This window comes from Alternaria postmessia, assembly GCF_024291825.1.
Source record: "Alternaria postmessia strain BMP 2775 chromosome Unknown scaffold_92, whole genome shotgun sequence".
Classification (NCBI taxonomy): Eukaryota; Fungi; Ascomycota; class Dothideomycetes; order Pleosporales; family Pleosporaceae; genus Alternaria; species Alternaria postmessia.
This window is the reverse complement of record NW_026260165.1, coordinates 1-109,858: the sequence shown is the minus strand read 5'-3', so window position 1 is coordinate 109,858 and position 109,858 is coordinate 1. Positions and strand designations below refer to the sequence as shown.

General features: G+C 50.4%; 31 protein-coding genes across 31 annotated transcripts; 14 read left to right on the top strand and 17 right to left on the bottom strand.

Annotated features, from left to right (window-relative positions):
- Positions 1 to 2,573: 2,573 nt before the first annotated feature.
- Positions 2,574 to 3,595, bottom strand: J4E82_009511 (uncharacterized protein; the record flags this gene model as incomplete). Its single annotated transcript, XM_051735735.1, has 2 exons — positions 2,574 to 3,306; positions 3,363 to 3,595. The coding sequence occupies 2 exons, from the start codon at positions 3,593 to 3,595 to the stop codon at positions 2,574 to 2,576; spliced, it is 966 nt and encodes a 321-aa protein (XP_051584536.1).
- A 1,215-nt stretch (positions 3,596 to 4,810) lies between these two features.
- On the bottom strand, positions 4,811 to 8,301 carry J4E82_009510 (uncharacterized protein; the record flags this gene model as incomplete). Its single annotated transcript, XM_051735734.1, has 4 exons — positions 4,811 to 6,379; positions 6,431 to 7,289; positions 7,345 to 7,799; positions 7,846 to 8,301. The coding sequence occupies 4 exons, from the start codon at positions 8,299 to 8,301 to the stop codon at positions 4,811 to 4,813; spliced, it is 3,339 nt and encodes a 1,112-aa protein (XP_051584535.1).
- Positions 8,302 to 9,541: 1,240 nt separating this feature from the next.
- On the top strand, positions 9,542 to 10,717 carry J4E82_009509 (uncharacterized protein; the record flags this gene model as incomplete). Its single annotated transcript, XM_051735733.1, has 2 exons — positions 9,542 to 9,548; positions 9,576 to 10,717. 2 exons carry the CDS (start codon positions 9,542 to 9,544, stop codon positions 10,715 to 10,717), a joined length of 1,149 nt encoding a protein of 382 aa, XP_051584534.1.
- A 2,105-nt stretch (positions 10,718 to 12,822) lies between these two features.
- On the top strand, positions 12,823 to 14,646 carry J4E82_009508 (uncharacterized protein; the record flags this gene model as incomplete). Its single annotated transcript, XM_051735732.1, has 1 exon — positions 12,823 to 14,646. One exon carries the CDS (start codon positions 12,823 to 12,825, stop codon positions 14,644 to 14,646), a length of 1,824 nt encoding a protein of 607 aa, XP_051584533.1.
- Positions 14,647 to 17,598: 2,952 nt separating this feature from the next.
- Positions 17,599 to 18,737, bottom strand: J4E82_009507 (uncharacterized protein; the record flags this gene model as incomplete). Its single annotated transcript, XM_051735731.1, has 3 exons — positions 17,599 to 17,731; positions 17,784 to 18,059; positions 18,151 to 18,737. 3 exons carry the CDS (start codon positions 18,735 to 18,737, stop codon positions 17,599 to 17,601), a joined length of 996 nt encoding a protein of 331 aa, XP_051584532.1.
- A 602-nt stretch (positions 18,738 to 19,339) lies between these two features.
- On the bottom strand, positions 19,340 to 21,587 carry J4E82_009506 (uncharacterized protein; the record flags this gene model as incomplete). Its single annotated transcript, XM_051735730.1, has 3 exons — positions 19,340 to 21,376; positions 21,421 to 21,472; positions 21,520 to 21,587. The coding sequence occupies 3 exons, from the start codon at positions 21,585 to 21,587 to the stop codon at positions 19,340 to 19,342; spliced, it is 2,157 nt and encodes a 718-aa protein (XP_051584531.1).
- Positions 21,588 to 22,522: 935 nt separating this feature from the next.
- Positions 22,523 to 23,788, bottom strand: J4E82_009505 (uncharacterized protein; the record flags this gene model as incomplete). Its single annotated transcript, XM_051735729.1, has 3 exons — positions 22,523 to 23,145; positions 23,199 to 23,637; positions 23,690 to 23,788. The coding sequence occupies 3 exons, from the start codon at positions 23,786 to 23,788 to the stop codon at positions 22,523 to 22,525; spliced, it is 1,161 nt and encodes a 386-aa protein (XP_051584530.1).
- Positions 23,789 to 24,756: 968 nt separating this feature from the next.
- J4E82_009504 (uncharacterized protein) lies at positions 24,757 to 26,100 on the bottom strand (the record flags this gene model as incomplete). The annotated part of the gene is made up of 1 exon (XM_051735728.1): positions 24,757 to 26,100. One exon carries the CDS (start codon positions 26,098 to 26,100, stop codon positions 24,757 to 24,759), a length of 1,344 nt encoding a protein of 447 aa, XP_051584529.1.
- Positions 26,101 to 29,123: 3,023 nt separating this feature from the next.
- J4E82_009503 (uncharacterized protein) lies at positions 29,124 to 29,708 on the bottom strand (the record flags this gene model as incomplete). Its single annotated transcript, XM_051735727.1, has 1 exon — positions 29,124 to 29,708. The coding sequence occupies one exon, from the start codon at positions 29,706 to 29,708 to the stop codon at positions 29,124 to 29,126; it is 585 nt and encodes a 194-aa protein (XP_051584528.1).
- A 504-nt stretch (positions 29,709 to 30,212) lies between these two features.
- J4E82_009502 (uncharacterized protein) lies at positions 30,213 to 30,944 on the top strand (the record flags this gene model as incomplete). The annotated part of the gene is made up of 1 exon (XM_051735726.1): positions 30,213 to 30,944. The coding sequence occupies one exon, from the start codon at positions 30,213 to 30,215 to the stop codon at positions 30,942 to 30,944; it is 732 nt and encodes a 243-aa protein (XP_051584527.1).
- A 397-nt stretch (positions 30,945 to 31,341) lies between these two features.
- Positions 31,342 to 33,119, bottom strand: J4E82_009501 (uncharacterized protein; the record flags this gene model as incomplete). Its single annotated transcript, XM_051735725.1, has 4 exons — positions 31,342 to 31,904; positions 31,961 to 32,244; positions 32,294 to 32,751; positions 32,805 to 33,119. 4 exons carry the CDS (start codon positions 33,117 to 33,119, stop codon positions 31,342 to 31,344), a joined length of 1,620 nt encoding a protein of 539 aa, XP_051584526.1.
- A 2,674-nt stretch (positions 33,120 to 35,793) lies between these two features.
- J4E82_009500 (uncharacterized protein) lies at positions 35,794 to 37,983 on the top strand (the record flags this gene model as incomplete). The annotated part of the gene is made up of 2 exons (XM_051735724.1): positions 35,794 to 36,113; positions 36,162 to 37,983. The coding sequence occupies 2 exons, from the start codon at positions 35,794 to 35,796 to the stop codon at positions 37,981 to 37,983; spliced, it is 2,142 nt and encodes a 713-aa protein (XP_051584525.1).
- Positions 37,984 to 39,546: 1,563 nt separating this feature from the next.
- On the top strand, positions 39,547 to 40,749 carry J4E82_009499 (uncharacterized protein; the record flags this gene model as incomplete). Its single annotated transcript, XM_051735723.1, has 1 exon — positions 39,547 to 40,749. The coding sequence occupies one exon, from the start codon at positions 39,547 to 39,549 to the stop codon at positions 40,747 to 40,749; it is 1,203 nt and encodes a 400-aa protein (XP_051584524.1).
- Positions 40,750 to 40,912: 163 nt separating this feature from the next.
- On the bottom strand, positions 40,913 to 42,630 carry J4E82_009498 (uncharacterized protein; the record flags this gene model as incomplete). Its single annotated transcript, XM_051735722.1, has 2 exons — positions 40,913 to 42,481; positions 42,544 to 42,630. The coding sequence occupies 2 exons, from the start codon at positions 42,628 to 42,630 to the stop codon at positions 40,913 to 40,915; spliced, it is 1,656 nt and encodes a 551-aa protein (XP_051584523.1).
- A 1,702-nt stretch (positions 42,631 to 44,332) lies between these two features.
- J4E82_009497 (uncharacterized protein) lies at positions 44,333 to 45,271 on the top strand (the record flags this gene model as incomplete). The annotated part of the gene is made up of 1 exon (XM_051735721.1): positions 44,333 to 45,271. The coding sequence occupies one exon, from the start codon at positions 44,333 to 44,335 to the stop codon at positions 45,269 to 45,271; it is 939 nt and encodes a 312-aa protein (XP_051584522.1).
- Positions 45,272 to 45,617: 346 nt separating this feature from the next.
- On the bottom strand, positions 45,618 to 49,227 carry J4E82_009496 (uncharacterized protein; the record flags this gene model as incomplete). The annotated part of the gene is made up of 6 exons (XM_051735720.1): positions 45,618 to 46,306; positions 46,353 to 46,616; positions 46,663 to 47,575; positions 47,623 to 48,106; positions 48,334 to 48,461; positions 48,952 to 49,227. 6 exons carry the CDS (start codon positions 49,225 to 49,227, stop codon positions 45,618 to 45,620), a joined length of 2,754 nt encoding a protein of 917 aa, XP_051584521.1.
- A 341-nt stretch (positions 49,228 to 49,568) lies between these two features.
- J4E82_009495 (uncharacterized protein) lies at positions 49,569 to 52,746 on the top strand (the record flags this gene model as incomplete). Its single annotated transcript, XM_051735719.1, has 2 exons — positions 49,569 to 49,730; positions 49,777 to 52,746. The coding sequence occupies 2 exons, from the start codon at positions 49,569 to 49,571 to the stop codon at positions 52,744 to 52,746; spliced, it is 3,132 nt and encodes a 1,043-aa protein (XP_051584520.1).
- Positions 52,747 to 53,786: 1,040 nt separating this feature from the next.
- J4E82_009494 (uncharacterized protein) lies at positions 53,787 to 56,420 on the top strand (the record flags this gene model as incomplete). The annotated part of the gene is made up of 6 exons (XM_051735718.1): positions 53,787 to 53,933; positions 54,033 to 54,371; positions 54,418 to 54,820; positions 54,870 to 55,427; positions 55,541 to 56,163; positions 56,292 to 56,420. The coding sequence occupies 6 exons, from the start codon at positions 53,787 to 53,789 to the stop codon at positions 56,418 to 56,420; spliced, it is 2,199 nt and encodes a 732-aa protein (XP_051584519.1).
- Positions 56,421 to 59,451: 3,031 nt separating this feature from the next.
- Positions 59,452 to 60,441, top strand: J4E82_009493 (uncharacterized protein; the record flags this gene model as incomplete). The annotated part of the gene is made up of 1 exon (XM_051735717.1): positions 59,452 to 60,441. The coding sequence occupies one exon, from the start codon at positions 59,452 to 59,454 to the stop codon at positions 60,439 to 60,441; it is 990 nt and encodes a 329-aa protein (XP_051584518.1).
- Positions 60,442 to 60,524: 83 nt separating this feature from the next.
- On the bottom strand, positions 60,525 to 62,771 carry J4E82_009492 (uncharacterized protein; the record flags this gene model as incomplete). The annotated part of the gene is made up of 3 exons (XM_051735716.1): positions 60,525 to 61,756; positions 61,829 to 61,871; positions 62,031 to 62,771. The coding sequence occupies 3 exons, from the start codon at positions 62,769 to 62,771 to the stop codon at positions 60,525 to 60,527; spliced, it is 2,016 nt and encodes a 671-aa protein (XP_051584517.1).
- Positions 62,772 to 65,222: 2,451 nt separating this feature from the next.
- Positions 65,223 to 66,247, bottom strand: J4E82_009491 (uncharacterized protein; the record flags this gene model as incomplete). The annotated part of the gene is made up of 3 exons (XM_051735715.1): positions 65,223 to 65,255; positions 65,304 to 66,150; positions 66,198 to 66,247. 3 exons carry the CDS (start codon positions 66,245 to 66,247, stop codon positions 65,223 to 65,225), a joined length of 930 nt encoding a protein of 309 aa, XP_051584516.1.
- Positions 66,248 to 69,708: 3,461 nt separating this feature from the next.
- On the bottom strand, positions 69,709 to 73,029 carry J4E82_009490 (uncharacterized protein; the record flags this gene model as incomplete). Its single annotated transcript, XM_051735714.1, has 2 exons — positions 69,709 to 71,953; positions 72,002 to 73,029. The coding sequence occupies 2 exons, from the start codon at positions 73,027 to 73,029 to the stop codon at positions 69,709 to 69,711; spliced, it is 3,273 nt and encodes a 1,090-aa protein (XP_051584515.1).
- A 7,092-nt stretch (positions 73,030 to 80,121) lies between these two features.
- J4E82_009489 (uncharacterized protein) lies at positions 80,122 to 83,640 on the bottom strand (the record flags this gene model as incomplete). Its single annotated transcript, XM_051735713.1, has 1 exon — positions 80,122 to 83,640. The coding sequence occupies one exon, from the start codon at positions 83,638 to 83,640 to the stop codon at positions 80,122 to 80,124; it is 3,519 nt and encodes a 1,172-aa protein (XP_051584514.1).
- A 3,874-nt stretch (positions 83,641 to 87,514) lies between these two features.
- On the bottom strand, positions 87,515 to 88,081 carry J4E82_009488 (uncharacterized protein; the record flags this gene model as incomplete). Its single annotated transcript, XM_051735712.1, has 1 exon — positions 87,515 to 88,081. The coding sequence occupies one exon, from the start codon at positions 88,079 to 88,081 to the stop codon at positions 87,515 to 87,517; it is 567 nt and encodes a 188-aa protein (XP_051584513.1).
- Positions 88,082 to 92,182: 4,101 nt separating this feature from the next.
- J4E82_009487 (uncharacterized protein) lies at positions 92,183 to 93,454 on the bottom strand (the record flags this gene model as incomplete). Its single annotated transcript, XM_051735711.1, has 1 exon — positions 92,183 to 93,454. One exon carries the CDS (start codon positions 93,452 to 93,454, stop codon positions 92,183 to 92,185), a length of 1,272 nt encoding a protein of 423 aa, XP_051584512.1.
- A 2,401-nt stretch (positions 93,455 to 95,855) lies between these two features.
- On the top strand, positions 95,856 to 97,301 carry J4E82_009486 (uncharacterized protein; the record flags this gene model as incomplete). Its single annotated transcript, XM_051735710.1, has 4 exons — positions 95,856 to 96,132; positions 96,186 to 96,449; positions 96,502 to 96,824; positions 96,876 to 97,301. The coding sequence occupies 4 exons, from the start codon at positions 95,856 to 95,858 to the stop codon at positions 97,299 to 97,301; spliced, it is 1,290 nt and encodes a 429-aa protein (XP_051584511.1).
- A 1,009-nt stretch (positions 97,302 to 98,310) lies between these two features.
- On the top strand, positions 98,311 to 99,041 carry J4E82_009485 (uncharacterized protein; the record flags this gene model as incomplete). Its single annotated transcript, XM_051735709.1, has 3 exons — positions 98,311 to 98,410; positions 98,472 to 98,704; positions 98,769 to 99,041. 3 exons carry the CDS (start codon positions 98,311 to 98,313, stop codon positions 99,039 to 99,041), a joined length of 606 nt encoding a protein of 201 aa, XP_051584510.1.
- Positions 99,042 to 100,392: 1,351 nt separating this feature from the next.
- On the top strand, positions 100,393 to 102,240 carry J4E82_009484 (uncharacterized protein; the record flags this gene model as incomplete). Its single annotated transcript, XM_051735708.1, has 3 exons — positions 100,393 to 100,567; positions 100,620 to 101,826; positions 101,877 to 102,240. 3 exons carry the CDS (start codon positions 100,393 to 100,395, stop codon positions 102,238 to 102,240), a joined length of 1,746 nt encoding a protein of 581 aa, XP_051584509.1.
- A 1,710-nt stretch (positions 102,241 to 103,950) lies between these two features.
- On the top strand, positions 103,951 to 105,267 carry J4E82_009483 (uncharacterized protein; the record flags this gene model as incomplete). Its single annotated transcript, XM_051735707.1, has 1 exon — positions 103,951 to 105,267. One exon carries the CDS (start codon positions 103,951 to 103,953, stop codon positions 105,265 to 105,267), a length of 1,317 nt encoding a protein of 438 aa, XP_051584508.1.
- Positions 105,268 to 105,733: 466 nt separating this feature from the next.
- On the top strand, positions 105,734 to 106,646 carry J4E82_009482 (uncharacterized protein; the record flags this gene model as incomplete). The annotated part of the gene is made up of 6 exons (XM_051735706.1): positions 105,734 to 105,742; positions 105,812 to 106,072; positions 106,171 to 106,251; positions 106,298 to 106,327; positions 106,386 to 106,511; positions 106,569 to 106,646. The coding sequence occupies 6 exons, from the start codon at positions 105,734 to 105,736 to the stop codon at positions 106,644 to 106,646; spliced, it is 585 nt and encodes a 194-aa protein (XP_051584507.1).
- A 147-nt stretch (positions 106,647 to 106,793) lies between these two features.
- J4E82_009481 (uncharacterized protein) lies at positions 106,794 to 108,172 on the bottom strand (the record flags this gene model as incomplete). The annotated part of the gene is made up of 3 exons (XM_051735705.1): positions 106,794 to 107,463; positions 107,521 to 107,841; positions 107,901 to 108,172. 3 exons carry the CDS (start codon positions 108,170 to 108,172, stop codon positions 106,794 to 106,796), a joined length of 1,263 nt encoding a protein of 420 aa, XP_051584506.1.
- Positions 108,173 to 109,858: the final 1,686 nt, after the last annotated feature.

Below are 109,858 nucleotides of genomic sequence, written 5' to 3'. Positions count from 1 at the left end.
GACAAGGACTCACCCGCAAAATGACCCACAACACCAAGGAAGCTTAGGTGGTTACTCGACGTCCACACGTCGACGCTTATACTTATTTTGCTTCGCGCTGTCGTTACGAGCTTCTTGATCTCCTCTCTCCGCTCCTCCAGGGTTACTCTCGTGTATTCAGCGATCGTAGCGGTTGACGTAGGCAGCGCCTTCAAGAGATCGCTTCGATTCCATGTAAGCAACCCTCGTAGCTCAGGTGAGGTTGCAACTAGAAAGCTAATATCTTTTAGTATTACCCAGTCAATAAGAGCGGCTTGGAGTTGCTCCTCTTGCCACGGCGTATGCGATACAAGTCGATTCGAACCAGCAACCCTCGCAGCGTCAAACGGGGAGCTCCATCTTAGATCTTCCTGTACAACCTCAGGCAGAAGGCCTGTATTGACGTCAATCCGGTGGACCTTCTTCATATGGTTGATGATATGATTGTAGCCGTCAACAGTCTTGATTTGGTCCTTTAATTGCTCATTGTGGCAGCGCTTACAAAGCCAGTACTGCTTTATCTTCCCGTCTATTTCCTTGTACGTGAGATGTACCCCATAACGCCATATTCGGGATACAGTACGTTTGCCAAGGAGTTGACTTTTATTTTTTACTGCGTACGATAAGCTCTGTGGATCTAAGCGTTGCCCAAGCTTGTATACGTGGCTGAAATCAACATCAAACGCAGGCTCGTTGTCGTCAAAACTCAGCTCAGAAACCTGTGAGGATATACCCAACGGCGTAGGGGTTACTGGAGGTAATTGAGATGGCGATTCTGATGGTGCTGTACGGCGAGAGGCAGCATGGTGGTATACAGGATAGTTTGACGCGGAGGAGTTGACTGACGGGGTTGAAGGAGTACCCCGTACCCAGCTTCTGAGTTGAGATTGAGACATATTCAATTGATGATACTGACGATATACAGCTGGCGAGAAGCCTCTATATCAACAAGCCCATCATCCCAGCCACCTCCCAGCCACCGCAATACTCAGTCACCAAAACAAAACTTCTCACAATACCCACGATACCCACGAGGTTTCCAGCTTCCATCCACGAGCCGATACACCCTGTACAGCTATCGTGAGGTCTATCCAGCTTTCCGTGGTGTTGTTGTTGCCTCTGTTGCGCGATATCTCAACGATGAGCGATGAGGAGCCGCTAATTGGGCTACAGTCAACCCACAACACCACGGAAAGCTAGATAGACCTCACGATAGCTGTACTTCCTCATCGAGGGCCTGCCGTACGCCAAAAGCAAGGTTCTATACCGCGTAAACCAGCTATATCTCATCATGCAACATACAAGGACCCCCGTAGCGCAGGTATATATACACGCTGTTGTGAATAGAGACTTTGCCGTCTCCGTTAACTACACCTACAATAGCGTAGTGCGGTTACTAATAGGGACTTGTCCCGGCTTCCTTTATAAGCCTCTCTCGGGTGTAGTTGGAACCACTGTAGTGTTTTTTTTTTGTTCGAATTAGGTTACAAACCTCTCTTTTTGCTTCTTTTTGGATACAGGTACGCCTACAGCAACCGCAACACTAAGAAATCAGCTGTATAGGACTCCTACGCTGTTTTTTCGGCTTCACAGCGATCCCCAGCCAAAACCCGATAACTCCGAGCCGTACGCCGTACTACGGCTCCCAAAACTTCACCCCCTACGGATACGATACGGACCAATGAGAGGTCTCCTACGTACGGCTTACGTACGTCGTATCAACGTACCGTACCCCGCCGTACTACGTTACGTTGGGAACGCTGTGTATAGCAAGCACGAGAAGCTCCGCATCCAGACCGTACCAGGTTTCGTTGGGTCGTCCGGTACACTAATGGGTACGCTACAGTTGATCAGTTGGGGTATAGATGGCTTCCAACCGTTTGAGCACTTCCGAAACAATAAGGGCCTGTGGAATCTCATGCTCCAGGCACAGCGCGAGATACTGACCCTGTCGCGGTTCGGATTGATGGGATGGCTGTTGTCTTGGCTGATAGGGTCTTGGGCGACAGTAAAGATGATCGTGGGCCCAATAGATAGTGCTCTGCCGTTGCACTGTCATATCTTCAACGCGTTTCACCATGGAGGGAAGGTTATCAAGCAAGACCTCAAGGTGCTAGAAGATCTAGTAGTTGAGGGGCAAAGTGAAGGACATGTGATGGTAGCATTGAGCGAGATCATCCGAATGGCGGAGGAGCATGTAGCGAAGAGGTTGCCATCATCTTGAGGGCCTTGGGTAGTCGAGCAGGTACGTGAGAGGTGTTGTTAATTCCGAATTGTCATACCAGATTGCGCAGTTGCATTCTAATCAAGGTAGCTACACCCATTTCGATTTCAATGGGTAATCGAGATTCAGCGAGGACGGCTGAATCTAAAGATCTTGGCAGGTGTATAGCGCTTTGAGGTTTTTCTGCAAAAGGATGATATGAGAGGTCAAGGGACACTGCTTGAATCTCCTGCTACTGCCCTTGAATGGACCACACGGTGCTGGGCAAGGATGCGTCTACATTTCGTGATAGAACTGTAGCTGACTAGGTCTATTGGCGCATCTGAATTCTCTAATTCAACCGCTCCACGTCTTCCCTAGTCTTCTCCACACCCAGAAGCCATCCAATCGCCAAGATCTGGTCTGAGAAGGACTTCTTCGCCAACTCCATCTCCCGAAAAACGCTAAAACCATGTGGAACACCGGGGTAAACATCTAGCTTCGTCTTCACTCCAAAATATCGTAGTACTTGTTCGTAGATAAGTCCGTCGTCCCTCAACGGGTCCGCACCGCACACCTGGATGTAAACTGGTGGCATACCGCTATGAGGTGCAGGGTGATTAAAAGGCGAAAAGTCCGCGGAATGCACATCAGGCTCGTACGCAGCCAGCATGTAATCTATCGTACCCTTGTTCAGAATCATAGCGTTCTCGTTCTGATTCCTAGAGAACCAGAGGTGCTTGTAGGCCTGTGGCACGATCTCCCCGGACAGCAGCCATGGTATAGCGAGAGAAAGGCCAGTAATGGGTGGTGATGATTTACTGGAAAACCACTTCTGAGCAACGACCGCTGCAAGATTGGCACCTGCAGAAGCGCCTAGTAGAACGAAGCCTTTGGAGAGGTCGGCGCCGAGCGTGCTGGCATTTTGGGAGAGCCATCGAACGCTATCGTAAGCATCTCGGGCAGCTGTGGGAAATTTATGGGTTGGTGCTAGGCGATAAGAAATATTGACCGCTACAGCAGAGTAGAGGTTTGCAAGGACACGAGATACTGAGCTCAGCTGAGTGTTGTCACCTAGGATGAACCTGGTTGTGGTGGTTATTGACTAACCGACGTAGTAGAAAGAGGGTAGTGAACATACCCTCCGCCATATATCAGCACAATTAGAGGTCTAGGCTGTTGTGATGCGACTTTAGGGCGAAAGATGCGAATCTGCGAGGGTGTGCCGTCTCGGAGAGGGATATCAACGACTTCTCCCTGGTCAAGCGTGGGATCAGGAGGTGGCAATTTAGAGAGAAATTTGTTGAGGTTCTCTAGCCCATCGATGTTATGTTTCTGCTTGTACTGCTTCGTTGTCAAGGAACGTACTGGCATCCCGACGAGATTCTTACAGCTGACAATTCTGGACTAGAAATAGATAAGGTTAGCAAATACAAACTATGACTGCGAAATAGATGAAAAAGTTACTCGTACTTCTCCACTGCAAGTGCGGCGACTTTGTCTTTAGTATCATAAGACATCTTCTTTACTTTCGAGATGGTATACGAAAGATAGGACTTGAACAGCAAGGTTGCAATGAACTCGACAATGGCATGCCATCTCGAATTAAATACAGGCGTACGGACGAATGTCTAATGAATTACTGCATGCGCTCGAAATCAGATATGCGAAACGGACAATAATAAGCAGCTTTGAAGCGCATGCATCCAATAGGCTACTGAGTCGCAAGCTTGAATTCTGGTGCGAAGCTTCTCGGTCTCGGTCTCGGCTCAAGTACGATGTGTCTTTTTTTAGTCGGCGGATACCTCGTTAGCGCGACCGCCCTTTAGCTTCACCAAATTGCTCATGCGATAAGTACAACGATAGATATAGTCTTGAAAGCCTTACTACAGGCAATGGATGTTGTACGTACTTGACGATGTTTCAGAGACAATTCTCCCCATCGCGTGCGGCTAACACTGGGCCACCGAGTTGAAGAACGTGTCTCTTGATACGACCCCGCTACCCTATTGGGCCTACCCGGAACCTCTTCTTGCTGACTGCGACTCCGTCAAAACGATCAGACAAGAGACAAACATCTTGTAAAGACGTACGGATTGGGGTAAGATAGGCTTCTCGGACCCAGCAACCATTCGAGAGGCATTGTGCCGCCACCCTGTCAGCGCAAAGGCGGATATCTGGTCCTTGAGAATGCTGATATAGAATATGGTGTGTACCACGCTTGTTAAAGAAAGATCTGACAAGACTTGCGCATACAGCATCAAAGCTCTTCTCGATTCGCAGCCGGTAACACGTTTACATCTTCCGACAATCCAGGCTACGACACGATGTGCTTCAATGCGCACCAAGCAGTAGTTTACTGTTCGTCGATCAACTCGGAACAGCGTCTTGATCATGAACAGGCGAGGCAGAAGGCGGAAATGGAGTCTGGAAAGTCGTAAAGGCGGCTAGGTACCACCCATTCAGACATCGTGAATGGCAGCAACGTTGCCAATCCCCTCGATGCTTCGTCCTCTCGAACTCAGGCATCTAGACATGTAATCGTTGATTCAAACATCTGCAGTGTGTCATCGTTCTGAAGTTGTATAACTACAATGTCGACGACCGGTGGATATGTCCAATCTGGATGCGCTGCTCAATGCCTTGTGGTTTGTCGATCCGCGGTGGAACTGCCATGCTATCTTTTCTCCGTTGCCTCCACATGTCTCTGTTCTCCTTCAACTTTTTTGCCTCCGGATGCTCAGTCGTAGATATCTTTGCTAGCGCAGCCAAAGCTTCTTCTGTCACTCTCTCGCATCTTTCAACTTTCCCGAGCGCGTTGTAGGCTGTGGCTAGCTCTATCAGGCCGCCGATCCTATCAGGATGAAACTCGCCTCTTCCTTGCAATGTGTAACGCTGTCGCTCAGTAACATCAACCAGGTATGTCTCTGCCTCGGCCCATCTTTCTTGAAGCACCCAAATTCGGCCAAGATGATAACGACCCCAGAGATAAGCTATGTGACCTTCGCCTAGATTGCGTGCAGCGATAGGTAGGCCATGTTGGATGAGTGCTTCAGCTTCATGAATCATGCCCATCTTGCATTTTACAAGAGCGAGGTTCACCATCGCGAGTAATGTGTATGCGTGCTCCTTGCCAAGTTTTTCCTTCCGAGTTTCCAGAATCTTGATCATCATATCATGCGCTTCGTCCAGGTGTTGCTTGTTTCCCGTCTTGGTGGCAGAACTACAAAGGTGCTCACGCGCCTCGAGGGTGCGTGTGTGTTCATCGCCGTGCACCTTCTTCATGCCTTCCGATGCTGTGATAAAGAGTTGACGGGCTCGATTCACATGCTCTTCGGTGAAGAACATGAGCAGGGTCTGGCCAAGCCAGTCAATCGCATCGAGGGTGTCTTCTTGGTCGAGACCAATCAGCCTAGTCAGACCCTCGACCGCCTCTTCTTGAAGAAGCTTCGCCTGGCTAAATTTGCCTTGTAAGAAAACCGATTTTCCAAGATTGAATTTGGCAACCAGTGTCTCTCGGTGGTCGGTACCCAGATATAGCGCACATGCGTCTAGAACGTCTTTTTCTAGCTTAGCCGAGTCCTCACTTTGTCCGAGATTGTACAGGGTCGTGGCCAGTAGATGGGTAACGCGACGGGTAACAGGGTGCTTCAGGCCCAGGATCTGAGTCGTGAAATCTTTGACTGCAGTTTGCAGTCGCTTGGCCTCATCCCACCGTCCATTTTGCATGTACACCAGGCTGAACTTGGCATATGTAATAGCCTTATCCCTATCGAAGCCACCCTCAAAAACTGGCAATGGATTCATTCTTGCCATGCGCTTGTCTCTCATGCGTTGTTCTATAGATTGCTGACATTGGCGTACATGATCGACATGAGGCAGGATATATTTCCGAACGTCCTCCTCTTCTTCTGTATTGCCAAGCGGCGGAATGAGAATACAATGTGATAGTAGCATGGCTGCGGCTTCAGACCAGACTGCTTGCGCTGCAACACTCATGCCAGGTCGCTCGCGGGCCCACTTGTGCACAAGGGGGTGCATAGAGTAGCTGTCAGCATTTTGGCTTTTGATTATAAGTGAGAACTGGATCAGCTGCCGTAAAGCTATGCGCAGCCGATCTTCATCAAAATCCCTCGTATGTCGCCCATCTCGGATGATCTGTGATGGGTTAGAATAAATCTTAGAGGAACGAATGATGGGATGACCTACACGTGGAAGGACGGGTGGACTACGGTTCTGGTAGAGATATGCAAGAACCAGGAAAGCAGTTTCTTTGCACCACGTTGACCAGTCGCGTGTGGGCTTAGCATCCTTAGACTGGCGTTCATTGATCTTATCTTCAACTTCCTTCTGGTGTTCGACCTGGGCATTCTCGACAGCTCGCTTCAGTAGGTCGTATCGAATGTCCTGGTTGTGGAGAAATGCGAATGTGTCAAGCAACTGGAGTGCGTCCCGAGATGCTCTAGTTCCTCGCTTCTCGATAGCCTCTCGATTCAGTTCAAACGTCGAGAAGACGCTCAGCTCGTCAGCGGCGTCTTTGTCTTTCACTGGAAGTCTGTTTTGCCTTGTTCGTTCCCATTGGCGCTCGTAGTAGTGTAGATATTCGCTAAGCCTGCAATACTCTTCACGGATAGCCCGACCTGCATGCGTGATAGCCAATGCAAGATAACCAAGCGCTTTGGCAATGGATAAAGCGATGCTGGATACGACCGTGTCCCATGGTTCTGACTGGCCGGCTGCTTTCAGAAGTAGACTGCTTGCATCGCTCGTACTGAGTCCTTGGAACTCGAAATATTTTTCACCAGCTGTACCGTAAGCCTTTTTTCCAGGATCGCGGGTTGTGACAAGAACGTGACCTCGGTTCCCTCGTGGAAAATAGTTGGCAAGCTTGAGGTCGGGGTCGTCGGCGTTGTCGATGATAAGAAGCCAAGGAAAACTGAGGTTAGATAACCAATGAAGCGCGGCGTTCTCGTTAAGGTCCACTTTTCCGATCTTTGATACATTCTGGGAGAAGGTCTGTTTCAACCGCGATGGGCTACTGCCGTCTACCCAAAAGACGCCCCAGAAGCTAGAGGTAACCTGTCAGCAGCAGTATATAAACTTGGTGCCATATAACAACTGACTATTGTCGGTTATCTTGAGCAAACTTGGAGCAGAACTGCGTCTTTCCTGCGCCTCCAAGCCCGTATACAACGAAGCGCTTTTGTTCTGCCTTTGTGATATTTTCACCCCGTTGCTTCTGAGAAGGAGCCGGTAAGAACCAGCTTCGCAAGCGTTCTGCATAGTCCTCACGACCAGTATAGAATGGATCAACGGGCTTGGGAATATCAAAATGTTCGTTCGTCATCGAGGCATCGGATGTTGGATTGTGCGCAATGTTATTGATTGCAATACCGAGCTGGTTCACAACTGACACCGATTCTATGTTGAAGTCGCGATACGCCGTCGTGTTGACTACGGTCTCGTATGGAGGTAGCGATGAGTGCTGCGCTTGCTCCATTCGATTCTTCAGGTCTTGAAGATCGGCAACCAACTGCTCCAACTGAGCATTTTGATCCTCATGGTTTTGACGAGCAGACTGCCTGCATATGAGTCAGTGGTAGCTTCTCGATTAGCAGATCAACTTGCATGGAAATAAAGCCGAGCAGCATTTGCAAGGCTCCCTGGTATGTGTTGATCTGGTCTCTAAGTCCAGAAATCATGCTGTCTTTGCTTTTCTTCCTCCGCGACTTGTCCAAGCTATCGAACCTGCCAGTCGCCAGCCTGTGATCGCCGTATATGGACTTCACCGAAGCCTCGAGTTTCTCGGTAAGCTTCTGTCCATTTTTGAGAGTCTGTCCAGTGCTGGTCCAAAGGCTCCTTTCGTCATCTCCCATCTCAACGTTGGTGACACTCTTAAGATACTCCTTCTCGAGGTGACCGTGCACCTTTTGTAGACCTTCGACCTCATTGATTAAGCCTTCGATGCCCTCGTCAATGGTCTTAGCTGCTGCTTTGATATCTTTGAGATACTTGACAAGTCGAAATGCAACATCAGCAATTCCTACACCCGCAGCCACCAGCGAAACAGGATCAGCCATGATTCAAGGTTATCTCAAGACCAGTCGCCATGCGACAAGGGTAGGCGGGATTGCTCGTGCGAAGGCTGTGGAGATAGTTGAGACACGCAATAGAACGCGATATTGTCAGAAAGCAGATCGAGAATGTCGCACTGAACAGAGAAGCCGTCGTATAACACAGAACGTAATAGCCTTTCTCGATGACCTCAGTCGGCTGCAACAGGGGTTCTCTTTCGCTGACAAAAGGGCAAAAAAGCGGCTGGAGTCGCAAACATGCATGCGGAGAAGAGCCTCCATCTTCTTGGATGACGACGCGCTCGGCCGATAGCTGTCGAGGGAGGCATCAGGCAAACTGTAAGAGGGTGCGGATGTGACATTGCACAAGGCAGAGCGGACATAAGACGCGTTGCGAGCCAACCGTAACCGAAGGCGCAACCGATGGCTTGACTAGCGTCATGTCATTGGTGCGCTACGAGGCTTAGCGCCCGCATGTGACGGCCCCCAATCTGCCACATTTGATCAGTCTCATGCGCTGATAGGGAAGGTGAACTAATGCGGTACAACTGGGCTGAGACTGTTATCCCCTTCAATTTGGGGGCGGAGTTACAATAGCAGAAGCCTCGTGTCGACGTTCTCACGCCAACCGCGCTCTGTTGCAAAGCAACTGTACACATCGCTATCGTTGAGCGGGCGACGGATTTGCAGCCATGGACAGATCATACATCGATGTTGGAGGCAGAACAGCGTCCAAAAGTATAGCCTTACTTCTAGTCGTCCTTAGCCTTGTAGGCTACAAGATCTGGAAACGCCAGGTTGAGCGTAGAGTACGCGCGTCCGAGTCATTTCGTCGTACTGTCGCTGATATGTGGTAGGAGGAAGACCAATATGCAGCGCAAATGGGATGCAAAGCACCACGGAGATGGGCAGCGAAGTGGCCGGAAGGCCTGGATCTGCTTCTCAGGGTTGGGCAACACGCAAGAGCGCAGACTATACTTCAGTTCTTCTTGGACGTAGTGGAATCCAGTGGCCCTACTCATGAGCAACAATTGCGTAGGTGTCTAGGTGAAGGATGGAGCCTTTGGCACTGACGAGTCACAGTTGGAGCTCGTGGCATCAATACAGTAGAACCGCGCAACATTGAGGAGGTCCTTTCTGCACAGTTTGAGGGTTCGTAGTCCATTTCCCCCTCGCATGCCGACATCTACTGACACTTACGGTAGACTTCAGCCTTGGGCTTCGACCCAAGCATTTCGCTCCATTGATGGGAAGTGGCATTTTTACCCAAGATGGTGCAGCGTGGAGGCATTCGCGGGCACTTCTACGGCCTCAATTTACGTCCAACCGCTATCAGAATTTTGAGGAGATGAAGAAATCGGTGGAGAGCCTCACGGATCAAATTTCTCCCAACAGCGTCGTGGATCTGCAGCCGCTATTCTTCCGTTTGACTTTCGATACGACTACATTCCTTCTCTTTGGTAAGACACTAAGCTCTTTGCAAAGCAGCGATATCGCTGGCAAGGAATCAGAATTTGCGGCAGCTTTCAACCTAGGCCAGGACTACTTATCACATCGTGGCCGTTTGGGAGACTTGTACTGGCTAGCCAATACTCCCGAGTTCTGGCGGGCTTGCAAGACTTCGCATCGCTTCGTCGACGACGCAATCCAGGACGCACTGGATAATGCGGATAAGTCAGAGCCTGAGAAGACAGAAGACGAGGATAAGAAGAGTTACGTGTTCATTGACGCGCTCATCCAGGAGACCCGGGACAAGAAAGAACTCCGCGATCAGTGCTTGAACGTTCTCCTGGCGGGCAGGGATACGACCGCATGTTGCCTCAGCTGGACTTTGCGCTTGCTGGCTCGACATCCTCAGGTTCTGGAAAGACTACGTAAGGAGATCGATGAAGTGGTGGGCCTTGGAGAAGATGCGTCTCAGCCAACTCGAGTGGATCTGAAGAAGATGAGATACCTCGATCTGGTTCTGAAAGAAGTACTTCGCCTCTACCCATCGGTGCCGGTAAATTCTCGCGCAGCACTCAAGACAACAACGCTTCCTGTTGGAGGAGGCCCGGATGGTCAGTCCCCAATATTGGTAAGAAAGGGCGAGGCCGTCGGTTATTGCGTATATGCTATGCATCGCCGCACCGACATTTACGGAGAAGACGCACTCGATTTCCGCCCCGAGAGGTGGGAAGATGGAACGCTGTTGCACGATGTGGGTTACGGGTATCTACCCTTCAATGGAGGGCCAAGAGTATGTCTAGGCCAAGAGTTCGCTCTCTTAGAAGCAGGATACACTGTGGCGAGACTGGTGCAAAAATTCCCTTTCTTGACTGTTCCGCAAGATGATCCTGTTGTCGCGGTCGGAAAGGAAAAGCAGATCCTGACACTAGTGGTCGCTTCGGGAGATGGATGCCGTGTACACATGCGCTCGTAGAACAAGATGAAGCTTTGTCTTATAACAATGTTATAATCCGCGAATCGTGGCCCGAGTAATGGGACGGACTGTTGCAATCCCAGCCAAATCGGCGTATGAAACTGTCATGCTCATTGCTCCATATCGGTATATTGTGGTTCTGTGCATTGCGGGTGATGCAAAACTGCATCCAGTGTCTAGACGTTCTGGTCCATGAGGTGTTCGGAAGAATCACAAGTTCTGAGAATTGATTTCATCTTGTCGATCGTGATATCGAGGAGTCAGGCATGGCCTTACTCATGAACGTTTATTCGGTGATAAAGCTGTGCCCGGCAAGAGTCTATCGGTTCGCAACATGGATACGATAGTGGCGGGCTTGTGAAGGAGTTGAAATGATGCTAATAGAGTCGTATGTTTCCGAAGGCGAGGTAAGTCTTGAGGTCGATCGGCGGACGTGGTGCTGCTGCACAGATTCGGAGATATGATCGCGATTCCTCGAGAATTGAAGGTATTAGAAATCTATAGCACTGGGTAGTAAGTGAGCTTGATCTTGGCCATAGTTCCTTTTGAATATCGCCAAGGGTGTGTGCGGGAGGCTAAGGTCAATCGTGACAGCTTACGAAGATTCAGGCGTAAGTACCGATCATCTCACTTCCTATCCGTTCTCCCAATCCCCTTCAGAGTACTAAGCTCCCTCGTTCTTGTGAGAATCGCAAGCGGCTGGCTAGCTATGGGTCATGGCGATTCGAGGACGGATATGGGAGTACGGTGGTGTTCGTGGTTACGGTGATCACAACTATGCACGACCTTGCAAGCTGTTATGGTACCTAGTGGCATGGTTGAGGTATCGCCGGTTTATACGACGATAGGCAGGCGCGTCTGGGGACAAATATGCGTCATTGTGCTGAATTGGCATAACGCGCTCGGCCGCGAATATGGCAGTTGCAGTTGTTCAAAACGTTTTGAAGGATGTTCTGAGTACACGGTCACGCATTACAACACTTGTTTGAGACGAACTGCGAAAGAAGATGTTGGGTCGAAAGGGTTGACTTCAGTCTGGAGTCGCGCTTGGTGTCGGAGATTAGCGCCGGCTAATGGCGCGTTCCGTGCGTGTATTGCCAAGCCTTGCACATCTTCCACTATTCGCTGTCTCCGATGAGCCTCATTCCTTCGTCCACTTACGCCTTGCTGCAGCCACATAAAGCGATCGTTCTTGAATCCACTCCCATCATAGCATCTACGAACATCTGCTTATGCTCACCACACGGGACGCGACCAGTTGGCCTAGACCTCCGTAAGCTTGCCATATTCATGATGCATTGATTGCCGCGCATGCCGCTTACTGCGCATGTACGTTCGTGTTCAAGCTTCGCTCCAGACGGCACGCAGGTCCTGAGCAGAGTACCCACTTGCTTCGAGCCTATCTTGAGCGGGTTGGCCGTGAACATGTCGCGCTACATAGCCCGCATCCGAGGAAAGAAATAAGACCGCCCCGGAAATGCTTCCTCTGTTGATGGCACGTACCTTATGATACCCCGCTTACCCTTCGCACCCTGCTACCAATCCGACCGCTTGGGTGTAATAGGAAAGCACGTTCGTAGCGGTACAGCAATCTAGCTACCGTTTTTGGGTGCGATACTTGGTCTTAGTCCATGAAGGCTGGTATCGACAACGTGTCGCAATAGTTACTCTTACACAGATTCGAAATAGAATGGCAGCACCATCTTGATCTGGGGCATCATGGAAGACCCATCGCACCGAAGGAGCCACATAACTTTGCAGCATCACGCATAGAAGGATTCACGCTTGTCGGGATTAAAACATCGTTGCGCCAATAATCATGATGTTACGACCTTCCGCCCCACGCGGCCAAGTCGATGGGTAGATGCGACTGAAAGTAGTTCGTCTTGAGTTAGCGACTGTGGGGAACCTAGACTCAGCATGGCAGCCTTCCAGGGTCCTGACGGGGTAGACGTACGATAACGGTAAGTCACCTCTGCAATCTAAACGCCCCGTTCCGCAACCGATGGGCCGGCGGGTATGTCGCCTTTCGCATTCTTTGAAGAAGCGCCGTGCCCGTCTTGAATCCGTTCCTCGACTCCATTCGAAGTTACATAGTAGCCCTCATGACTTCCAGCAACAGCAACATCTACTCAACGACCAGGTATCTGGCCCAAGAGCGGACGCAGAACGTCAAGATTCCAGGCGGCAGTCGCTCTACCACACTTTCAGGAGTCAAAGATGCCGACTTCGTCGCAATCGGCCTTGGAGGCACAAACATGCTGGCAATGCTCTGGACAATAGCTATGGGCCGCCGCGCCGTTGGTGTCGACCTCCGCGGTGATCCATTTCTGGGAGTGCACTGGAACATCCGTCAAGACATGTATCATCAGCTGGGGCTTATCGACAAGATGATGTTGGATCGATACGGATTGGGCAACCTACCGAAAAGACTAGATGGATCGCTACTAAGCTTGGCAGATCTCTTCTACCATCCAATGACGAAGTCTCGAGATATCATACCAGGAGCCATCATTGAGGGATACGAGAAGGAATTACACATGGTTGGTGAGATTCACAACATCGAATACATCGACGACCGTTGGAAAGATGGCAAACCTCATCGCACAGTTACCACTGTACCTCCGCCAAATATTCCGGAACATCCATGTCCGACCGAGATCAGGACAGATTTGCGAGAGGTCCTCGATGGCCCTTCAACCTTTCAGGCCGCAGCGTTCTCGATCCAACTTCTTCTTCGTCGCTACCTCGAGGCACTGGAGAAGATTGATCTTAACGCCGGCAAGACGCCCAGATGTCGTCTTTTTACCAAACACCGTGTGGTACAGGATGGAAGCGGTCTAGTCCACCTTCCTTGCGGCAGAGTCCAGATCCGAATCGAAGAGGTCACTGAAGTCCAATATCATAATGACCTTCAACGTATCCGCACACCTGGAAGTGACTTCATCGACCTTGGTGTACCAGAGCTTTTTAGCATTGCAACAGGTATCAACTGCCGTGAAGCGGAGCAACTAGGCTTCCAACAACATGACGTTCACGTTGACCACGGCGACGGTCAAGGCGCCAAAGTAGCCCAGGCAGATTTCGTTGCTGGACAGTTCAACATTCTTGTGGACGGACGATTACGCCGCCGCATCGCTTCAGAGTTCGACCAACATGGCAACGAGTCTTGGGTACGACAGATCACGGTTGGCCACGAAGGCGATCCGCGAGTAGCTTGGACCATTGTCGAGGTTCCTGAACACATATCTTTGTGTCCAGTCGAACGCGGCCTCGTCAGCGCCGATACTAGTAAAGATTCCGCAGAGTACTTTGCAGCATATCAATTCTTGCTGTACGACTACTACATCTCGCAAGCTTCTCTAGTCCTCGAAATCTCACCCGACGAACTCCGCCGTGTAGCCATGGTATATGGCCCCAAACCTTTCAGCCTCGTCGAGCGCATTGGTACTGACGCACGCGTCGCCACAAACGGCATCGTAGCAGGCGACTCCTTCGGCAACGGCCATTTTCTGCATTCAGCAGGCGCCATGTGCGGCATGCTCGGCCACGGCTACCGGTTTCTCGAATACTGGCAACGCCGCGCTGCTTCGCACTGCGCCGAATCGTCTCTTTGCTTACTTGCAGACCGTATTAAAGCCGATACGGAAGCGCTATTGGAGGTCAGTGCAAAGGAGTTTAGTCAAGCAATTCCCAGTAACTTTGGTGCGGAGAGGGGGAGGAAGGTTGCGGCCGCTAGTGGAATTGCGGAAGGGAAGAGGGCGAAGGTCAACGCGAAGAGGGAGAGAGGGAGGAGGTGGGATCAGGCGCCGTTAAATCCGACGGATTGGAGGAGGGTTTTCATGCGAAATGGGCGGACTTGGAGCGATAAGTTGCCGAGGATTGACGAGAGGCATCCAGCTTCGAGGGTGGAGAAGGCAAAACTTTGAGCTGCACAGCTCTCAAAATGCACAGTACTATAAAACCCTTCTTATGGAGGCCATTTCATTCTATACATAGCTTTCTACTTGATAATATACATCGATCTCCATCTCTATCGTAGGCGATCAGACTTCGTCGATGAAGTTCTCCCATTCCATCTTAAACAGGCTGCTTTTATCGAAACGTTCGATATCCTCCATGACTGGGGGATTAGAAGGTACTGGCTCCGAGAGTGGCTTGGGAAACTTGCTGGGGTTTCCAGCTTTCTCAAGATTCAGGAAGCTCCTTTTTGGAAAGATACATACATTGTTTGCAGGAAATATATCTCGCAACCGATCGAAGGCAATGCGCACACGACAGAATTGGGGATCCTTGTCACAAATACCAACGCTCCATCCATCACTGTCTACATACCAATGGTATGACTTGTTGCTAGGGTCACTCTTCCAACGTAGCCCACTCGGCTCTGACATCAGGACCTCGCGCACTGCATGAGCGAGCGGAACTCGGCCCATTTGACGCTTTCGTATGTAGGATCCAAGTAAACTTCGCCAGAACAGTTTTCCAAACTCCTCTACTAGTTTTCGGAAGCATTCATATTGTCTCCGGGACGATAGGGATACAGTATCGGAACAAAGACCTAAACAATCCATCGCTTCATTCAGTATCCAGTCCGGTACGGATGTACTATGGGAATGGAGACTCAGATCAATCATCGTTTCATAGGGAGTTTTCTCAATATGATCTCCAGCGAATGACAACATCAACCGCCGGGTGGTAGTTTGCGGTTTGGCACCATTCTGATGGGGAGCGGGTGCAAGACTTCTTGCGACCAAAGCTGCTACGCAAATGCACAGCTCGTCTGGATGTCTGAGAACATGAAATGCCAGATCTGACAAGCGCATCTCGTAGTCAACTTCTAGCTTATCTGATTCATGACAGATTCCTAGTAGAGCGAAAACGCGATCATGGGGTATCGAACATTGTTTGTCACGGAACCAGTGCAACAATAAGAGGAGACTCTTGCCGCGCAGCACTGCGTGCCCATCATGACTTCCAAGCGTATCGAACTGTTCGAATGGTGTCTGCCAGATGTAGACAGGGATCTGATGCATTCTTTCGCAGAAATGTCGCAGCGGAAGTGTTGTGGCGTCCAGTGATATGATGACGCTGTTTGCTAGGATGATCTCTTGTATGACCCAAGCCCGGTTCCAATAGTCATTATGCAAAACATATCTCGTTACAAGCTCGGTCTTTTTCCGCAGATCAATAACTGCGCCGGGATTGTAGTAGGTGGGAGCGAATTCTTTTGCAAATACTTCGGCTATCTGACCAGCGTCCGACGTCTTCCCGAGCCATATGTGGACGCGCCATGCGTTGGCGTAGATTTTGCCCATTTGAGCAACCTGGTGATTTCTCTCTGAATTGTCGGATTGGTTTATACACAAGGCATCGATCCAATAATTTTCCTTTGTGAAGTGCGACATATGATGCTCTGTGGAGACCGCATGTAGAAAGTCGTGCAGATTCTGACGTACGATGAATGGTTTTCCATTTAGCATAATGACTTTCAATGTGGAGGTAGACGTATCGCCCCATCGATAGGATAAACAAGTGTATCTGGCATTGGTAGTCGTATGCGATATTTCACACCGAATATGGCCTTCTGCAGAAAGGCCACTGTTGATTCGAATGAGCCTGATCGATGGTTGTGTATGATCCAAGGGCTCATGCTGGAAAGCAGTAGGGTCGCTTGACGGCAGTGAAGTCGCCATCATGCCCTCGGAAGTTGACTTAGCGTACGACGATATGTCGCATGTTTGCGAAAGCCGATGTTAGAGCGTCAGCTCTCTGACAACTTCATCAGTGTGTCGAAAACGTCGCAATTTTGCACGAAAGGTGTTGGGAGGTGCTGAGGAGCAGTAAACGAGGCTAAAGATCGATATGTGCTGCCCAAAGGAATGCACACTACAAGCGGCAATCGCTCCCAGCTGCGCGTTACCTAAGCAACACAGAACTACTAAATGATAGTTAGAGTGATTAAGATGAGCCGAGTAAAGTGAAGGTACGAAACTCTGCAGGCGTGGACGCAGCTGAGTCTGGAAAGCGGGGCTCTCCATGCGGGTCAAGGCGATCAGGCTCGTGCGAGGAACATCAGAACTCAAATGCGAGACACGCCCTGACGCGCCCGCGTCGAAGCATGGCGTCTTGATTTCGCCCAGAATTACTTCAGATTTCACTTTGTAATCATCGCAGCATCTCGATCAGGATTGTGACTATGAACTAAACTGTTACCTTCTCTCCACACCATTCCATCCTCACCTTGCGTCTCCTCTCGATGACAATCGCAACCACGATCCTATATCACCGCGACTCCGCATGCCTGCGCGTACTTTCACGACACCATCGCCACCCTACAACCTCCACATTATTCAAGAACACCACTAGTCGGCGCCACCCGACACATGCGCCTAGAAGCAAGCCACCGAACACCAATACGCTGACTATTCCCCGCCTCTGTCAATTCTGTTGGATACGAAGGCATATCCCTCGGGCACCGCCTCCCACCTCTTCCCTGACGGCGTTCAACTTCAACTATGACCCCTTTACATCACCTTAGTCACTCATCTCTCTGATAGCAAGAACCCACGAGCTGTAACGGTTTCAGGGTCGTCTTGTAAACATATGCTGCTCGATCCTTTCCTCCCAACAATGTTTGGTCCCCAGCTGCATGCGGATACACGCACACGGTTAAGTTTGCTCTTTGGTGCCACTGACATCGCGACGTACCACGGCATTTATAATCCTACAAAGGTCGAACAATTATTTGATTTTCAATCAATTACTAGTGGAACGAACGGAATCGTAAGCTTACTCCAATCCTATCTCAACGATAGACCTTATTATGAGACCACCGACTATTCAATCTCTCTCGGATCCACTATACTTGGACGCACTGTCTAGGTGCCAACGGATTTGATGCTTGAAATCACGCCAGGGGATGTCGCCTCCAGGATCTCAGTAAGCTCTTTCCACAATTGCTTTTGTGTGTGCAATCCTTGTTCGTTCTTGGCCCAGGTGGGGACCCACCAACTATCGCTTCTATCAGTAGAGTTCAAGATATAGCTCAACACACGTAGCTTACTCTTTGATCTTGCAGCCGGAGAGAAATTGGCCGTGGGAGTCGTTACCAGCGACGACACCATGAACCGTTGTACGGCTGCCTTCCTCGGCTGTCCGCGCAAAAAAGAACCGAATCGTACCGATCAAAGCACGAGTGGCGGCGCTTGTATCGTGGGCAAGACCAGTCGAACATACGCCAGGCGCAGTCATGTTCATGATCACGTTGGATTTCTCGACAGGATACAGAGAGGCCCATTGACGGGTGGCGTATAGCTGCACGAGTTTCGTCAAAGGATAGCTTTATAGACGCGTTAGCCGTCATTCCATACAAACTTTGGTTTTGTGAAGTTGTTTCATCGGAGGAGCAGATGGAAGAGGTAATAGCTCACCGGTCCGCGACTTTAGCATCGTTCAGGTTCGCTAGAATGTTCTCTGGTCCACCCTTCTCTAGCTCTTTATTTGCTTGGAACGCCAGTGCACTACCAACCATGACGATGCGCGGCGTGGTGTTGAACGTTTGTGCCGTCTCCTGTAATTTCGGCATCAATAGCGCGGCCAACAAGAACGGGCTGATAACGTTGACTGTCATACAACTCTCGTGGCTTTCGGCGAGGACAAACTTGTCCGTCATAACTCCGGCGTTCTCGATAAGAGCATCGATTCGCTCTAGTTCTGAGGCTTTGGCTGCAAATGCTTTCACGGACGCGAACGACATAAGGTCAAGCTGCCAGACCTTAATCACATCCTTACGCCCAGTCGTGTGCTCGATGTCTGCCTTCGCTGCCTCGCCTGCCGAAATCTTGCGACTCGAAATGATGACGTGGGCTGCGTTTGCTTTGACTAGGTGTCTTGCTGTCTCAAGCCCAAGTCCGGTGTTACCACCCGTCACAATGTACGTCTTTCCACCAACGTTCGCGCTGTTGATGAGAACAGGCAGTTTCTTGTACTGCTCGCCGATGATGTCGAATTGAGACATGTGGGCAACGTCCGAAAAGTGATATTTCGTTTCGAGAGAAGTGTTTGAGTAGAAGTGTGTTATTGAATGAAGTCTACGGAGGAATTGAATATGAAGGATGTACGCTAGTGAGTGCGGCAGGCACCAATAACAACATGAGATGGTACTTTTCTTTAAGAAGGTGGTAAACAAACGTTTGCACGTCGAAGATATGAAGTACGAAAGGATTCCGGAGACGCGGTGATAAGAAACCACAAACTTACGGAGTTATGGATGCAAGGTCCAGATCTGAATGTAAGGGCAGGTGAGGTCTCGGTTTAGCGTGCGTAGAGGACACCGGCGGGTAGAAGCTGAGGCACAGCAAAAACCAGCTCGTCCGTTATCTCCGCTACGCATGCGCTTCTCCAACGCCATTCAAGTCCTTCTGTACCACCACACCGGGAGTAGGCCAATCAGATATCAGCAACTGTTTCGGCGTTAGCAAAGCTGCTTGACCGAACCATCCCTTCAACTTCATGGACCTGGCACCAAGATGGTAATTTGTTCACTATTCGCAGTACAATCATGTTTCCAAATTGCGCTCGCAGCATTCAAGTAATGTCATTCGTGCTCTAGATGCTAATCTACTGCGTAATGACACCATCCATGGTTAGTTCTTCGTCCAACCCGACGTAGTACCTGATCCAGTTGAAGATGTAGTTGTGCCACAGCAAACTGTTTTGTCTACTAGTAACCCAATGACCCTCATCGGGGAAGTGCAAAAAGCGCGACGGCACGCCCAAACTCTGCAGAATATTGAAAGTCTGCAGTCCTTCAGCCTGCACAACACGGTAGTCCAGATCGTTGTGGACGATGAACTGAGGTGTGCTAGCATTGACAAAATGAGGAAGAGGGTCCCAGAGTTCGTAGTTCTCGCGGTCATCCCAGACAGTACCGTTGTTGTCGCGTTGGATGAACCAGAGTTCGTCGGTAGCGTAGGAACCGACTTGGTTGATCTTTCCGTCGTGACAGACAAGCGCTTTGAACTCACGACCTAGGTCATGGCCCTGGATCCAGTTTGTCATATAGCAGCCAAATGACGCACCGGCGGCGATGGCGCGGTCAGTGTCGACGTAGTCGACGTTGTCACGCAGGTGCTCGAAAACCTTGACAAGATCGGTGTAGGGAGTTCCACCCCAGTTTGCTTGGATCTTGTCGGTGAAGGCCTGGCTGTAAGACGGGGATCCAGTGAATTGTGTGGCAGTAACAACGAAACCTTGATCAGCCCAAAGTCTCAGGTTCCACCGCACGCTCCAGTTGTCTCCTTGAGTAGATTGCGGACCGCCGTGGATGATGAATGCGAGAGGGTATTTCTTGCTCGGGTCGAAGTCGGTAGGGTAGAAGACGAAAGTCTGAATATCGTCGCCATCATCGTTGGTAACCCAAAAGTTCGATACGGAGTCCGACGTGAGACCCTCAAGCTCCGCATCGACTTCATTGGCAGAGAAGAGAACGTGCTTGTCTTGACCAGGGTATTGCTTGTAGAACATGCGGCTGGTCCAGGAAGCGGCCGCGGATACAAAAGCACTGCCGTCAGGGAGAACGGCGAAGTCGGAGAGAACAGTGTCGGGGCCAGTGAAGTTGACGGGTGTGAAGTCAGCTGGCGCGTCCTGGGGAACAAGCCAGAGGCGGACAGAAGCGTACAGCTCCGACGTAACCCAAAGGTCGACATCATCTGGACTCCATTGTAGACCGGTGGGGCTGGAATCCCAGTCTTCAGCGACTGAGCGAACTTCACTGTTCATGCCATCAATCTCAGCAACGTAGAGCTTGTACTTGTCAGACTCATAATCGATACCATCCTGTTGGGTGTAGGCCAGTTTGCTGCCGTCGTGCGACCAGACAGGAGCGCCAGATGCACCCTGTGCGGTCTCGGGAGCGGTGGTGCCAGGACCATTGACTGGCACGGCGACCTCAGATCCGTCGAACGGAACAACATAGATGTAGCTCGCGGTGTAGTTCGCCTTGGGAAGATCAGGAGACTTGGTGCGGAAGGCAACCATGCTGCCATCCGGAGATAAGTCATAGTCGCCTGGGTCGCTCGAAGAACCCTGCACCGGGCTCTCGGGGCGTGTGACGTTGTAGTTCATGCCAGAAAGCAAGTTCTTGAGCTCGCCTCCATAGCTGTAAGTTCCGTTTCCGCCATTGAGGACTCCGCTGAAAACAGCCACGCGTTCGGCAGTGATGTAGTAATCCCAATGCCTTATGAAATTGCTGTCGTACAACTGACCAAGACTCTTCGGGGCAGTTACGAGCTCAGGGTTGTACGCGGTTCCATTGCTCTCGTAGGCAAGGCAGTTTCCGACAAAGTTGATTCCTGAGTCGGTCTTCACAGCCTTCAGCCCGGAGAGAGGAGCATGCAATGATGCCACCAGTGTTGGCTCAAAAGAGTCACCGCTGAGATCGGCAGTATACAGAGTGACTCCTCCAGGAATCTCCTCGTTGGTAGCGTTGAGGTAGAGGATGCTGTCCTCCGTATCGCCGACCCATACCACTTCGGAGGCGTCGCTTCCAAAAGGTGCTTTTGTGATGTTGCCAGACTCGGTGTCAATGAAGTACCAAGAAGTGCTGGATTTCTCGGACGTCCAATTGAACTTGGTTTCTGAGAACAAGGCACGATCCTATCCCGTTAGCGTTGGTTTTAAGCATCTGCGTGAATACTTACTCCCTTGGGGCTGAGACTGCCGGTACTTCTGCGAGGTGCAGCAAGCATGCCCCTGACTACAATTAGAATTTTATTGCGGTAGTATCCAGTAAGACATACTCGACAGTAATGGCTTTAGCAGACCCCAGGAAGAGGCCAGCAGCCACAAGCGCTGTCTTCATCGCCATCTTCTCGTGTACAATCTGAGACAGTGTGAAGAAGTCGGAAGTGCAGAAAGAACTTCTAGAGAACCATGTCCGCCTGAGATGCTGTTATATGCAGTCCGGGTTCACGGGCGGTGTCACAACATGCGGAGCGGAGCATCACAATCGCTGCCAAGATCTTGCATGTACGCACCTGCCTTATTAGCTGTGTGCCAAGGAAGCTTTCCACGGCTTAACCGACTTTTATTGAGCCGGCATCTGGGCGGACGTTGGCCTTGTGCATTCTGGACAATAATATCGCTGATAGGAGCGGGGTCCTTGGTGATACGCATGTTGTGGTTACACGACCTGCCAGATGGAGCTTGATATGTTGCCGGCCTGATGAGCATTTGGGTGGCAGGAACGCGACGGATTGCCAAGACGCAAGGTACCGTGTTCCCGGTCGAGGCACAGATGGCGTCATCAGCACAAAAGAAACCGGCTTGTCTCTGCAGATTCAGCCGTTACTTTGACTAACTTTCTAATCTCAATAGGCGGGATGATGTTTGTGCTTCGAGAGACTTTGAAAAAGGAAGGGAAGAGATGAGCGTGTCAGATCCGCGACTTAGAGGAGATTAGTGCGTCATGGACGCGGACACGTGACGAACAACGAAGCTTCCCAGCCTCCCGAGTTCTTGAGGTTGTTCCCTACGATGCGACAGCCCAAGCATGGCATATTTCCCTCGCGGAGTTTTGCCGGAACGTTGAATCACTAAAGATTCCGACACTTATACGGTAATATCTGTAACACGGCCAGGAATCATAACATGTTCCATCACGGGCTTAGTTTTGCACGGCTGGCTCCAACGAGGGTTTGACATAATTCCATGCGTTCAATAATGACTAACATATCACAAGCTTTCCTGCTCTGCCCCTCAGAACATTTGTGGCCACCCGTATCCAAACGATTATCGAAAGGCCTACTTCCACGTGCTAGCAACGGTGGCTGTGCTCGAACATCCCTTCGGCACGGTATATACACGGTTAGCACCCGACTCGTACGTCACGGTACCACTGCTCTCGACCTTGATGAACTTGTACTCGAAGCTGGTGCCAGCCGGTAAGTTGATCTTCGTGGACCAGAGCGGATTCGCGCTGGTGTACTGGCTCGCAGAGAGCGCGGGTGCAGAGGCTGTGTTCCAGCTACCAAGTTGGGCGATCGACCCAACAATCTTGACTGTCTGGCCCACGACCGTCGTGATCTTGGAGTCGAATGTCACAGCTACAGTAGCAACGGGTGTCGCGCAACCGCTGGGTACCGCCGTGGAAGTCGGTTTCGTTGTAGTCGTTGGAGCTTTGCTCGAAGTGGGTGGGGTGGAGCCGCCTGGGCCGCTGCCTGTGATCTTGATGTCCGCGCAAGTCAAGTAGACCTGTGGAGTCTGGAATGAGTTCCACTTGAAAGACAATAGCGTGTGGTTGCTCGTGTAGTTGGGGATCTTGATCTTTGAGCTGACTGTGTATCCGCCAGCGATGCTGGTATAGCACGAGTTGAGAGCTGCGTTGTCAACGCTCCTGCACTTCGAACCGTCATTGAAGCCGCCACCTTTTCGGTATCAGTCGGAATGCCCTTGGTCAAACAGGCGAAGATGCACTTACATGTGAACCAGTCGTTCCTCCAGCAAGCTTGGCCTTGTTGACAGTCGGAGTTGTAACCGCACGTCTGGCCGGGAACATCGGTACACTTCAGCTCACCGGCCTGGAAGCAGTCTTCTGCTGCCTGCTTCTCTGCCTCAGTCGGAAGGTACCCAGGGGTTAGGAGCTTGTCGACAATGGCTTGATTCTGGCATATGCGGTAGCTGAACATGCCGCCATGGTCACCATTGGCATCAAGGCACCATTGTACATCTACCACATCACCGCCTTTGTAGGTGATGATGGGTTGTGAACCCCAACGAGGGCCGGGCTGGTTGTAGTCCACAGATACGCGAGCGTTGTATCCGCAAGGGCCCGAGCGACCCACCTTTGCGGCGTCAAGGTCTGGCCATGCTGTGACGGGTTCGAGGATAGTACACTCCGGGCAAGTATCCGCACCAGACTACGATGTGTCAATGACCGTATTCAGACATGTCAAGGCTTAGCACACTCACTTGCGCATTCAAGCCAGTTCGGCTCATCGGAGAAGAGAGGTAGCCATGCGCGTTGGCCGTTGCCACAAGGGCGAGAAGAGATGTGATCTTGGAGAACATAATGGAAAGAATGCCGCCTTAACGGATCTTGTGGAACGAAGGAAGCTGTGATGAATCACCACTTGAGCGATTGAATGACCTGGCGAGAAGCATAAAGATGCATTTCTCTGGTAGTTATATACCACATCATCTTTTGCGATCTCATGATCAGCGGTTTCCATATCCTCTTCGAACACGGCGATCTTCCGTCCCCTGCTCTGAGTAGTCTGTCACACCCTTGATGAGCGTAAAGATTCTTAAAACTTCTATTGGGTCTAAGTCGGCCTCCAAGTATTTCAGACACTCGGCTGACTAGATTGATTTCGCCGGAGAAGAGATGATGATGCATCCTCGATTACTTCCACGAGTTTCGCGAGCCGCATTGCATTAGTATCTCCGGCTCATACCCATGTGCCGTACCCCAGATTCGTGGAATATTCCTCTGCGAAGTGTACCGACCCGCTTAACGCTCAGAGTACCGGAGCGCTTCCGTCTTCTTCCCCAGCCGTGACCGAACAATGTACAACGCTTCGGCCACTTACCGCATTCATCGTAGTCGTTGCAATGACCAACTACGCGATTGGCTCGCTGTCGGGATGGTTTCAAACATACTAGCTCATCTAGGTAGCTACGATGACTAGCGTTGGAAATTGATCATGGGGACTATAATGCTGTCCGGCCCGCACCTTCACATCGAAAAGCACGTTGCTGCACCCCACAAAACAGGGATTCTACTCCTGGGTAATCAAACTATCCATAGAATCTATTGCATATGCGTTTCACTAGCATCAGCATGGCCATATGGCAATGCAAAGCGTAAAGTCGCGTAAAATGTCGGCTACCCCTACTGCTTCTACGCCTGTTCTGACTCCATACGTAAGCTTCGAAGAAAGCAATACTGGACAAAGTCTGAAATTATAAATTTTCGAGATATAGTGTGGTTCATGTGACCATGCTATCATGATCCAATTCCGTACATGACCTGCATCTCAGATTCCACGCTCCCTGCACTCTACGTTAAACGCTTCCAGTTGCTTCATTTTCACATGATAAAATGCCTTCAATTCATCCTCCATAGCTTCATCTAGCACCTCGTCTCCAGGCTTATGTAGCGCAGCCCAATAGACAGCATCGATAGTCCAGCTGTCATCCATCGCAAGGTTGAACCAAAATCTGCCGGAGATCCATGAGTCTCGCATGGGAACGGATAGTAACGCCACAGGCTCGTCCGTGGCTTTTTCCTTCTCCACTTTCTCCATTACCTGTAGGAATTGCTCAACATGCGGCTCAAGTCTTGATTTTAGTGCTTCAAAATCGAAGCCACGGTCAATCCACTCATTTGGTCGCAATGAAGTGAGCCACCAGGGTGGGCCATGGGCGAATTGCGCGGGCAGCGCATTCCAAAATTCGAAACCTACAACAGCTTTGATGTTGAGATCTTCGTCCACGATCATGTTCGATGGGCGAAAATCATAGCAGTAGATCTTGAAAGGACTTGTGTTGTTGTTGGTGTATAGAAATCTGTCTATGGACTGCTTGAGACGATGACGGGCAATGAAATACCTCCTTGCATCTTCGAGATTGCCCACTGCGTTTCGATGAGTATGGAGATGATTCAGATGCTGGTCGGCGAGCTGCTGAAAGTACATCCTTGGCGAGCTACAGCATGAAGTGGGGAAAAGTTGGGTTGGATAGTTCGAAACATCGGTTGCTAAACTATTCATATGGTTTGTGAGAGGCCGTTCGGTGACCACCCAATCACGTGTGTGGCTTCTGCTGATAGCACCGGCTGCGCTGAAATCCAGTTGATAAATTTGCAGCAGATAGTCAGCTATCTGGGTGTAGGCATGAAGTACTCTTGAGTTGCCCAAGTCTTTCCAAAGATCGACTTTGCCATCTTTGGTTTCCGTAGGTTGTTTTAATGCTTCCATCAATCGCCTTCCTTCGATATATTCCATTATGATGAACGGCCCAATCTGCGATGGGCTATCATCAGTCATACCCCAGGTATAGATTGTTGGCAAGGGAATCGTGGTTTTCTCTCGAAGCAGAGACACGATTTGAATTTCATTCCGAACTTTCTCCTCTATGAAACATACCGCGGTACGTCCTGGTTTTGGGAAGCGTATCACATATGTGGGCTTTGCGCTGACCTTGACGATCAAGCATATGTTGTAAGATCCTTCAAGATAGCCGCCAAACTCTCCAGCCACATGGCTTTTGAGTCTCTTGGTCACAAATTGGATAATTGCCTCCTGCGCAGCGTCAAGCTTTCGCTTCCAGGCCTCGTATGTCCGGTCCGCATAGTCCAGAGCTAGGTCGTCGCATAGCATTATCTTTGCGGTGAGGTCAATCAAAAGACCTCAGGTGAAAGCATTCAGAAGCAGATTAGTGAAAGATACAGTGTTGTTTCGGGGTCTTTGGTAGATAAAGAAGTTACATCTACGCGTAAAAGACTGGGTCGGACCGGTTATGACACGTCTGACTAGCTAGTCCATTCATGACATAGCGGCCTGTCAAGTAATGCAACTTTACGGCACGGCAGACGCTGCTTGGGTGATGACAACATAAGGATTCGACGCCAATTGAAACCGTCCACTTCCTGTCGTGAAGCAAACCAATACTACGTCGTCCATGACTGAAGGCCTGTTTACTTGGGGCTGAAAAGCTCATTGCGCGCATTCGAGATCATCTAGCTAAGTAGTAGTTCCTCCGTAGAACACAAAGTATTCAAAAAGCACACAAATGGTTTACTGCAAAACTCATCAGAACTCACCTCAATGAATCATTCCAAGAGCTACTTTTGTATCGCCACGATGCCCTGTTATCATGTTGAAAGTCGCCCTTACTTAATGAATTCTCACCGAAGGCAGTCTCTGTTTTGCCCACCTCGTTACTCAGCTGAACAATTCCTGCAAATCCTGTAACAAGAAATCAGCTCAAAGCTATCATCTGTCCGCTAATGCACAACACTTCGTTTATGCGAGCCTGTTTTTATTGATGGTAGACTTTGTCTTATTTCTTTCTGGTTGGAAAGAGATAGAGGTAAAGCAACGGCACGTAGCTTCCATCTGGTCGTTCCCATCGAGCTTGCAATCTTTAGAATTTGTTTTCTGCCCTCCAGTAATTTGGCTGTGTTCTGGGTGGATCTTTGCCCTTCTTGGTCTTCATCATATGCATGTAAACACTTGTTTCAACCATTTTCACATTGCAAATTCGTGTTTTCCCTGAAGCATTTCTAACTATGTTGCTCCATTTGAGTATTAGTAAAGTCCATACCGAAAACCATTCATGTCTCTCCCATTCTTCCTTCGTTCGAATTCCAATACCTCGAGCCATTCTTTGTTATCAATTAATGCACTTCGTATACGCCCAGATATTGGATCATCCCTCCACAAGTATTTCCTTCCAATGCTTATGAGTGGTGACGATCTCAAGGCTTTTACTGCATCCAAGATACTTGCGGAGTACTGCTTCCACGAAAAACGCTCGTACTCGGCAGGGCTTTGCTTTTCTACTGGTCCTGACGGCTGCGACTGAAGACGAACAAAAAGGGACGAAGAATCTGTGGCCCCTGGTGGTTGCAGGGGGTCAGTGGCATAGCAAATTCGCGGATAGCCGACAGGAAAACGATCGCTTTTTGACTTGTACTGTACGTCCGGGCACAGTTCCACAGGGTGCTGCACGATTGTCGCTAGGAACGAGAGTGATATGCGCACTATATAGATATCATCTAGCCCTTCAACCGGTCTGAAAGTGATATCTTCCATCTGTGTTGGCCTTCGGTGCAGAGATTCAGCGTTATCCAAATATGTCAGATACGGATTGAGTCTCCAAGGATACAACGCACTGCATCTGCAAGTGGCTCCAAAGTCCAGACCAGATCGAACGCATTCCTCCCATACTCCTCTTTGCCGTCCCTGGCTGAAGTCGGATGATACAGGGATGTCTTTGATACAAAACTCAAGGCAGGGTAGTAGCCGAAGATCGGGCTCGAGGCCATCGATATCCAGCTGTAGCGTCTGTGCAACTAGTATAGCCGTACAAAGACACAGGGAGCGTTCGCATTTGCGCAACACCTCGAACGCTAGTTCTGCTCGGGAGAGACCATAATCGACTTCTAGGTCTTCGCCCTCACCTCTCACTATTGAAAGCAATGAGAAGATACGATCTCGAGGATCAGAGCACTGCTTATCATGAAAGTACTCTATCAAACGAATTAGAGATTTTCTGATAGATAATTTGTCGTTGAAAAGCCTTCCACATCGGATGCGGTTGAGTCGCCAGAAAGGATTGATTCGAATCGTCGGAACTGACTCCCATTTTGGCCGCGTTCTCCAGTCAAAATCATCCAAGTCCAAAAACAACGGGCCTATACATATGATTACCTGCTGAGCAAGCACCAGCTCTTGTACAATCCACGCGCGAGTCCAATATACGTTCTCTGAGACGTGCTGCAAGAGTTCGTCTGTGCTATTGGTGTCCAAAAAGTCCTGTCTTTCATAGCTAGACCTCAGCTTCCTTGATCTTGACACAGCAATGTCCGGTAGCGCAGGGCCGAGCCAAACGTGCACTTGTACTGCCTGAGCGTAGATCGTCCCCATCTGACGAACCTGGTGATTCCGCTCGGATACGTTCGACTGATCGATACACAATGCATCAATCCAGTATGGCCCCGTTGCAAGAGAGTCATCGCAGGCAGCTGTTCTACGTGCGGTAGCAAGGAAGTCGAAAAGATTGTGGCCGATGGCGAAAGCTTTATCATCGATTTCAATGAGACATGATGGGTTGGGATCTCCCCAACAGTAAGATAGACAAGTGTATGTGGAGCCGATAGTAGCGTGCGAAATGGAACATTGGATGTGACCATTAGGCGATGGGAGCGGAAGCAGGTGCACAAGCCGTATTGTTGGTTTAGAGAGGTCGAGAGGTTGATGCTTGAAAAAGATGTCATCTTTTGCTGCTAAAGCATGGTGGGATGTAGCTTTCATCTTAATGAAAGCGTCCATCTTAATGACTACGTGACAGTGAAGCTGACGGTAGAGAAGCGATGTTGGCAAGAAGATACAGCTGATACACGTAAGATATGCAATGCGCAAAGCGGGGCTGTGCTGGCCGATTTTTGATCAGATGCCGCGAGGCTGAAGGTACGTTTGATAGGCCACAGAACTTCGCGAGGTCGCTAAGCAGCAGTCAGTCACGCCGTTATCGAAAGCTCTCCAAGTTCGGCTTACAAAGTGTAGCGGGCATTCGCAATGAGTGTCTCTGCAGATGATAGTCTCGACATTGTATCACTTCTGCTCTCTTCATACAGCGAACCCGTGTATGCGAGGTCCAAATGATAGTTCATCCCCACTCAGCCCTCGAACTCCGGTCTGCCACCAACATCCGTCTCATTCTCAACACCATACGCGTCTTCAAAGCTCGCCAGCGTAACACCCCACATGTTGTCATCTTTTCGACTGTCCTTGCTGAGATCGAACTCATCTTCACCGTCCCAGCTGCCATCGCCAGCCCACCTGAAAGCCAGCACAGCGCCATCTTTCAGTCCCGCGCCCTTGGGACATTGCTTGATCTTTTCTGTGTCAGCCCTTGCTCCAGCACTTGAACTACCACCTGCGTTTGCTTTGGTAGCTTTGCCCTTGCCCTTGCCCTCCACCTGTTCCTCGTCGCTAACTATGTATGCCCCTTCCCACTCGCCTAGTGTGAAACCCTCGGATGCATCGTTGATATTTGCCGGGCGGCCGAGCTGGATGTCCGAAGCAGATGAGGGTAGTGGTATCGATTCGCCGGTAGAGTTCTTGAAACCTGTTTCTTGAAGAGCGTCGTATAGGTAGGTTTTGATCGTGTCGAAGGTATGTAATGGGTCGACATGGAGGATGACGGTGGTTTTGTGAGACTTGAGGCGAAGCGTCCATGTCTGTGGTGAAGGTGTCGCCATTGTGACGTGTTGTGACCGTATTACTGTAATGGAGATTGTTACTTGCTAAGGTGGCGATGAACCACAGTGATAAGGAGTTGCCTGATATGTATTGTACGCGTGTATTCAAGATTGTCGAATATTTTCGGATGCAACTGAAGTGTTCGGAGGATCTAGACGCGTTGTTGCTAAAGCAATGGAGGGGGTTCGCGGGGAGGGAAAGCGCGACCCGCATCCCTGCATGGAAATCTTGGCGTAGTGATCTCACAAGCTTCCGCGACTTTGACATACTCGGAACTCCCTTCTTCATACGGTAAAGGCTATCTTCGTTTCCAATTTCCAAGTGCACATTATTCAGGCCTCGTGAAAAACACAACATCATTACTAGCATTCCTTCCTGTTTTCGACGATATCGAACCTCGAGAATCTCCGCACCACCTCCGCACCCATCGCAAACCTCACCAGACACGCATTTCTATAGTTACAAGACCACTCACTCGCCCAACGCAGGGCACCAAACTCACAATGGCAACAACATCGCCCCAACAATCCACAATCGAGACCCCAGAAATGCTCGCAAGACAACCCTCGCGACCATCGCAACCCCTCCCCTACGCTCCCCGCCTAGGCATGCCCTTTGACCGCCGCCTCCTCCTCACAACCTCGCTCTCCTTCCTCTCAGGCTTCACCCTCGGCTCTCTCAACGCCGGTCACATGGCCTCTCTGCGCTTCCGCGCCGAAAACGCGCATCGTCTGCCCATCTCAAACCCCGGGTGGTACCTCTACCACAAGTCCAAGAACTATTACAAATGGCGCTATGGCATTGTCGAAGGGTTGAAAAAGGGTACATACATTGCAGCGTGGTCCTCAATATTTTTCATCGTGGAAGAGAGTTTAGATGTCTTCCGCGGGACATGGCGCGCGGGGCGCACAATGGAGGAGATGGAAGGTGTTGACGAATTGGATATGCGGAGAATCGATCGCGGGGTGGATGGGAGTAGGGACTTCGTATCGAGTGGGTTGGCGGGTATGGTTACGGGTGGGCTGTGGAGTGCGTGGCATCAATTTCCTGTGAGCACGGCTGCGAGGACGATACGGATGGGATTGCTTGTTGGGCTTGGATTTGGACTGGGCCAGGATGGATTGATATGGGCAAAGAAGAGGTGGGGTATCAAAGACGGGGAGAGCTGGATATACAAGGGCGCAAGGAACAAGATGATCGAAGAGGATGTCAAGAGCAGTTTGGAGAAAGAATGAAGATGTTGGTGGGTTCAAAACAGATGTTATTCAAGTAAGGCTTCAAGAGGACACATAATGTGTGGTCAAAGACTGCGTACAGAAGAAGTGCAGAGCTCATACACAGACAGTCGCAACTGTGGTAGAGCACGCCGCGGCACGGTGGAGACGAACACACCTGAAGGCGACAGAATTTCGCACAGATTTGGCAGACGAAGCTCAGCCAACGGATGACGGGTGAGATTGTTGTAAAAGACGGCATACCAGTCATGGAGTAAATACGAACGGACAAACTCATCTCTCAAAAGACTTTTAGTCTCATTTTGGATATCATTTCCACAAGACTCGTCTCCTATCGTAACAGTCATGCGTATCGTCTAATCTTTTCCCTTTCATTTCTCCTGATCCGTCCCATGGTTTACTCTTTGTCAAAGCGCACCGCCGGCTGTTCCCGAATCCAGCTCAAATCAACCTTGTGACCCAGCAACTCCCTAATGTTGCTAACTCCATACTTCATCATAGTCGGCCTCTCCAAACTCAATCCAAATCCATAAACCCTCATGTCCTTTGGCAGGCCCATGGGCTCCAACATCTCTGGCCTGAACATGCCACTGTTTCCAATCTCGATCCACTTGTCAAGGCCAACGTGGAAGCCGAAGATCTCCATACTGGGCTCGGTGTAGGGGTTGAAAGCGGGCTTGAAGCGCAGGTTCGTGAGACCCATGTTGGCGAAGAAGTCTTCTAAGAAGCGCATCAGGCCACCGAGGGTGAGACCAAAGTCGGCGATTACACCTTCGATCTGGTGGAACTCGGCGAGATGGGTTGCGTCGACTGTTTCGTTACGGAAGACACGGTCGATGGAGAAGTAGCGCGCAGGACGTGGGTCTTCGGCGAGACGGTGGAGTGCCCATGTTGAGACGGCGGTGGTATGTGTGCGCAAGACGAGGCGGAGGGACTCATCTTCCTCCCATGGGTAGCGGTCTGCATGTGGGATTAGCAATGGTTCATGTTAGATATGAGGATCAGCGGTTGCGTACATCCTATCGAGCCGAAAGCGCCATCTTGGTGAACCTTCCTGACATCTTCCCAGTACTTCTCAAAGTCTCGGGGCTTCTTTTCCTTCTTCTCACTCTCGGGTGTGGAGAAGAGTCGTTTTGACCCGGCCTCCATGCGGTCCATCGTAGCTTCGTTCGCGGGGTCTAACCGTGGCTTGTCGGCTTTTGGTGGATATGAGACGAAGAAAGTGTCTTGCATGTCGCGGGCGGGATGTTGTTGTGGTACGAAGAGGGCATCGAAGTTCCAGAAACCAGTGTCGACGAAGCTAGAAGATTTTAGTCGTATACTCATATGATGTTCGGGTCAATACATACTGTCCTGTCGGCATCTCGACGAAACCTTGTGAGAAGAAGATATTCCTGAACTCTTGCCTGACCTTGTTCAGAGGATGTAATGCGCCAGACTCCTGGTTTGCGCCGAGCGCAGCAAAATTGTATGGCTTGAAGTTTGCAGTCTTCCACGCGTCGTTGGCGAGAAGTTCGACAGTCAAGTCGGTGTGTTCTACTGGTATCTCCTTTGCGTACTTGGGGCCCTTTGTGATTGTGTATGTGATGACTTTCGTAACGGTGACAAGCTTCTTCTTCTTCAGCTGCGCAAGCATTTTGGCGTCGTCGAGGGATTGGGTGTCTTTGATACCCTGGAGGAGTTCGCGGTTGAGGTCTTTTGGCTCTTCAGTCTGGAGCAGGACGATGTCGCTACCGTCCTTCTTGATCCACTTGTTCTTGAAACCATTACCCTGTCCTACGCTTGCAACCTCTTTACCGAAGACGTTCTGTATTGCTGTCAGACGCACGTTAAAAAATTACTTGGTAATGGTATACCTACAGGCAGATCTGCGATTGGAACCCTCTCCTTCTCTTTGACATATTTCCAGACCTTGAATTCGTGGCTGCCTTCTGCTACTATGCCTTCCGACTCTGGTGTGAGTACGACCTTTTCTGAGTCCAACGACTTGTATGCGACCATCGAACGACTTGCTAGCCTATCCAACGCAGCCTTGATTTCGGCCTGCGATATTGCGGGGAAGTCTTCATTGCTCTGGAGAGGCTCTTTTGTATCTAAGAGGTCGAGGATTTCTTGTGTGAGATTTTGACCTTTCGTTTCGAGTGGTACAGGCACGGGGCCTCTGGTTCCAGGCATATTTGCGGTTAGGGTTCAAAGTTGTCTGGTATAATACTCCAGAACGTGGGGTCGTTGCGATGAGTCGAAAGTGGCAGGAACGTCGGAGATTTGAAGGCCCGTCCGCGTTCGGAGCTTGATTCATTTTGATTGGTTCATCACCGGCGCAGCCTCGCAGTGTGTTCATGGTAGTCACCTACGTACCCCGACCATTGGAACAAAAGCAACAAATTCCCGTATGCAGTGATCATGCTGTTTCTTTTGCACATACGTCATCTGGGGGTGAAAAAACAAATCATTCATTCGGCGACAGCGAGCCACTCACGACTTCCGCGCAGGGAAACACCCCCTCCAGATGAGACAGGCCGAATTCCTAAGGACAAGTAAACACACATTACTGATACATGAGAGTTTGCGCGTTCCCATTTGCTTTCGAAACCACAAATCATATATCTTCGTAGACGAAAGAAGGTAGCATCTGGGCAGAGGATCGCCCTTGGGAAGATCCTAGCATCTGCTAACACTAATGAAATCGACGATGACCCTATAAGCTTATTTCGTGCGCCCTCAATACATCCAAGGAACACTCGAAGCTTGTCTCTGTTGTTCTTTCGGTACAACGTGCTTAAGGTTACGGGAGATGAGAAGATCTGCTCATATTCTTTCCAGTCTGCAGAATGGCGCAGCACAATTCCAACGCGAATCGCGATCCAGATGCATTGCCAGCTTGGAGGGTGTGTCGCTTCCGATTGCTTCTCACTAGGCGTTAGTGCAAGTGCAGAGATGCGATAGCTTTCTGCGCCTTCTCGCAAGCCAAGAGGCGCTGGACCATTATAGCACAACGCTGCAACTCACTACAGTCCCCACTAGTTCCCATCAGAGCTCGATCCAGCAGAGAAGGCACACGCGTAAAAGCCACGCAAGTTTCGAGTCGCACTTGCACATCCAACGCGCAAGCCAAAGGTGTGGAGTTTTCTATCAGGGCGTAGGCACAACACGCTTGAAGAGCCTTCACGATTGTCGTCGACTGCGGCGCTTAATCCACGATCTACACGTGCTCACTTTTTGATGGCCAGACCTCAGGTCAATATTGTTTGAATATTGGCCTCTGCCCAATCCATCGTTCCCCCGGAGAGGTGCCGAACCAGCAAGCCATCTGTTTCAAGGAGATCGAGCTTTGAGGTATGGTCGTTGCGGGGTGGTTGGCACCGCGGACGTGCGCTTATCTCGATGAAGATGCATCGCGATATCTGCTATATAGACGGGATTAATCGCCACGGTTACAGGAGTGGCGTCAAGAGACGAGACGGTCGAAGCAGTACCCCCGCTTTGAGTTGTTGTGGCGACAATACAGTTCGGCCTTGTGCCAGCGTGCCCGCTTTGTTGCTCCTGGAAACCACGACAGGTCGCGAATGCTGACAGTCGGATGGACCCAAACAAGGTGAGGATCACAACTCTCAGACGGGATCCACGCGGTTGGACGTCATCGTGTGGGATACCATGTGCTCCTGCGGAGTCTTGCCCATGTTCTGCAGCAGCAGAGTATTGGAACTGTGGGGCCTGTCAGAGGGGCCGAAATGGCTCAACACCACTGATTGCAGGCATTGAACAGGTGACATGCAAATTGACAGCTTCAGCTTGCGAGGAGGCAATGCAACACTATTATATCAGCAGCGCACACCTCAGGCGTCCATGCAGCTGCTCTCGTTGCATTGCTGAGCCCACTTTGCCATGGCTCGCTGATGGCTTATTTTTAGCCTAGACTCTTCCGCCCGCGCCGTTCGAAGAGGACGCGTACGCTGGTGTCGGATGCAAGGCTAGGGGCGCTGATTAAGCCAATCACAGACAACGCCACCTTGTCTCTGCGAACGCCCAGGGGTTGAGCAACGGCCAAATCCTTCAGCACACAATTTCATCATTCGTCCAGCTTCGTCTGTCGCGGCAGGGGAAGGGGGATGCATAGACGCAATACTGGTCGTCTGTCGTAGGACCCGCCATCGACGTCAAGACTTGCAAGACGTCAAGAAAAAATAGAAGCTCCGCCCGACGTTGTTGAGGCGGGAAGGCAGGCCGTTGCATAGTGCGCTTTGCCATGGCTCATGCAGGGCCCGATAGAGTGAATTGATAGCTGGGCGCCATTTGATTTGGTGGCGGGCGGCACTCGACGATAACGCACCAGAGGCTTCAAGGCCGTCTTGGATGGGAACTCAGCAAAGACGCGGAGGGAGCGGATCGCCCATGATGAGCAGTAGCTGGAGAGCTTTGCGTGTCTTGGAATGGACCGGTGCATGGACTAGCCCATGCATTTCCGCCGTCTTGCTCCAGAAATCGGTGGTTGACCCTTGTAAGCTAGCGCTACAGCGACGGCAGGTGCGAAGCAGCGCTAGGCTGTCTGGGGCGAGCAACGAGGGAAAAAGGGTCGGTCGCTCCTTCTCAGCCCGCGCCCTCTTCCCCAACGCTCCAAGCCATCGCCATAATCCTGCCTTCGTCTCCAGGACAGTCACTCGTTTCACTCTCCGCTGTCGTCCCAAGTCTCTTGCTCCGTCTTGTCTTCCGACATCACTCGCGCGGCCGAGTATACCCATCACAACAAGTGCTACCCGCCTTCCCGAGCGACCTCCTTTGCGCAGCCTCGCCGCAGATGCGATAGGCAACCCACACGCTGTACAGCACATCCGCACATCTGATCACGACAATGGCCTCGCGATTCAATCCCGGCAAGCTGTTCATCCGAACGCGCTTCAACTACGAAAAGGTGCCCGGCCAGGACAGCCAGGCCTCATCACCGCTGCCGCTCTTCAGCAGCAAGTCATGGGGCAAGAAGTACAGCCAACCCGCCTGGGCCAACCGCCTCCAGCGCCCACGACTATCTTTCGCGCGTCTCATCACACTCGCCGTGACCATCGTGTTGCTGGCTTCGATGCTGGGCACGGGCATCTACAGGCGGCACAGGTGGAACCACCAGCACCAACCTGGCGATGAGCGGAAACAGTACCACTGGGAGCACTACCCACGGTAAGCATACTCACTTGCCACTGCAGGCATCGAATACTAATTTGCCAGGTTAAATGGCTTCTTCAACGGCGTTCGCACGCTCGTTCCCTACGGTGACTGGGTGTCTGAGCAGGACTTTGTCAAGTACTCGCAAAGCCCCAACCCAGAAGACAACATCAAGCCAAAGTGGCCGCACATGTCCAAGGAAGACAAGGAGCCACCGCTCGAGATGCAACCTTTCGACCCGTACAAATTCGACTCGCCCGAGTACCTCAAGGAGCACGACGAGGTAAAGCAATGCTATCTCGATGAGGAGGAGACTGTCGATCTCCCCGACATCTACGCCTATCCCGGTATTCCTCAGAACATGACTGCGCCTTTCTTCGGTTCCTACGAGGAGCTTGGCTTCGATGACAAGAAGTGTTTCGACCGCTTCGGTCGTCTTGGTCCCTATGGCTACTCGTACTCTCGCGATGAGGGTGGTCTTGACATGGACGGCAAGTCTGAAAAGGCTGGTGCTGATAAGCTCTGGAGCTACGAAAAGAAGGTCGACTACCGCAAGGTCAATTGGGCGTCTGCCATGAAGCGATGCCGCGAGAAGAACGCCCACCGCTTCAAGAAGAACACAACTGACGAGAGTGCACCTGCAAAGAAGAAGGTGCCCCGTCACGCCTACGTCCTTCGCACCTGGACCGGTTACAAGTACAGCGACTACCAGATTCTTACTCTGCGCGCCATGATCAACGAGCTCGCGCTCAAATCTGGGGGCGAGTACGATGTCCACTTCCTACTCCACGTCAAAGATGATAGCCTTCCTATCTGGTCTTCTGAGGAGATTTACCAAAAGGTCATTGAAGACAACTTGCCCAAGGAGTTCTGGGGCATGGCAACTCTCTGGTCCGAGCAGCAGATGCGCATGTACTACCCAGAGCCCTTCCCTAACAACGTTTACAACCACGCCAAAGCTCCCGTTCACTCTGTGTACCGCAGCGCTCACTTTGCGATGCAATGGTTCGCTCAGGCTCGTCCCGAGTACGACTTCTACTGGAACTGGGAGATGGATCTCCGTCTCAGCGGTCACTACTACGAGTTCCACAACCAGATTGGCGAATGGGCCAAGAAGCAACCCCGCAAGGGTCTGTGGGAGCGATCATCCCGCTACTACATTCCTGAGCTCCACGGCTCTTGGAAGAACTTCACCGACACGGTCGAGGAGGAGCTTTACAACAGCGATGAGAAGCCTGTTTGGGGCCCGCCCAAGTTCGAGAACACCGGCATGCTTCCCAGCCCTCCCGAGACCGAGCCCCCGCATTCATACTCTCAGGACAACTACGAGTGGGGTGTTGGTGAAGACGCCGACATAATCACATTCAACCCAATCTTTGACCCGGCCAAGACCAACTGGGTGTTCCGCGACGATGTCACAGGTTACGATCTCGAGCTTCCAGAGCCTCCGCGACGATGTGCCATTATTACTGTCTCGCGCCTGTCAAAACGTCTACTAGATCTCATGCACCGCGAAACATACTTGATGAAGCACCACATGTTCCCTGAAATGTGGCCACCAACAGTCGCATTCCACCACGGCCTCAAGGCCGTCTACGCTGCACACCCCGTGTACCTTGACCACAACTGGCCGCTCGAGGCTCTCGACGGCACTTTCAACAAGCCCCCAAAGCCAACTGACAGCGTTTTCGGCTGGGGTGAGCACAACCAGCTCGGCACCAGCTTCTACTACAACGCCGGTTTCTCATCCGAGTGGTGGCGGAGATGGCTCGGCTCCCGCGAGAACGACAAGGGCGGCCCAGTTGAAGAAGAGAACGGCACCGGCCGGTTATGCATGCGCAACACACTCTTCCACCCTGTCAAATACGAGAAGGGATCTGAGTGATTTTCCAAGCTTCGCAAATATACCCCTTTAATTGCTGGCTTTCTGGGTTTCCTTGTTAGTTGCTGTGTTTGCCGGTGCCGCAGACGTGCTTGTTGATAGATTCTCCTTCCCTCTCTTTTCCTGGTTTTCGCGTATTCAGCGCTCACTTAACAACTGTGGCGTTTTCAACATCGGGCGGCGTACATTGGCGTCTTCTTTCATGAATGAACATACAGTTCTTGTTTTTCGATTTCGTCTCTCCGGTACTACATACTCGAGCACCGGATTGTCTTATTTTTCTCGGTGTATACTTCACACGAACAAAAGCGGTGGAAAGTGTAATTAGCCGTTCAGAGCGGCGTCCGTTCTCTCAAATGGCGTGTTTGGATTTGAGCCATGGAGCTTTATTGGATCGTTGGCCAGCTGGTGGAACAGGAGGTTGCCTTTTGTTTTGCCAGCTGTGATCAGTACGTTTGGAGGAGCTCACCATGTTGATATGTGTAGATGATGGGAAACTTGTACTTGGGTTCTTTTTCCCCATGGTATAAATCAACCCAATGCTGGTCAGATTGTGTGGTTGTAGAATTATGAAATGCAATTCAAGTAATCACATAATCATGCAGTTGTGTTTGGGAAGTGATGCTATGGGTTCCAAACTGACACTCTACCTCGTTTGGGTTCATGCCTTGACGATGTTGATCGACAATGATGACGACAGAATGAATTTGAAACCCCAGTGTCTGTATGCGGCTCTTGATACCGTACATTAGCGTCACCATAATCAATCCATGGGTATTCCATCTCCTCTGGACCCGAGTTACTTGGCGGACCGAAGCGCACCTTTGCCAGCTAATAGCGCACCGGATCGTACCTGCACATCATCGAGTGGTATAGTGGAGAATCGCGGTAAATCGACCGAATGTCTGGTTCACCATCTACTCCTCAAAACATGATCTCTACTTGATCTCGCCGGTGGTTCCGATGACTCCCGACTGTGGTGTGCTATCGTATACCAAATCTAGCGCGACGCGTGTTTGCCATGCGGCATCGCACGTGCGGGCCTAGAGGACGCGCAGCCTAGCTTGCAAGACTTCACTGCCGCGCGCGTGGCTAGCCCGCACTTAGACTCCTTTCAATTTCAACGTCAACACGACACGCAAGCAGCAAACCTCACGATAACCGACAAACAACGAACCGGACACGCAAGATGCATCATTCCACTCCACATCCAGGGCAGCCCGCTAGCCTATTAGCCTCGGAAAATCCATGCGGGCTAGAAGCATGAGACGGGCGGCATAGGTCCTTGGCGCGTGCTTGATCTTCCTTGGCTCTGCACGTTGCCCCATCCTGTATTCCGCTGAATCGCCCACCATGTAGATACACGATAACGAGTCGTTGCGGCTCTTTGTTTATCCCCTCTTGTCAGCCAACACCGTTTGGTTTTTCCGCGATCATCTTGTCATGCTTCCTTGCGTCTACATACCTCTTTCTTCACTATAGCGTCCTTCATAATCTAGGATAGTCCGGAACGCGATAACGAGGTGGTAGAACAATGCGCTTCATACCGACGAGGCCCCAGTCACGATGAGACTCCCTGTAGAACTTGCGCTCCTTATCGCGCCCCTCCTCCAGCTCATTACTGCGCTTCCTGTCGAACGCAGAAGCACACCTTTCCGCTCTCTCCGCGGCCTCACGCCCCTTGTCAACTCCTTTTCCAACGGGCATACGTACGCGCACGCGCCGACCAAATACTTCTACGAATCCACCTTCAACAGTCATTATGACGGCCGATTCGCTTCTTCTGAGGTTCCCTTCCAAGAACGAATATGGCACCTCAGGCTTATGTTGAAAGCGTATACGGAAACGATGGAAAGGATTGGGGTACAAACGTGGATCATGCACGGGGTATTGCTAGGTTGGTGGTGGGGCGGAGGCCTGATGCCGTGGGACAAGGATTTGGATTTCATTGTAGAAGAGGAAGGAGCTGCAGAACTAGGGACATGGTGGAACATGACAGTCCATCATTTCGATGCTCGAGACCTAGGGCTCGAGATTGCACTAGACAATACAGACAATCAGGTCAAGCAAGGAAATGAATTGCTCGATTTGAAACAGCACCACGAAGACGAAGATACCCGCTCAAAACGTCTCGCATGGGAAGAAGACATCAAAACAACCGGCAAAAAATACCTGATTGAGGTAAACCCAAATTACACCAACAAATCGACATCAGATATCTACAACCATATCGACATCCGCTGGATCGATGTTTCCACCGGTCTCTACATCGACATTACAACCATCCACGTCGGGGAAAGAAGGGAACTCACTGATTCCCCCTACTCCAGCACGCACCCCTCAGCCCACGAAGCCGACCCCGATGCCTTCGATACCGAAACCCAACTCTACGTTAAAGACACACACGCCTACCTCTCCACGCAGCTCTTCCCCCTCCGACAATCTACATTCGAAGGCGTGAAGGTCAAAGTACCATATGCGTACGAAGAAGTGCTGGTGGAGGAATATGGGTCAGATGCCCTGACTGAGGACTGGTATAATGGGTACCAGTTTGATAAGGAGAGTAAGCAGTGGAAGAAGCAGCATGAGCCGAGTGAGGAACAAAAAGAGTATTTTATGGAGAAGAATGGGAAGGATGTAGGGAGATTGAGTAGTACAGGGAGGATTGGACATGGATGGAGAGGACAAGGTGCGCTTGAAGGGGCTTTGAAGGAGGAGGGCGCGCAGGTGGGTGTTGAAGACCTAGAGGCGGGGAGATGGACGGAGTAGGTCGACTTGTGAAAACAAGATAAGCCGAGGCAAAGGACTCAGCTATTATTCCTATCTAAGATCTATCTTATGGCTTGGTTAAGGTACTAAGTTCTAATTGTGCAAAACCTCACACAATGACTTCTTTTGCGTCTTGTACTACCCTCGCATGACACGCTAGGTTTTAAAATCCGTAAGCAAAATTCGGCCAAACATCCTCAATAGCCCTTTTCTCGAGCCGCCCATCCCGCTCATCATACTTCCACTCTTCACTCCCGATGCATCGTCTACACCACAACAAATTCTCTGGATCATACTTCGCCTTGATAGCACGAAGACGCGGGTAATTGGATCCGTACATGGCTTCTTGGAAATTAGGCTCGTACTTGTCGACCTCATTGACATAGCATCCAGAGTCTGGTGAAAGGCCCCTCATAGCTCTGCCTGTTCTGTTCGTTGACGATTCCTGGAATTCGCGTACGGTAGTCTCGGGAAGAGCGGTATCCCACGCAGATTTCACGATCATGTGAACGGTTGCTTTGCGCCATGCTGGGTTCAACGCGCTATCTACTGGCTTTGAGGAAGCGATCAGAGCACCGGCGAGGATATGGCTTGACATGCCTTTCTCGTAGTCCGCTGCCTGGGGTCCAATAGTTTCGAACATACGGGCACTAGCCTCGATGTCTTGAGTTAGCGAATCCGCAGTCAGAAGGCGGGTTGTGGATATCACGCCACCGGGTCCGGAGGAGGAATCGCGGGTTTGCTTTGGGAGACCATTGTAGGCGTCTATCCAGCGAGAGTACGTGGTCAGGTTGGACATTGTGGAGGAGACGAGGTTACTCGATTCGCGTGCTGGGGCGAGGAAGTTCTCCATAGCGGTCGTCAAACTCGAGTTCGATTTGTCGTACGCCATGAAGTACCCACCCATGGCTAGAGGACCGTTTTTAGCACCAGCAATGGTGTAGTAACCTTGGAAACCTGCTTCGTTCACTGCTGGCATGTTGGCGTGAAGCGAGGCAACTAGTCTCCACCACTCCTTCGAGTCAGTGTTATTCTTGCCTTGGATATTCCAGAGCCAGACGGCCGTTCGCGGCATAGGGTATGCCTTCATCGTTATCTGTGTTATGACGCCAAATGTGCCGCCACCGCCGCCGCGGGTAGCCCAGAAGATGTCACTGTTTTGGCATTCATTTGCGACAAGGATATCGCCAGTGGGCGTTACGATTTCGAATTCGAAGATGTTGTCGGCGCCCATGCCGTAGCTGCTTGTGAGCCAGCCGTGTCCACCGCCTGTCGCCCAACCGACGATACCTACGGTGTCGAAGGTGCCACCAACGGTTACAGCATTGTATCTGGCTAGGGCTTGGAATGTTTCGTCGTCTTGTTGACCGGCACCTAGTGTGGCGGCCATGTGGGAGTGGTTCGCTGAACAAGATTGAGGTGTGTACGACTCGTGGAAGTCGACGCCTTTCATTTCACCTGTTGCAATGAACAGAGCGCCGCAGGTTGAACTGCGTCCGTAACCAGCATGACCGGTGTTGTTGACGTTGATCTTGAGATTGTGTTCGTTGGCGAAGTTGAGGGTGGCTTGTACGTCTTTTGCGTTCGTTGCGTTGACGATCCAGGTTTCGCTTCCTGGCCCTCCTTCGGGGCAGACGGAACTAGGAAGTGTGGTGGGTAGAACGCGGCCTGTGAGTGTCTCATTGAGAGACGTCCATGTTGTCGGTGAAGGCCAGCAGGGGTCGGATGGAATCTGGTGTCGTGTTAAATCAGCTGTCAAAGGATTAAGAGTGCTTAAGAGTGGCATGAACGTACGCATTTTGCAGTCGAGTTTGACACGGCGAGACCTTCAGAGCAGAGCGCTAGAAGAGCCGTAAAGCTCAAGATCTTCTGGGTTACCATGCTGGTTGATGATTTGTTGATGAAATGAGCCCTGTAAAAGCAGCTGATCTGAAGTTTTATACCTCTTCTCCAAATTCGACATTACACATAGTGTCGAAAGAAAGGTACCACTGGCCCATCTGCTTCGCCGCATTAAGGAGTTGTTGCGAATCCGGTATCCATGTTGTACCAAGAGTAGTTTAGGCCCCATTCGCGTATTCTCTCTCTTAACGTATTCGGCCTCACCCCAAGCACTAGTGCAAGCTAGCCCCCCGCATTATAGTGACAAGCTTTACTGTTACGCCAGTTTTGTTATTCCACGAAAGTAGGATCCACCCTCAGGTGCGAGTACGCGTATTCAAGCTCTCTGGTCGTACCGTATTCGGTATGTCGTCACTGCTTACGGGTGTGGCTAGCTGTGTCCACCGTTAACAACGTTCCCAGAGATGTGAGTGCTACCCAAACGGCGATTACAATTCTCAACCAACCTCTTAGGCAACTTAGAGGTTTACAAGCCAGTCTTTAGGCGCGTCTCTCCCACATCAATCTCTTTCGCCATACCTCTCTCCGTCAAACCACTACGCTCGAGCTGATCAACCACCTTCTTTGTAAGCCTGAACGCCCATATTCCCGGATGAAGAACATCCTACGAGTAACCCGGTTGTTTCACTCAGCAAAGTGTTCCCTGTAGAACTGTGGCAAGCTGGATTCTCTGTGGGAAGTGCATCGATAGTCCAGATTTTGCATTTTCTCAATGATAAGCTGAGAATGCGAGCACGGCAACGTTGACAAGTTTCAACGTGTGGCTTCGCAACTTCGTAGCAATAACTTGCTCATAATACATGTTTGATAGAAGAGAGTTGGTGTATGTTTTGCCCTGGGGACGATGACCGATAGCGGGCATTTAAGCTTTCATCCAGATGCTATTTCGTGATTATTCTTTGCCATGTATCAGATCACGAGTCCAGTACGTCCAGCTTGGTCTGCACAGCGGACGACAGCGATACCTACTTGAAGTCAGCGGCAGGCGCGTCCATTGAGCGCGGTTGCAACCACTTCATGCCTTATGGTACCGCATACAGAAGGCAACAGCACTGAGGGCGGTGTTTTCGTCAAAGACAGAGGCAAAAACCTATGTTCAAAAGCTGATGACAAAGTACGCGATGTGTAGAGCGCGAAGTCGCGAAAGGTAGGTGGAACCCCGCAAATAGCAGGGAAGTCTTAGGAATTAGAGGAGTTAAGCCTCGCCAAATCTCGGATCCGACCCTAGCTCGGTCTCCGAGAACGCCGTCGACATCTCCGACATGTTTCCAACAACAGTGACAACTGGCGCAGGCGGCCTTACAGCATGAACCAACAAGGTCTCTTACGTGATTGGAGCGATTGACAACAGCAATAATACTTCGGAACGATCCTTTAGCGGCATGAAGAGCCTCACGACGACGATTTTCTAGAAATGGTGAAGACCCTAAAGCCGTAAATTCCGGTGTGTATAGCCGTAGGCTTTCATGATGGTTGGAGGTGTGTGGCTTGATGCAATGAGCTAGAGTAGAAAGAAAGATCGCGCACGCCCATGTCAGAGAGTATATAAGTAAAGGCCAGGTTTGATGTTCAAGTGTACCAGTTGCAAGCTTCATCATCTCGAATATTGAACTGTATCCTCAACACTATCAACCAGTACCTGGATTTCGAAACAATCAACACCACCATCGACACTCCCACAATGTCCAAATCAACCATTGCAGTCTTTGGTGCCTCGGGCAACCAAGGCAACTCAGTCGTCCGCACCATCCTGACCACCCCCTCGCTCTCCGCAATGTATAACGTCCGCGCCCTTTCTCGCTCCACCACTTCCTCCGCCATGCAGGATCTAAGATCCTTAGGCGCAGAGCTCGTCCAAGCTGACATGGACGACCCCTCGACCCTCCCTACCGCCCTTTCCGGCTGCACCTACGTCTTCCTCGTAACAACAACTCAATACACCGGCTCCACCCGCGAAGTCGAAACACGCCAGGCCAAAGCAGTGTGCGAAGAAGCTATCAAGCAAGGAGTCAAATACATAATCTTCAGCTCCATGTCCCACCCGTTCAAGATCAGCGGGGGCAAGTTGAAGAATGTAGAGCATTTTGACGACAAAGCCGAGATCGAGACGTACATCCGTACTCTACCTGTGAAGAGTGCTTTCTTCGCTCCAGCATCTTTCATGCAGAATCTGCTAGACAGAATGAAACCACGTCCTTCTCCCGCCGGCGACGGTACTTTTGTTCTAGCAGACATGTTACCTGGTAACACGCCCGTGCCGTACATTGACATCACCGAGACTGGGAAGTGGATCGCTCCCATTCTCGCTGAGCCAGAGAGATACTCGGGCAAGTTCTTCGCTGCGGCTGAGGGCCTTTACACGCCGGATGAGATTGCGAGTGTTATGAGTAAGGTGACAGGCAAGACAGTGAAGCATGTCCAGCTTCCTGACGAGGTCGTGAAGAGCTTTTTCCCGGAGGGGCTTAGGGAGCAGTTGTACGAGATGTGGGTGTTGAACAGGGAGTATGGGTACTATGGTGAGGGACAGAAAGAGGCTGTGCAATGGGCCAAAGAGCAAGCAGCGGGCGAGCTTACGGGCCTAGAGGCGTTCTTGAGGAAGGTTGAGTTCAAGTTGGAGTGAGTATGAGTGGGGATATAACGTTGTAACATGTCGGAGATAGTCACGCGACTGGGCGATTACGTGAATGTTCCAAGAATAATATAGTCCATGAACTGCAAAGAGGCATCCGGCGGCGTCCATGCGCGCTTGAAAGTGGTCAGCTAAAGTAGTACGAGAATATTACACACATCTTGGGTTTCGTTAATTGTGTATTGTTACATGCTTTCTATACTTGTTTCGCCGAGGTTCCTTACAAATGATACATCTTTACTGTACAATTCATGCGCAAACCATGCACCGTTACACTTCTGCCCGGACTATGCACACGTAACTGCACTATCGAAACCCACATCGGACATCGGACATCTCAAAATCCGTTGTAGCCCTGCATATTAGGATCAGTGGGGTAACTCCACATTGCCATCGAATCTGGAATGAAGAGCGCCGACAGATCTGCATCCGAGCCTGTACCAAGGTCAAACTGTGTGAAGTCAAAGTTGATGTCGAACGGCTGTTGCGGGCCAAAACCCATCATCTCAGGCGTAGGTTGCGCATTCATGTTTGGATACCAGTTCGGCATGGCTTGCTGGGAATGTTGCGCATGTGCTTGTAGAGCGGCTTGTGCTTGTTGCTGAGAACGAGAATGCGCTTGCGTCTGTTGCTGTTGTGAAGCAGCATTATTACTGCTACCCATGGCGACTTCGGAGAGGAGATGGAGTGGTGTTTGATTTGCGGGCTCTTGGCGAGTGGAAGGTCGGGATGGTTGTTGACTAGCGTTGCGAGCGGATTCGTGGTCGGTTTCAGTCTGGTGGTCGCTAGAGGCACCTTCTTTGATGTGGGCAAATCGTTCCTGTAAGCGCTTGGCGACAAAGTAGAATTTTCCATGGGGTGATTGAGCATCGCGGGAAACAATGGCGTTGAACATGGAGACCAATTGTTCGGTGTAGACCTCGATTTCAAGATCTTCCTTCTTGATTATGCTCCCTACTTCGCCAGAGCTCGTCACCGACACCCACATCTTCATCAGGCAGACGATGGCGTAGATTGCCCGGACACCTGGGATTTGTTAGCACGAAACATGGGGAATGGGTGAGAAACTTACAGAAAATCACAGGCAGAGTTAGGAGAATGTCTAGTTCGATACTCAGTATCGTGTCTAGGATACCATGGGTAGCGGTGAGACAGTCACCCAGAGCGCCTATATGTGCAGGGCCGACAGGACCGTCTTTCTTCGCTGCAATGATAACTGACGGAGATAGCGCGTCCGTGGTGTAAGGGGGCTGCAAATCAGCAGAGCCTTGATTCTGATGCAGGGCGATTTCATGGAGGTAAAGATTCGTAACATGTTCTGCCAAGCGGAGGGTTGCTGCGATGGTCAGTGTGGATGCGGTATGTGTTCGGATATAACTTACGATCGACATCTCCCAAAGAGGCGTTCTCCTCTCTCAAGCTATTCAGTTCATTCTCGAAGATCTTCAGGGCATATATGACCTTGGGATCGGAGATGGCAACCTCAACCGAGGGATCGTCCATACAAAACTCGACCGATATCTTCTCTCCTATGTGCGCCATCTTGACTTGCTGACAGAGTAGTCTATCCGATGGGAGTGCTTCGGGTGAGGTCTCAAGTATGCGAACACTCTCCGCCATGTAGTTGGTCCAGCGAAGTAAAATCGGTCGTCGCAGGACCATGGTGATGCTCATACAGAGATAGTAGCAGACGAGGAACGTTCGGCGGGCCTCGACGCTGCTAGAGTTTGGATGAAACCTCTTGAATGGACCAACCGAAAGCTTCATGACATTTGGTGTTGCCTTTCTTCCAAGGCCTAGGTCGAGAGCCATGACTGCAGCGCAATTGACCATCATGTAGAAGTTGTGCTGCTCAAAGTGGAGGGGTGGACGGTACCAAAGCACAGAGATGTGTAGTGCCTGAACAATCTCGAGCGACTTCTCCCCGTTGCGCCAGATGATGTCAGCAAGCTGGTCCTTGAGGAGTTTGGTCAACTCGCGTTGTGTCTCTTGTGATACCAACTGCTCCGCGCTCCCATGCGAGGACCCAGCCAGAACAGCGAGGAAGAGAAGCGGTTTCTTCTCTCGGACTTCACGGGCTGTGGTGCCAGGAGGGAACGGCACGGCTGGGAAATGCGGGCAGATCTCATTGACATAGCGAAAGAAGACGCGCTCTGCAATATCAGGCGTCATAAGGTTGTCGATTAGAATGTTGATGTGCGAGTGGTCGGCGTGAATCTTGTTCTTGCTGGTCCGCTTCATCTCCGGGTGCTCTGCTAAATCACGATGGATGGCATCCATGTCCTCGGGGATCGTCTAAAATGTTAGCTCTGGCCGCGCGTGCGTTTGACCTGATTACTCACAGCGTGTGATGTGTTGTCCAGCTTCCTGCGCTTTGGCTCAGGTGCTCTCTGCATATTCTGTGCTGGGCCGTAGCCGGGCGGTATATCTGGGTACCTGCCAGCCGGAGGCTGAGACCAATCGTGCTCGAGTGATCCCATGCGGTACTGGCCTTCAACCGGCATAGGCATAGAATCGGCAGAGGCTCCAGGTTGTGGTATGCCTCCATGATGCTTGATCTCGGGTGCGCCTGCCTTTTGTGCATGCAATGTCGCTGTCAATGCATCGATCTTGCGCTCAAGTTCGGCAACTCTGCTGTCGGCCTTCTTTTGGCGCTTCCGGGTTGGTGGTGTCGTAATGCAAGGTCGACCTGCCTTGGCGCACCGTCTACATGACACATCTGGTCGCTCTTGGTCGCAGCGAACCTTTAGTCCTCGACATGAGTCGCATGCTCTAGGGCGCTTGAGGTCGGCGGGGGATTTGGCAGAACCTGGAGTTCCGTGGGCGCTGTTGGTCAGTGTTAGCGTATATCCACTGGTGATGGTTTGTTGTTGTCGAGCGCACTGGCGACTGCACGCGTTGCTTTCAGGGACAATCGTCTGAGAGCGCCAAGAGGCTTTCAACTGATTTGGACGCGTATCGCGCCTGTCGCAGCCATTGAAGCATGCAGTCTGCGCTTTGCGACACAGCGCGCCAGCTGCCGCGACGGCGCAGGTTGGGCTTCTACAACGTACCCATCGTGGTCGCCATCGTCCTCGTGGTCGTCATCATCGTGCGACGCCTCTGGTCCGGTTGGCGATGTCTGCTCGAGGGCGGGATCGAGTATGTTTCCTAGTGGGGCAGGCTGCGATAGCTGTGAGAGCTGCGGGGGTTGAGGTAGGGATTGGGCATGGTGTTGAGCGGTGGGTGACGGAAGGTAGTATGGATGGCCGGTGTTTTGCTGCTGTGCAGACGTGTAGATCTGCGGCCGCGACGGTTGCACTGAGGATGCACTCGCGAAGAGTCTCGGGTCTATTTCGTGGTCTGCCATTTGGTTTCTGAGACCAAATCGCTCTCGTCGGCGCGTCGGTGGTCGTATATGCCGCGCAGGTGGATCGAGCCTGGCTGTCAGAGAACGTCAGGCGCTAGGCCCAATGGGGCTTCGAGCTTTTCCGCACTTTCATTTGACTGACGCTGGCACGACTCCAGCAGCAGGACGAACCGGGCGCCCGAGTTGCTATGGGACGTGACTTCACTAAGCATCATACATTATTTGCGCGACTACAGTAGGCGCTATCATTGTGGAGGACGTGGCTCATAACATCGTTGACTACATACTACATAAACCACTCCATGAGCTATCCCGAGCTCACGGGCGGGATAATGGCGACCTCGTCGCCTTCGACAATCTGCTTGTCTGCGTCCTCAGCATCGTCTTCCCCGACATCAACGTACTCCATGTTGACTGTCATAGCACAGCTGCTCAACACCTTGTTGCGAATGTCCGGGTATCTCTCTTCCAGCATAGCGAAGACATCGCGAGCTCGTACAGGAGCAGGAAAATGTTCACTGGTCTTGCCTGTGAAGGTTGAAGCCGCTGCAAAGTACAGGATAGAGAAGTGGCCCTTGGGCGCTTTGGCAGATGCCATGATGCCTGTTGAGACACGTTAGATGTGCATCGCAACATGGACAGATAACAAGTCGAGATGTGAAGATTTCAATCAGGAAAAAATTTGTTCCGCAGTCTCGCCGAAGCGACGTCGGATAATACATGCTATAATTTTGAATACATCATGAAGTCGGGGGTGAAGAGGAGGAGACGGTGTACATACCTTGGGCGTAGTGTGGTGTAAGAAAGAAGGACGGAGGTGTGCAGAGGAAACATGTGAATTCGCGCGGCGACTTAGCGTCCGAACTAAGACCGCCGTTCAAGCGCGCCTTCCCTCGGCACTTTTTCAGATTGACGACATCATTCACGATTCGCCTCAAAATGTATCCTCGTCTTGGGCGGGCTGCAGGCAATGTATGCCTGCGATGCCAATGGCGTCTACTGGCCCAGCGAAGTAGTTCCTGTTCAACACAAAATATTCGTGGACTTTCTACTGTAAAAGTCCCACAAACGCAGAGGCGGGCGCTCCATGCCGCTGCCAACGTAAGTGATACGTCCGGTATGACAACCAACGACTAACAACTGTCAGCGCTCACAACAATCCACCCTCACCACCACCACTTCTACGCCCGCCCCAGATCCGTCTCTCCTTGCTCGCCCCCAAGGAATTCCAGTCCGTGAGCATCTCGAGCGGTGGCAACATCAATTTGGTGGACCGACAGAAGAAATTCTTACGGCATTCGAGAATCACCCCGCACGCAATAATACGCAGAACGGACTATCAAAGTTGTCGTCCGCTCTCAAGGCCGACCAGGATGCAAAAGAGAGCGAGTGGGATGTGGCGGAGGAAGATGAGGCAGAAGAGGTCATTACTATCGGCCTTTTCCTGAAGCCCGGCGATGTGGTCGAACTCACGCAACCGGGCCGTGAACCCGTACTTGCTGTTTTCGTGCAGCAACTGGATAATGAGAGTCAATTCTTCTCCGTCAATGGTCGATGGACACATTCCTTGATTGGTCGCGTGTCTTTCGCTATCCAAGGCTGCATCGATCCCGCACTTCTTGAGCCACTCGTTCCCTTCCTGCCTACAAATCCTGGCTTAGCCAATCCCAAGGGTGAAGTCCACGTTCCGAGAGAGTTGTCCGCTCCGGTCGTAGCGACCCTCGAACACATGACAGCAGAAGCCGAGAAGATTTACAGAACAAATGCCTCAGTTTTGGACGGGGCCTACGATGTCTTGGCAGACAACACCAAGACACGTATGATGACACTGTCACAGATTGCGAAGAAACTGCTGGGGAAGCAAGATTCTTCCTGGGTATCCTCACCAGCAGCTCTCCTGGCCGTCCGAAAGGCTCTCCACCACAATGAATTCCGTTTCAACTCCGATGCTCGCAACCACCGTCTGACGAACATTTTTGCTATCCGACCCAAGGCTGATGTCGAGGTCATGGAGGCAGTCCAAGAGTGGATCCGAGAATATCGCGAATACCGTGCCTTGTCTGTGAGAAGTTTCGAGACCATCAAGGATGCTCAGCAAGCCCGCACCGACGGCTATACTTACGTTGCGAATTTCCTTGCGAAGGCCCGCAAACTTATCGCAAACAGTCGAAAGTTCCGTGAGCCAACCTACGGGGGTCTTGGACCTAGCAAGAATTCCTCGCCACCGGACGGATCCTCCAATCTGCGCATCACTTGGGGAGAGACATTTTCAAACACTGACAAACAGATCATCAAGTTTCTACAAGCATGGGTACTTACTGATCAGTTCAAGGGTATGGCTGGTCTTCAATCTGCTTGTACGAGCTTGGTCTCGTCATCAGGGTTCTACGGTTCAGATGTCTTCGCCGGTACAGGAACTCACGACGACACTCTCAGCAACATCAAAAAAGGTACTGGTCTACTGTTCCTACAAGAAATCGGTGTCATCTCGCCCCACGACAATCGCGCGATCTATGACGAGCAGCTGATGCTTCCCACCGTTCGACAATCTCGCAACCTGGAAGTACTTAACAATAAAGTTGAGCTTATACGAAGGAATCCTGACTTTCGAGATGCAATGGCACATCTTCGCCACGATTGGGGATCGACGACAGTATACTGCATCGACGATGTCGGCGCCCATGAGATCGATGACGGCATATCGATCGAACAAGTCAAGGGTGCATCTTCTGAATTCTGGATTCATGTACACGTTGCGAATCCAACAGCATTCTTCGACAAAACCCATACGCTATCTGGTCTTGCCGCCCACATGACTGAATCCGTGTATACGCCAGAGCGATCTTTCCCTATGCTTCCAGCTTGGGCTGCCCAAGGGCACTTCAGTCTTGACAAGAACCGCCCTGTCATCACCTTCAGTTCCCGTATTGACAGCACTGGCTCCGTCTTGGAAACGAAGATACAGCACGGCACCGTTCACAATGTTGTCAGCATCACGCCATCCGAGGTGGCTGCTCTTCTTGGTGACAACAGTCCGAGCAAAACAAGAAAGCTTGTTGTCGGTGGTGAGGTGCCACGCGGCACAGAACGGCAACCACCGAGCCTTGCTCCAAGTCAACTTGATGACTTGCGCAATCTTTATACTGCAGCCCAAGCCTTATGGAAGAAGCGAAGGACTGCTGGCGGTGTTAAGTTTGCTACCGGGGGTATTAGTGCTCGTGTCTTCGAGAGCGCCAGCCAGGGTGGCTTGAGCTGGAACGCCCCATCATTGGATCGGGCACGTTTTATTCAAGGAGACCCGATAATCGAGGTAACGAATTCGATCTCGGACGGTTTGATGCAGTTGGAGATCGGACCTAAGAACATTACCGAAGAGATGATGCTGCTTGCCGGTCAGACAGCGGCTGCATGGTGTACTGAGCGGAACATACCCGTGATGTACAGGGGTACGATTGAACCACCAGGCGGAGATTTGGAACCAAAGGAGCTGCAACAGCTTGTGCAGACCCACTACGAAAAACATGGAAAGGTACGACTGGATCTCCATTCGCGATGGACAAGATCGTTAGGCATGGCCGTTGCACATTCTTCGCCTTTGCCACACAAGATCATCGGAGTCCCTAGCTACATCAAAGTCACAAGTCCTCTCCGTCGCTTTACGGACATGATTGCGCACTGGCAAATCGAGGCTGCCCTACGCTGGGAAGCACAAAACGGCAGAAAATTTAAATTGGCGCCGGGGTCCAAGTCCATACTCCCTTTCTCACAAAGCCAAATGCAAGAATCCATCGTCACACTTTCCCCTCGCGAGCGGATCATCACCCAGACCAAGCGGAACTCCACGCGCTTCTGGGTTACCCAGGCTATCCTTCGTGCTTTCCAGTACAAGGAAGCGGAGCTTCCTAAAATATTCACGTTCTGGACAAGGTCTGTGAAGGCAGGGGCGGGGTTGGTGGAAGGTGAGATACCGGAGTATGGCCTCAAGGTCTTCATGAACAGTTATGACTGCGAAGAAGGTGATGAATGGGAAGTGGCGCTGGAGAGAGTCGACCTTTTTTTGAGAACCATCTGGGTGAAGCCGATTCGCCTCTTGGACCGAACTAACAAAGCTGTCTAAGCCACTTTGCTAGAATCTTCTCATCTGCTTTTCTCGCAACTGCCGACAGAAGATCGCGGAAGTTGAATTTCTGGGTGGCGGTGGGGTTGGTTATGTTTGACGTCCCGGCAGACGGTATGCCTGGCACGCGAACAATTTCAGGTTCCGATGGTGGCAAAACGAGGCGTTTTGGTATTACACCACGGGGCTTGCGCTCCGTGATTGTAGATCACTCTCAACAGCCCATCGATTCCAAATTGCCAGCCTCGCATTCGCATCAATTCTGCTGCGGAATAAACAAGACAGTACGCAGTAGTAACGTCCGAAACAACTAGGATTGTCCAATGAAAGCTTGAAGCAACGGAGGCGTTCCAACACACGCCCCTGCAAGCCACACCAAGCCACGGTGGCACCTGCTACGAACAACCAACATAGATGTAGATCTGTAATGTCAAGATCGAGTTCTCCGCTCAGTTGTAGGAAGGAAGCATTTAACCGGCAAGCAATCCGGTTCGTTGTGCATGCATATGCGCGCGTGGGCAGAGAAGGGTGGGGAGACCCAGAGGCTCGGGCCGTCGACAGGTGCGTCAGATCTGTGTGCTGTGTCAAGCATCCTGTATTGTTCCGATGGCCCCTTCAACCCGCTTGGCGATATCTTTTGTACAACTGCGCCTCGGTGTTCCATGCGTATTAGCGTAAGCGCAATGTAATACCGCCAGTCCGGGAGCTCAGACTACGGTGAAAGCCCAGCATTTCTAACATTAGCGCTTCTTTACTCTACCAATGGCTCGGAGGCTTCCCTAACTGGAATGAGGCTTCGCGTTCGTGTGTTTACTTATCACGGCAGTGCCAGTGGCTAGAGGTGATATCTAGAATGTTCCTACAAAACAGATGACGCGAGCTTCCCGTTAACACGAATCGACCAAATATATGATTCTGACTCGATGTATACCATACTGTCTGCCACACTCAACAAACAATTGCATCATTCTCGAAGTGTGTCTCTCTAGTTAGTCTTATTCAATATTCGATACGGCACGACATACTAGTTTTGTTCTACTATGTCAGCTGCAGAGGTTCCATACGAACGAATACATATTCCTCAAGATCATTCTCCTGGTGCGGCCGACATCAACCGAAGGAAGCAACAGCCACAACAGCCACGTCAATTGCTATCATGCACGAAGTGTAGAGAGCGCAAGGTCAAGGTTGGTTTTCCTCCTCGAACTGCGGTCCACGCAACAATCTGTGAAAGCGACATATTAGCGGTTTGGAAAATGGGCGTACATCGCGCTGACTCGGCATAGTGTGATCGCACAAAGCCATGTTCGGCATGTTGCGCTCGTGGCTCTCCGCGGGACTGCTACTTCATCGCAGAGGACGGCAATTATGCTCCAATCCAGCAGAGTTACGAGCTTCGGAAATTACGCGCCGAGAACCTACGACTCAAAGAACGACTACGCTCCTGCCAAATACCGCTGGATGACGATGACGCTGGCCGCGAAGTCTCACCCGACTCTGTCTCCAGAGAGGGCGCTGCTACATCTCACAAGCGACGCACAACCAAGCAGAAACGCTTTCAGACTTCAGAATGGCAAGACAGCATCTATTTTGGCTCGCCAGGGCTGGCTACTGTCATTAGCGATGTGTGTATACGTGTTCAAGCCTAAACGTCAAGACTGACACTCGAAGTTCACTGCAGCGGACACTAGCTGTCTACCATTATCCTACACAACACCTCGCGGCTCGGATATGTTCCGCAGCTCGCCAACGTATCCCTACCCGACTCTTTTCAGTGCTGCACCGGACGAATGTTTTCCACAACTACTAAGCTGTCTGCCCGAGAAGCAAGAACTTATGGAATACTTGGGAGCTTTCCAGAGACGAGTCTATCAAGTGCCTGCGGAGATGACGAACGATGAGGTAGAGGGCTTCTTGTCAGACGCTAGAAAGAATTCTGAGCTCTATCCGACTACTTTGGCGTTCCTGTTTGGGCTTATCGCACTGGGGGCACAGCACTCAACGTGGGATAGAGGAGGAGGACAATGGAAAGCCAAAGTCATCGAAGTTGAAACACAGAAGAGCAATGTCTACAGTGAGTCGATCGGAGGGTGTTGGTAGCAAAACTAACATATATGATGCAGTTGCAGCAGCGATGCAAGCTTTACGACTGGCTTCATTTACACACAAACCTTCCCTCTCGTCAATTCAAGCGCTGCTCATGATCGGAAGTTATCTGACCAACGATGGAAGAATGCTAGACGCATACACGTTATTTGGTACTACTATTCGCCTCGCCCATTCGATTGGTCTTCATCGTCACCCGAAGTATCTTGACCCGGCACCTACGAACGAAAAGGACTGCGCAGTGCGACAAAAGGTGTGGTGGCATATGTTGCACCTAGATGAACACATGTCCATGACGCTCGGCAGACCTCTTGGAATAACCGGCATCGGAGATAACCCTTGGCCAGTCGAATTGACGACTGATCAGGTCTTGCTACGTTTTGGCGAATTCGTCAATCATTTCACCGTATTGGCCAGGCAAATTATGAGTTGCGACCGCTTGACGAGTGCCAGGATTGATGAGCTTACAGACGCACTTCGAAGATTACTGGATACGGTGCCTGAAACGCTGCAATTCAATGACACCTGGATGTACCCTGAGACTAATTTACCTGATCTATACGCTATAGCTGTTGGTACGTATTACCCCCCTTGTCACTACTTCGGTCACATTTCCCGAATGGCAGACTTTTAGCTGCAATGTTGTAGCGTAAACAACCATATGTCCACATTCACTCACATGTCATAGTGTACTTCTGTAAAGCGCACACGTACATCGTGCTCTTGAATCGGCAGAGATTCGAGAAGCACACCACCCAGGACGCCGTGCCTATCGGCACAGATAGCGCGACAGCATTCCAGGCTGTCAACCGCTTCCAACCAGAGACATGGTCAACACTAGCCGCTCGTCGCGCAAGAACGCTAGTACTTGCTTCATCGGAAGCTCTTCTTACCGCCTTCATCTTCTTTTATCACCGAGACCCAGCAGCGCTGATCAGTTGGACCCTAGCGCAACAGGCCTTCAACAGTTCCATGATCCTCCTATTGGACGGCATAGAATGCCGGACAATCACCGTTGACGCCATGAAGGCAGAACAAGCGTTCGTCATCTTTAAAGATCTCTACGAGAACAATGTGCATAGCCTTGCCGGACTAGCCGTGGAAAAGATCAGCTGGGGTCTGCAAGAGCTGCGTACAGCCGTCACAAAACAGCCTGGCGTTCCACCACGAAAACAAGGAAATGCGGCAGCCCAAGAAGCTGACAAGAGTGAATCGACAAGGATTTTGAGTAGAAGTGATACAGTCATGGGCCATATGGAAATGTCCCTGCTCGAAGGTCCTGGTCAACATGCTATCCAAGACTTAGCGCTTGTCCCGGAAATATGGATTGATTCCCGGACCTCAACCCAATTTGGAGACCAACAACAAGGACCATCTTATCTCCACACGGCAGATCAGAAAGAAACAGCATCGTCCAAGGAGGAAGCTGACAGTTCTAGACCAGCGAAGATCATGCAGGGTCTACGCAGATCGACCACGTTGCGACCAGCGCCCACAAGATACGCGACAAGGTCCGGGGATGGTTACATGCAGCCGCATGGTTACACGGCTCCAGCAACGCCCTCTGACTTCTCCATGTTGCATGGGCACGTGAGGAAAGATACGATGGGTCCTCACGAGTGGCAAACCTCTCAAGGAGACGAGAGAACCATTCCGCTTCACTTATACAACCAGTTGCAGAGGGTCACAGCATCAGCAGAACCGGAGAACGAAATGTTTTGGAATCAAGGCTGGCACTTCGAAGCTCCAGGCGGAAGTCAAGGACATGAAACCCCACCTTCCGCATGGAGCCATCCGCGAGAAGAGTCCCACAGCCTGCATAGGCACAGATCCTGTCCCGGAATCCCTCCAACCAACGCACACCCGCCACTCTTGAGGCCGCATTATTCCCTGCCGAGCGAAAATGATAGATCAACGGCCCGAACATCGCGAAACACACCACTGCGGACTACTAGCTCAGGAGATTATACCCCCTTCGATATACCTCAATATTCCTCTTACGATTCGGATCCGAGACCTTACCACCACTTCGCCTCTAGCTCTGCAGTACCGTTACCGATGTCAAGTATCGCCGAGGCCGCAAGTGTATATGCGCCGACCACTCATGGGATGTCCCAACAAGGAGAGCAAGTGCATATGAGATGCTCGGTCGCTATACATCCATCGACTGTGGGTCCTCTATCCTCGCTTACGCCTCTAGCCGAGAGCCGCGACATGGATGATTGGAGTGGATTCATGGGTAGTGAGGGGTTTAGATAAGGCGATATGATTATGATAGAGTAATGTGGAGGTCACTTTGCATAGAGGAGTTATTGGAGCAACACATTTTCAGCATTGCGAACGGGAAACATAGAAGCATACTTAGCGAATATCGGTATACATTTTACGACGTCCTTCACCCCACGTCCCGGACTTTTGGTTTAGCATGCCGTCATGGGAGTCAGCAATACAATATACCCCCACCAAACCCCCTAACATTCACATGTTGGTCTTTCCCATTTGCTTCTCGGTGCATGTATGGGTGCATGTACCCGACATGGTGGTCGTGATGGTCCCGATGTATGCGACCATGGAGTCATTTGTCACATCTGACCCGAGTACCTGGTCAAAATGCTCCAAGTCACACTCTCGCTCTCTCCTTCATTTCCTTCTTCAGTTGCAACAATGCATCCTCAACACCTCGGCCGTGTCGGATATGATGAAGAAAACCAATTCGGCTATTTGTCACTTTTAGCCCGAAAGTCCGGTTATAGCAGCAGGTTCAAAACGTGCGCGGCGGAGTTACAGCCTTGCCGTCCCTTGAATCGGCGACTGGATGCGCATCCCTGGGAAGGAAAAGGATGGGTGTAAGTGGATATTGCCTCAATGCATTGAGATAACAAGTTTCTCTTAATCTGCAAAACATACACAGTGACGCTGCGGCCCGCGATATAAGCCACAGGTCTAGCCAGATGTTTACATGCATATGGTTGGTGGGTAGTCTTTCACTAATTATTCGTCCCGTACAGCAGCATGGTTTACACCATGTGCTAGGGACGCATACTACGCACCCCGATAGAAAAAGTGACACGCTTCTGGGTTACGCTCTTCCGAATCGAAGACCTGAACGCGGAACACAATCGTCATTTGAAGCCTGCCATCGGTGAAGCACGCGTGAATTCCACATTGCACAGCAGGAAAGTCGGGATCACGCACATGCAGCAAAGCGCTCAGCGCCGACAATGTCACATGCTGCAGGGCGCCATCTCGTCAAAGCCATTGTTCTCTCAGATCCGAGGCAGTGGAGGCGACTGGTTCATTCCGAGTGCGAGATATGATAGTACCGTGATCGACGTAAGAGAAGCTATTTGGGGGGCAGCTTCGCGGGTTGTCAGTGGCGTATCTGTGTGGAGAGAAAGTAGTTGGTGCTTGCAGCGCAACGTTGGGCCTCACTTGCTAGGGCAAGATCTCCGTAAGCGCGTGGGTGCTAGGATGTGCATGAAGGACAACGATCAAGGCATTACCTAGCTGCCTCGTGGGTCTTGCTGATCTCGGACGTGAGCGAACAACGCTTTTTTCGACGTCGAACATCCGTTCCCACAACGTGGTCTAGTCGTCATAGAAGGCAACCATATTATTGGCGCTGTGTAATGCTTACTAGGATGATCAGCCTCGCTTATGATACAGGACACACGATATGAGCTTAGACAATGGTTTGTTTTTTGACATCTGTAACGTCGAAGTCTTGGCTCTTGTGACCAGTGGAATACTGCCAACTTCTGCGTGAATTTTCGGTGAAATACTAAGACGCAAGTTGCAGGATCGCGCACCCCGAAGTGTCTGTCTACGCACTGAACGGTGTGTGTCATGTCGCAGCGGAAGTAGAAAAGTAGCACAACATTGAGTATTCACAGCATTGTTGATGCTAACATGGCGTGATTACTGCATGGTGCGCATGCAGCTGCCTGATTAGTGTACCCAAACTTTCTTACGATAAGTCTGGTGTAGAACGTGGTGTATGTGTAAAAGTCTAGCTTTGTCGTGTTTTCTTGACGCTGGTGGCTGCCTACGTACATATACAATCTCGGATTCTTGATTGCCGAAGAAGAGATATCAGTAGGCTGCAAAGACCGCCAATAAATACACCAATCCAAGACATAAAGCAATTCCATTCAACCTTGTGGTGTTACCTCTCGTGGGGTAAAGCCTATGTCGCATTCGTTGGCAAAGAATAGAGCAGAATGTCCCGTTAGCCTGCACCCGTCCGACTTCGACTGGAAGTGCGAAACGAGATCGAGAAAACACTGTGCTCGTTGGAAAAGGAGGAATTTGGTTGTGTGCAGTTCTCCATGACACTTATAAGACTGTTGCCTGGCTTGAACAAAGAGAATGCGGGAAAAGTCGGAGTAAGCAGAACACCTGACGCTGCTGGTCGGCTGTCCGTTCAAGCCGACCAGGTCTCTCCTAAGCAAACAGCATGTTCATAAAACCGAGTCTTGTGGTGATAAATTTTGGACTCGATGCAAACAGTTGCGACTATACTTGCAAGCAAGATACTGTATCCCCAAACCCCAATTCATTCGGCCTATGTTAGATAAAACCACCATCGAACCACTAGTCATGAGCAAGAGCCACCAAGGGAGTTTGCCTAATCAGGATAGTAAATCGCACGAGTGTCGCTATCCCTTGGGCGACGATAGCTCAAATATTTGCACCCTTCCGGATGGCCGCAAACTAGGCTACGCACAATACGGTTCGCCTACCGGTCACCCAATCTTGTACCACCATGGACTTCCCGGCTCTCGCCTCGAAGCCGCTTTTTACCACGACCTTGGCCTCGAGCTAGGCTTGAGGATAATTTCAGTCGATAGGCCTGGCATAGGCTGGAGCACACCACATCCCCAGCGAACGCTACTCGACTGCCCGAAAGACCTCGAAAGTCTGATTGAACATCTGCAACTCGAATCTTACTCAATACTAGGCGCATCGGGAGGCGGTCCATACGTTCTCGCTTGCGCAGCATCACTTCCTCCGACGAAGCTGAAATGCATATCCATCGTATGCGGACTTGGACCGATGGACATCGGCATGAAGGGAGCGGACTTCATGCACAAAATTGGCTTCCCGTACGGATGGAAGTACACCCCCGAGTTTCTGATGGAATGGTATTTCAGCCGCGATGTCTTCGGGCGAATGGACATGACCGACGAACAGCGTCTTCAGCGCGCGCTGTCTCCCTCAAGTCTCGCCAAAATAAAGGATCCAAGGGACCGAAAGATAATGAGCGATGAAGACGTCATTCGCTTGGTATTGCGGTCAACCCGTGAAGCGAGAGCGCAAGGATTTGAAGGCATAGCTTCGGACGGGAAGGTGTTGTGTCGCGATTGGGGTTTCCAGATCGAAGGCATCAGAAAGGATCTGCGAGTGCAATTGTGGTACGGCAAGGACGACTGTTTCGTGCCTGCCAATCATGGTGTGCAGATTGCAGCGAGATTAGGCGGTGATGATGGAAGGGTTGTGCTGAGGCTTGAAGATGATACGCATACTACTATCTCGCAAAGGTGGCAGAGGGAGCAGCTGGAAGCCATTGCTGCGGTGATGCGGGAATAAGGATACCAGGCCCACGCGCTGCCTCGGTCGGTGACGAAATGATCCCGCTTGAGCCATGCACCTCCAAAATCTCCACGCTCTGTTCAATAGTCACCATGTTCTTCATCGCGATTCCTTCGGCTTGCTCTTTTCTTCAAACTCTTTTGCTCAATAGATCTGCTCTTCTCCACTCTGTGCGCTTTCATGCCAACCTTGACTGGTTTTTGCGCAGCCTTCCCATTCTTGGGTTCCACCAGCTTAAGGTCCTCGAGCCAGGCTCTTGCATAGTCCCAAATATCAATAGTGACCGCCCACGGCCGCCTTCCGTACACCAGTCCAAGCGCGACTATCAAGCAGACAGGCACGCCGATGGCCCAGAGCTTATAGAACTGCGGTCTTCCAGGCCGAAATTCATCGCCCATGCTAAAGATGCCCGCGAGCAATGTGAGCGGAAAGACAACAGAGGCGAACAAACTTAGACGCAAGCTGAATTCGCCATCTGAGACGCCTCTGAATGCCGCGCGCAGGTTGGCGAGATCGTTTGAGACGGAGTTCAAGGCCTCCGCGCGATCGCGCAAAGGTTGCATCCTTGTGTGAATAGTGAAGAAGTCCTTTTGTGCACCTTGTAGTGCTAGGGACGCGTCTCTGTCGACGCTCTCGGAACCTAGTTGGACCCCCAGGCGTTCAAGATTCAGGTACATGGCGCGCCAAAAGTGGTTTAAATGTCGGCGCATGTAGTTGATATCCTTTGCGATTTCGTTGATCTTGAGTAGGTCATTTTTCCATTTCTGCTTACTCAAGTTGTCGTCGATCTTAGCTTGATAGTCGTCGGAGAACCATTCGGCTCTGGCAATAGTGGTGTTCATGAGTTCCAGCTGATTCACCCAGTGCTGCGCGACGTGTTTGAGGAGGTAAAACGCAGAGTTGGATGACTTCTCGTTCGTTTTCTGGATGAGGTCGGGAGTGGCGAGCCTCGTCCAGTAGAACACCATCTCATCCATGGCACTCGTGAGGTTTCGCCTCCTCTGGAACATCCCAACGTTTGCCTCCTTTGCTCCCATGCCAACTTCTGAGAACATCAACGGAGCCAACGTAGAGCATCCGTTATGATACGGCCAGCTCCGATGGGGAGTTCCCTGGAGGGAATGAGGTGTACCCCAGTCTTGCGCTCTCCAGAGCGCCGACCTACTTTTGAACGGCTCTTCAGCCTGTAGGATTAGACAGTCGTCCAGAGTCTTGAGTGCGCTTGGGTCTATTGGAAGTCCGTTGAACTTGGGAACATCTGGCTTTGTAGGCTTTGCAGGTGGTACAGCGCAAGTAGCAACAAATGCAGGGTCTACAAGGATGACAGCTATACTCATGACTGTTAGCCATGGGTAACGCCTTCGAGCTGGTCTGGAGAACTTACCATCCCACCCCAGATCATCTGGTGTTCCATCTGACAACGAGCTCTGCGATGTCCAGAATGACGCGCATCGTCTCACAAAAGCATGTCTTCGGTCGGGCTTGCCCAGCGAAGGTATATCGATATCTCTCCACCTTTCGTACCTCTAAAGTAGGTGTACAAAGTCAGTGTATATGTTACATGGAACGCTCAAAGGGATACTCACGCGCCGATTGACTGCAAATGACGTTTGTAAGCTAAGAACGTCGACCGATTTCGGCTCGAGCAAGGTGCGCAGTTCGTAATAGCGCAATGTAAACGACTGTTCCGGTATTGACATCGAAGGCAGCCCCCTATGCGGGATAGACCAGGAGTCCGTAAAGTTCCAGGTGTTCATTTGTTCGCTGAAAACCAAAGGATCAACACCCAGATGGTGACCTAGTGCGTCGACGTAGTCTGGTTCCATATCCTCCAAGATGAAAAGGCGTCTGTGCTTCTCGATGCGACTTTCCGTGGCTGATTTCTTCTTCAGATATGCTCTAAGCGTGGAAGGGCTCTCAAAGACACCTTCTTCTACCACCGAGACGCTATCGTCTTGGAACTCCAAGCAATAGCATCGCCCTGGTGCTCGTCCATGTTTCGCTTGGTAGTGCGAGTTGACAGCCTTGCGGCCTGGCTCTTCTTCATTAGCGAGCTTCTCCAAGAATGATTTGAGCGCTGGAAACGCATCTTCGAGAATCTCGAGACATTGCAGGTAGGGCTTGTTCTTGAAGCGTTGGTGGGGTTCAGCTGGCCTCATGTCAGTATTTTGTCGATCTTGCGCTGATGGGCCTGTGAGAATAACGGGATCCTTAAGTGCATCCATCTCTGTCTTTTCAAGTTCCTGTTTTCGTCGTTGCATGTGGGTGGGCGTGTTGTAATAGAGGACCCAACCAACTAGCGCTTCTTTCTGACCGGATGCTGACATTAAGCTGAGGCGCAGCTGAGCATGCTTCGCCTCAATGAAGGTCGCGTTAGACGCCGACCCCGCTTCAGCCTGACCTTACCACAGTCTACTCGAGCACCAACGTTCGAAACCGCGATATTTTTATTCTTGTGTACTTCCCCACCCAAAGAGACGTTCGAAGTCAGTCTCGCATAATATTCCTGTCGAATGCAGGGATGACGAGCGCAATCATCGCAAGAATCTGGAAACTGCTCCTCCCCTCGAGTTGGAGGGCGACGTCCCAGACTGGTGCTGAAAGCTCAACATCGTATACGGCAAGCCACTCATACCTTCTAAAACCTGAAGATTGCTTGAACGAACATGTAAACCTGGAGGGTTCTTGTACTAAAAGCAACGAAGACCTTTCCCGCCCAGATGCAGTATACGACCTAGAACAGCACAACTCAGTACAGGAAAGCCTAGTACAGCAACACTCAGTACAGCAAAGCTTGATACAGCGAAGCCCGATACAGCACAGTTCAGTACACCATGGCACACTACGTGTATCGCCACGAACTTTGTTCAAACATAAACCTCTGAACCACTATCAGCCTACTATGCGCCTCGTTACCGTATCGCCAGATCTCTCGACTGAGGGTTACATCCAATGCTCCATCCACCACACGACAACAAATGCGCATTACTCTTGTTTGTCATATACATGGGGTGAGCCGGAACCGAAGCAGCTTCTATTGATCAATGGACGAAAGTTCCATGTACGGAAGAATCTGTTCGACTTCCTGGAAACTATCCGTGGCCATTCCAGATCTAGGCGCACGAAATACTGGATTGATGCTCTTTGCATTGATCAAAGTAACAAGGCTGAACGTAACCATCAAGTCGGGCAGATGGGTATGATCTACTCGAAAGCAACACGCGTTGTCGCTTGGCTCGGCCGTATGTTAGACGAACCACTACTGCACGAAAAGATACTTGGTCTAACGGGTATAAGTCATAGACACACGAGGAACCACGTACCGAAAACAAATCGCTCGAAATGAATACTGGTCGCGAGCCTGGATCACGCAAGAGCTTGTACTGGCACGCCAAGTCATCATCATGCTCAGTTCGAAGACCTTCATTCTGGACCACAGTTGGTCGTGCCTGTCCAGTAACAATATGTCCGCAGTAGACAGTGCGCAGAATGACTTCTACAACCTCAGCACAAGCAAGAGTTCTATAATTGGCAGCCCTTTAATACGCTTACTACTGAAGTTTTACAGTCGAAAATGCAGTGTTGCCAGAGACAGAATCTTCTCTCTGGTATCACTATGTTCCGAGAAAGATCGTATAAAAGTCGACTACGAATGTTCTGTATTCCAGCTTGCGCATCAACTTGTCAGCGCATGCCGTAGTACTATCTGCATTTGTACAACCCTACTCATACTGGATATGCTAGGCTCCGAGATTTACCAGCTCTCGTCGGATGAGCTGACGGCTCTCCTGGCGGACGGTCCATATCTTGAGTTTGAGCTTGAGCCTACAGAGGGACAAATTTACCCCAACGACAATGCTCACCTGGCACCTTGCGCTCTACTGAAGGAACTTGTCAAAGATTCAGGTCGATGCGCTACCAAATGTGATAGAGAGCACAAGCACAAGAAGACCCCTAATGGCGTTAGCTGGTGCAATCACACAAATCGCCATGGGGTGTGGAAGTTTCGAGTGTCGTTCTTATACGCATGGATATGGTACAAGAAGCAAGAGAGGTCACAACAGATGAACATAAGGCAAAGGCTCAGTATACAGTCAAGACTAGTAGGTAAAGTCGCTGTCCCAATTGATGGGCTGCCACGCTTAGGCTGGGGTAACTGGAATATACATGCAGATTGAGTGAAAGAGTCATACTTGTAAGCAGTCCGTCGCAGAACATGCTTCAAGATATGAAGGATAATGATAGGTCAGCCAGTTCAGGAATAAGTACTGCCGCGATGATCAGTGTTATGAGATCGAACAGGAGAGTCCGTACGTTGGAGCTAAAACAAGTCTTGAACAAGCGGCAATTGTAGACTACGTTGACTATGTTCCAAGACGCGTAGACAGGACGTCGAATTTCTTCCGCGTTTTGTCCGACTACCGATTAGTTCTAAGCAGAGCGGAAGCGGAGTGAGAGCGGCTGTCCTAGCGGCAAGATGGCGTCATCCCTCCATATGGGCAATCTGTCAATCCGAGAACAAATACTGCTAGGACGACCGTTATCATAGAACAAGATAAGAGAGTCGAATCTTGGGGACTGACACAAGTTCTGAACAAGCAGTGGAACAATAATTGAATTGTACACGACTGCTACCAGAGATTGTATACGCAGATACAGTGCCTTGATGTTGTCAAGGCTCTCACCGTTGCGCGATACTACTAGGATTCTAGTATAGCTTTCGAGTTTATACCTGGCTGATTGGCTTATGAAAGCTTTGATAGAAGAATAAATTTGGATCAGTGTGTTATCCGCTCGAACTCGCCCTTGAACTGCTCCCCAAATATCTCAGTTCATATGCGCGCTTATGCCACGCTTACCTCACGGCGAGCATTCAACTGGCTACTCCAGTACATTGTCGCGAATGCTAGAAGCATTAGCAAAGCTATGTTCCAACTCATCCTGTCAGCGCTTTGGCCCGAGCTAGCTGTCTCGGAAGGCAAACAAACGTCTCGTTTTCTACCATCGATACCCGAGTGGCCAAGCGTTTCGAAGTAATCTTGGACCGCCTCTGAAGCATATTGACATGCCAAATCAGCAGGGGTTTGATTGTTATGGTCCTTGTAGCTTAACTGATGGGTTGCACCCAGCTGTATGAGACGTTGAGTAGCGACAAGGTTACCGCGCATAGCTGCATGATGAAGTACCGTGCGACCCTGGTCATCGATAGTGTCGAGGTCGATACCTCTCTCCAGCATCATGTCGATCATTTCCGGCCGGCCGCTTTCCGTAGCATAGTGAAGCAACGATTTTCCAGAAAAGTCCGGCATTGACATGGCTGCTGCATCTGGACTGGCGAGAAAGAAGGCGATAAGATCTGCATTACCTCTTTGTACGGCGTAGTGCAACATAGACTTTCCGTACACGTCTTTCAAGCCATAGCACGACGATCCCTTTGCTTTGTCTGGAATGCATACGAAAGCTTGATGGGACGAGCTACGACTCCATGATGCCCAATGCAATACAGTCATACCGCTCCGATCTTGCATCCAAGGGTCGATATCATCAGCATAGTAGAGTAGATGCTGCCGTACTACTTCATTGTAGAAATAGTGTAATGCGCTTCGACCTTCGTTGTCTTGCTGGAAAGCGTCTGCGCCGTGTTCTAGAAGTAAACGAGCACAGTCAAAGTCTTTTCCTTGCTGTACGGCTACATGGAGAGGCGTTCTAGTTTTTATCAGTACAAGAGGTCAATAAAGGTTGGAAGCACTTACTGGCCACGGTCGTTTTGCACATTGACGTCAAGGCCTTCGGCAATCAGCATGGTAACGATGGCTGGCCTGTTGCGACGCACTGCATACTGTGTCACACATTATCAATATTTGCTGTTTTTGGTTCACCTGCCATACTTACATGCAGCAAGCTGTGACCTCCCAGAATGCAGTCAGATAGACACAATGTCCTGGATGATAATTGGTTTTGTAAGTAGCCTATATCGCCCCTCTCAATGGCTACAAAGTAAGGATGATCGTAAGCGAGTATTCTGTGATATCGTAATGTCCAGCGGAAGTTTAGGGTCGGGTCGCAAGACCGTGTTCGAAAGCCGGCAACGCTCACCTCTAAGCGCCGACTAGTGATATATGGCATTGACATGATGAGCGACGATTGATGACCTTCCCATTGGGATAGAGTTGCGTGAGTTTCTTTTCCAGAAGAAGACCATCGTTTCATGATCAATCTCCCGCCGGACAGAGCCAGATCAATTCCTGACACCTGCACATGGTGATGATACTGTAGCAGTACTCCCACAGGCTCAGCCAGCTTTGCCAAAGAAGCAAACCAATTATTCCTTGTGTGTGAACTTTGCATCGAGTTCTGCTGTGCGTTCTTAGAGGCAGTTGCTTGTATTTCCATATCGAAGTGAGTTTTCATCGCAATCTGTGGGGCGATCGGTGGAACGGGGAGGGTGAGGTGCGGAAGGCTCGTTAACGACGACGTCTGGGCATAAATTCGTTTCAACAGCGTCCTGAAGAGACATTAGCATTTGATACAAAGAATCGATGGCGATAGTGTTGACAAACAATTGAATGACCCCAAGTGTCTGGAGAAGAATAGTGTTCCACTGATCCAGAGACTCGAAGAAGCGCTTGAACTGCCGATCTGCCAGCAACCATTTGCAGCTTCCGTGAATTTTGCTGAAGTTGTTTCTCATCATACGAGTTCCTCTGGTATTGAGTTTGGCTTCCAATAGTTTGGCATCTTCAATGAGCTCGCCTATACCACGCAATTCCAGATCTAAGTGACAATCATCGGGAAGCTGTTCGCATGCATGAACGACGCTAGCGAGTGTTATGGAAATGTGCCCAAGCCGCTCAGACTGCCTTTTGATGTCGTTTGGGGCGTCAATGATTGAGTTTATCGTGTCGTGAACGACTTTTATCGTGCCTGCAGCAGCGCCCAGTAACGTTATAACGCTTGCTGCCGTGGAGATGGGATCCATGTTTCGAAAAAGGACATCGCAAGATACGGGTAGCTTTACTACAAGTTAAATGATGAGTCGAAGTAGTGATTGATCCATCTAAATCAGGCTGAGAGGCCATCAACTGTGTGCGCGAAAAGGCAAACTCTGCAGGACGTAAGACGGCGCAGCCTGTACGCCCCTTCGCCAGCCAAGGCCAGCCACCGCAGGCAAAAACGTCCTTACTGGATGCTGTGAAAATGCTGAAAGCGATTTGCATCGGATGAGGGTTCTGTGTCTGTGTCTGCGCTGATGACTGGAAAGGCTGAAAGCTGCATATGAAGGTTGCACAACGCATGCCATATGACGACAGGTATGCATCCCCCTCTTCGCTGCCACAGCATTATATAACGCATGCTCGGTATTCCACCATGTTGCGCAGATTGTAACTCACAGGTCGTCGAGGCTTCAAAAGTACACCGTGGACTCCAACAAAGATTGACCAGGATTCAGACACAAGATCTATCGCAAGCATGGCTCGTCCGAAAACACCGGTGAACGCGAAGGCGCAAAGCAAATACGTGAAAGGCGATCGAGTCTGGGTCTTCTACGATGGTAGGGCTTGTCTTGGTGGCATTGCAGTGTGGGCTGACTGGCCATAGTTGAATGGGAATTAGGAACAGTGAAGGGACCTGGAGGATCCAGCGAAAGCTCTGGGCGTTACGAGGTGGCGCGAGACGCGGATAAACCGAATCCGCTTGTGTTCGATACATCAAACATTAGAAAGAAATGATCAAGTAAGCCAAGGCGCTTCGATATGGAAGGGATCGTCTCTTGGTAGTAATACAAATCATCGATTACCTGTAATAGACTCGCATAACGTGTAGGTGACAGCCTGGTATAGTGCCAATGATCTAAGCAGCCAGCGAACGATGGTAGACTGCCAACTGTTCGGGATCAGAAAGGCATTGCTGCAATTTGTCGAGCGGACCGACTACGAGATCAACGGCATGTGGATCGTTGCGAGAATCATACTTACCCCAAGGCCGGTCTACGGCAGCGGCTCATCCCAAATGCTTGAGCAAATGCCGAGGCTGAGGGGCTGCGTGCATATGAGCCGCTAACCCAATAGAACGCACAGATTATCGATAACAGGCACGTGGGGCCGCGTGATGCAGCACGGTCGGGGCATGCCGCTGTGGGACCCGCTGGGCTTGGGTAGGCTATGCCTCTAACACACAGCTACTTGTCGCAGAGCCTTTGCAAACATAGCGATACACAGATCGTCTGAAGTCATGGAACCCATTCAGACCGATGGAGGGCACAGGCCCCGCTCGCCCGACGAAACATTTCCCTTTCTACGGTTGCCACGTCAAGAAGACGCGCCGAATGGGCGGGTACTGGCGGATCCCTTCCAACCACACGCTCCACTGCCTAGTTCGCAGCTACCTAACGGCCAACGCGTACAGTTAGTAGTCTACCCGACGACGCACGTATGGAATGCATGCTGACTGAGCAGGGCAAGCAGAAACCCACAAAACCCTCCAGATCGAGCAGCCGACACAGTTGTCGCACATGGGGATCGCTCAGCGACGGCCGCCGAAGACGAGAGCCAACACCAGCTACCCCAGTACCCACAATTCCTCCTCTTGCCAATCGATCCGCGATACCTCACCCCGCAATTCCTCGCTATCGCTTCACACCCTGCATACAGTGCGGGGGATAGAACGCCTACCCCCCGATCGCCACTGATACCTCCGCTCACCGTGAGCACTGGAGACAGAACTCCTACAGCCGAATCCCCTCGAACTCCCACAGTTGAAGCATCTTCAATACCACCACTTTCGCTGGGAACTGGGAACAAGACGCCCACGGAAGACGTGTCTCGAATCCCACAAGATGATATTGACCCATGCTCGCCCACTTTATCGACGGGAAGTGAGGTGAGCATAGGAGACTGCCTTCCGGAATACATTTGAATGGAGTTATCTCAAATGGAGGATGATAATGACTTTATGTAATCAAGGGCATCTTTGGAGTTCGGCGTATCTGTTGTGGAGCATACGTTTGCCGGTTTTTGTTACTACCTATACCCTTTGACCATTTCCTGGCGCTTTTCTTCCTAAGTCACTATGCCTTTTTTGCAAACAGGTCGCGAATAGTCTGTACCTTGTCTGTATCCAATGTATTGCCGCATCTATTCTCTTTTGTTGCATAGTAAAATTTCGGCGGTCCAGGATGTAGGCATATTGATTGCGTGGACTCTCAGGCATGGTGCATACACAGGAAACGGAGCTTGAATTAAATAGCTCAAAATGAAATCTAGTTTACGCATACTGTCTCTTCATGTAGAACGACGCGACCAAGAGACAGAAGAAAAAGACCATGATTGACATTTCCCAACTCCACATGTTTCTCGCATCACTACAGTCTTTCTCCAACCTATATTTCTTCCTGATCATTTTTGCTTCATTCATTTTCCCCATTTTCTCCAACCCTCTCACAAGTTGCAACGCGCAGTCCTCGGTGTCTTTCGCATGTGACCCGCAATGCTTCGCGTACCAGTCCAAGAGTTCTCGTGAGCTTTCCGTCGCAAGTTTCACATCATGCTTACTCGACTTGAGCCTCGCCTCGTTGAGCCTGCGTTCCACGTCCTTAGTACGTTGGACCAATCCGTAGTTTTCTTTTGTTCTGTCCAACACGAGCTCTAGTGCTTTGATCGCATCCTGGATAAGATGCTTCTGCCCAATCCTGGTGTTCGCAACTGCGATCGCAGCGCGTATTTCATCATGCCACGCCTGATCGGCTGGGCGAGTGTTTTTGGCATCCTTCTTGGCCTTCAAAAGTAAATCTCGAGCCTTATTCCAAGATTCTAGAGCAGCTCTCGGGTTGCCTTTATGTTTCGAGATGCCTTCGGCCGTATGCAACAACCCGTCTTGATATGTGATCAGGGTCTGCAGTTCACGCGCTGCGAAGCCACGAATTCTTTCGTTGTTGGTATGCCTAGGGCCTCGGCCACCTTTGGTACTCGCGATCTCGATACCTTCCTGAATATTTGATAACAATCGATGTGCTTCGCTGAACTGTGTAGCTTGCCGATAAACTTTGACTTGATCTAACTTGATCTTCAGATCCATTGAGGGCAACCACGTCCACGTCACACCATGCCCTTTTGACATGTCGGCCACTGACTGCAACTCAGCTATTAGAATTTCTGCTTTGGATCGGTAATGGAATGAAGTTGCGTCCTTTGGACGAGTAAGGTATATGGATGTTAGATGCCTTCCAAGATTGAAATGTAGCATCATTTGTTTTTCATCGGCTCTCTCGGGTTTGAAGTGTTCTCGAGTGTACTCAGTGACGTCCATGGCTTCTTTATGCCTGTCTTGATCGATGAGAACTTTCGAAAAGCAAATAACGGCCCGTACGGCCAGATCGTGTAGTCGAAATCTCTGTCGCTGAGGGTGCTTGTTGGTGAATCGCAAGAAGCACTCGAAGTGTGGCATCAACGAGTGCTCGATCTGACGAAGTCGAGCAGAATCTTTCGACTTGCGCAATGGTTGGTAGAACTTGTAGACGAGTGACAAAGCCTTGCTGTAGCGAGTCAGAAGACCTTCGAGACCGTCATCCCTCTCAATCTTTTCCAATATCGCTTGTCGAATGTTGCCTGTGCTAATCGAGTATACGTGATCAGTACTCTCCATTACCTTGCGAATGAGGGCACAGTCCTCCAATCTCCCAAGAACGCCTACGAGTTCAGATTTTCCCGGCTTCTTCTTCTTTTTGTCATAGTTCTTCTTCAAAATATCCCAACTGACCCCATCCGGGTCAAAGAATGCGAGCAAGAATAAAGTCCCAACCTCCCAGCGTCGACTCGAACCAATGGAAAGTTCACTATCTAGAGGTTCAAGAACGTACTCCAGATACGACTTGAACGGCGCCTTCACCTCTGACAACCCATTATCTTCCACCAATTCTTCCAAGTGTAGGACTGAGATTGGACGTTTAATGGTGTTTTCGGCGGCAAGTTTGATCATGATAGGACTCCATAGCTTCTCGAGTAGAGATGCAATCTTGTCCGTGATTTCAGTACTATCCAGTCTCTGTGATTCGTCGATGTTCTGCATGAAGAGACGCATCGAGTCTTCGGGGTTCAGTGCAGTTACCTCGATGCATGGTGGCAGGTGCTGTTTTCTCGTCAAGTACCCCCTAGCCGCAGCACGGTCCCGTGTAGTGATGAGAATCTGATCAACGCCATCTCTTGGTATAGGCAGCAAGTTCCTAAGTTCCGCCATGCTACTAGTCTGATTGAGTCCATCTACAACCATGAACCACCTCCCGTTCTTGTCATCTTCGAGCCAGGGCTTAAGAGTGTACCTTGTGACCAGAGAGCCTTCTCGATACCTATCGGTTGGGTCGGCTTGAGAGTTATTGATCACATCTGCAATGGCATCGTATGACCGTATCAGGCATTCAACACTTGTGGCGTTTACGTGGAACACATGTCTAGCCAAAGTTGGCTCACTGAGACTCGTGAATTGTCGGGCATACTCAAAGGCGTTTCTGGATTTCCTACAGATAGTTCAGTAAGAAGATCGCCTAGCGCTCGGCCCAGCTTACCCGATGCCAGCAACTCCGTAAAGTGCTACAATATCAGATCTCGAAAAATAATTCGATATCTCCTGGTACAGTTTCTGGCCACCACAAAGCGTATCTTGATCGGATAGCGGCGGAAGATTTGAGTAGACTGATCGGCCCGACATTCGCTGAGAGCTACTGGTAGTAGACTGCGGTGAGTAATCATGCCAGCCAAACTCTTCCATCACACGGAAGAATTCTTCTGAACGCTTGGGTCTATACGTATCCTCTTTATCAGCCTTTGCCTTTGCGCGTCTATAAGGATTGTGCTTTGTTTTCGAGTTGTAGCCTCTTGATCCATGTATGGTCTGGCGCAGACGATCCACCACGCTCGTAGAGTCATTTTCCAACTGCTCAAGGATATGCAAGTCTACCTCTACCTCCCATGAGTATATACGCTTATCGATTGGTTGTAGCATCTCCGAGATAAGAACTAATACTTCGCGGCCCAACACTTCCTGCGTTGGGTTTTCCTTGCATTTCTTATGCAAGTTCTCAATCCAACGTTGTACCGCCGGCATCGTTTTGTGGAACGCACCCTTCAAATGTGAGGTCTTGTCACTCTTGTCTGCTTTCTCTCGCCGTTTTCTAAAGTTTGCAAAACCGTCAAGGCCCGTGTGCAATATTGTTGTCAAGCAAAGGAACACACATCCGAGAGAGAAAACATCATGTGGGCGACCACGCGTTAGCCCTTTGTCCTCTGTACGAGTCTCAAAGTATTCTTCAGGGGCCCAGTACTCAGTTGTAACCATACTCGTGGTTCTGGTTTCATTTGCGGACTTGAGATTCGAGGTACCGAAGTCGCAAAACTTCCATATGACCTTATCGTTGTCACCAGGAAAGAGTAGGATATTATTTGGCTTTATATCGCGATGGTAGGCCACGAAGTCGTCGATTTCTCTGTGAATATATGCGAGTCCAGATGCGAGAGCTAGCATCGTGTCGAAGTAAATAAACTCGAAGTTGTTATGCTCAGCCCTCTCATCGCTGATCCACTTTTGCATACTCATGTCTGCTACAGGCGACAACAAGTACAAGCATTGAGCAGTGCTCTGTGGATGTTGAGTGTCTTCTATACCTGCGAAGAAGCTGCCCCACAAGGGCGTGATGTTATTGTGAGGCCGTTGTTGTAGTACTTTATACTCCAGATCTACCTTCTTCCAAGACGTCGTGTCTTGCTTCCGAATCCTTTTGTAGGCAACAAAGACGTTCTAGAATATTCATTAGACCAAATTGCCTGAGTTTAGACGAGGCCATAGATACCTTGGAGGTTTCTCCGTGCTGTAAAGGTTCCAAGAATCCTTTGGGGATCTCTACCTTCCATACATCGCCATATGAACCATGATCGACTGGGAGACGCGCGCTCGCGAATGGAAATATGAAGTATGATGGGTAGGTTGGAGTCGGTGTCGTCGACAAGCTCGGTGGAAACACGAACTGCTTCACAAAGAATTCAGAGGCAATGTCGTGGAATAAAATCGAGTATTCCGGTTTCTCTAACTTCTCTAAGGAGCATGGAAGAGAAGCAAGACCAGGCTGCGCAATGGGAAAAAGGATCTTGTCGGTGAAGTCCCTAGCTTTACTTAAAGTCAGGCGGTTCGACTTATCCATGAGAAGAAGAATTGCGTAAAGCTTTTGCTGATCTCGTTTGATGGATTGCGCGAGGCGATGTCGTTCTTTCCATGAAAGGCTAGGGCCTTCTTGACGTAGTCGGAGTTGTTCAGCAATATTACCAATAGTAAAGAGCTCGTCGATGAATTCGAACGTCAGAAATCCACCACGGTGGGGCAAATGGTTGTGTTCGGACCGTCGTTTGATCTCATCCATAAGTGCCTGTTTGAGATTAACGGAAGACGTTGAAAAGTTCCATGGTAGATAGGTATTCATTGTGCTGAAACGGCTTAAAGGAGTGGCTGTGAGTCAAGGTTACGCAAGCAATAGGGCAAGCAACAGGACGTAAACACAGCTATGTAAGCACCTGACGTACTCATCTGCCACTCACATGATTTGGCCTCCCGTAGCGGTACAAATTCTGCGAAGAAACTCGTAGCGGCCGGTGAAAGGCTTCACCGTGGCTGCATCAAGTCAATGCGTCGATACAGGCTTCATTGTGCAGGCCATGACGAGCGGCTGAGACTGTAGGACACGTAGTTCTTTCGTCAAATGACACAGCGATAAGCCTAACCGCTGTGGTAATACGAACGCCTGTTTGCCTTCTTTTGCCTTTTCATGCAGCCACTGCAAGCCTCAGCGGATGCAGGTCCATCTCGACCTATGACAGACTTCTCGAGCCTTGCATCGACCACACCCTACCATCGAGTGCATACATCCATGACAGGCGTCATGAATCCTCAGCCTGATATATGTGGTCAAGGACGAAAAAGCAGACGTTAGGCGCTCTTGCGCAAGCGAAGTGCTCACGCGTTGTAGCCGGGTCGCGTGTCGCGCGATGGTTTTCGCATCTTCGATGGACACATTGGCCTCCCAAGGCCGTCGCGTCGATGTGATTTTCTCTGTGTGTGCATTTTCAAAGGCTTAATCAGAGCAACAGCAATATATTGCATCACGATGCGAGGGCGAAACTAGAAGAAGGCTGAAGGACAACAGATGTGACGTGTCGGGAACCAAGAAATTGATGGGCCGATGATCTGCCCGACCCCTCCCGCGGGGCTAGCACTGGTGCCCGCATCTGCCCTGAACCGGCTCCTGTCACAGGCCGCGATGAACATGCCCCGAAAGGCCCAAATCTTCAAAGCGAAAAGCTATTGTAAAACATGGTTCCTTGTACCATGAGTTGGTGTACTCAAGAAAAATCAGAGAGGGTTACCCATATCAGCTTTCGGCATACAGTAGCAAGCGTATCGTGTACATCCTACGGTCCTTGTCTCAGTCGAAAGAGCGTGGGGCATCCGATACAGTCACTCTTCTGCCCTAAAGCCCTCTGACACAATGTTAAAGACTGTCTCAGAGGTCGAAAGAAGAAATCACTGCTGTTGGGAAGCTTCTGCAGAAATTTTTGAAGGACCGCAACTGGTACACAAATCAGATGACCAGCTTGTTCATTCCGGACGGTGAAAGTTCGAGTAGATATGTAATTCTGCTCGTCCTCGATGCCGATCCAATCTTCCGGATTACTGAATCGATCTGTGAGCGAACGGATCGGTATGGTTGTATTGCTGTGAAGATCACTAAGAAAGTAGTCCTCCTTGGTGTTGTACGTAGATTGCGAAGGACAATCTTTGTAGAGACGAACCACGATAGCACCACCAAAGAGATACCGTAGAAGTATTGGTATGAGAGAGCATGTATGTCGAGGATCGTACTGTTTCACAGAGCTGATTTGCCTCACGCTTACGTTTCTTCTGTGGTGTGCTGATTCCCTGTCTTCATCAAGCTGGAATGTCTGCCCCTCTTGCCAGTAGCTAGACCGAAGGCCACGCACATCAATCTCGAGGCCAATGTGGAGAGTCAAGATACATTCATTCCCAGGTTTTGGACCAAAGAGAGTCAAACAGACGACAAGGGCTGAGCATAAACACAAAGATCCCTGACAGACTGTCAAGGTTTCGTAGACAAGTTGCTCGACCGAGTTCGTGTAATCGATCTCAATCCTTGCCTTCTCTCGACATAGTGAGACGAAAGCAAAAATGCGATCCTGATCAAGAGTGGATCTTGCCATTGAGAAGTCAGCAAGTAGCGTGATTAGACCTTTGCCGATAATGTTGCTGCGTCCAATGCTGAGTACTGAGAACTGAGCGAAGGGACTTGCTCTGAATTGCCGCATATTCGATCGGACAGCGACTTCGACGAGCTGCGAGATTTCGCTTGTGTAGGAGCCCAACCGAACAACGACATGGCGCGCCAGGATGATCTCTTGGATGATTCAGCATCGCTGCCAATACTTGTTCTTGTAAATGTTTGTCGTTAACCATCCAAAGAGGACCTTTTTGTTCATGACACAAGCTTGTACAACTGCCTTCAAGTCTTCTTCGAGAGGCTTGTGTAGTGTACCAGGCCACTTTGTTTCTTCTTCTTCTTTTCTCATTCGATCGTATACTTCTTGGTTCAGATATTCTAGTATACTATTACATCCATTCGGCGGCTCTGAAGGTCGGCCCAGCCATGCGTGAACGCACCGAGCTCCCGAGTAGATTTCGCCCATTTGAGAAACCTGATGGTTCTTCTCCGCTGAGTCATCTTGATTAATACAAAGAGCATCTATCCAGATTGGATCTCGGTACGTCGAATGGACTGTGTCCAAGAAGTCGAAAAGGTTTGTCTGAATGAGAGCCTGTTTTCCATTGAGGAGAATGAGCTTACGGGGTTCAGGATCTCCCCATCTGTACGACAAACATGTGTAGTGGGCACCCAGTAGCCTGGTGTGTGACATAGAACACTGAATAAGTCCGTCGGGTTGTGATAAAGTAGGCTCAATCGTGATGAGACGTATAGATTGTTCGTCAACTGGGAGAGGCTCGTGTTTGGATGTTTCTCTTTTTGGATTCGCTAGGCTTGTTTGAGTTGGTGGATATATCGCAGCGCAACTGTCTTGTTGTGTTTCCGACTCAAGAAGTTGGCCTCCATGCGCGCAGTCCGTCGTCGCTTGATCGCTAATTGGAGAAGACATGACATGAACAGAATCGCGAATGTCGTCTCGATTGGTTGAACGAAGACATCGAAAGCATGAAAAAAGCATGTCGTTACCGGACAATGTGCTTGTAGAGAGGTGAGTGCCGTGAACAGTGAGAGCTGGGTTGTTGGCTGACCTCTAGGCAGCCGCGGGGAAGGAGCGGGAAGAACGCCGCGCATAACACATCCCATCTACAGCTGTCAAATTGTATCCCATATCAAGATATCCACATCACAATACACAGTATTGACGCAAAAGAAACGGAGATTGATACAATGTCACCAACGCGCATCGAACCACCAGATATAATGAGTGTAGTAATAATGTTATCCGCAACTATGCTACGCCACCACGTTCCAAAAGAGGGGCGATCTATAACTACTGCGAGATACCAGATGCTAAAGAATGATGGAGGGGTATACCACAAATAACGCCAGAACCAGACCCCATCTATAGGAAGCCACCATGCGCCATTGCAACCAACAGTGCAATACCCAACAGCACAACCCCTTATTCCTGCAACTGATGCGTAGGACAAGCCCCCCGTCCCTTCTTATCCCACCACTCCTTGATACAAGTCTGTTCTCCCATTAGCATTGCATCTCACACTTCATTCAAGATTAAACATACCTCATGGAACTTGCACCAACAAACCAACCTAGCCATCTTATCCCCCGCCTCAAAATCCTCGAGACAAATCGTACACTCGGCCACCCTCCCCTCCTCATCCACACAATCCTTCTCCGTCGCCACATAAGGAAACATGCCCCTAGCAGCATGACTCATTCGATTCTGCAAGTTACTAGCCCCTTCGCCGCCATTGTTATTATGATGATTGTTATTGAGATTCGCACCCGCACTACTCATACCACGCGTCCGCTGAGTAGGCAAACTCTGGCTATTCTGCGTCTGCGTTCGATTCAACGCCGCCGTAGGACCAGGGGAAGCAGAGTGTAAAGCAATACATTCCTCAATGTGCTGCGTTCTCTCCGCATCGTCACCATCTGGACCCTTTGGTGGTAGTTCTTCGCCGCAGATGGGACATTCGTCTTCTTCGGGAATCTGTCTTCTAGGCCTGGGTGGCTGAGCGTGCTGTGGCTGCAGAGGAGGAGGCACAGGCGTGGATGTCGCTTGGCCAAACGGACTGGTGCCGGAGAAAGATCCGTAGCCAAAGTTTACGTGGTTTTGCGCTTGTCGAGCGCGGTTATTGGCTATGGTTTGGGAGATCAAAGGGGCGCGGTGGTGGGGATGTTGATGTTGCTGCTGAATCGCAGATGGAGGGAGTGGTGGAAGGCGTCTTTCTCCAATATTGGAATTACCATGATAACTCACTCTTCTGTTCTGACTACTCTCATTGGAGGTATCACGTGCACCATGTGTCTGTCCTTGACCTGTAAAGCGACTCGCATCATGTACACTCGAACTACTCCTGTGTGCACGAGGATGCGGCGGCGGCGCAGATGGCACCTGTGTCGATCGAGGTGGAAAGGGGCGCGACCCATGACCAAGTGAGTCGTATCGGGGTGGTGGACTAAAGTTTGGGTCAGGGACACATGGGTTGCAAACGCGGACTTCTTCGCCGCCGCCTAGCGCTGGATTGCGGAACGGGCCGAATGGCGACATAGCATTCTCATCTTCGCCAGTCAGGTCGATGAAGTTCGCCGTGCTTTCAGATGGCGGATGCACGATGAACTGGCGGGGAATGGTGATGCGATGGGGCGAACAGGAAGCGCATACGACTCTTCCGCATTTCCTGTCTCCGCAGTTAGTGAGCTGTTCATAGTCGATATAGCCGTATCCTCGGATAAAGCCGAAGCACCTCAGATGGCAACGTCTTATGCCCCATGCTATTGGAATATGAGATTTCGTACGTACCTGCAGTGATGCCTGCGGAGTAAAAACGAAAAGGGCCTCCTGCACACGGGACACTGCGAGACCTCGCTATCCGGCTGCCATGGCGGCAGCACGATATCACTCTGCCTCCTCATCGGCCCCGTATGCGTATGTGATGCAACCCCCATGGTTGGAGTGGGTGGAAGTGGTCTATTCGAAGCAGGCGACGAGTCCAACACGATCGGGTCGGTATTCGAGTCTCCAGTGTTCTCCGAATGCATGCGTATGCTCGATGGTCGTCTTAGAGGCGAGTCAGCGGTCGTGAGGCGTCGCTTGCGATCGGAGCTGCGAGAGGAGGACGACTCGGTGCGTGGTGAGGGGCGGTTTGGAAGTGTGTAACGTGAGGAGGAGGGGTTTGAGCGGGCTTCGGAGGCGGCAGCGGGGGAGGAGTTTGCAGACTGTGGTTGCTGGTTGACAGTGGTCTCGGTACCGTCTCTCAGAAAGTCCATCCACGTTTCGCGGTCTTGAGCCAGGAAATGGGAGGCAACAACACCCTGTGAATGATGTCTGGAGTTGCTCCCTATGACAGCCTCGCGTTGTCCGTCTACACTGCTACTCGCTCCGTCATACTGACCGCCGTATGCGTGCGAGTTGTGGGTGAAAGGACCGCTCGGGCGTTGGTGGGCGTTCGGAGGCATCTGGGAGGTCTTATGACGGATCGACGTGACCGAAGACGGAGGACAGTTTCAACCTATCTCCACTGCGCCGAAATCGAAGGCAAGTGAGCCTCTGCTTATGCGACGTGAACGGGAGGGGCGGTCTTCGTAGAGAAAGTCGGCCGGCTCACGGCAACATGCCGCCACTTCTTTCTGCTAACAACGCTCGCACCGTTTTTAGTAATATGCTCTGAACAGTGCTGCTTCTTCCAATCAGCACGTGGCCACACTCCAAGTAGCTTCCACTCACCTATCAGTTGCGCGGCCTTGGGTTGCGGTGTAGAGGCCGGAGGTGGGTGGGTCCTGCGCGCGTCGGCTCGGCGAGGGGAACTGCAACCACTCGCTGCGCCGCTCGTGATTAAGGGGACAAGGTCCAGGCTATCAGGAGGAGCAAAGGCAGACCAGAGAGAACAGGTGACGCGAGACGTAGCACGGCCCAAACAAGGGAAAACAGCTAGCTTCGAGGGGTTCGTGAGCTTCGTCGTGTCTGAATGCCTCAGGCGTCATATCGCCGTTATCTTAGCCCCTTCACGCGACCATCTGCGCCGCCACGCCTGCCTTAGCCTCGTCAAGGAACAACGAATCGCCGACGCATCCCCCCCAGCCCTCTTCACATGTCAAAAAGCTTCGCATAGACTCCTATAGGTAGTCTCAAATTGACTAAGATTACTATTGTACGTGCTGGTCTTACCAGCGTCCTCCAACCTCGCTTGTATGTAGTAGTTCAAGATAGTATATAGCGCCCACGTCTACGCCCTAAAGAGCCAATCGCTCACATATTCCAAGAAACGCCATCAAAATCGCTTTTGAACAACTGTACAGTAATGAGACTCGTAAGTGCGCGTTGTGCGCCAAAATCGAGATTACAAATGGGACATATCAGTCCCTTGATAATGTGCCGAAAACATCTGAATGAAATGACCTCATCTCTTGTAGCTGCGTCCGCTGTGTTGCGTGCTGCCACTGCGACTCCGGTCCACAATCTCTGCCGACGCTTCCAGGTGGCTTCCCGCGTCGTACACGTTCCGCTCCACGCTGTCCTGAGTAACATGATGCTGAACAACTCCAGTGCTGAGGGGTCGCTCCGACGTTCCGCCAATTGGTGTTGGCGCATGCAAACTCGTGCCGTCGTTGCGATATATGCTTGACGCCGCCGATGGCCCAGGCGAGCGCTCTGGTGAAGGGTCTGTAGATCCAAAAGGTAGGCGAATAGGTAATCCGCCAGCTCCACCTGGTTGCAGGTGTTGACTTCGTCTTTGACTCATCGGGCTTTCCGATGTTGGCACGTCCATGACTGTGGACAACCGGTCTGGAAGATAAGCTGCTTCCGTAGACTTTGTACGCCTGGAGTTCTTCCGTGGTATTGAGGGTACGCGACTTGGGGGTCCTGTTGCTTGTGTAACGCGGGAGGCACGCGACCCAATCCTACTGGGCAGCTCAATTCCGCCAAAGCTCTCGATAGGCCCCAGGGCCGGCGCAGTGGGTGAGACACGGTCCACGGGACCGTAATCTTCTTCGTCCTCGCTCGTATCCGAATCGCTATCGGTAGAGTCTCGTCTCTCGCCAGTCAAGACCGCCGCTGTCGCCACGCCCGATCCTCCAGATACGTTCCGAGCTCGCGGAGGCGATTCTGGACTATCACGATATGGCTCCTGCACAACCTCTGGCGATTCGACGTTTTCTTCAACAGCCATCATCTGTGGCGGCATGCGCGTGCTCCTAACAACCTCGAAACCCTTACTCTTTTCCTTCTTGCGCCCACCCAGCAAGTTCAAGCTCTTGAACCAACCGGTAGCCGACGATACAGGACTCATTGGATCCGCTGGTCCCGTCTTCAACTTTCGCGTGGGTTGCGAAGACAGGGCAGGGCCGCGAAGTCCGTAGTAAAAGTCAGACTCGCGTACTGAATAATCGGTGTTGTTGTTGTTGTTCCGTCTGTCGAGATTGGGATCAGAGTCGTCGCGGTTCAGCCGCAGATAGGCCGGGGCAGGTGTTCCAGAGCCACGAGATGGGCCTTCACCAGCCTTGATAGCTTCGACATCCATACTATCAGAGTATGGTGCATCCACAATGTCTGCACTTCCTAAGGGTCCCTTTCCGGGCGCCGGAGTAGTCATAGAATCCATAGTATGTTTACGAGGGCGTGGAGGTCGATAGTAAGGATCCGCGGCGTCCATGGTGCCCATGGTTGGTCGACGGGAGCTCTGACCTGATGATCCGCCTAAGAACGTGAAAGGTACTGCACCTGATCCTGGAGTTGGGCTGACATTTCCGTAGTCACCCTGGCTGAAGCCGTCAAATCCAACACTTGCGCGTTGGCTATCCCGGTCATATGGTCCATTTAGAAGAACAGCTGAACTGGCAGACAAACTCCGAGAACGGCTGTTCATGAGCTGTATGTTCTTATTCTCATCGTGGGATAGCATGGCGGCATTCGAGTTGAGACTGCCGCGAGTCGTTCGGCGGCCGTTACGTTTCGACAGCTGTCGCTTTCCGAAGACCTTGGTAAGACCACCTCGCGTGTCAGCTCCTGCACCTGTAAGTCGGGCAGAGACCTCGATGATTGTCTGAAGAGCATTTAGGAAAAAGCCAAATATCAAGACAATCGCGTGAAGTAATAGAATGATGTACCCAATCCAGCCTTTTGGTGCTTCGTCTACATCAAGGGACGGTACGAACGCCACCGAGAGGAGAACGCAGATAAGTCGCACAGTCGAGAAGAAGGTATGGTAGGCGTTCATCGAAGTGTTGGACTGGAAAGGGCGGAAGGCATGCAAGGTGAGAATCAGAATCACTTCGCATATAGCAAGTATGATGATTTGAGCAATACCAGAAGGCTGAATAGCACCGATAGCAATACCACGGATGATGGTGAGCAAGACAGGGATGAAGGAAAACGGCGCCGCATCATCAGAATAAGTATTGTAGAGGGGTCCGTAGGTCAGAACTGTGGGAAGGTCGTCGAACAAGTGGGCGCGAGGGCGTGTGGTGAAGATGAACCAGAAGATCCAGGTGGCTACTCCAGCAACGACGATAAGCATGATGACTGCTGTAGAGACGACGGTAGCCGGCGAGCGCGGGCCAACCACGAGCTGGAACAAGGATAGTGCTATGATGGGAAGCAGGAAATAGTTAAAAACGACACGGATGATGTTGCCAGCTGTGAAGGCGAAGTTTTTCCCTGTCAAGTCACCGTCCTGCGTTTGAGTTAGCCAGCGGTAGAGCCAGCGTACGAAGAAACCAAGTTGGGTAAGCACAACGACACAGGCGATGAGGACTAGCAGGAAGATAGCCATGCATGCCCATATGTCACGCTCCTTGGTCATACCGACATACTGGCCAAGCCGAGTCAGACCGTACGTTCCGTTGGCGAAGTAGATGCCGTCAACAAGACTCTGGGATCCATTACCTCCACTAACGAAGCTTTGGTTCCACAAAAGAATTGACCAGCTGGCCTGGCTGATGGCGGGTTGGAAGTAGCCGGGGTAGTTTAGACTGAGACTACCTGCCAATACGACGAACTGGATGTACTGCAGACAATCTCCAAATCCGGGGGTGACCAAGCGCAACAAGTCCTCGTCTCGACCGTAGTTGGTGGTCCAGCGGAAGATGTTCGAGGTTCCCCAGGGGCTGCACGTAGCGGCAAAGACGGTTGCAATAGCCACGAGTGTAAGTATCGCAGCCGGGAAGTAGCATAACGCATCCGTAAGTGTTTTGCCGAGATCTGGGGTGATGTTGGCAGATATGCAGCCAAGAGCCTGGGCATTGTCGTCACCAGAGACGATGCGCAGTGTCGAGGCCCATGTTGAGAAGGCATACGAGCTGTCAAACTTGTGTGCAACACTGACGGCGGGCATGGTCCAGAACTCGCTCAAGTTACCACTAAAGGAAGGGGCGACCGGGCAGCTTGTGTTGAGGACGGAGTCACAGAACGAGGTGGGGGGAGCCGTGTATGCCGAGTATGACAGGACCCTGTTGCTCCAGAACAAAGTAGTGAAGTGCTTGTGGTTCGGCGCGAGTCTCACAATCTTGCCAAAGGTCATGTTTGGGTCCTTCCAGTTGTCGTCGTCCAGCGGTGGGTAGGGGCCAACCTGGGCTTGGCCGGAGACATTTCCGTAGACGGTGACGTTCAGCAAGTGTTCGGAACTGAAGTCAGCCCAGACGTACTCGGGCGTGAAGCGGAGGTAGGGTGTCTGTTTGCCATCGGCCAGGTAGACTCGTGTCAGGCAATCTTCGAAATTTACAAATACGGCGCTCGCGAGCGGGAGGAAGGAGGCAATGGCCAGGACGAGGACAAGGGGAAAGAATGCGCTTAGGGTCGGCAACGTGGAATGTTTCCGTCTCGATCGTGGGGGCGTCTGTGTGGGTTGAAGGCAGGGCATCTCGAGCTGAGCATTGTCAGGTAGCCGTAGCGCGTCATCGCGTGAGGTGGTAACGGCCATTATGACGTCCCCCTCTTCATGTTCACCCTCCAGTCTGCCTCTCAACGCGGTCGTCGTGGGTCGGCGAGGTATCGTGGGTCGGCGTGAGGGTGTCGTGTGCGGCTCGAAAGTGTGGTGGGCGGGTGTAGGTCGAATTGCTCTGGTATGGGATCCGTTGGGGCGCAGCTGAGGAGGAGTACTACAGCGAGCGAGGGTAAGCCTGCAGCGAGTGAAACAGGCGTCAGAGGAAGCTACGACGCTGAGTTGGCAGGGGCGACGGGGCCCGGGTGATCAGCAGCGGCAGTGCATGGACAAGAGGGGGATTAAAAAGAGTCGTATAGCGAGTGTAGGAATCGAAGGCGGGTGAGGTTGGAAAGCTGGAGTGACCCGCAGCGCTGGTAGGCAAACTCCTGAGGCGAATGTTTACGGTGGGGTGCAGCGGAAGAGGAAAGCCAGGCCACAGAAAGCGCGACAAGGCGCTAGCTTCGTATACCGGTGCACAGCACGCTCCTTCCGTTTCGACTCGACGGTTGGCCACAGAGAAGGTGCGGGAAGGTCTGTTTTCGTAGACGCGCGACGGTGACGATACTGCGCGCCGGCGAGCAGGGCAAGATCCATTGCATTAATACGTCTGCTATCGCAGGCATTCTCGAAACGTCATCGTCATGCCACTACCACTTTTCTGTGTAAAGGAGTAGGGCGACCTCTCACGCTTAATCGTGATGCCGACGGAGCAGACGCGCATGTGATTGGCTCACAAATACACTTTTAACAACTGCAGAATGCGGAAGTGCCACATCCGCCGCGCCCCTAGCGCTATTGGCGGGATTGCTCTTATTTTGATTGTGATATAAGGATGGACTACATGCTATGTCAAGCATCACGACAAACCTCTCCCATCATCACTGCAAATCATCTCCATCAGGCAGGCTGCCGCCCGTCTTTTGTTGAGCGCATCGGCTGAATAACCTAATGTTCTTGCCTTAGGGCAGTGGCGCAGCCGGGAGACTAAATTTAGCGTCATGCCCAGGTGTCGATCGTGTCCAGGTTTCATCCCGTGCAAATCACTGCAAAGACAATGCGAACACCTGCACCCAACCACAATGCCATTTCCCTGCCGCGACATTTGCTGACATTGCCATTGACATTGAATTTTACCCGATTAACGCGTCGCTTACCCTTTTCACGTGCCGACTACGCATACACTTGCATGATGCAATCGAGTCGCGTCCTTTGGCTTCGGCCCGCTTTCGAACGTCGGTCGTCTGTAACGAACGACTATCCTGAAAATCATCATGTTGTTGTTTTCATGCGGTCTATATTCCAAACTGGGTTTGGCGACTACAAGCATAATCGCGACAACAACCACACTCAACGCTTTTGGAAACAGCCAAGCGTCGTTTGCGGTTCAAGACTTTTACTTCGTTGAAGACTCGAGTGATCGCCAATAGGCCGACAGTGTGTTGGAACAAATCTCAGCCGTCCTTGATCATGGGAACGTAATCAACACAACAGGGTCCAGCCGGCTACTTCAACTTTCCCGCTGCTAAAGCTCAAGAAACAACCGTAGCTTATATTGCGTTGCGCCAAACACATGAGGTTGGAGTAAGCTTTGGTTGAGGTAATGCATCTGGTCGTCTATCTGAAACGCTAAGTACCAGTAGTCCAAGTACAACACAGGTCTCCCCTACCAACGTCTACCTCTTCTTCCTTTTTACCCACCGCCACAAACCATACACACATCTCTGAACCGTTGATCGGATAGACTAGCGTTTGTTATTCCGCAACGTTGCACCCTCTTCCAGTTCGCTTGCGCTTCTTGACACGACATCTCTTGTCGTTGATTCATCCGAAATAGCTACTGTCGCTGCAAAGTCAAAATTAGCAGTACATCATGCTGGCGGCGAGAGGAGCGGAGCACTAGCAAGCGACTGGTTTTGAGAGCTTCCTGAACGCAGCCGAATGCTCCGCCACGAAAATCCGTTATGGCGCGTCGACCTTGCTGTCAAGGAACGCAACCAAGGCGACTAACAGGGCACCTGTCACGATTAGTTATCCGAGTAATGGCTGAAAGATTGTTTCAGGGATATACCCGCGGTAACGACGTAGCTACCGATGGTAAAGCCAGTCTGCGTGCTAGTTTGGACATCTGTTTTGAACGTCGTTGAGGCCACAACAGACCAGACAATCGATATAATAAGACTTAGCACAATGGGAAAGAGGATGACTATACTAGTCATCTGCGGATCCCAGCTGCTTACGATGTTGAGTGCGTGCCGCTGTCGGCCAGGCGGTGCTAACACTTCCTCCCTAGCGAGTCTGCTTTTTATGGTATCGCCATCCAGTTCGGATGGATTCTCAAAGTAGTGAGACTGGCGACCATAGGGTCCGTATCGACCTAGATCCAGTGGGTCTTTGAGTCGCTTGCCTGCTGTATTGCCGTTGTGAAGCTAGTGGTAGGCAGGAGTGTTAGACTGTCAAAGAAGAGACATAAGGATGGTAATGGAATCCTACCTTTACCAAATCAATCCTTTGAACCGACTTGACGCTGACCAATTCGAAGAGTCCACGTTTTGTGCGTTGCAGTTCGTAAAACATACGCAGTTGTGTCAAAAGATCTTTATCGTCCGCTCTGCCCGAACAAGGAACCGAGAAACGACAGCCATTGTCCAACAAAATGATGACCTCCAAATCATATCCTGGCTCCATACTCCAGGCCATGGTATAATCCATAATGAAGTCCCTTTGGTCTCTTGCACAAAAATAGTATATACGCCAGAAGACCTGCCATGTAAACCTTGTTTGGGGTTTTACGTTGGCCAAGACTATTGACTTGGAAATTTAGTGACATCCTCCAATCTACGCAACGAAGTTTTGGTTCACATACCAATACGTAGTTTCGAACATCGAATGTGGCAGCAAAGTCTCGGTGACCAAGCCCGAGATGGGAGCCGATAATCACACAGGCTCCAATTCCGAGCCACAATATATAACAAACAAACTTGAAAAAAGGGAACTGCAACTGGTCATATGTACGGATGACAAGCATTAAACGCCATCCCATATTCTGGAAGATGTTAGCAACCTCCAAGGGTCTCCCCTCTCTCCGGTGAAGATCAAGCGCATGAGAAATGAATACCATTATTTCGTGAAAGACAGAGTGGAGGGTTACATGGAATAGCTAAACGTGAGACACAGCAAAAGAGCTGCAAGCTTTGCGGCAAAGTCACAGTGCTTATATAGACAGCTTGCAACACAGCCTGCTACAATCCTCTCGTCGTACTCTGAACACGATTGGTCCGAGTTAAAGCTAAACGAGCTTCATAGATGAAACGCTGACCCTAGCGACGTTTGCTATTCGTCGAGAGGCTGTGATTTATAGCCAATAAGTAACGACAACCATTTTTGGTATCTTGTGTTGTTTTCTTCTTCGTTAATGCAGCGAGTTGGCATGTCACCATCACGGACCACTGTGGACGCGTATTTACGAGGCTGTGCGAATGCAACGTCGCGCTGATACGAAACATGCAAGAAGCTAGAGGTTGTGTAAGACCGCTGTGGAGTTAGTGGTACTGGTGAAGTCGTGATGCATAGATACCTAGAGAGGATGGCGTTCCTGCCCTCTGGCGCTGATGTTGCCACGGCGCCCGCTTGGACAGCCCCACCTCTTCCGCCCGCCTGTACAGCACACCAGCGATCATCTCATCACCACTCCCGAAGCGTCATATTAGGGTATTGAGATGGCATAGCGACAAAACTTGGCCAGTCGTTGAACTGCGGATATCAGGAACCAGGAACCAATGAGAGTGAGATTCTCACATAGTAGCTTGCGATTGTTTCTAGGCTAGAGATCATTACCCCACTAACAGCAAACAGTTCGAGAGTCTGATGAAGCTCAATCACGAACGTAGCATTTGCGCGATTCGAAAAAAGCCTTGACATACGTCTCAATATGGTCAGAGTTTCGATGTTCTCCGAGAACGCCATAGCAATGCATCATATGATCCCTATCCAGATACACGTCAAGAAAAGCTCCATGAGGTCGCGAGACGGCTCTGATAGATCCGTTGACCAAGTAACGACAATGTGTGTGGTGTTCTTCAAAGGTCACCCAGAGCCCATCTGGGTACCTGCTGTTATCTCCTTCCATGACTGTGTTTTGATGTACCCGGTGCTCGCCATTTCGATCCTCGAAGAAACCGTAGTCCTTGCCATCCACGAAGTCGTGGTGCATAGTTGCGTCAAAGCAAGGGTCTGGAATCCAACCGTTGGCAAGAAGGTCGAAAGAACAGCCTGATTTCCGCGCCGACGAAGGGTCTTCTGGGCAGGCTATGAATGTGCCTTTGTCGTCATGCTGGATGGGTAGGCTGGTGTGATTGAATGCGCCACTCCGTGTACTTGCGGCGAAGAGGAAGTAGGTGACTGGAATCAGCAGCACCAGAACAGCGGCAAGAGACACCATAACGACACCTTTCGGTAGACGCCCGCGTCTTTCTCTGCTGTGATGGTTCTCTGGGGTGCCAGACTCAGGGTTGGGTATGGGAACATATTCTTTTCCACTGTCGTGCCGTGAAGACTTCGTCAAGAAGGCTCCCATCATCTCGATTGCCTTCTTGATTCGATCGAATTCCGATAACTGGCCTTTGATTTTGGCCCGATCGTATAGGTTGGAGAGGATGAACTGTGCTGGCGAACTAGACTGCGTGTCGCTAGGAAAGTCGCCTAGTATGTTGAGACAGACAACGTTTTCTTGGACCGTTCAATGATGAAGTTCAACGCCAGTCTCGGATGCTACCATTCTGAGCAAATCCGGAAGCTGCTCACATGATCACGTCGCAACATGCATCGTCTACTACGGGAGCGGAACGTTGAGCCGGCGGAAATACCCCGATGACTAACATGTAGTAAGCAGTTGCTGAGTAGAGACTCATACAGACGTGGGCGGTGTGGAGTGAGATTCGGCTAGATTAAGTTTGTGGCCTTACATCGTACGGCCAGTGCAGCATGGATCATAGCAACGGGCAGGTGCTTAGCGCCTCGGCCCGAAGCGCAGATCCGTAGCTGCAAGAATTCAGCGTCTTACTGCATAGTGGTGAGCATGGAACAGTCCCTGTTCGAAACCGCTTTGCTTGCATTACGGAAATCTCCATTAGCCTCTTGCATGTTTCTTCCTAGGGATGTATGTGTCGCTCTCCTTCTCATTTCCAGCGGTGGATTGGTGAGAGCATCTCGAATTGTCGATTCGAAGGATGAGAATGCGAAATCTGGGGGCGGGGTTTGTGGAGAGCTACGTGGCCCCGAGGCGCGTCAGTGACCATAGCACCGATTGACGACGTGATGTTCATCTGGTTCTGTGCATTTTCGGCATAGTGATGTCTTGCAGATGCATGTCAAGACTGCCCAGCGGGCTTATGTTCACCGGTGCGATCTTGGCAAACACTTGCATGCGGATGTGCGTCGGCGGTTTCCAGCATCGGTCCGACCGGCACGTTCCTACTTGGGTAGGCGTACTTGCTATAGTTCTCGATCCAAAGCTTTGTCATCGCGTATTGAGAAAACGTGACTGGCGTATCTACGTAGTTAACACGGGTAATCGTCGGGATATCTGTCACGTAGAGAGAACAAGTTCTTCAAGATCTCGGTGTTGACAGCCCCGAAATCGAGCGCGATGATTAATTACATGCGGGGACGACGGGGCGAAAATGGTCATCTGCATGCATGGGTGTTCTGCACTGCGTATAGGCACTCTTGATGTCCGGTTGAGATGGCACATTACTTACCTACGTAGGTACGCATGCTGCGAGAACAATGCATGTTTCTTTGGATCTGACGGAGGCCTCATTTTCTATGGCAATTGTACGCATTCACGCATGCGTACTTCTCACGGGCATCTACCACCGGGAAAACATCGCAGCGACTAATCCATGTATGCTTCAGCAAGATCATGAGAGCCTAAGTCTAACGTTCAATGACGGTCTCGGCACAGCAAAGTATCCGGAAGCTTCTACAGAACTCATTTCCAGTGCATTCACGGTACATTAGTGTTTCACAATATTGTACACTAAGATCGCGGCCTTGCATAATGGAGACTTGTATTAAGTATAGACTCATTGTTCTAAGACTTCAATCCCTTGCAGCGAAGCGCGGATCCAGGACGATGAATCTCCGTCTCGCCCGGAAAGCTGATGTTCCCTGATAACAGTTCGGTACAATGCCTCGTATGTTTGGAATTCGCTGCAACGTGATTCAAGAAAACATCCTGGTTGCCAGAAGAAGCCATCGACGCAGCTAATGCTGCAAGCTCAAGGATGTATACACAATGTATCGTATGGTATTTGTCGAATGTCCAGACTGTATCATGCTTTGAGATCTCCACAGGGTCTTCTGGTATCGGCTCTGTGAGATTTTCCCAACGGAAAAACATCGGTTTTGGGATCTTTGCAGCATATTCTTCAGATAGGGCTGCATTGTAGCACTCTGGTGGCGTCCATTGGGGAGCAACAATATCGTATATACATCCGGCTGCGATTGCTGTTGAGTAGTTGCTACCGCAATCGGTGTATGCCTTTGATGGTTTCGGTGCTTCGTCGGTTTGCTGTGTCGCAGATACGCCTAGCCATGCGAGCGATCCGACAACAATTGTGAAAAGGAAGAGGGCCACAGCCACTAGGTTCGCGTACGCAATGCCTCGACGGGGCTTTGACCAAAGCGATCCTGGAACATTCTTTTGGAGTAACGTGTCTTGCTCTTCCAAGTCTTCTGGAAGTGGCTTTTGGTGATAGTTGTCAAAGTCAGGTTTCGGTGAATTTGGTGAAAGTGAAAACGCCGGCATCGTGATATGTATCCGATTTCTCCAGTGGTAGCGATGATTTGGACTATAATTCCAACTATGGTTCCCTCTGTCAGATAATTGATACTTATGATGGAAGGTTCCGTCTCTATCGCCTGTCAGATGTAACCTTGATAGTGATTTTGCGGGGAAACTCCGAGGCTGACGCATCTTACTCAGCGACCTTCCTAGATTCACAAGCTAATATACTAATGCGTTTTACTATCAACGTGGGTGTATACGCGATGTGACCTGGTAGTGCACGTCAGGATATCTGACATGGACCAGGTGTGTTGATTGCGTTGTTAAAGTTCCGGGTACGAGTTCGCCATGCGTCGGTCCGAGTAGTTACGCCGCACTACGACTGCTACGTATACCTAGGAAGTCCCCACCTTAAGTTACGCGAAACCGAAAGACTCTCCATGAAGGTTAGCACGAACTCTCAATCACATGTTTGGTAAGGTCATTGTGTCTCTACCATCAGAAAGATGATGCCGATCGAACAATGATGCGGATCGGATCGCCCAAAGAGCATCCGGCCGTGTCCACGGCGGACGTACCTGCTGAATCCGAATCACAAAGCTGACATCGAGATGTGAAGCTCCTCGGTTTAACTAGCTATTGTCTCAGTAGCATGAGCCGCAAACCTTACGAAAACTCAATGTCACCAAAAGAAATCCAAGGAATCATGTCACGACAAGAGGAAGACGAGGACTGGAAATCTTTGACCGATGCTAATGAGCGAAGAAGAGTACAAAATCGAATCGCGCAGCGCAACTATCGTAGGGTATCCACCCCAATTAGACCCCATTCATGACTAATTTCATAGGCCGTAACATCAAGCGTCGACTACAGCAACTGGAGGTGTTCAATCGCAGCACATCAGACAGCCCGCCTACAACACCCAAAGAAAAGCAGCAGTCTTGTCGAACGCCACCGAAAGAATCAACAAAATCAAAGCATACACGTCGAGATTCTATCAACCCCACGGCCTCAGATACACTATTGCCTAATCTGGAGACGGGCAATGGACTCCCAGCAGCGGTATCACCGGACGACTCTTCTGTCCAAGCTTTCCTGTTCGGCAGTACAGGAGAAGCAGGGAACATTTCGTCAATATCCAATCAAGAAAACAGCAACATCGCCTCGCAACAAAAGAACGAAATAACCAACGTGTTTGATTTGACAACTCCTCTTACGCATCTAGAGAACGATCTTATTTTGTTTGTATGTCTGCTGCAGCCTCTTTTACTCCATATCTACTCATATTGGAATGCTGACACGGCCTTGATAGGGTCGATCCACGGTCCCGTCATCGGCATCTACTTCCTCATCGAGTTCTACCTTACCTCCAAGCCTCAATGCTTTGCAGAAAGCTGTGATAAAAGGCCGTGATAGTATTGCAGAGCTTCTCGTTGAGAATGGAGCAGACGTCTACATCATAGATGATTACGGGAACAACATCCTACACCTCGCTGCGCAGTCCGGCCATGCGTCCTTGATATCATTCGGGTTGTCGCATTGCGTGAATGTCAATGCCATCAATGTGGCAGGAGAAACGCCGTTACATGTAGCGATAGAGCATGACTATGTTGAAGTCGTTGACATGTTAATCAGAGCTGGAGCAGATATGGAATTTAAGTCGTAACGAGAATCGATATCAAACTGTTGCGACGGAGGATGTGCTCGTGACGAATCATCTGTGTTGAACTCGGTTGTGGCTTGCTGACTTGCCTACATTATGAAAGCAAGCCAAGCAGCTACTGCTCCAGGAACCCCAGTCCAACCTATTACCCATACTATAGCATGCTTTCGATTTAGGTTTTGCGCAACCCAAAAGATTGCACTACTGATAAGCGCCGCGATGATCTGCGGTAAGGATATGGCAGTGTTGTGCAAACCAATGATTGTGCCGCCTTGTACCACGCTCCATACGTTTTCATCCTCTCTTTTAGCAGACTCTTCGTCGATAGAATACTTTGCTGTCTCCTCCCCAATTATGGCGAATGGTACCCACTGAGTCACACCCCATGAGATACCGGCGATAGCGATCATGAACGTTGCTGTCGCACTTGATGATACCAATGTCGTGGATAGAACGCTCGTCGCATAAAGCGCCTGACTAAAACTCCAGATGATAGTTAGCATAGAAGAGCTCCGGACACCTTTATCGTGGATTCTCGCCCTTGCACACATCGATCTCAACATCTTTGAGAGTCTCGGCAGCGCGATGTTCGTTGCTAGAGCTACAATGGCGAAGAGCAGATTCGCCCTAGCTCCTAACCTCATCCCGTGGTCCTTGATTGATGAGCTTATCGTGACATCATCTCTTGCTTGCTCGTCGACGTAAAGCTTTCCGATGAAGCTTGTACTGTAGAATAGAAACCCAAACCATCCGAGCCAAGAAAAGAATTGGATGAGATAGACGTGTCGTACCCTATTGGAAGCTTGCGAGAAGCCATCGAGAAGGTTTCGGAAAACCCCATAGACTGGGCGCTCAAGACCCGGGTCGTACGTTGACATTAACGGATCTTCCTCTTCGGTATAGTAACAAGTGATAAGTGACGTGGCGATGAGTGCGAAGGTAGTCCAATAAACCATATATCGGAACCGCATGGCTTCATAATCACCAGAGATCCAAGGCAGCGGTAAGGACCCAAGGACATAGCCGATAATGTTTCCCATACCAGCAAAACGGCCTGCCCATGCGCTTGCTATGGCTTGTTGTTCTCGCGGACAAATGTCGACATGCAACGAGCGAAGGCCAAGTTGGAGCGGCTGGATCGAGATGTTGAGGATGACAATCGCTAGAATAGCAACAGTCCGCGTAACAGTTCCCCACCATCCGTTGGCGTTACTTATGCCCAAGAGCGTGCAGACCGCTACCGAAATTGGCTCAGACCAGGCTAATGTTGTGGCTGCAAAGATGGTAGATAGCACTCCGCCGAGGATAAATGGTCTTCGTCGGCCCCATGCAATACGTGATCGATCACTGATGACACCCATGATAGGTTGAATGGTTGACCCACAGAGTGGTGCAACTGCCCATATGAGCGATGATTGGGTTGTGGATATACCGAGAGAAAACAGGTAGGATGAGCCGTGGGAGAAGATCGTGGACCAAAGAATCTGTAAGCTGCAGCTTGAAGTTAGTTGCAAGAATGTCATTATCACCTCGATATGTGACGTACCCTCCAAATCCACATGCCATGGCTACGAGTGATGCAGTGGACAGTTGTCGAGACCCCTGTTTTGATCGTTCCGTGAGAGTTCTGGCACCCATCATACAGGCGGTCGAGGGTGTAAAGCCGCCCTCAGAAGCCGTGAGAGGTAAACATGAACGTCCCTCCTCTTCCAACGATTGTGAGGCCACGCCTTCAGCTATCTGTAGCTTCTCCATGTAATTTGATGACCAAAGCGTGTCGGGTGAGGTCTTGATCCTCAGATAAGATGATTCGAGCTGCAATACTGGAACGAGCATACCAGCACTCCACGTGAAGTTACTGCACGGTCTCCACCCATCGCAGCCAGTGACGGAGCTCCAGGGGAAGAAAAGCTTACTACAAGGGTATAGTAATCATACGTGTAAGACACGAAACTCACCTATTCGCATCAGATCTAGTGTCTTTACTCTCGTTGCTGATAGTGTTGTCATCACCATCAGTTGACAGTGTGGCCTGTCTCTCCAGGCGGCTTTCAATCTGCGGTGGCGCTGACCCAGCGTTCCATGAACCAAATGCACAGCATTGCTTACTATCTTTGACATTGCGCGAATCATCAGTGAGTCTTCTTAGACTAGAAATGCCTACTTTGATCGAGATGACTTCGTGGTTGAGTGATGGCAAAATAGGCGGGCTGGCAAGCGTTGGGCGCAGCGTTGCGCTGAACAGCGACCCCATGGACGCGCCGGAGAAAATAGAGCCCACCCCGAGCTCTGCGCTCACCAACCCAGCTACGACACAACGACCAAACTAACAACCATCCGTAACCTGACCACTCGTCGACACATACCCAAACCCGGTGCGCGTACTCTCCGCTATGCTTCTGAGTAGTATCTCCGATCTCGACTTAAGCCGTCACGCACTGTACCGAGACTGCGCTTTGTAATCAAAGCCAGCCAACTTTCGCACTCTGCACACGTCCACGCACAATTCATACTGCTGTTCATTAGAACTCTCTCCTTTACTCATTTCGTTGCTTCACAAGGTTCGTTTTGAATTTGCGCAAATCGGCTAGCTACGTTTCAAATGGCCTTCGCTGCCTAGGATGATAACTAAATACAATTGCGTCGAACAAGTTAAGCAGGAACCTGACAACTGGAATACCCGGCTTCTGTTCGAGTACGTATCTCGTCGAGGAAGGAAGTAGGCATATCAAGATGCTCCATCAAAGTTTGGCTGCAATGCTCAGTATGGTGCATTTGGATAACATGCTTATCCAACAACCTTCCGTTCTTCTCAAACCCGTCATGCAATCTTCTCCACATCAGAGCACAATGAATCATGTGCTCACGCACTGGTGTCCAATATCCATCTGGTATGAGGTATTCCGACATCTCCTCCTCTGTGAGCTGACGAGTAGCGTTGGCAGAGTCATATGCCAGCCAGGGAGCCATGCGCTTGAACTCGGCGAGATTTTCCGTGTCCAGACAGGGAGTAGGAACCCAGATATTCCCTAGCACATCGTATGTGCAGCCGTTCTTGCGTGCCTCAGCTGGGTTAGATCCGCAGCTCAATGTCTTCATCTTAGGACCATGCGGTGGAAAAGGACGGAAGACAAATCCGACAAGAACTGTCAGTCCTACTGCCAACAAAATGTTGATAATGTAGGGTGATAGTGCATATGACGATCGTCTTTCACCAGGTCTTGCATCCAGTTCGTGTTTGTTGGGTCGGATTGGTGTGTCTTCGTTTTGGTCTGAAGTAGAGGATGATGCAAAACTCGGGTACGGTGCAGGGCGTCTGAGAATCGAGTGGATCATGGTTTTTACCACGCCGATAGGACTGTCGACAAAGTTCGAGTAAACTGGAGACATATCACTTGCGCTTTGGCGCGTTGAGAATGGTATGACTTTGGGCGAAAAAGGAGGAGCTATCGCAAAAAGGGATCGGAATACTCAAAGGTCGAGCGGATGTATGCAAGTGTCTAGAGGCTCATTCCCCAGGAACATCGTTCTATTGCTTCTGTGCGAACTAAAATCCTCGGTTGTCATCGAGTGCGTGCGCCCATTGTCTTGCCATAGTCAGCCGTAGTTGTTTCGTGAGACGCTGACTACAGCCCCACAATTGACCATTTCAAGCTAGCTTTCTTGATCAGATTGGGGAACACACCATCTTCACTCTGCATTACATCGAAAAGTCAAACGAGATTTTGAACCTCCTTCTTGACGCAAGGACTTTCAGCAACTATGAAGCGACTCAACTTGTTCATCACATCGCTTTTCGCCGTAATCAATGTTTGCAGAGCATCAGACCCAGTGCAAATATGCCACATCGACTCAGGGCTATATTCGGATGCATGCATGGCAATAAAGACTGTCAAATCGCAGCATGCAAGAGGACATGATTTGCTCATGACCTTTTCCGTCAAGTTCCATCAACGTAACGGCTGGGCAGCCTTTGGAGTTGGAGAGATCATGGATCGAGCTTTGATGTTTGTGTTATGGCCAGGAGAACAAGAAGGTGGTGAGTTGCCTCGTTATCTAATACCCGTATAAGGACTTGCTAAGATTGCGGAGACACTGTCTTGTCATTGCGCTCAACAGTTGGACACGACGCACCACATCCGCTCAAGAATCAGAGACAGGTTCACGTTCATAGGACGGAAGTTGATGAGAATGGCTTCCATGTCCTGCAGGCCACTTGTTACTCGTGTGAGACGGTCGGTTTAGGTCCACTGAACGCTACTAGCGAACAACAACCATGGTTGTTTGCCAGCAGCTCTATACAAAAGACCAGAACCAACGACCCAAACTTGAGGATGGATATGCATACAGATTATGGTAAGCTATAACTCTTTTAATCCTGAAAAAGCACTATCTGACTGTGACGAAGGTCTCAATTTCCTCAACATGGCGCATGCGATATCCACAAACCAGGCCGAGGAGTATCCAATAATCACTGGCGATCGTTCTTCGACTCATGCTCTGGGCTCTTCCGAGCTTCATACACCAGTGATCCGCTCCTCCATCAACATGTGGGACGCGCATGGAGCGATACTATCTTTTGCAGTCGTTCTCAACTGTATTGGAATTCTCTTGATCCGTAGCGGACTTAAGTGGGCGTTTCGTGGTCATTGGCTCGTGCAAGCACTCTCTGCCTCTGGTCTGTTAGCTGGCTGTCTCATTGGTGTCATGAAAAGCACACACCTATCTCAGGTATGTGGTCAATGGCGTCGACAGCATTCATGTATAGCTAACATCTCGAAGATTGGAAGTTTCACGTCGATACACAAGATGATTGGTCTTGCGATCGCTGTCGCAGTGCCGGTTCAGATCACATTCGGTTACAAACACCATATGAACTACGTCAAGTACGGAGAGCGGACTAGATCTTCCCTGGTTCATGTTTATCTTGGCCGCGCCCTCTTTCTAGCTTTGAACCTCAATGTCTTCCTTGGGCTTTTACATGGAAGGAAGAGCATCACGTTACGATGGCTCTGGGCAATGGTGGTTTCCATTGAGATGCTGGCAGTGGGTACGATGATGTTTGCGAAGCGCACCGACAACAAGAAGGGCTATGGGCATGTGGAAGGCGAGGAATACGATCCGTTTGTGATTGGAGACGAGGAAGAGAAGCTGAGGGATCCTGAATCATTCGAAGAGGGATCTAGCAAGGGTAGCATTGCCTCCTAGGATTCGGTACTCAATGTTCGAGTGCGGAAGATCCCAGCGACACTCGAATGGCGAGATAGCTTATAATCAAGCACGTCTCCACAACCATACCAGTCTAACATGGCCATCGTCGCCGTTATTTCCAGAAAATGAAATCTAAACGAAGTTCAGGCAACTTGTTGTTTTGTACAAAGCATGACTTTTTAAAACCAGTGCCTCGCTCTCGGGAATATATGCACGTCTTCGACCAGAGCGAGACACCCGTGTTCTAATCCTTGCTTGATGGATGGGCTAGCAAGATCATCGTGTCCACGTCCGCAGTACTGTGAACATGCACTGGAACTAAACTCGAACACCACTATATGCACGGTCTCAATACTGAATGTTTTCATTCTGGCCTATAGAAGGGATCGCACTAGTGCTCGTGTTCTTGACGTTCAATTTATTCGTCGCTAACTCGAACCATATGTGATAGACGTGTGAACAGATGTTCCACCCAGAGCAGCGAGATACGTCGTCATTCGTTGTGACTAATGACTAGTGTCGATGCTTACGCAGACCCCACAAGGCTGTAGTAACAGAGTAAAAGTGATTGGTCCGTGCTGAGTAAGGTCCGATGATTAGCTGTCTATGAACAGTCATCATCCATTCGCGTAAGCGATCAGTCACGTCCTGTGTCATGGTAAGAATAAAGAATCCGTAAGGTAATCGCTTACCCTAACTTCAGCATGTAGACATTACCCGAAACCATCACTGAGTCTTGCGGATGTTCAGTAGAGTAAGGGTAAGCCAAAGTTGCACTGAGTAAGACACAATGAGGGTACCAGTGAGTAAGGCTCGGGAGAGTTGGGTTCGAACATTGCCGAATCGACACCTAGGTCCTTGGTGGTGCAGACTGGCTGGACAGCCTCGTCATACATAAGAAGAACATCCTACAACCGGCTGAACACCATCACAACGAAACGAACCATCAATTCACATTCCGACACGATCTTTCTAGCATCATCCGTCCTTCCCCTCATCCATCAATATGAAGTCGACTACCATTCTCTCTGTCCTGATGGGCATGACCACTCTCGTCTCTGCACTACCTGTTGCAGACGCCAATGGCCTTGGCCTCGTCGAACCCAGTAAGCAAGCCACACGACCTGGGTAGTGTTAAAAGTTTTCTAACCAACCTTATCGTTCCAGTTGGGCTTGCCAAGCGAATGCCTCAAAAGAAGATCGACGCAGTCGACGTTGAGAAGCGTCAAAAGAAGATCGACGCTGTGGATGTTGAGAAGAGACAGAAGAAGATCGATGCCGTCGACGTTGAGAAGAGGCAGAAGAAGATTGATGCAGTTGACGTTGAGAAACGCCAAAAGAAGATTGACGCCGTAGACGTCGAGAAGCGTCAGAAGAAGATCGATGCCGTTGACGTTGAGGTGAGCCATAACACTACGAAACCTACGCAAAACATAAGCTAACTTCGTACCTCCCCCTGCACAGAAGCGCCAAAAGAAGATCGATGCTGTCGACGTCGAGAAACGCGAACCTCAGAAGAAGATCGACGCCGTCGATGTCGAAAAGCGCCAGAAGAAGATTGACGCAGTCGACGTTGAGAAGCGCGAACCCCAGAAGAAGATTGATGCTGTCGATGTCGAGAAGCGTCAAAAGAAGATTGATGCTGTAGATGTTGAGAAGCGCCAAAAGAAAATCGACGCAGTTGACGTTGAGAAGCGTGAGCCTCAGAAGAAGATCGACGCCGTCGACGTTGAGTAAAGCACTACTCCTGTTTTCACAGATCGTCGGTTCTGTGAACAATCACGCCCAGCCTACAAGATTGCTTGGGATCATGACTTGGATGAATGACGAGGAATTGGACGACAGATGGTAGTTGACAGATATGGTTGGGCATGATATTATGGTGGATGCGAGGTGTCTTGTAGCCTAGTCCACTCGTTTGGTCGTACTTTGAGAAATTGACTTTGTTTTCTTCGATTGTGGTGGTGCCCGAAGGTTATGCATCTACCTGCTTTCTTGCATTGGAGAGGTGAAGTGGAAGGAAAGGATAAGCTACTCAACGCGGCCCACAAGAATCTTATCGTTCAGCGAGGCTCCTTCTGCGACCGCATGGAACGATAGCATGTCTGGAAGTGATGTTGTTGGTATGTAATGACAGCGTCTTTGTCCACGGCCTAAACTGTCCGGAGGGGCCGGGAATCTCAATCTTGGGTATACCAGCCTCAGAACCCGGAATGTCAGCCCTAGTATTCCTCGAAGGCCAAATCCTTGAAACTTCAAGGGACGAAGGGACGATAGCCAAGTGTATATCCTGGAAGTCTAGACTTTTCCGGCGGAAATATACATTCCCACCCCTTGCAAGCCAATAGAAAACTCTGCAGTCGCACTCGTGCTCGCAAACTTGAATGTTTCTGCATCGGAAAGCGCCCGCAGGAGGCGTCCATCGTGCATCGGCGTTCAGCGAACATGTGGAGGTGGAAAGGAAGAAAATTTGATGCTTGATGGCATCTCATCTGCACGGTTACCAAAGCTCCTGTCCGCGGCTGACTCGCGCGTTTATTGGTTGTAGCTGGCAGCAAGCTTCACGATCGAGCTTCGCAGTATCCCATCTTCACAACAAAGGCAAACTTTGGAGTGCAGAAACCTGCGTGTGATTGAATATAGATCGTCAGTATGAGCGCATTACTCTCACAGTTACAGCTCACACGTGGTATAAAACTGCGTAATAGAATCCTTAAAGCCCAGCATTTGTGATCACGCGCGAACCAGCGCGTCGGATTGTCAGCGCCTTCATGCACCCGGGCTGCAGGCCAGCAAGTCCCCGCTTTGCGCCATTCGACGCTGTACTTGTGGTATATAGGACCCTGCTTCCCATAACTTTGTGCGCCACGGGATACTCAATCGCGGACTTTAGTTCCGTGGTGCTTTTGTCAAGGTAGTTTGGTTGGCCAATTGCTTGCGCCGAGGTTCCTGAAAAGAAAGATTGCGACGTCATACCCGGGTGAACTTCAAACGCCAGCTGGAGAGCTTCTGGACTACAACTTCCGTTCTCATCTGAGGGCAATACATCGATATTTTCTATTGTAAGAGAGGAGGAATTTAGCCCACCATGTCGCTCTCGCAACGAGTGACGTCGATAGAGGAGCATGAGCCGTGGAGTAGAGAGGCAAGCCCGGACTCTAGGCACCGGAAAATGAGCTTCAACCCAGTCGGCACATGGACGGAGCAAACTGGCGAAGAGCCAACAATAGGCGCATTCGAAGTGCCCAAGTGGAAGAGACTGCGTATGTATCATATGCTGCATGGCATGGGCACACAGAAGCTAATGTTGCGTAGTCCAGGTCTTACTCGCCGTTATCTACTGCCTCTTCGCCGCCGGTGTCGTCTTCGGTTACGCCGCGATAAAACCCGTACTGCTTGAGGAGGGTGTATACAGAGATTACTGCACAAAGGAAGAACTGGATCAAGATGTACACGTCTGCTACGAACAGGAGCTCCGGCTCAACCTCATGTTCACGATTGCCGCTGTATCCACGAACGTCGTCGCGCTTCCTGTCGGTACAATCCTCGATCGCTTCGGACCACGCGTGTGCGGTATAACTGGGGCGATATCTATAACGATTGGCGCATTGCTTTTCGCGTTCGCAAAGGAATTGCCCCTTGATGGTTATATCCCTGGATATCTGTTCATGGCGTTGGGCGGACCGTTCATCTTCATTTCATCGTTCCAACTCAGTAACACATTCCCGCAATACTCTGGACTGATCTTGGCACTTTTGACTGGAGCTTTCGATACCTCGAGCGCGATCTTTCTGATGTACCGACTTATCTACCAAGGTACAGACGGTAACTTCTCGATCAAGAAGTTTTTCCTTATCTATCTTATCGTTCCGGCCTTTATCCTTGCGGTGCAAGTCCTCTTCATGCCATCGGTGTCTTACAAGACAGTTGGTGAACTCGTTACTAGTGCAGAGGAGGAGCAAGTCATCCACGACTCTGACGACGAGATCGAAGATGCCGCGACGGTTCGAAGCATACAGGATGCGCGACGAGCACATCGCGAGAGTATCGTCAGCGAGATCACATCTTTGCTTGGCACCAAAGACGGCAAGAAGCAAGCCCAAGAGGAAGACAAGAAGAAGAATATCTCAGGTGTTTGGGGAGCGCTACACGGTCGCACCGCCAGCCAACAGATCCGCACTCCTTGGTTCATTCTTATTACGCTGTTCACTGTCCTCCAGATGACGCGTATCAACTACTTTGTCGCCACAATTCGGACGCAGTACACTTACCTCTTCCATGACTACAACAAGGCGGTTGAGATCAACAACTTCTTCGATGTCGCACTTCCAGTGGGCGGTGTCTTGTCAGTTCCATTTATTGGCCTGCTTCTCGACAACACAAGCACTACCTTTACGCTGTCCTTACTTGTCACTGTAGCGACAACTATTGGAGTACTGGGAGTGATTCCGGAGACATGGGCTGCATACGCCAACATCATCCTCTTTGTGCTATACCGACCTCTATACTATACCGCAGTCTCGTAAGTCACCTTCCCACCACATATAAACCTCCTACTAACACCTCTCCCAGCGATTATTCCGCGAAGGTCTTTGGCTTCGCTACCTTCGGCAAAGTCTACGGCCTTATCATTTGCCTTGCCGGTGTCCTTAACTTCTCCCAATCTGCCCTCGACGCCGCTACGCACAAGACCTTCAAGAACGACCCTGTACCTATCAACGTTATATTGCTTAGTTTGGCGCTGCTTGTCGGTCTCGCACTTGTGGCGTTTGTGTGGCGCAAGAGTCATAAGATTCAACGGGAGAACATTGAAGAGGAGGCTGAGGAGGCAAGGGAGACACTCATGCCAAATGCTAGTGAGATCAATGGATACGGGTCGATGAATGGAAGTGGGACGGCGAGTCCCGGGGAGGAGGATAGAGGCAGGAGGATGTGAATGTGAGATGTGTCTTTCCTGGCATCTAACTTGCTATTTGCGTTTTCTTGTCTCAGTGTGTATGGCATGGCAAGGCGCTGGATGGATTTCTGCTGTGCGATTTTCAAGAACAGGGTCACGCATGACGAAATGAGTCGCACGAGTTTTACCGAGAATGCCAAATTTGCTATGATGATAGCCCTTCGCTGTGAGTACCTGCGATAGTAACGATGTACTAAAGCATAGGCCAAGGACCGTTTCCATACAAGATCAGGCCTCCAGCGGACGCAAGGGCACATTCTGTATCGTGGTGGACAGCAACGCTGACTGATTCGAGGTAGAGACTATCCGACGACCTTTTCCGCCGCGACGAACTCGAGTGCATGTATCACCCTTCAATTGTAGCCTAAAATAGAATTTTGAACCACTGGTTGCGTGGATTCCGGTCATATTTCAGATTTCTTAAGCGCTGGGGGGCTGACCGCTGTGGTGTTGTTGAGCGCCACCTGCAGATAAGTGGTCGCAGCAACTCATGATCGGCGTAGCAGCTGCCCTGCGCCATCATCTCACCTTTAGGACACCTAAACAACGTCGCGATTCACCTTCCCCCCACTCTCCCCTTCCCTACACGCTACGCATGCGACTACGGCGTTTTCGCCTGCTGAATCGACCTTGCTAGTCCCCCTCATCGTGACATCGACTTTCGACCTGTGCTACACCACATCCTTCCAGCCTCAGCCTTGGCCGCCTAAACTGAGAATGTGGTGTCATTTTGACGCCATATAATCACATTTTGGCGTGCGTATCATCCATCTATCGACGGAACAGCGTAGATCGTGCATACTGTAGCTGATTGCTAGAGCTTCAGAGCGGCCAAAATGGAGCCTAATCAGGCTAAAGTCAATCAGTTGTTGAAATGGCTCGATGATGGTGGTGCTGAAATACACACAAGACCTGGGTCGGAAAGACTTCCTGGACCCTTCAAGTGGATTCCGGAAACATCTCAGTTTGAGAGCTGGCTTAGCGATGGACCACCCACTCTGCTCCTTGTGGGACGACCCGGTTCTGGAAAAACTATAGCCGCGTCTCTCGTCGTGGATACGCTCCTGCACCAGGACAACCTTGAACGTAGGGTTGGCGTTGCGTTTCTTCACGTGGGCACCGGTGAAAGGAGACGTAACGGGATGCAACTGTCACGAAGCTTACTATATCAGCTTGGACAACAACTTGCCTCATCGTATATGCGTAGCCGCAGCCCACCGCGCATGGAAGATGTCTTGGATCCCCTGCGTGAGAGAAACCCATACCCGTCCATGGTAGATATGGTGTCCCAAATACTTCCTGAAGTGATTAGCAAGTTTGATCGGGTCTACGTCGTGGTGGACGAATTGGACCAGATGACCGAATATCGCGGCTCACTGCGCTCGAGCCTTGTCAAGCTGAGAAGGAATAATCTGAGATTATTCCTTACTACCCGTCACAGTCCAGGCACGAAAGGCAGGCTTCACAAGGCTCCGCAGATATCGATTGCCGGCGCCAACACTGGAGAAGACTTGGACACTTACGTCACGCAAAGGCTGGCTGATTTGCCTAGATTTGTTCGCAATAGACCGATACTACAAACTTTGGTGAAAGAAAGAGTTATTGAAGACGCTAACGGATTGTGAGTGACCACTTTTGAGCTACAAGCTTGTCTAACAAGCTTCCAGGATACTCGCTGCAAAACTTCTCATGGACGGACTTATGAATACGAGAGGCGCCAGAATAAAACTTAGACTGACATCTACCGGAGACCTCCTCGGGGAGCTGTATGATAGGTTCATTGCGAGGATTCAAGAGCTCGACGATGCCGAACAGGACTTTGCCAAAGAAACTTTGGCGTGGCTTCTCCTCGTGAAGAGACCTATGCGAGAAGCTGAGATGCGACACATCCTTCAAAGAGATCAAAACACCTCCCTGTCGGATGCAGATGATGCTCCGGACTACGAACAAGTTTTGGAGCTGTGCGAGGATTTCAATATTCTAGTTGACGTCAGGGGCGGCAATTGCCTTGACGTGCACCCTCCGGCTTCGGATTATCTCCTGCGAACCCTGAATTCCTGGTGTCCGGATGCCAATATGAGGGTTGCTAAACGGTGTCTGGTATATCTTATCTTGGAAGACTTCAAGAATGGCCCTTGTAAGACGGATGTCGAGTTTGAGTCAAGGTTGGAACACCATGCTTTGTATGAGTATACGGCACAGCACTGGGCGGAGCATCTCCATGGTTTGCAAAATTTGCCGATGGATCTCGTCCGCCTGTTTCTGTTGGATGAAGAAAAAATCGCCTCAGCAACCCAGGTCATATCAGTACTACACCAGAAGCCACTGGGACCAGGCTATAGTCAGAAATTTGATCCCCCTGGAAGCGGCTTTCATGTCGCAGCGCGACTGGGATTGACATCTGTTTTAGCTTCTCTGCTTGGAGAAGAGCAACAGTGGCTAGCTATGGTGGATACAAAAGGGCGAACCCCACTATGGTGCGCGATCGAGAACGACCAACAGGAGACTATGGAATTCCTAAGTCGTATCGATCGAACAACGTTTACGCTGCTACTGGATAAGGCGCAAACATCATTGGCTAATACCTTGCTCCGGGTTGCTGCAACAAGAATCAAAGATCTGCATTCAAATACTGCTTTACACATCGGTGTCATGCGCCAAGATTTGGAGATCATGCGACTCTCGCTCAATTTTGGCGTTGATGTCGATGCGAAAGGTGTGAATGGCTACTCGGCCATTGGGTTGGCCATTAAACAAGCCCGCAAATCTGGACAAGTCGATGCCATACATCTGTTACTTGAACACTCTGCAAGTACGGCACAACTTCGCGTCTCGGATTGGGAAGAGGCATTTGAGGAAGCTTATCCAGTCTCTGGGTTATTCAGTCAAAATATAATTGAGCTCTCAGAATATGAAACAGGAGGAACGAAAATTGGGTTTTTCTCATCGCACAACTTCGACTTGGTCGATCATCCAGTACCGCCCGCTGCGAGAAGACTGCTGTAAGTGTCGGCCCAAACCTTGTCTAGGCTCACTCCGCAACCTACTGACTTCGAGCAACAGAATATATTGTGACTCTGGAAATTTGCCTAAACCGTATCTGAATAGCACCTCGTCGTTTGAGGAGACAAGGATTGCAGATAACTACGCAGTTACAATAATCCAGGTGTCCCCTGACGTACCAAATCGAGCTTATCAAGGGCCGTATTACCGATTTGAAGTCGGGACGCCGTCGTCAATGTACATAAAACACGATGGGTCTTTCGGGTTCGGATTGGAGAGATTGATGATCAGTTGGAATGTGGGAGTACGTCCAGATTTCTCTGGCAACGATCGATGGATCAGCATGGACCACGGTAGTACGCTCTCTGACGGTTCGATACCAAGCAGTGGACTAGCGTTTGTCGAGATCTTGGTGAATGAACTCAGAACACATTGGACCGGAATTTGTCGTAACGTCGATCAATATCTAATGGATTGTGTAAGTCAGACTACTCCATGTTACCTAACCACAAGATCAAAGAACGCTGACCAATCTGATCTCGTGTAGCGTTTGAATATTCTCAAACAAAATGGAGGACATCGTTATCTCATCCGCCGTCTTTTGAATGATGCAACTACATGGATCAATTTTCGTCACCGACTTCTCACCCAGGTGGAGGCCATTCGAAAGTTCTGCAATGAATATGAGAATCAAGGTTATGAAGATCAGGCTTCCAAAGTAGTCGTGTACACTATCAGCGATTTTGAAGATGTTATCAAATCACGATTTGACGAGTTTGATGCGGTATCATCTGCGCTTATTCAGTTGGTAAGTATTATGCTAATGCAGCACCCACGCCTGCCTATGACCCAACCCACGTCTATCTCTTCAGATTGACAATATCAAAGTCGCTAAGAAGCATTTAGGAATTCAATTTGGTATCTATCAGAGAAGCGCAAAGGTCTACTTCGCTGAATATAAGCCTGAAGCGACTTAGCTGGATTACGGTAAGTGCAGCACCGTCTCGAGTTGCAGACACGACTAACTTTATAGTTCATCTTCCTACCACTCACATTCGTTGCGGTACGTGATACGCGTGATCAACAATTACCGACTGAGTTTCGTTGCTGATCCCAATCAGGGCTTGTTTGGCATGAATGTCAACATTCTGGCAGACAATCCACCATGGTGGTGGTACCTAGTATTCATGTTCCTTACGCTAAGTCTAACAATGCTCGTATGGCTAACATGCCGAAAATTCCCTGACGTAAGTGGCTGCGACGTCTCATTGAGCTCGCCGCATTATGCTAACGGGTTTCGCCAGTTGGAGGACAAAGTGAACGAGAAGTTCCCCTGGCTCAAGCCAGATCGTGCTCGTCAGAAATTTGGACCTGTAGAGTAGTATTCGTTGTCGTAAGAGAAGAAGGACAAGTGATGAGATAGTGGTGATCGGTCTGCCATTAAATTGGGGAAAGGCTACCTAATTCAAGTTCACATAATCGACTATCTAATGGCCTGATCATACTCTGCAAGAAACCGAGTGTAAGATTCAACTTTTCTTTGGCATAAGTTTGGCCTTCATCCGTCGCAACGTATTCTTCGCTTCTGTCAGAACCAAGCTTCCAAGAGCTCCTGCATGACCTCCGACTTCTGTAGATTCCCGAGCAATGTCGAGATATTCATCGCGACTCTGATCATGCTCGCCAACGTTGGCCACGATGCCGGCATACTTAATGAGTATGGCATTGAGCACCAAGCGACACATGCGTCCGTTTCCGTCTCGAAAGGGGTGGATGTTGACGAAGCGGTCGCAGTACTCGGCGGCGAGAGCAAAAGGGTCAAGTCGCCCGAGCTTGACTGCTGCATCAAGATCTTTCTCCAGCTTCCGAACCATTGACCGCATAGCAGCAGGTATGGTATTGGCCTTTGGTAGTGCCATAGCACCCACGAAGACATCTTCGGTGCGGTAAGATCCGCCATGCTCTTTGTTGCTGAGAAACCCCGCGCTTCCAGACCCGATGCCGTTGACGAGGATTTGATGGGTTTCTTTGATGAGTTCCTCACTTATCATCATGTCGTTGGTGACGAAGGAGGTTACGATGTGGTAGAAAGCTGCTGCATGTTGGACAACTTCGCGCCTGCTCCTGACAATATGGTTTGGAGCAAACTCCATGTCTTTCAAAACTAGTTTTTCCAACTTGGCTTGATACTCCGGAGTCCTTTAATGCACATGTTAGCCGGCAATCAAAATGAATTCTCGGTCGATGGTGACATACCTCTCACTGTACTCCAGCCCAGTCACTCCCTCAAAGACCATGCGGCAATACTCCATAGTCTCGTCGAGACCAAGACCCTTCCGGGATTTCTCGTTCGAGCCATGAACGACTTTCGCCATCTCTTCCATCATGATGCTCGCGAGTTTGTCTTTGTTCTCTTCTAGCGTGACAACATAATGGTGGATTTCATCCATCATGTTCGAAACCAGCTGGAAGTCATCGGTCTTGTCCACTGGCAAATCCTCAACGCTACTATCGCGTGCCCAATTGTCACCGTGCTGACGATACAGGTCGCTCATCCGAAGAGTAACGCTAGGAGATCTGTCGTAAATTACATTAGCATACGCTTCAACATGTGAATTTTCCTTTGAAAAACTTACAAATTGCGATGTTCTTGATCGCCAGGAGCATCGATGCTAACATCGGACCCCGAGAAGGAGGGCGGCCAACGTTGCGACAGAGAACCTCGAAGAGAAGAGTGACCGGACGCCTCGGAACCTTGCGTCTGTGGCCTATCCCTATTTCTGCCAACAGTCGGAGAGGTGCTACTAGGTTCGATGTTGAGACCTTCGAAAAGGCCAGTCAACGATGGTCGAGGATGCCTAGATCGAGGCGACTTAGGTGATCCTGGTACGTTCTCTTGTGATGCCATGATAGTGACTGATAATAGTGGTAGTTGGTAAAGTGAAGAATTTGTTCAGAAGATGGAGTCAGACAGTTAAGAGAAGCTGTCGAAGTTGAGAAATGGTTCAAACGTGCAGAGCTCAGATACATGTCTGCTTGATTATCCCTGAACGAACAATAGTGTCTCCTGAAGCTCGTAACAGCTATTGACGCATGGCTTGTACAATAGGTTCTAGTCAAAAGGACAATAGAATCTCCCTTTCACTTGATGTTGACACTTCACAATAGCAGCCGTAACTTCAAGTGAACCCGAGTTTTCGGAATAGGATAACGCATGACTACGAATCAGAACGGTTAGGCACCAGTAAATAAGAGCGCGAAGTACTTATTCTAATCTGTAACACGCCTATAATGCCCAACTGAGATGGCCTTTATCAGCGTAATCACCGCGACTGCTCTTTCGCAAGAACATCAGTCCTTGTCACTTGGACAAACTCTACGAAGATTGACTTATCATAATTCAATTTCGTTGTATCGTGGCTTTGTCCTTCTAAGCGCTGTAGCCGTGTGATGAGGCGCTTCGATGACCATTTCATTTCGACATACTAGGACTTCGATCATGAGAATCACAATAATCCAGGGGACGTAAGTTCTCTATAAAGCCTGTTGTACATAAAACACTGTAAATTCGGCGGTAGTTATTGGCTCGTCGTCACCGTTGAGAGCTGATGTAGACATGGTACAATGCCGTAATCTCCCACACTGTGGCTGTGGCTCCTACCAAACATGTTCCAAAAACACCCTGGCTAGACTTTTCCAAAAGGCAACGTGTCTCAGTGAACCATGATGCGTTGATGTATCCAAGACATGATTGGAGGATGCATCGCTAATGAAGAAGGAACAGCCATCTCATGTTGTTATTGGTACCTTCCATACCCCCTAGCGTACTGCCTATATAGCCAGAATCATCCGGCGCATGAATCCATCACTCCTATACTCCAACAACTAAGAGAGCATTTTCGTGTCATATCATTTATTGAACACTTCTATTGCGATACGATACAGTGTAACTCGACAGCGTTGTGCCTGCGTCTTATCACCAGCACGTCCATCATATCAATATCGTTTGTTGAAACTCGCTTACATTACCAAGGTTCGAGAAATCATTGTATGGATGAACCGTACTATGCCGCTCCGTGTGACTCACAAGTATTAGAGAGTATGAAACGTTTCACTCTTTGACGAATTCTTTCTACACCAGTTTCACCGCACTATCTTCAGTAAAAGTACAACTGTCCACCCCATCACCAATCTGCTCGATATTACTATCTCTATACTACCCTACATCCAATATGGTATCTTCAATCTGCTTTCTGACGACTTCTGACACCCATGGAGCATGGCCTTATTCGTCATCTAACCCGGCGCCAAAAGTCGACGTTCTCCTACACTGCGGCGACCTAACACAAGTCGGCGGTCTTCCTAGCTTCAAACGCGCAATAGAAGACATCAAATCGGTCGATGCGGAACTGAAACTCGTCATCGCTGGGAACCACGATCTTGAGCTTGACGAGAGCTGGGTGCGTGAGAACCAGAGTTGCTAACAATCAATCCAAACTGATGAGACTGACTGACTGACTGATTGCTTGGCAGTCAGTTCAGTGTCAGTTTAGAGCTCTCGTCTTATCAGTCAGTTCAGTTTAGAGCTCTTAAA